Here is a 144179-nt window from a genome sequence, read left to right as displayed (position 1 = left end):
ACATCTCAATTCGAACTAGCCACTTTTTCACATGTGTCTAGTGACCAACATATGCAACAACACAGGTCACAGGTATGATCATATAGGATGGTATTGAGGTAGGTTGGTGGGTAACATTGTTGGAGAAAAGGAAGTTAAAAGCTAAGGGTCTGGAAGAATTCTCTATGTGCCTATTTAAGTTGCCCTGATTAAGGCAGGAGTAGTGCTAAAGAGCATATCAGGGAATCACCATCTAAAATGAGTAAGAGACTGGAAGACAGCAGCAAGAAGATGCTGTAGGTGACACAATAGTAAAACATCAAATTCAAAGCAGGGCTAATAGAGCTAAACAATTGAATGATCTCTTAGGAACCGGAGATGTGGAACAAGGAAGACAACTATTCCACTTCCAAATCCAGCAGTAAGATAGGTATAGAAGAGGAACCAGCCATTTCTTGAAAAGGCTACTGCAGTTTCCTTGGAGGATAGAAAAAGTCAGAAAAACTGAGTGTGTCAGACATTTTGGGCCTGAGAGACCATGCCCTGCAGGAGGCCCAGTGGATGTATTTCAGAAGTAAAGGAGGAGTTAACAAAGATAAAATAAGAGATGTGCAAAGATTTAGTGCAGATTCAGTTTAGTTCAGTCACTCAGTCACGTCCAACTCTTGGCGACCCCATGGACTGCAGCACTCCAGACATCCCTGTCCATCACTAACTCCGGGAGCTTGCTCAAACTCCTGTCCACTGAGTCAGTGATGCCATCCAGCCATCTCAGCCTCTGTCATCCCCTTCTCTTCCTGCCTCCAATCTTTCCCAGAATCAGGGTCTTTTCTAATGAGCCAGTTCTTCACATTAGGTGGCCAAAGTATTGGAGTTTCAGCTTCAGCATCACTCCTTCCAGTGAATATTCAGGACTGATTCTTTTAGGATTGAATGATTTTATGTCCTTGCAGTCCAAGGGACTCTCAAGAGTCTTCTCCAGCACCACAGTTCAAAAGCATCAGTTCTCTGATGCTCAGCTCTCTTTATGGTCCAACTCTCACTGATTAGGGGTGATATTAGCCTAGGGTCTTGCAGCAACTGACATGAACACAGATAAGGGACTCAGTGAGATTGAGTGGATTCAAGGCAGGTGAGGGTGTAGGTTCCAAGGCAGGGGTATCTGGGGCTGTCTTTGAATCCCTACAAGTGAAAGTGAGAAAGTCATGTTGTGCAAAGCTCATAATGTATCCCTATCAGAGAAAAAGTTTTTCCCTCAGACAGTAAAGAATCTGCATGCAATGCAGGATACATTCAATCCCTGAGTCAAGAAAATCCACGAATCAAGAAAATCCCCTGGTGAAGGGAACAGCAACCTACTGCAGTATTCTTGCCTGGAGAATCCCATGGATGGAGGACCCTGATGGGCTAAAGTCCATGGGGTCGGAAAGAGTCAGACATGACTTAGTGGCTAACACTTTCATCAGAGGAAAAGAAGATTTATTTCCAGTCTGTGTGGCTCTCATTTTGACACCTATTGATGGAATTAAGGTTATCTAGGGAGGTCAAATGGAGAAGGCAATGGCAAGCCACTCCAGTACTCTTGCCTGGAAAATCCCATGGACGGAGGAGCCTGGTAGGCTGCAGTCCATGGGGTCACACAGAGTTGGACACGACGGAAGCGAGCCACTTCAGTCGTGTCCGACTCTGTGCAACCACATAGACAGCAGCCCACCAGGCTCCGCCATCCCTGGGATTCTCCAGGCAAGAACACTGGAGTGGCTTGCCATTGCCTTCTCCAATGTGTGAAAGTGAAAAGTGAAAGTCAAGTCATTCAGTTGTGTCCAACCCTTAGTGACCCCACGGACTGCAACCTACCAGGCTCCTCCATCCATGGGATTTTCTAGGCAAGAGTACTGGAGTGGCATGCCATTGCCTTCTCGGAGCAGCAGCAGGGCGGTCAAATATTATTCTGGTTGTGTAAGCCCCAATTTGGCCTTGACTTGCAGTAATGAAGTGATAGAAGGCCTAGGATACTAGGGTAACATGATTTTATTCCCAGTATATATGTGTGTGTGTGTGTGTAGATAGGTGAATTTAATGAATTTAAATGAAATCATTTATAAATAAAAAATGGACTGCATGCGTGCTAAGTCACTTCAGTCATGTCTGACTCCTCGTGACCCTAGGGACTGTATCCTGCCAGGTTCCTCTGTCCATGAGATTCTTCAGGGAAGAATACTGGAGTGGGTTGCCATGATACATAGATAAAGAAGTGAATTAAATGTGTCCCAATACTAAGGAATAGCAGCATGTACATTTAAATTTGTTCTGCCGTTTAGTTTTATGCTGCCAGCAGACTTGCAGATTTTAAAAGGAGATACTGACCTTGTTCATTTTCTTTATATATCTGTGTTAATTAAAACAATAGCTTACTCAGGAATGCTAGAAATTATTATTTAGTGAAAGCTGCTGCTGCTTCTTTGTGAACATGTTTTGCAACTGGCCAGGTATCCCACGGATTGATTCTAGTTTTTCTTCATATCTGGCCTTAATCCATAGCACTGCTCTGATTTCTGAAAGGGATACAAAGCATCATGATTTCTTCCACTGCTCTCTGCTTTGAAGGGATTACTGCTTGGCAATATGCACAATGCTTGAAGACAACAGGGAGTACCAGTGATATGAGAATGTCCTGAGGACAAAAATAATGATAATCATGGACATCCTCCTGATTTTCTGACCTCTTAATTATCTGTTTGACAGAAACCGGCACCCATGTCAACTGGAATATCAGAGTACAGAAATTTTCTTTCTAAAGGAATTTCTTAGTTTCTTACCAAATTTGGAGTATAGACTCGTCTGTGGAAGAAGAATTTGAAATTGATTAATATTCAGTTCCTGAAATTATGCAGAAAAATATTTATAAATATGATTACACAAAATTTAGACATTTCTGAGTTTTAAAGCTCCCATGAACAAACTCAGAAGAGAAAAAGCAATCCGGGGGTTAACATTTGAAACTCATATGACAGAATGCATTTTTGAACATCAGGTATCTTTTTCCTCTGTTTCTTTATCCTAAAATATGCTGTCCAAATTTCTGTGTTTATTATGTCTCCCTTTTAATATCACTATTATGAGTAATATTTATTTGATTGTTCATTCAAGAGCTATTTGTTAAACATCTGTATCAGGTATTGTACTTTGCTAAGTGCTTAGAGAAGAATCTAATATCATGCAGTTACAATTGTGATATTTATTGAGTAAGTATACATTGACTTCTTTAGAGAAGGAAATGGCAACCCACTCCAGTATTCTTGCCTGGGAAATCCCATAGACAGTGGAGCCTGGCAGGCTACAGTCCATGGGGTCGGAAAAGAGTTGGATACAACTCACTGGCTAAACAAGAACAATTCACTGAGTTTAATTTCTGGGCCAGATACTAGACTTAAGAACTGGAGCATATAGTGATGAGGCCAGACACATTCCTTAAGCTCATATGGCTTAGAGATAAGTGGATGAGACAGACACTGAGTATGTCACCAATACATAGTTACTTACAACTGTGTGATAAGTCCTCATATAGAGTGATAGGAAAGCATATAACCAAGGAAACCAAATTAAGTCTGTGGAGTGAGGAAATGTTTCTCAGAGGATATAATGGTAAAATTGAGGTCCAAGAGATGAATAAGTGTTAGTTAGGTGAAAAGTGGAGGATTTCTATTCGATTTCTATTCCAAACAGATAGAACAATTTGTTTAGGAGCCTTAAGAGGAGACAGAAAAATGGATACAGTCAACAGCTAAAAGAGCTTAATTTGCCTGGCATATAGAATATAAAGTAAATGAAGTGGTGAGAAATGAAACTGAAAGGGTTTGCAAGAGCTAGATCATGGAAGCAGGGGGTGGGGAGCTTTATAGGTCATGTTAAGGAGTTACAATTTCATTGTAAAGGTGATGGGAAATTGTTTTAGGGCTTGCAGCAGGGGAGAGAGTTGATCAAAATCATGTTTTGAAAAATCACTCTATATGTCTCATGGAGTACTTATTTTAGGATGGATAGGACACTGTGGATCAGAGATCAGTTGGGAGGATTTCAATGTTGCAAGTGAGAGACTAACAGTAGCTTGGACCTGAATGGTGGCAAAGGAGTTAAAAAAAGTAATTCAGTTTCTAAAAAAAATTAACTAATTAAATAGGGGGCTTCTTTCTTATCTTCCTAGCCACTGGAGATTGACTATGGTTAAATAAAAATGGAAACAATCCAGTTGGGAAGGAATACGTAAAAATACAAAAAATAAAGGACACGATAAATCCTACTAAAATGGCAGGATGGCACTTGTCCAGAACATCATAAGATGATCACTGTTAGAAAGCAGGAAAGATATGTACTTTATTGTAACAAAAGAAAGGGAAAAATTGATGGGTGCTCTTAAAGTTCAATTGTGCCTCCACCCCCCAAATTCATAAGTGATCTTAAGATCCAGTAGCTTAGAATGTGACCCTATTTGCAGAGAGGGTATTCATAGATTTAATCAAGTTAAACTGAGGTTATTAGGGTGGGTCCTAATCCAATATAACTGGTATTCTTAGAAAAGGGGGATATTTGGTGCCACACAAAGAGGAAAGATGATGTTAAGAGACATAGGGAGGAGACAGACCAAAGTAGGAGGCAGACTTTGGTGTCCTGGGGACACAGACTTTGGTGGCATCTATTTTTGGGAGCACATTCTACCACGAAGATACTGGTGCTGGCCAATGCCATTTTGAATTAGCACTAGGACCTGGCCCCACCTACCAGTCTATTGGCACAAAGCTCCACCTATTAGCAGACAAGCTTCCATATGTCCCCATGAGACCCCTGCATACCCGTGAACCCAGACCTGGCAATCAGAGGGCCCAGAACCTGACCACATCCACCTTTGGTCTGGCACTAGCCCTGGGACACACCATCATGGCCCCTGCAGCCATTGGCATGGGGACTTGGCCACATCCACTAGCAGGGTGATACCACCTCCAGGAGACACAGGGTCCTATGGTCAGAAACCCTGGGATCCAGCCCCACTCACCATTAGGCTAGCACTAGCCCCAGACACAGCCTCTACCATCTGTGCATGGGGAGTAGATCTGGGTCACCTTGGACCCCTCATACAGCTGCCCTGAATCCAGCCCCACCCACCAGTGCGCCAGCAGTAAATCTGGATTTAGGTCCTACTCACCAGCAGAGCCACATCAGCTCTGGAACCTCCAGCCAGTCACCCTGAAACCCAGCCTTATTCATCAGCAGGCTGGCATCAGAACCAGGGTGTCCTGGGCCATACAGATGATTCAGCAGCAATGGGCAGCCTCCACATAAGCCCACAGCTAATGTAATACTCAGCTACTCAAAAGTGAAAAGCTGAAACTAGTTTCTCTAAGATCAGGACTAAGACAAGGATGTCTACTGTTTTCATTTCTATTTAACATAGTATTGGAAGTCCTAGCCATAGTAATAAGACAAGAAAAAGAAATGAAAGGCACCCAAATCATAGGGGGAAAAGTAAAAATGTCATTATTTGCAGATGACATGATACTATATATAGAAAAACCTAAAGTCCTCACTAAAGAACTATTAGAATTCATCAATGAATCCAGTAAAGTTGCAGAATACAAAATTAATATACAGAAATCTTGAATTTCTATATACTAACAATAATCAGAAAGATATTAAGAAAACAATCACATTTATAATTTCATCAAAAAGAATGAATGTCTGCGAAGAAATGTGAGGAAGTAGAAGACATGTACTCAGAAAACTATAAAATGCTAATTAAAGAAACTGAAGAAAATACAAAAAATGGAAAGATAGCTTGTGCACATGGAATGGAAGAATTCATATTGTTAAAATGACTGTACTATTCATTTAATGCAGTCCCTATCAAAATACCAATCATATTTTTCACAGATCTAGAAGAAATAATTCCACAATTTGTATGAATATATAGAAGACCCCAATAGCAAAAACAATTTTGAGAAAGAATAAAGCTAGGAGGTATTATGCTCCCTAATTGCAGAATATACTACAAAGCTACAGTAATCAAAACAGTATCGTATGGGCACAGAAACAGATCAACTGAACAGAGTAGAGATCCCCCAAATTAACCCACACTTATGTAGCCAATTGATCTAAAACAAAGGCAAGAATATACAATGTGGAAAAGACAACCTCTTCAATAAATGGTGCTGGGAAAACTAGAAAACAAGCACACGAAATGATGCACAATATCACTAATTATTACAGAAATGCAAATAAAAACCACAGTGAGCTATCATCTCACATCTGTCATAATGGCTATCATCAAAATGTCTACAAATAGCTAATTTTGGCAAGGATGTGGAGAAAAAGGAAGCTTTGTACACTGTTGTTGGGAATGTAAATTGGTGTAGCCACTATGAAAAATGGTATGGAGGATACTCCAAAAGTTAAAAATAGAACTACTATGCAGTCCAGAAATTCCACTCCTGGGTATATATTCAAAGAAAATTAAAACAGTAAATCGAAAAGATATATGCACCCCTACATTCATGACAGCATTATTTATGATAGCTAAGATATAAAAAAGGTCCGTCTAGTTAAAGCTATGGATTTTCCAGTAATCATGTATGGATGTGAGAGTAGGACTATAAATAAAGCTGAGCACTGAAGAACTGATGCTTTTAAACTGTGGTGCTGGAGAAGACTCTTGAGAGTTCCTTGAACAGCAAGGAGATCCAACCAGTCCATCCTAAATGAGATCAGTCCTGAATATTCATTGGAAGGACTGATGCTGAAGCTGAAACTCCAATACTTTGGCCACCTGATGTGAAGAACTGGCTCATTTGAAAAGACCCTGAAGCTGAAAAATATTGAAAGTGAGTGGAAGGGGACAACAGAAGATGAGATGATTGGATGACATCACTGACTCAATGGACAAGAGTTTGAGTAAACTCTGGGAGTTGGTCTTGGACAGAGAAGCCTGGCATGCTGCAGTCCATGGAGTCACAAAGAGTTGGACACAACTGAGTGACTTAACTGAACTAAACTGAAGATATGAAAGCAACATAAGTGCTTATCAGTAGATGAATGGATAAAGAAAACGTGGAACCTATATTCATGAAATATGAATTATCTATAAAAAAGAATGAAATCTTGACATTTTCAACAACATGGATGGACCTAGAGGTTATTGTGCTAAGTGAAATGTCAGACAGAGAAAGACAACTACTGTAAGATTTCACTTCTATATGGAATCTAAAAATCAAAATAAATAAACATAATCAAATAGAAATAGAGTCATACGTACAAAGAACACACTGGTGGTTACCAGAGGTGAGATGGGGATTAAGTGGCACAAATTTCCACTCATAAAATAATCATTGAGATCTAATACACGGAAAAGGGTATATAGTCAATAATACTATGATAACTTTAAATGGTGACAGATGGCAATTATATCATGTTGATGAGACAAATTTCAAATCATTGCATTTTACACCTAAAACTAGTAGTTTTGTACTCAAGCATTTTATTTACATTAGGATAACATATCATTTTTTCTTTGCATTTAAAAAATTATTTATTTTTTAATTAAAGGATAATTGCTTTACAGAATTTTGTCATTTTCTGTCAAACCTCAACATGAATCAGCCATATGTATACATATATCCCATCCCTTTTTAAACTCCCTCCCATCTCCCTCCCCATCCCACCCCTCTAGGTTGATACAGAGCCCCTATTTTAGTTTGCTGAGCCATACAGCAAATTCCCATTGGCTTTTTATTTTACATATGATAATGTAAGTTTCTGTGTTACTCTTTCTATACATCTCACCCTCTCCTCACCTCTCCCCATGTCTATAAGTCTATTCTCTATGTCTGTTTCTCCATTGCTGTTCTGTAAATAAATTTTTCAGTACTATTTTTCTAGATTCCGTATATATGCATTAGAATATATTTATCTTTCTCTTTCTGACTTACTTCCCTCAGTATAATAGGATCTAGGTTCATCCACCTCATTAGAACTGAAACAAATGTGTTCATTTTTATAGCTGAGTAATAGTCCACTGCACATATGTACCTTAACTTCTTTATCCATTATCCATTCATCTGTCGATGGACATATATGTCGCTTCCATGTTCTAGCTATTGTAAATAGTGCTGCAATGAAAAATGGGATACATGTGTCTTTTTCAAATTTGGTTTCTTCAGGGTATATGCCTAGGGGTGGGATTACTGGGTCATATGGTGATTTTATTCCTAGTTTTCTAAGGAATCTCCATACTGTCTTCTAGAGTGGCTGTATACATATCAATTATACTTCAAATTTAAGCGAATCACTAGAAACTTTACTATAAAATTACAGTCATCAAGACAGTATGGTACTGGCACAAAGACAGAAATATAAATCAATGGAACAAAATAGAAAGCTCAGAGATAAATCAATGCACCTATGGACACCTTATCTTTGACAAAGGAGGCAAGAAGATAAAATGGAGAAGACAATCTCTTTAACAAGTGGTGCTGGGAAAACTGGTCAACCACTTGTAAAAGAATGAAACTAGAACACTTTCTAACACCATACACAAAAATAAACTAAAAATGGATTAAAAATCTAAACGTAAGACCAGAAACTATAAAACTCCTAGAGCAAAACATAGGCAGAACACTCTCCAACATAAATCACAGCAGGATCCTTTATGACCCACCTCCAAAAGTATTGGAAATAAATGCAAAAATAAACAAATGGGACCCAATTAAACTTAAAAGCTTTTGCACAACGAAGGAAACTATAAGCAAGGTGAAAAGACAGCCTTCAGAATGAGAGAAAATAATAGCAAAGGAAGCAACTGACAAAGAATTAATCTCAAAAATATACAAGAAGCTCCTGCAGCTCAATTCCAGAAAAATAAACAACCCAATCAAAAAATGGGCCAAATACCTAAACAGACATTTCTCAAGAAGACATACAGATGGCTAACAAACACATGGAAAGATGTTCAACATCACTCATTATCAGAGAAATGCAAATCAAAACCACAATGTGGCACCATTTCATGCCAGTCAGAATGGCTGCTATCAAAAAGTCTACAAGCAATACATGCTGGAGAGGGTGTGGCGAAAAGGGAACCCTCTTACACTGTTGTTGGGAATGCAAACTAGTACAGCCACTATGGAGAACAGTGTGGAGATTACTAAAAAAAATTGGAAATAGAACTGCCATATGACCCAGCAATCCCACTGCAAGGCATACACACTGAGGAACCTAGAGCTGAAAGAGACACATGTACCCCAATGTTCATCACAGCACTGTTAATAATAGCCAGGGCATGGAAGCAACCTAGATGTCCATCAGCAGATGAAAGCTGTGGTACATATACACAATGGAATATTACTCAGTCATTAAAAGGAATACATTTGAATCAGCTCTAATGAGGTGGATGAAACTGGAGCCTATTATACAGAGTGAAGTAAGCCAGAAAGAAAAACACCAATACAGTATACTAATACATCTATATGGAATCTAGAAAGATGTTAATGATAACCCTATATGCGAGACAGCAAAAGAGAAACAGATATATAGAACTGTCTTTTGGACTCTGTGAGAGAGGGCGAGGGTGGGATGATTTAGGAAAATGGCATTCAACCATATGTGAAACCGACTGCCATTCCAGGTTCAATGCATGAGACAGGGTGCTCAGGGCTGTTGCACTGGGATGACCCAGAGGGATGGGATGGGGAGGGAGGTGGGAGGGCAGTTCAGGATAGGGAACACATGTATATCCGTGGTGGATCCATGTCAATGTATGGCAGAACCAGTACAGTATTGTAAACTAATTAGCCTCCAATTAAAATAAATATATTTATATTAAAAAAATAAAATAAAGCATAAAAAAAGAAAAAAGTGAATAAGTAAATAAATAAAAGAAGGGGAAAGGAAAAAGAAGTGGCAAGAGAGCAAGAGAACATACTTGCTTTGCAATATAATTTTTAAGACTTTTAAAAAAAATTGTGTTTAACAGTTTTTGTAGTTAATTCACAATAATTAATACATTCATCTTATTTTTTTTCTTTTTACTTTTGGAAAATTATATCAGGTGATCTCTATAATTATTTTAAATTAGCTCTGAATAAGGGTCATTCTGGTACATTCTCAAAATTACATTTTTTTTTAAATAAAGCATTGAGAAACACTCACAATAGAAGAAAGCTATATTCAGCCTCATATACATGGATTCTCCTTTTCTCAGCAATAATTGCTTCTGTGAACAAAATAAGCTTCCTTAATATTTGGGAATATACAATATGTTATGAATACTTTCACCTACCATGTGATTTATAATCTAGCTTTACTTCTAGCATCTTTTACCCTATATAAGTTTTAAATTTGCATATAGTCCAATCCCATAGAGGTTTTGCAGGTCATGTCATGCTTAAGAACAACATCTTCAATTAGTTAACTCCCAAAGACTACATTTTAAACAACAACAACATTGTGAAAATATAATATTTTCTAGTAGTTTTGATTTTTTAAGCATACAAGATATTTAGTACACTTGGAATTATTTTATCTCCTTGATGTGACATAAGAATTTATTTTCCTTTCCACTAAATCAGTGATTCTCAACTGAGGCAGATTTTGCCCCCAAGGGACAGGTGGCAGTGTCTAAAGACATTTTTTGTTGTGACAACTGGAAGAGGGCATGATAATAGAAACTAGTGGGTGGGGGCCAAGAATGTTGCTAGACATCCTACAATAAATAGCATAGCCTCACACAACAAAAAATTATCCAATGTGAAATGTCAACAGTGATGAGGGTGAGAAACCCTGCCCTAAAGAGATGCCATTAAAGAAAAAAGGCTGGATTTTGGACAAAGCACCTCAATCCTTTGCTGAAGTGGCTGACAGATTTCCAGTTACATTAATTGGCTAAAACGAGAATTCAGCATTTTGACTGTTGGCCCTTTATGATCTACTGTGAATAGCTCCTACTTGTTTATTTTAGGAAATACATATTTTTCTATGAAATGTTGAAAACATGCATACAAACACATACACATGGGATCATGTGGTGCTACGTAGCATGATAGCTTTTGTGTTAAGATGTATCTCTCTGAAACCATATCATGAATCTCCTTTATCACATCACTACTGCAGGCTTTAAACTATCTTCCACCATCCACATAGATAATAAGTTGAACAGTACATGTTCAAGTAATCTTTGCTTGTTTGTTCTTTTTTATTGTTATTCTAACTAACTTGTTTTCCAATTTCGTACTCTATCTCCCAAAGAAACACACTAGAAATAATTTAGATGCTCAAACCAAGATAAAATAAAAACAATGTTCCAGAATAAATATTTTCCTTACCTTTACTGATCAAATAAGGGAGATAGACTCTAAAACATTTATCTTCTTCTGAGATGATCCTGTCTTTAATTTTAGTCTTGGATCAATGTTGTTTCCTGTTGTTGCTACTGACCTTTCTTAAGTACACAGTCTAATAAAATTGTACAACTTAGGAAGAATCTGCTGTTAATATCATAGCACTCCCATTGCTATGACCAATAAGATATTTTAGTTTTTAACAGAGGAAAAACATAAGACTAAACATGAAGTATAAATTTAGGGCTTTTTATGTATTCTACAAAACCCCAACAATCCTTTAAAACCTCTCTTTAAACTCTTTGCTGTTAGCCATATATCAGGTGTGACCTTAAAATATCATGTAAACTATGGCCTGACATAGCTGGGGAAAATATACTGTAGCCATTGTTTTTCAATGTCAAACTGTAGCATTCTTTCTGATTCTGGCTTTCTCCTTTAAATGATAAACAGAATTTGTTTGAAGGATTGGTGAAGACATAAAGCCCCTGATACCAGTGTTGGGACAAATTTGGAGAAACTATTGCATTTCCAAGGTGGTACTGCTAATTCTGCAATGTTATTATACCAGGAGCCTGGTGTACCTGTGGACTTTGCCATTACCTTTGTCAAATTGGCATTGGCAGTGAGGGCTTGCATATAGTATTCTTTGACTTTAGGAGATAGGGAGGGTACATCTGGGACTCTCTAGGCTGCTTGACCTTAGCATTCTGATTGGTAACTAGTCCACATAAGGTAAGACTGGATATAAACTTGTTTTTGCAGTATACCCAATGCAGTGGTATGCTGGTAAATGTTGAATGATGTTCTTTAATTAAAAAAAAAAAAAACACAAAACCCTGATCTGTGGCATTTGTTAATTTCCATTGTGCAAATACAACAGACATGGCTGATGTCCAATTAACAACTTGACTTAACAGAATTGGGAAGAGATGTACACAACCAGTATGTGCTCATTCCAATATGTTATATTTGTCTTCAGTCAAAATATTTATAAAGCTAGCTACTCACACATAGTATAGAGATCATATTTCTTAAGTCTGTTAATTTATAGAACCTTCTTCCTAGTCATTCAAATATACGTTTGTTCTTAATTTTGGGGGAGACCGAATTGTGGCAGAAATAGAAACAAAGAGTTTGGATATTCAGATTCTAATTATGAAAATAGGAAGCCAAACAGCTTTAAAAGCAGAGTTTGTTAAGGAAAAGCGTCTATTCCCTTCTATTCCCGTAGAATTGTAGGAGAAAAGGAGAAGATAGAATTTGAACAGAGAGATGATTCATCGGATCTTTGTCTCACATCTTCAGTACTACATCTGGGGATAGAGAGGGTGTAATTCTGAAATACATAGATCATTTTAAAAGAATATCAAATTCAGATAAGCTTAGCCCCATGATTTTCTCTGACAATACATTGCTTACTGGTATCACCCCAGTCTGGAGGGAGGCTGTCACAGAGAAAAGGTTGTAATACAATATGGTCAGAAATTGCAGTCCCCACATGGTGCAGAAAGCACATAAAACTTTGCAATTTCATTATAGAGTATCAACAAAGTAAGGAAGACTACTTCCTAGAGAATTTGCAATAAAAGGCTACAGAGGTAGGGGTGATGTGGCCCTGAAACTAAGTGCTTACAGGGCAGATCGACTGTGTCAGAGTGCCGTCTCTAACTCAAGGGTCTGAGTCACCTTTGCAAACAGAGGGAGAGACCAATTACTAAGTTAGAAATGGTCACCAAGAACCAAAATGCCAGGAGGGGAGGGCATGAGCCAAACATTTTAGAATTCGGGAATAGCATGATACTACATGTTCAGGGAAATGAGAAATATGCTTAAGGGTAAACAGAAGCTCCTGGACAATGGAGGGCATTATCCATGAGAATATGGGGCTTATCTCTTCTTTGCAGTCACCAAGTCAGATAAGTTTGCTTTCCCCATACATCTAAAATTCATCTTGAAGAAGAGCAGGGAGAGGGTGGAGGAATAAAATTAAAACTGGTCTAAGTCATGGGGTCGCGGAGAGTCGGACACGACTGAGCGACTGAACTGAACTGAAGCCATAGTAGATACTTGTAACTTAAAGAGATATTTCCATGCTATGTAGTAGGGAGGTGTGTGTGTGTGTGTGTGTGTCTAACAGGGGGTTACTCCTTAGAAAGTCACAAGTTATAGATAGAGAAACCACATTTTTTGTCTACTTGGGAAATTTTGTGATTTCCTGTACCTATAATTACCTCTTTGTCATGATTAGGGAAAAGGGAAGTGGCCATCCTGAATAGTTTTGGGCCAGAAGGAACAAGTGAAGATGCTACTTTCTGAAAGCCTACTTCTGCAATGAAAAGGCAATAGAGGAAAGTTGGACTTGGGTCATGCGTAGTCATGGATGAGGAGCCAAAGGCTTGCAGAACCAACGCCTTAGAAAATATAGGAGAATATCTCTAAAATCTGCTTTGCACTTTGCAAGGTGCTATGCAAAAAACCTTGTAATAAATGCTCTAAGGGCATAACTTTTGTTGTCAACAAAGGTCCGTCTAGTCAAAGCTATAGTTTTTCCAGTAGTCATGTATAGATGTGAGAGTTGGACTATAACGAAAGCTGAGCACCAAAGAATTGATGCTTTTGAACTGTGGTGTTGGAGAAGACTCTTGAGAGTTCCTTGGACAGCAAGGAGATCCAACCAGTCCATCCTAAAGGAAATCAGTACTGAATATTCATTGGAAGGACCGATACTGAAGCTGAAATTTCAATACTTTGGTCACCTGATGTGAAGAATTGACTCATTTGAAAAGACCCTGATGCTGGGAAAGATTGAAGGTGAGCAGAGAAGGGGCTGACAGAGGATGAGATTGTCGGATGGCATCACTGACTCAATGGACATGAGTTTGAGCAAACTCTGGGAGTTGGTGATGGACAAGGAAGGCTGGCATACTGCATTCCATGGGGTCACAAAGGGTGAGACACAACTGAGTGACTAAACTGGAGGGCATAATCAGACCTGTCATGTTCACATCACCAAGCCATTTGCTATAAGAATGCAGGGTTCTGTTATAAAATTGCTTCCCCTAAATCAGCCTATTGAGTTATCTAGTCTTTTTAATTTTTTGTTCTTATCACTCACCTATTTTATTCCACTTTTTGCCCCATCCAGTGGGTCAGTTCCCCTCACCCACTAAGCCCAATGAGTGGTGACCACTACTTATGTTATGTGATACATATCATGTTGAGATCTATGAACACAAAGGCACTGTTATCACAACATTAAACAGAGAAGAGAGAGTTCTTGCTGAGAAAGAGTAATGTATTTGGCTAGAGTCCCAAAGCAGCTGAGATCAGAGGGACAAGGTGGGGGACAAAAAAGAGAGAGATAGCTAGACAGAGAGAAATTGTAGGTATACTAAGAGAAATCAATGCCCAAGAACAGTCTTAGTGGCTAGTCCCCAAATGTGGCAAAATAAATGCCCGAAAACCTTCTTTGATGCTGTTATATATGTACTCACATCAATGTTACCTCTTCTATTTTTTTCCTGGACCCTTGCCAGAAATATTAAATCACTTCTCCTTCTGTCATCTGCTACCTCTATCCCACTTTAACCCATAGGTCCGAATAGCCTTATTTACACATTTTTCTTTAGCTAGTGCAAAAATACTCTACTCCACCCCCAAATCTTGGCATCTCTCCAAAGTTCAGCTTATTAGTTCCCCATGGTTTTAGCTTTGCTGCATATACCACTGAGAATAAGGTGCACACGCTACTTCCTGGCTGCTTTTATCTGCCAAGGCCAAACGTTCCCATGGTCATTAAGAATATGATCTAATTTTCCTCAGTAATTCTGAGAAAGTCCAGAGTCAGATTACATACCAATGTAACATTAAGAAAGAGCAATAAATATTGACTATTGATCGACTAAGAAGAAAAAAATGGGCTTGTTCCCCTGCAGAAACAAAGAGACCAAACGCAAAGCCTCCATTTTCATACAATCGTCTGTTCAGTTGGACAAATAGATATGTAAACAGATAATTTCTATAAATGTCGTAATTACAATAATGGAGAAACTACAGAACACTGGGGAGCAGGGGCATTAAAAATGTGGTGGGATTTGTTTGACCTAATGTGGTTCAGAAGTTCAGAGAAAACTTCTTGAGCAAAGAGATGCTTTAGCTGAGTTTTAAATGGTGAGTAGGTGGGTTTCCAGGCTTCCCAGATGGCACACTGGAAAGAATCCACCTGCCAGTGCAGGTGACAAAAGAGACATGGGTTCAGTCCCTGGGTCAGAAGATCCCCTGGAGAAGAAAATGGCAACTCACTCCAGCATTCTTGCCTGGGAAATCCCATGGACAGAGGAGCCTGATGGGCTATGGTCCATGGGGTCACAACGAGTCATTCAGGAGTGAATACACATGTACAAAGTCCACATGTTTTAGGCCAGGGTGTTTTGGAACACCAGCTCACTGAGTGCATATACACAGCCAGTCACCCCCACCCCGCCCACCACCACCACCACCACCACAACAACAACAACAACACCTGCCCACACATATTTTATTCTTTACAGGCATGGAACATTTATTGCATTAAATTTAATTCTTGCCCTGAAATGGCTATTTTGGTTTCTTTCTTGTAGTCAGTAGAAAGCCTCTCTGTCATTTCCACCTGGGTAGATGAAGGCATCTATTTAAAAAACAAAAAAAAAAAGGAAAAAATGAGAGTAAAAGAATTTATCTCTACCAGTTTTCTAAAACTTTTTTTAACATGGCATGCATAGATATTATCTGTACAACTTACCTAGAAAAAATGGATAAGGCTGGCCTTTAGGATGGGGAGGGTCATTGCTGAGAGCATCAGTATATAAGCTATGCCCTTTTTAGACCATCTGATATTCCATGTCATTCTGGTTGAGAAGCTCTGCTTCAAGTACATACTAACATATTGATTGATTAATTCATTTATTTATCTGTTCATTTATTCAACAAATATTTAATGCTTACCACGTGTCAGATACTGTTATAAGCATGAAGGACACAACACTGAACAAGTTAGAGAAGGAATCAGCTCTCATTGATCTAAGATTCTAGCAACAGAGTGTGGAAAGGGGATTGAACAATTTAAGTACAATAATTTCACATATTTATAAAAGAGCATGGAATAGAGAATGATTGGAATTTGAACAGAGACTGAAAATTATTTTAGAAATAGGTGGGTCCTCTCCAATTAAGAATATTTGAGCTGACATCTGAAAGGTATGAAGAAGCTGGTGCTACAAACACCTGGAGGAAAAATGTGTCTCAAGGAAGAAGAAACAGCAAACAGTATGATTTAGGAACAAGACAAAGATGTATGTTCTCACAGCTTCTATTCAACATTGTACTGGTAGTTATATTCAGGGCATTCAGGCAAGAAAAAGTGATAAAAGGCATCCAGATTGGAAAGTCTGAGCTGTTTTAACCTGCAAAACTTCTAACACCAAATTTATAATATTTTATTCCGTACCAACCAATTGTCTAACTCTCCAGACCCAAATTGGGTGTTCTATAGTTCAGTTTAATTCTGATACAGATTAGCCAGAGTTAGTATGGAAATGTTAAGAGCTCAGTCCCACAAGACTGCTCCCAATTCAGACTACCTTCTCAAGTCCTAGGTTACTTCCTGTGATTCTGACTGACCAGATATAAATCAGGGGTTCCCATGACCCCCTCCCTGGATTTGTTAATTTATTAGAAAAACTTACAGAACTTGCCTGGTGGCTCAGACAGTATAGAATCCACCTGCAATGTGGGAGATCTGGGTTCGATCCCTGGGTTGGGAAGATACCCTGGAGGAGGGCATGGCAACCCACTCCAGTATTCTTGCCTGGAGAATCCCCATGGACAAAGGAGCCTGGTGGGCTAGAGTCTATGGGGTTGCAGAGAGTCAGACATGACTGAGCGACTAAGCACATAGCACAGAACTTAAGGGCTTCCCAGGTGACCCTAATGGTAAAGAACCCACCTTCCAATGCAGGAAATTTAAGAGATGCAGGTTCGATCCCTGGGTCAGGAAGATCCCCTGGAGGAGGGTATGACAACCCACTCCAGTATTATTTCCTGGGGAATTCCGTGGACAGCAGAGCCTGGTGGGCTGCAATCCACGGGGGTCGAAAAGAGTCGGATATGACTGAGCATGCATGCCTGTGCACAGAACTTAGGAAAATGCTTTACTTACTATTACTGTTCATTATGAAAGATACAACTCAAATAGTCAAATGGAAAAGATGCATCAGGCACATTGTGGGAAAGGGGGCACACTCTGGGTGTGCCACTCTCTCAGCATCTGGTAGTGTTTAACAACTCAGAAGCTCCAGAACCCCATCATTTAGGGGTTGTTAGAAGTTTCATTATATTTATAATTAAATCATTGGCCTTTGGTGATTAACTCAATCTCCAGCCCCTCTATACTCCTTGGAGATCAGGGAGTGGGACTGAAATTCCAACCCTCTAATCACGAATTGATTTTTCTGGTAACCAGCCCCCACCTGAAGCTATTTAAGATCCCTCAGCAACTAGTCATCTTATTAGCATATAAAAGACTCCTTTTCACTCCAGAGATTCTAAAAGTTTTAAGAGCACTATGCCAGGAACTGGTACAAAGTCTAAATATGTTTTTATTATATCACAAAAAGGATAAAGTAAACCTATTAGAGTATGAATGACATGATTTTGCATGTAGAAAATACTTAGAATCCACAAAAAGCTATTAGAACTAATAAACAAGTTCATTAACACTGCAGGGTACAAATCAATATACAGAGAGCAGTCATATTTTTATACACCAGCAATGAACAATTCAAAAGTAAAATCAATGTTTGTCCAACTTACAAAAGTATCAAAATTAATAAAATGCTTAGGAATAAGTTAAACAAAAGAAGCCCCGAATTTGTACTCTAAAAAAAAAAAAAAATAAAAATCACAGAATATTATTGAAAGAAATTAAAGAATACCTGAACAAATAGTCATCCCATGTTTATGGATCAGCAGGCAGTACTGTTAATATGGAAATCCTCCACATATTGATCTACAGAATCAATGCAATCCTAATCAATAATCTAACTGCCTTTTTTGCAGATACTGACAAGTCTAGAATAGCGAAAGTCATCCTGAAAAAAACGGAGTTGAATTACTCACACTTTCCTATTTGAAAATTTAGTACAAAGCTACAGTTTCCAACACAGTATGGTACTAGCATGAGATTAAAAAATATCAGTTAATGAAATAGAATTTAGAGTTAAGAAATAAACTGCCTCATCTGTGGTCAATTGAATTTAGATAATTATATCAAGGTCATTCAAAGGACAGTGGGAAAGAATCCTCCTCCCAGTACAGCAGATATAAGAGAAGTAGGTTTGATCCCTGAGTGGGGAGATCCCCTGGAGTAGGAAATGGCAACATGCTCATTTTCCTGCCTGGTGGGCTACAGTCCATGGGGTTGGAAAGAGTTAGATATAGCTGAGCACACACACACACACACAGCACACAGGCATAACTTGATAGCCTCATGCAAATAAATGGTTAGACCCCCCAGACTGTATTGGGTACACTCTGGATCAGCATGGCAGTATTACCTAGAACAGAATAATCTGTGCAAATAGGCATCTCCTCACAAACCCAGTGCTTTATCTTATATGGAAACTAGAAAAGAAAATGCTAAGAAGCACTACAGACTCAAGATTGCAAAAATTAGTATGAATTCTGCAATAAACTGCTTTTATATGCAGTAAGTTTCCCATTTCTAGAAGGAAAGGGCAACCCACTCCAGTATTCTTGCTTGCAAAATCCCCATGGACAAAGGAGACTTCTGGGCTATAGTCCAGGTGGTTGCAAACAGTTGGACATGACTTAGTGACTAAACAAACAACAGCAAAGAGTCAGAGTATAGGGGCTTCTCAGGTGGCTCAGATGGTAAAGAATCTGCCTGCAATGCAGGAGATGCAGGATACATGGATTCAACCCCTGAGTCGGGAAGATCCCATGGAGGAGGACATGGCAACCCAGTCCAGTATTCTTGCCTGGAGAATTTTATGGACAGAGGAGTCTGCTACAATCCGTGGGGTTCCGAAAGAGCCAGACATTACTTTGTGACTACGAGCAACAAGTTTACCATTACTGGTGTTCTAGAAGTTGCTAGATGGCTTTTGATGGAGATTGCAAATAAAGAGATTGCTAAACTGGGTTATCCAGATAGAAAATTAAGGGAAGTGCAGTAGAAATCAGCCGCACTTATTTCTAGAAAGCTAGAAGTGTGTCTTGATTCAAAGGCAAATAATTTAAAAGCGTTTTTGATGTGATTGTTTTTTATTTTTATCAGTTTATGGGCCATCTTTTAATATCACTTCTTGCTTATTTAACATGTTGACTCCTGGGTTTCATCCTATATTTACTCTGTCAGAATTTCTAGATTTTTTAACTTGTCCCTCAGGTGATGGTTAGGAGGACTAAAATTTGAAAAGTACTGCTCTGTAATAAAATGGACAGGGGGCTTCAGTCTTATGAGTCAGTTTTCCAAGTGTCAAAGTCTATTGTAAAGTGCAATTGTGAGAACCACAGGGGTTTTGTGATCAAGGTGTTAAAGCAATGTCTTTGTTTAGCACCTTCAGTAAATCACCTCCTCTAGTTTTTGATCTGTACTATACTTGTCCTTGACCATGCATTTTACTTATGTATACCCTTGTATCCTCCCATGTCAGGTAGAGTTATGCATTACGTGTCACCCATTCAATATTCTGCTTACAATTTTTATTGATCTTGGAATTTTCTCAAGTTCATTTATAAGATTCTGGACTCATACAATGGAAGAAATAATAACTACACTTTTGTCTAATGAACAGGTTTTACCATCATTATATGACTGGTTCATTTGAGAATATTCAGTGGTACTTGTAGGTCTTTCAATTATATGAATCCTCAACTCCAACCACAGAGGAGAACATCCCCCACGTTGGACCAATCATAGGACTTCTATCCCTGGTTATTGATAAGCTACAAGTGTATATCCTAAACTGGGACAATTAGTGTATAAAACATTTTATTTCTTTCAGAAAAAAAAAAACCTAAATATATTGTCTTTCTCAGCTGAAGATAGTAAACTTTGGAAGTATGAGTCTAAGGTTATCCATGATGTTCATGATATTCAAGCTGGAATAGAGTGAGGAGTGCTTTTGTCCCTCACCTCGAGTGTATGGAAGAGTTTAAGAGGAGCACATGGATGTCTTAATTTTTGCCCGTTATAGTTTGGTCTAATTCTCATTCATGCCAGAGCAATCTAAAAGGTATAAAACAAGTTGGTTACTCATTGGCAAACCAAACTAAAGGCATTTTATATGGCTGTTGATACTTCTTGAGTTTGTTGTGAAATTTCGTGAGAGTTTCCTGTAGACCTAAAGGGTTATGTCCATATTATCTTTGGTTTTGAGCAAGAGGGGACACCTAGAGTAGTGACAGGCCTTAGGAGAGGGAAACTGTAGATCTTACAAAATGCTAGGGGCTGAAGACAGTGTTAGAGAGGAGCCAGAAGATAGATTAATTAGTACTTATTTTGGCTGCCATCCATCTGCTCTTCTGCATCCTCTCTCTTCCCTTTTACATCTACTCTTTGCTCTGGAAGGCTAACCTTGATGCTCCCTTGCCCTTTGGCTTGCAGTTGGGTTTCCCCATGGGGATCCACATCAGAACATCTGAGGGAAGGAAATCAGATCAGATATTTGATTCCTGGCTCTTTTTCTCTGAGGTCCCTCAACATGCCATAACCCTTTACCAGAGGTCTCTGATTTTCTCCTTCCGGATTCTGGTGATCAGTCCCTCCCCTGATCCACTCAGGCCTAGAGGTGTTAACTCCCTCTGTCAATAACCCCAGTCAGTTTCACTTTCCCTTGTTATCTGCCTATGCTCCACCTCCAGTTTTGCAAATAGTCCCTTTTAATGTAAACCTTCTTCAAGTGATCTGGATCTGAGGATGCCATCTGTATGTATCCTGTGGGACTCTGATGGGTACAGCCTTCATCAAGGACACTGCAGATGAGGCATGCCACTTTTCTGGACATGTTTCAGAATCCATGAATCACCCTACCAGAAAGGCAGACTTAGATTCCCAGGTCAGTCTTGGTCATACAGAGAGATTCCTACTCCATAGCCTATCCTCCTTCCTTTAGTTGTAATATAAACCTGAATTATCAGGTTGAGGGAAGAGGAATTGAGAGACAAGGGGGGAGAAGAGGGACTCTCACTTCCTAACAAATTGGAGTTTTAATTATTACATGGGGCTGAATATTTTAATTTGTTCTCAGAGGACCTTTATTACATAAAAATGACTTCAAAGATCTATGAGTTCTATAGCATCTTTATTTTTTTTCCCAGAGCTACAGAAATAAATAGCCAAACTAAATAAATATGAGTTCAGTGAAACAAAAAATTCACAGTAATAAATGTGCTTTATGTTTACACTGTGTTTGTTCAACATGACAGCTACATAGGTTACATAAAGCTGTATCTGCTTCTCAAATGAAAGACGAATTTCAAATCCTCTTTGGGCAATGATATCATGCTTTTCTTTTACGAAGAATTAATACTGCTGAACCACTTCACTGCTTACTTGATGAAGACACTTGTTAGACTGTGAAAAAGTTATTACTTCTAAGCCTGGGCTACTACATTATGAGGAGTATAAACAGGGCTTTATACCACGGAAATTCATGCCCATTGTAGGAGCTGACTGAGCTACAAAGACAATTCCTCTAATTGTGTGCCTTGGTCCTAAGTAGTTAGGTTGAGTATAACCTTACCTGTGCTTCCCCAAAATTGCAGCACTAGGGTGTAGGATATAGAACATCCTAGAGAAGATCCAACAATAAGACCAAGAAGATGATACTTCATACTACATGGCAGGGGTATGGTAAGAATTATATGAGAGAAAATACTGTGAAACTGGTGGTTTGGACAGTTCAATTTAGGGAAGTATAAGGTGTTAAGTCTGTTTAGATCGTCTTGAAAGTGGTTTTATGACTAGTCAGAAGCACTGTTCCTTATGTGAAATGTTTACCTAATGTGGCAAAGAGGGACACAGCTGCTAAAAGGAGCTATTGATGGATGAACAGTAAGAGATTGCAGATTAATTCATGATATTTTTCATCAACAATATATGGCTTGATAAACTCTCATGCCGTATGAGTTAGGATAACCACTGATTTGTTTGTTTTATCATTTATATTTTTTTAGTCTGACATATTCCTCTGATTCCTTAAGGCAGCTGGTTTCACAGTTTTCCATATGGCAGATTCTTTGCAAGCTACAGATCTTTCAGGACTAAGAAGAAGCAGATGCTTCATTATAACACAGGTATGCACTGCTGAGATCCTTGCTTAGTGATTATAATTAATATAACTAGTTGGTCAGTGGTCACTGATGTAAAATAAAATAAGGTTGTGCACATGTGTGGGTGCTTCAGACAGTTTTAATGTTATTTTTCTTTCCTGATATTTGAACATATTTACTGCCTGGGTTTCTTAATTATTTTATTTTGGCTGTATTTCAAGGTCTGGGAACTATTGATTGAACTTCTGTTTCTGTCGCTTCTGGTCATTCTTAGTTGATTTCATGTAGAATGTGAGTTTGAGTTAATTGATATTTTAGTTGTCCATTTTGTAAGCATGCAACTCCTGCACATGGCATGACCTTCAGACCACTAGATCTGTTTTCAAGGTAATCACTCAGGCACACCGGTAATAGATCAATCAACAAATGCACTGAGGCAAAATTGACCTGGCTACTGTGACTATATGGGGACTACTGGCAATGGGGGAGGAAGACTGTCACCATCTTCCTGTCTCACGTGCCAGTACATCACAAGGAATCTGTTGGAAAACATTACAACTGCCTGCCCAAGAGCCCTCCTGGGCTATGCTCTGTGGAGTGGAATAGGCTGGCTTCTGGACACGCAAGTCCAACTAGTGGGAGTGACTGCTTTTATGTTTCAGTTTCAGTTCAGCCACTCAGTTGTGTCTGACTCCTTGTGACCCCATGGACTGCAGCATGCCAGTCCTCCCTGTCCATTGCTAACCCCCAGAGTTTACTCAAACTCAAGTCCATTGAGTCAGTGATGCCATCCAACCATCTCATCCTCTGTCATCCCCTTCTCCTTCCACCTTCAATCTTTCCCAGCATCAGGGTCCTTTCCAATGAGTCAGCTCTTTGCATCAGGTGGCCAAAGTACTGGAGTTTCAGCTTCAGCATCAGTCCTCCAATGAATATTCAGGACTGATTTCCTTTAGGATGGACTGGCTAGATCTACTTGCAGCCCAAGGGACTCTCAAGAGTCTTCTCCAACACCACAGTTCAAAAGTATCAATTCTTTCTTTAGCTTTAGCACTTTAGCACTCAGTTTTTTTTATAGTTCAACTCTCACATCCATACATGACTACTGGAAAAACCATAGCTTTGACTAGATGGACGTTTTTTGGTGAAGTAATGTCTCTGCTTTTTAATATGCTGTCTAGTTTGGTTTTTGTTTAGAAAGACCTAATGATTCCACCCCTAATGGTACTCAACATAATATGGGGTGATATATCTGTACTATGTCTGCTGTCTCCTGGCTAGGCCACGAGAATGTTTCTTTTAAAGCCTTCCTTTCCCCTCGTTTGGCCTTACCTCCCTTATAACTGGACAGGGCACTGCTGCTGTTGACCACCTCTCCATTGACCCAGGAAGTGCTTGGTTCAAAAATTGGTCCACATATCCTGGCAAATAAATGACTTCTCTGAGCATACTAGGTCTCTTACCCTCAATATATTTTGGCTGCTACTGTCTGTATTATATTTGTTGTATCTGGTTGCAGTGCCTCCGACATAACTGACCCCGGAGATATTGTGAAAGAGGGACAGACCAAGATTGTAAGGGTTATGAAGGGTATATAGAGGTGGGGTGTGTGGTCAGGTCCCTCAACATAGCTGACCTCGGGTTCTCAGTACATTCCCTGCCTGATGATTGCCTGCTTCACCTATATGTTTTGCACATGACTGCCCTTCCTACAGGGCTTCAACCAAGCCCCAGGCGACGATTGTTCTTATGAAAGGGGTGCTGAGGGGTGTGCTTCTACTTGTCAAAATAAAAAGCACTCATGAAAATCATATGTTCTTTTGTAAATAGGTACTTTTAACTTTAAAAATTAGTATTGTAATTAATAGTGTTTTGACTTGCTCATTCAAGTGGTATTTATTGTATAGCTGAATTATTAGCTATTATACCCACTGATACGTAAGAAAAAGGGCTACAAAGCTGCCATTTGTCTTTATTAAACATAAAGTATCAGTTCAGTTCAGTTCAGTCCCTCAGTCATGTCCGACTCTTTGCGACCCATGAATCACAGCACGCCAGGCCTCCCTGTCCATCACCAACACCCATCAAGTGGGTGATGCCATCCAGCCATCTCATTCTCTGTCGTCCCCTTCTCCTCCTGCCCCCAATCCTTCCCAGCATCAGAGAATTTTCCAATGAGTCAACTCTTTGCATGAGGTGGTCAAAGTATTGGAGTTTCAGCTTTAGCATCAGTCCTTCCAATGAACACCCAGGATTGATCTCCTTTAGAATGGACTGGCTGGATCTCCTTACAGTCCAAGGGACTCTCAAGGGTCTTCTCCAACACCACAGTTCAAAAGCATCAATTGTTCAGCAATCAGCTTTCTTCACAGTCCAAATCTCACATCCATACATGACCACGGGAAAAACCATAGCCTTAACCAGACAGACCTTGGTTGGCAAAGTAATGTCTCTGCTTTTTAATATGTTGCCTAGGTTGGTCATAACTTTCCTTCCAAGTAGTAAGCATCTTTTAATTTCATGGCTGCAATCAGCATCCACAGTGATTTTCGAGCCCCAAAAAATAAAGTCTGACCTGTTTCCCCATCTACTTCCCATGAAATGATGGGACCAGAAGCCATGATCTTAGTTTTCTGAATGTTGAGCTTCAAGCCAACCTTTTCACTCTCCTCTTTCACTTTCATCAAGAGGCTTTTTAGTTCCTCTTCACTTTCTGCCATAAGGGTGGTGTCATCTGCATATCTGAAGTTATTGATATTTCTCCCAGCAATCTTGATTCCAGCTTGTGCTTCTTCCAGCCCAGCGTTCCTCAGGATGTACTCTGCATGTAAGTTAAATAAGCAGGGTGACAATATACAACCTTGACGTACTCCTTTTCCTATTTGGAATCAGTCTGTTGTTCCATGTAGAGTTTTGACTGTTGCTTCCTGACTTGCATACAAGTTTCTCAAGAGGCAGGTCAGGTGGTCTGGTATTCCCATCTCTTTCAGAATTTTCCACAGCTTATTGTGATCCACACAGTCAAAGGCTTTGGCATAGTCAATGAAGCAGAAATAGATGGTTTTCTGGAACTCTCTTGCTTTTTTCATGATCCAGCGGATGTTGCCAATTTGATCTCTGGTGCCTCTGCCTTGTGTAAAATCAGCTTGAACATCTGGAAGTTCACGGTTCACGTATTGCTGAAGCCTGGCTTGGAGAATTTTGAGCATGACTTTACTAGCGTGTGAGATGAGTACAATTGTGCGGTAGTTTGAGCATTCTTTGGCATTGCCTGTCTTTGGGATTGTAATGAAGACTGACCTTTTCCAGTCCTGTGGCCACTGCTGAGTTTTCCAAATTTGCTGGCATATTGAGTGCAGCACTTTCAAGCATCATCTTTCAAGATTTGAAATAGCTCAACTGAAATTCCATCACCTCCACTAGCTTTGTTTGTAGTGATGCTTTCTAAGGCCCACTTGACTTCACATTCCAAGATGTCTGGTTCTAGGTCAGTGATCACGTTATCATGACTATCTTTGTCGTGAAGATCTTTTTTATACAGTTCTTCTTTGTATTCTTGCCACCTCTTCTTAATATCTTCTGCTCCCATACCATTTCTGTCCTTCATCGAGCCCATCTTGGCATGAAATGTATCTATCTGTATATACACTTATATGTATAAATATTTGTATATAGATACGTATTTTTGGCTGCTTAAAAAAAAAAAAACCCTTTCCAAATTAATTATCTAAGCACTTTTGAAAATAAACTGACCATATATGTATGGTTCTGTGTCTGAGACCTCCCTTCTGTTCCATTGGGTTACACATCTATTTCATTGCCAATACTGCATTATTTGGATTACTATTGTTTTTAAGGTTGGTTGTGAAATCAGACAATGTGAATTCTCCAACTTTTTTTATTTGCAGATAATTTTGGTTATTCTAGATCTTTTTCATTTCAATGCTAGTTTTATAATTAGCTTGTCATGTTCTACAAAAATGCCAACTGGTATCTGTTTGGTCTGTGTGAATATATTGGTCAGTTTGGAGACAAGCCACCTTTGGAGACAAAATCTGAATGATGCAATGGAAACAATGAATCCCTGGTAGTTGCAGAGGAATGTGAAAGTAAGGTTGACTTAGAGACAGACAGAGTTGTATATGGAGTAGCATCTGGATAATGAAGGATACCCTGGGAAAAATATACTCTTTATAAAGCCCTGAACAGTGATGTAGGGTATGGCTAGTTCGTTTCTGATGTTTTTTCCCCCACTTCAGTGCTGATAATAGTTTCCTTCTCTTAGGCAATCAGAAATGGCAAGACAACCCGATTTATTTCACAATGATATTACAAATGTTGGTTGGAGTATAAGTCATATCTATAGTACACATAGTTTTACGGGCTTCATTTATAATAAATTCTGCTTATCTTCAAAGCTAAGAAGCTTAACACCATGTAAGAGTTAAGGAAATGATATTCCAAACATTGGTTCACGATCGCTGTGGAATAGACAGTAACTGAAGAAAAGCATTGAGTTTCTTAGTATGTTGCTTTATCTTGCCATGGATCATATGATACTGTACACTTCCTAGGGTTTGCAGCTACTAGAATTCTTAAACAGAGGTACATAGAGAGGGAGGGAATCATGTGGAATCACCATAGAACTCAGCTGAAGCTTTGTCCAACTGAGGAGCAGAAATGGAAATGAAGGGATAATATTTATCTATTACACACATTCTTCTAAGTAAAAGAAAGACCAGCCCAAAGGTCAGGGTCTCACCATTGGTTGTATCCTGATGAGCCATACTTGAACCAATCAGGAGTGGGGCTCAGACGGCTTTGGGTGGATATTAGGGTTTCATAACAGAACTCTCATTTTATGAAGGACACAGGTTCTAGAATATAGCATAAAATTAAAACAAACTACCACCAGCACATTTGGTACTTCCTGAGCTTTTGAGCCCTGTAATGGTGTTTCAGAGTGAAATATTCCTCAACAAGGAATATAAATCTTTCTAAGTGGAGCTTCCAGGTTTTGAACTTGCCCTTGGAGATTCAGAACAGCTTTTCTCAAAGAACGTAACCCTGATCACCATGTACAAACTTGTAGGAAGGGTCTCTGCAGGAAGGGGACTAGGTTGGTTCTATGATGGGCTAAATCACAAGAGCCAGTGCCACAGAAATTTGCCCATGGGAGACTGGCAGACAAGGAGGAAATTTGAGGCATACTGTTGCTTTTGACTCTCAAAGGCATGGTAGGTCCTAAATTTTCACTGAAAGGGCCTAACTTCCCATATCCAGGAAGTCAAAAGCTTCAAATTAAGACTATAGCAAGAACAAAACTTCTAGCATTACTGTGATTTATAACCAACAGGAAGTGTGCAATTCATTGGCATAATCACATTCAAATTAGGGTTTGATTTTAATCAATCACATTGAACTGTAAGGAGAAACTGCTCCTTGGTAAGAGCTGGTCATCATTAGGGATAGAGAAATGATTAGACGCCCACATGCTGCACCTCCATGATGTGATTTGGGCTTAATTGGCATTCTCTGTAGAGCAGCTGGGACTGATCAGTCATCTAACTTGAACTCTCTTTTCATCCTTGGAATTTTTAAGACAGAAATATTTGGATATACTATACAACCTAATGTAAAGATTCCAGGCTGTTTCTGTCCATTGCCAATTCTAAATGGCTACCAGTGGTGTCCTTTTGTGCAATTAATCCATCTTATTCAAAATCCCAAAGTGCAAAACTAATACTGTTGGGTTGTAGACGTTTTAAAAATGTTTCCTAAGCCTGTGTCTTCATCTGTTCAGGCTGCTACCACAAAATACCACAGATTTGGTAACTTATAAAAACAGAAATTTCTTTTTCACAGTTCTATACGTTGGAAAGTTCAAGTTCAAGACTCCAGCATGGTCGTGTTTTAATGAGAACCCTCTTCCTAGTTCATAACTGGTGTCTGTATATGATAGAAGCAGACTAGGGAGTTCTGTAGGTTCTCTTTTAAAAGAGCACTAATCCAATTTGTGACCTAAGTTCCTCTTAAATGCCCTATACAGAGTACCATTACATTTGGAATTAAGGTTTCAGCATATGATTTAAGAACAAGGCACATTCAAACCATAGCACCACAGTAAACTCTGAAATCTTACAAATATTTACCTATGAGTTTCAATACTCTCAAAATGCTGTACTTTACCAATAAATTGTTCACGTTCAGTTGCTCAGTCATGTCTGAATCTTTGTGACCCCATGGACTGAAGCATGCCAGGCTTCCCTCTCCTTCACCATCTCCCACAGCTTGCTCAAACTCATGTCCAAAGAATCAGTGATACCATCCAATCATCCCATGTGCTGTCATCCCCTTCTCCTCCTGCCAACAATCTTTCCCAGCATCAGGGTCTTTTCTAATGAGTTGGCTCTTTGAATCAGGTGGCCAAAGTATTGGAGCTTCAGCATCAGTCCTTCCAATGAATATTCAAGATTGATTTCCTTTAGGATTGACTGCTTTGATCTCCTTGCTGTCCAAGAGACTGTCAGGAGTCTTCTCCAGCACCACAATTCAAAAGCATCAATTCTTCAGCCTTCAGCCTTTTTATGGTTCAAGTCTCACATCCATACATGACTACTGGAAAAACCATAGCTTTGACTATATGGACATTTGTCAGCAAAGTGATGTCTCTGCTTTTTAATATGTTGTCTAGATTTGCCACAGTTTTGCTTCCAAGGAGCAAGTGTCTTTTAATTTCATGTCTACTGTCACCATCTGCAGTGATTTTGGAGCCCAAGAAAATGAAGTCTCTCACTGTTTCCATGTTTTCCCTATCTATTTGACATGAAACGGTGGGACTGGATGCCATGATCTTTGTTTATTAAATGTTGAGTTTTAAGACAACATTTTCACTCTCCTCTTTCACCTTCATCAAGAGGCTGTTTAGTTCCTCTTTGCTTTCTGCCATTAAGGTGGTGTCATCTGCATATTTGAGGTTATTGATATTTCAAAGTTCATGTTTTTAATGATTAAAAGTAATATATTCTTAAAAGCTTCCTGAGGCTAACAATACTATTTGGAAAAAAAAAATTAAATGCTTCTGCTAGGAAGAGTTTAATTCTCCTCGGTACTCATCTTCCCCTTAGGGAGTCACCTTGAATAAGTGTATCTGAATCCAGAGGACACTATGCCTTCTAAGGCAGAAATATAACAGTTTCTGTTTTTAAGTTCTGGTAACTGCTTACAACTGATAACTCCCCTTACTACTGTGTCCTCTATTGAGGTTCCCCTATACCCACAAATTGTGAAGTGTCCCTTTGGGTTGAGTTTAATTATCTCATTTTGATTATACTCTCCTTTCACTCTTGGTACCCTATCTAGTACACCTTCCTACTACTCTTTACCTTTCCACTTTCCTATGACATAGGCTATACCCTTACTTTTAAGGAAACTGTAATCTTTTACTTTTCTTCTCATATTTATTTCAGAGCTATTTTTTATGTTTTTCTTTAAGGTAGATGCTACACCAGAGTAGGCAATGCATCGCCAATGACTTTACGGACTGACCATGGGGATACCATGAGCAATGTCCAGCATGAGAAGCTGATGCTAAAAAATAGCTCCTTCAATGTATGTGTTGCTGCTGCTGCTGCTGTTGCTAAGTCACTTCAGTCGTGTCCCACTCTGTGTGAGTCCATAGACGGGAGCCCAACAGGCTCCCCCATCCCTGGGATTCTCCAGGCAAGAACACTGGAGTGGGTTGCCATTTCCTTCTCCAATGTGTGAAAGTGAAAAGCGAAAGTGAAGTCGCTCAGTTGTGTCCGACCCTTAGCGACCCCACGGACTGCAGCCTACCAGGCTCCTCCATCCATGTGATTTTCTAGGCAAGAGTACTGGAGTGGCTTGCCATTGCCTTCTCCGCAATATATGTGTTACCATATTTGAAAAACAATTTCATAAGTGTTTGTGGATTGATGGGACTTGGCATCCCTCCCCACAGTTGGGAAGTACAAAGGAAGTGTTACTACATATTCCTTCTTTTCTCCTGCATCACCCTTGATCCAGAAGATGAGTTTTATGGAGGACCATTAGCAGCATATGCTTGCTTGCTCCTGAGCCAGGGTCAGATAAGAAATAAGCATCACCTTCAAGTCCCATGTGAATAGGTGAAGTCTATCTCCTCAGACTATCTCTGTGATACTTTCTGCTACCCACCCCAACATAGGGAGGCACAGCCAGGAAGGAGATGGGGTATAGAAACAGAGGAGTGCTCCCCCTGTTCTTTGACCCTTAATACTTTCCCACACTAGGGTCACTAATAGGCTAGCACATGTGGCACAGACTCAATTCCTCAGCTCGTGTGGGCCTCTGTGGATGCCAGATGGCAGTGTGCGTGGCATAGAGATAATAGTATCATTGAAAAGAGATACACACTCTCTCTCTTTTGTAAACACCATCCCTTTGACAAAAGGACCTGGGTGAGACGTCGGCTGCAGCCGCGCAGACGCGAGAGATACCGGCTCCTAGCAGTGCAGACATGAGAAACACTGGCCCTGGCAGCACAGACCTGAGAGATGCCGGCTGCAGGCACAAAGAAGCTCGGCCAAGGCCAGGGCTGGCTGCCGAGAGGAGCTACCCCACGTCGAAGAGGCGGTGGCTGCGTGGGCGCAGGGGCCCGAGAGGAGCTACTCCACGTTCAAGGTCAGGAGGGGCGGTCGTGAGGAGATATCCTCGTCCAAGGTAAGGTGCAGTGGCTTCACTTTGCTGGAGCAGCTGTGAAGAGATATCCCATGACCAAGGTAAGAGAAATCCAAATAAGAGGGTAGATATTACTAAGGGGCATCAGGGGGCAGACTAGTTGATCTGATCACATGGACCACAGCCGAATGTGGTCCACTGGAGAAGGGAATGGCAAAACACTTCAGTATACTTCCCTTGAGAACCCCATGAACAGTATCAAAAGGCAAAATGATAGGATAATGTATGAGGAATTCCCCAGGTTGGTAGGTGCCCAGTATGCTACTAGAGATCAGTGGAGAAATAACTCCAGAAAGAATGAAGGGATGGAGACAAACCAAAAACAATACCCAGTTGTGGATGTGACTGGTGATAGAAGCAAGGTCCGATGCTGTAAAGAGCAATATTGCATAGGAACCTGGAATGTTAGGTCCATGAATCAAGGCAAATTGGAAGTGGTCAAACAGGAGATAGCAAGAGTGAATATAGACATTCTAGGAATCAATGAACTAAAATGGACTGGAATGGGTGAATTTAACTCAGATGACCATTATATCTACTACTGTTGGCAGGCATCCCTTAGAAGAAATGGAGTAGCCATCATGGTCTACAAAAGAGTCTGAAATGCAGTACTTGAATGCAATCTTAAAAATGACAGAATGATTTATGTTTATTTGCAAGGCAAACCATTCAATATTACAGTAGTCCAGGCCTATGCCCCAACCAGTAATGCTGAAGAAGCCGAAGTTGAACGGTTCTATGAAGACCTACAAGACCTTTGAGAACTAACACCCAAAAAAGATGTCCTTTTCATTACAGGGGACTGGAATGCAAGAGTAGGAAGTCAAGAAACACCTGGAGTAACAGGCAAAATTGGCCTTGGAGCATGAAATGAAGCAGGGCAAAGGCTAAAGAGTTTTGCCAAGAGAACGCACTGGTCATAGCAAACACCCTCTTCCAACAGCACAAGAGAAGACTCTACACATGGACATCACCAGATGGTCAACACCGAAATCAGACTGATTATATTCTTTACAGCCAAAGATGGAGAAGCTGTATAAAGTTAGCAAAAACAAGACCAGGAGCTGACTGTGGCTCAGATCATGAAATCCTTATGGCCAAATTCAGACTTAAATTGAAGAAAGTCAGGAAAACAACTATACTATTCAGATATGACCTAAATCAAATCCCTTATGATTATACACTGGAAGTGAGAAATAGATTTAAGGGAATAGATCTGATAGATAGAGTGCCTGATGAACTCTGGATGGAGGTTCGTGACATTGTACAGGAGACAGGGACTAAGACCATCCCCATGGAAAAGAAACGCAAAAAAGCAAAATGGCTGTGTGAGGAGGCCTTACAAATAGCTGTGAAAAGAAGAGAAGCAAAAAGCAAAGGAGAAAAGGAAAGATATAACCATCTGAATGCAGAGTTCCAAAGAATAGCAAGGAGAGACAAGAAAGCCTTCCTCAGCGATCAATGCAAAGAAATAGAGGAAAACAGCAGAATAGGAAAGACAAGAGGTCTCTTCAAGAAAATTAGAGATTCCAAGGTGACATTTCATGGAAAGGTGGGCTTGATATACGACAGAAATGTTATGGACCAAACAGAAGCAGAAGATATTAAGAAGAGGTGGCAAGAATACACAGAAGAGCTGTACAAAAAAGATCTTCACGACAAGGATAGTCACGAAAACGTGATCACTCACCTAGAGCCAGACATCTTGGACTGTGAAATCAAGTGGGCCTTAGAAAGCATCACTACGAACAAAGCTAGTGGAGGTGATGGAATTCCAGTTGAGCTATTTCAAATCCTGAAAGATGATGCTGTGGAAGTGCTGCACTCAATATGCCATCAAATTTGGAAAACTCAGCAGTGGCCACAGGACTGGAAGAGTTCAGTCTTCATTCCAATCCCAAAGAAAGGCAATGCCAAAGAATGCTCAAACTATCACACAATTGCACTCATCTCACACGCTAGTAAAGTCATGCTCAAAATTCTCCAAGCCAGGCTTCAGCAATACGTGAACCGTGAACTTCCAGATGTTCAAGCTGATTTTACACAAGGCAGAGGAACCAGAGATCAAATTGCCAACATCCGCTGGATCTGGAGAAAGCAAGAGAGTTCCAGAAAACCATCTATTTCTGCTTCATTGACTATGCCAAAGCATTTGACTGTGTGGATCACAGTAAACTGCGGAAAATTCTGAAAGAGATGGGAATACCAGACTACCTAACCTGCCTCTTGAGAAACATGTATGCAGGTCAGGAAGCAACAGTCAAAACTCTACATGGAACAACAGACTGGTTCCAAATAGGAAAAGAAGTACGTCAAGGTTGTATATTGTTACCCTGCTTATTCAACTTACATGCAGAGTACATCATGAGGAACGCTGGGCTGGAAGAAGCACAAGCTGGAATCACGATTGCCAGGAGAAATATCAATAACCTCAGATATGCAGATGACACCACCCTTATGGCAGAAAGTGAAGAGGAACTCAAAAGCCTCTTGATGTAAGTGAAAAGTTTGGCTTGAAGCTCAACATTCAGAAAACTAAGATCATGGCATCTGGTCCCATCACTTCATGGGAAATAGATGGAAAAATAGTGGAAACAGTGTCAGCCTTTATTTTTTGGGGCTCGAAAATCACTGCGGATGTTGATTGCAGCCATGAAATTAAAAGACGCTTACTCCTTGGAAGGAAAGTTATGACCAACGTAGATAGTATATTAGAAAGCAGAGACATTACTTTGCCAACAAAGGTCCATCTAGTCAAGGCTATGGTTTTTCCAGTGGTCATGTATGGATGTGAGAGTTGGACTGTGAAGAAAGCTGAGCGCCAAAGAATTGATTCTTTTGAACTGTGGTGCTGGAGAAGACTTTTGAGAGTCCCTTGGACTGCATGGAGATCCAACCAGTCCATTCTAAAGGAGATCAATCCTGGGTGTTCATTGGAAGGACTGATGCTAAAGCTGAAACTGCAATACTTTGACCACCTCATGCGACGAGTTGACTCACTGGAAAAGACTCTGATTCTGGGAAGGATTGTGGTCGGGAGGAGAAGGGGACCACAGAGAAATAGATGGCTGGATGGCTTCACTGACTCTGTGGACATGAGTTTGAGTGAACCCGGGAATTGGTGATGGACAGGGAGGCTTGGCGTGTTGTGATTCATGGGGTCGCAAAGAGTCAGACACGACTGAGCGCCTGAACTGAACTGAACTGAACTGAGGGATACTTGTCACTCGTCAATCTCCATAAGCCTTATTTTTATTTGAACGGTATGCAGAGAAAGCATTAGTCACTCAGTTGTGTCCGACTCTTTGTGACCCCATGGACCACAGCCCACCAGACTCCTCTGTCCATGGGATTCTCCAGCCAAGAATACTGGAGTAAGTTTTCATGCACTCCTCCAGGCAATTTTCCTGACCCAGGGATCAAGCCTGGGTCTCCTGCATTGCAATCTGTGTTCATATAACTGAAGAACGTGGGTCTATACTCATACACAGGGCTATGCAGTGAAAGCAGAGGGTATGCTAGACTTTGTTAGGGCCTCTTTGTTACTGGTAATGCTGTTGACTTGGCTCCATATCCTCCTCCCAAGTTAACTCATTCTTTGGCTTCCATTTCAACAGTAGGAGGTCTCTAATTATGAGCTTTTCACCTTGTTCTCCTTTTGATCATTCATTTCCCCTCATTACATTCATTCACACGAGACCTCTTCCACATGATAATTCACTGTCTCTATAGAAAATTTCTGCTTTGAGAAATGATGAAGTTGCCCTGGATTCAAAGTTTAAGAGAACAACTTTGAGTTAGTGCATTAAAAGTGTGTGTGATTTTTATTTTTATTTTTTGCCTATACCACACAGCATGCAGGTTCTAAGTTCCCCAACCAGGAATGAACCCCATGCCCCCTGCATTGGAAGAGTGGTGTCCTAACCACTGGACTGCCAGGGAAGCCCATGTAAGTGGTCTTCAGCATGTCAGTTAACCTCCCTGAGACTTACCTCAGAGCTAATATGGAGGTTAATCACAACTTCCTCTAGAGTTATAAAGATTAAAAAGAATCATATAAATGTGAGCAATTACAAATTTTTGTCTTTCATTATTACTTGTCCTGTCGAATAATTTTATCATTTTTAGGGTAAATGGTATTTACCTGATTTTTTATTTCTCTGTCTCTTCAAGTATCTCTAGCTGCCATGAGGACAGAAGCTGTGTTAACTTGAGTTCATCACTTTCTGCCCACTATCTATCATGGAGCTGATCTGGGTCTGATGCTCCCTATGAAATTTAACTGTAATTGTCAAGGAGAGCAACAGCATTTTCATAGCAATCAGCATGATCTTGAAACTCATATCTGTAGAACTTGATATCAACCAAAGCTTGAGAAAATACAGCCCAAGTTCCTCCTTACTCAACCACCTCCCTTTTCCTTTAGGGACATTTTGTAAACATCCCAGTAACTGAGCATGAGATAGGCAGGAAAATGTGTGAATCTGTGATAAATCTGTGCTTGCAAAAGAATGGTAATAATAGGCTCCATTCCTTTAACTGCCCATCTTCAGTATCAGTGGATAGAAATGCATCAGAGAAGAAATATCTACACTATTGCTGCTACAACTAAGCTATTATGTTTAGAAAATTCAATCCGGCAGTCCAAACCTGCAGCTGATTTTTGTGTGGTGTCCTAAGATATACTTATCTGGAAATTAGCTATTGTACTGCTTCCTGCGGCTCGCCAGGTAAGATTGCAGTAAAGGACAAATAGAGGACTTTGGCACCAGCATTCCGCTATTACACCGGCTATTAAAACAAATGGAGACAGAATTCCAGTGCACAATGTTCGCTGAGATGATTTTACCAGCGAGGAAATCCTAGATAAAACACAGTAAATGTCAAACCTGTGAATGGCATACTGCACAGATTTCTGTCGTGAAAGAAAATTGGTGCTTTACATTTGGGGCACTACAACCCCGAAACGTTTTTCATCTCTCTGCTTCCATATACCACTCTACTTGGTATGTTTGCTTGTTTAGTTTCTTGGCTGCTTTTATCAAATAAGAAGCTTCTTTAAGAAGATATTCCAATCAGAGCACCTACAATGGGAGCTGATAGAGTCTAGGACATAGCAGTCATGTCATTGATTTTTATTCAGGTGAGGATCTATAATGCACAGGGATCTTTACACGGCAAGCTGCTTTAGAAGCTGGACTTATACCCAAAATGGTTGCTCTCTCACCAGGAGATCCATACTAACTAAGGTCACAGACAGTGAGGTGTAAACCAGAATGCCAGTTAATTCCTTTGTCATGTTACATGACATTGTCAAGGGACCAAAGCTCTCCCAACCCTTAGTTAACATACATCTTACGTACACCTATGGGAAAACCGAAATACAATTTAGAAGTTTGCGTGGATAGCATAGATCTGAAGAAGAGGTATAGCTAGAGAGCTCCATCAGCAATGAGCTTCTCACTGCAAATACAGCGACCAATGCTGGCCTTCTTGGACCAGTGCAGCCTCTTCTCCTGAACTACGCTTGAATGACACATATTTTTTCCTTGACAGTTGTACTAGTTATCTATGGCGGTATAACAAACTATACAAACTTAGTAGCTTAAGACAATTATTATTTCAGAGTTTGTATGAGTCAGGAGTCTGACCACAGCTTAACTAGGTCTTCAAATCAGGGTCTTACAAAGCTGAAAACCTCAAGTTGAATCATCTGGGTTCCTTTATGGAACTCAGGGTCCTTTTCTAAAGTCATATCATGGTAGCAAAATCAGTTCCTTCAGGTTGTAAGAGTAAGTTTTCCTTTTCTTAGCGGTTGTTGGCCAAGGACCGTTCTCAGCAACTAGTCCTCTCACAACATGACTGTTTTGCTTTTACAAGGCACCAGCAGAACCTCTCATCCAATCTAAGGTAGAGTCTGTATAAAATAACAAACGCAGAGGTGAGTATTCCATCATCTCTGACATGTCAGTTCATCAAGCTTTATGCTTTCGATGATATTCACAGGCTCCATTCATACACAAGGGAGGAGATTAGATGGTGTGTGTACATTCAGGTATGATATGATATGATAAGGTATAATATGTGGGCCAGCTTAGTGTTCTTCCAACCATAGTAACTCTCCATTCTCTGGGCAGCATATCTTAGTGGAGTGGCTCTTTCTCCATTGCAGAATAGACTCATCTTAAAGATTTTTCCAGGTACAGATTCTCAAACCTAATGCTCAGAATGCAAATGCCATATATAAGGCAGAACAGAGTCATTTCTCTTTTCAGGCCCCAGAGGTGATTCTGATGAGCAGGTAGGTGGCAGGCCACTTGAGCTTCTGTTCCGGTTCTGAAATCTGACGTACATGTATCTGAATCCTGATTTTTGACTCCATAATTCACTAGCTGCCTGACCTTGGAAGGATCACTTGATGACTCTAAACCTTGGTTGCCTAATCTGTGAAATGAGGATGATATAAGGGATACTTCAGTCATTGGTTCTCACACCAAGACTGACTAAACCTCTGCATGGAACATGGTTAGCATATGCCTAGCATATTGTAGGTGTACAAATGATGTAGCTGTTATCTGATAATATAGCTGACACATCTTCCTTCTGACAGTAAAACACCTGCAAGCCTTGTATTAGTTATCTATTTTGTTTCTTTAGGTGACTCTGTAGACTGCTAATCTTTGCAGGTTGTTTTGGAGTTACACAGCTTAACTCACAGAAGATCATCTCATATGTAAGACCTGGATACAGAGACAGAGAGTAGGCAATTCATACTCATCTTCAAGCCACGTGTGCAGGGAGATCTTCCATTGGAATGGTACTGCCAACATTTGCCAATCCAGCAGCATCATAGTCATGCAAGTCTGACCATCTCTAGTTGTTTTCATATGTTTGTTTCTAACATATGTACTTGAATTCTTATTTTTATCACAGTCTAGGATAAGATTATTTGTGTAGACAGTAGAAGTTTTCTCCCAACATACTAATTGATTTTTTTTTCTTTTTGTCACTGTCTCCAGGTCAGGCTCAAAGAAAACGTGGCCTGATTTATCAACAGCATAAAATCTTGCTGTGTTGAATTTGTCCAAAGAGCTGTTGCTCTCAAATCAATATTCTGCTCAAATGTAAGGCAAAAGTTTTTCACCCTGTGAAAGTCAATTTTCAAACACTTAACAAAGTATAAATTCCTTTCAAAGGCATTGCATAACAGTGTCATTCCCTTGTGTGGTTACTCAGTAAACACTTATTGACTGACAGAGTTTTTGACTTTGTGAGAAAGCCCATACTAAAAAAAAAGAAAATCTATTTCAGTATCTTTGCTTCAGAGTTCCTTCTTGGCTAGACCTACTGTAGGAATCTGTCTACAGATGCTAGAAGTGTGACAGGGGAATCAGCAGAATGGAAAGGACCCTACTAGAGGCAAGTGATCTGAGATCAAGGTTCTAGTTTCTGCTTGGCTGCCTTCTGAAAGTGAAAGTGTTACTTGCTCAGTCGTGTCCAACTCTTTGTGACACCATGAACTGTAGCCCACCAGGCTACTCTGTCCATGGAATTCTCCATGCAAGAATACTGGAGTAGGTTGCTATTCCCTCTTCCAGGGGATCTTCTTGACCCAGGGATTGAACCTAGGTCTCCCACATTGCAGGCAGATTTTTTACCACCTGAGCCACCAGGAAAACAATAAGGTAAAATTTCTGACTTCTCTGAACTCTGGTTTCTATAAACTGTTTCCTGCCTGACCATTTCAGAAGATGGGGAAATTTAAATGATATCAAATTGGTTAAGTTCTTTGTGGATTGTAAGATATCATATCTTAGTATTGGCCCTCGGGTACTACTGTTGAAGATGATGGAAGAGGACCACAGCAACAGTGATGATATGGAGTCACTTTCAATAAATGTTATAAATGTCCTATGGCTAGTTTAATCTAGGAAACCAAAGTGGTGGCAGAGGTAGCCAAGATGATTTCTACTAGGCCCATCACATAAATATATGCTCTTGTTCAACCACATTTGACTCTAAACATAGGAATTTGCTTTCGTGTGGGAAGGGCTGGTATAAGGTACATGTGGGGCTGGTAGAACCCTTGATGCACATCTGTGGTGGCATAGAGAATGCCATGGGTTCATCATATTCTTCTCTTCTTCCTTACAACACAGGAAGATGATGTTATCCAGAATGCCATCCCGCTCCTCCCTTGCTCTAAAAAGGGACCATGTGACTGAACTCTGGGTAATAATGTATGGCAGTGATGGGCACCACCTCCGTTTCTGGCTTCTAAAACCTTCTGTGTAGACTCCCATGCTTTCATTCTCCACCATCTCTATCTCCTTGTGACTAGAGGTAGAGGGTCTGACATGGCAGAGCTATGAATTACCACTCAGAAGAGCTGCCCACAAGGAACAGCCTTGAATCTGTGTTGAGGGAAAGAGAATATTTGTTAGACTAAGACACATTTTTAGATTGTTACACCAAATACTGTTTATTACTCTGATGAATATAAATGCTCAAACTTCATAGTCTATGCTATATTGTTGGAGCCCTATCCTTGATAAAAACTCAGATGGATGCATCTCTAATAATGTTTACCCATAGAAAATCCAAGGTTAACTTAGCTTTTCAAAAATATAGTTCATATCATCTATTCATGTGTTCAATCAGGTCACATCCTCAGAGAACAGAAAATCATAGAACTCCAGGCATGAACATTTATAGTCACCTAGTCATTTATCTCACCTCAAAGCACACACATCTTGATTTGGGGCTGTAACTGCCACTGTAAGGCCAAGGTCAGGAATAAGACTGTTTAAGAAATAGTAGAGGAGAACTTCCGTTAAGATACTGAGATTCATAACTGGTGTCTACTCAGTTTGCAGTGAGGCCAGTTCCATCTATTGTATGACCTTGAACAAATTTCTTAAATTATCTAACCCTCAGTTACTCATTTTTAAAATGAGTATACTGTTCGTTTCACATGTGGTTATGAGGGATAAATGAGGTATTGCATACGGTGATAGAAAATTACAAATCTCCATACAAATACAAAATATTTCTATTATTAACCAGTAGTTGCCCTTGTGGATCTAAATTTTAAAAAGTTTGTTTATTTAGATCCATGGTCAGAAGTAGTTTTAATCCTATGTTTGGTGTAGACACCAACTCAGATAATGAATCACCCCATTCTGTTCATAGGAATTTGAACAAATCAACCTAGAATCAAATATCCCAAAGCAATCAAATAAATTTAGCACAAGATAAGGAAACTGTAGAATATTGTGACTAAAGACACAGAGTCTGATTTCAGAATGCTTTGGTTTACTCTCTAGATTCCTTTGGTATTTTCTGTGTGAAGTTAGGTTATTTTACCTGAGTTCCCATTTCTTCCTACTTGAAGTTCATACAGTGGTCCCTATCTTATAGGGTTGTTGTGAAGATTAACTTTTTGAAATGTGTCAAGTGTTGAGAATATCTTCAAGCATGCATTAAATATATATCATAGAACTTCGTGGCATATGTTATATTTAGTTAGGATTTACTCTTCTCCATCTATCCTCCAAATTCTGAACTAAAATGGCCTTCCATATTGCTAGATGCAAATATGCTTTACCGATTGTAAGTTGCTGCACCAATCGTAACTTGCTGTACCGATTGTAACATGAGGAGCTGCTCCTTACCTCACTGTTTAATTTTCATCAATGTTATAGGAGGAGGCACAATAGAGACCTTCCAGCCATCCATGCCATAATTTTCATTGACTTCTAAAACGTATCCTAATCAATTGAGATGTTTTCACACTGCAAAAAGATTTTGAAGGATGGCTACAGTATCCTGTCATATTACTGTCATTAACACTGACCTGAAGTGCATGGAAGGAAAGCCCTGCTTACCAGTGTCAACACCTGCTGTCACCTGCAGTGCGGCCATGTTCCAGTCAAATGAGACACGCACTCCTGCTGCCTTTGCACCTGGCACAGTCTGGTCTGCCTCCTCTCTCTTTGTGCACATCTACATGCAGGCATCTAAGCCTTCATGAAGGCAAAAATGTCATAAATATACACATGACACTACATGTGTTCTTTTAAACAGCCCTATAAAGATGACCTTTTACTTTTCTGTTAATATGGAAAGAATTTGAAGATGGTGAAAAAAACATGGTTATATTTCTAGCAAGAGGAAAATAACTAGAGAAAAGGGTCATTTCAGTTCAATCTCTGAGTTGTGTCTGACTCTTTGCAACTCCATGGACTGCAGTATGCCAGGCTTCCCTGTCCATCACCAACTCCCGATGCTTGCTCAAACTCATGTCCATCGAGTCAGTGATGCCACGCAGCCATATCATCCTCTGTCATCCCCTTCTCCTCCTGCCTTCAGTCTTTCCCAGTATCAGGTTTTTATCTAAGGAGTCAGTTCTTTACATCAGGTGGCCAAAGTATTGGAGTTTCAGCTTCAGCATCAGTCCTACCAATGAATATTCAGGACTGATTTCCTTTAGGATTGACTGGTTTGATCTCCTTGCTGTTCAAGGGACTCTCAAGAGTCTTCTCCAATACCACAGTTCAAAAGCATCAATTCTTTGGCATTCAGTTTTCTTTATGATCCAACTTGCAACCATATATGACTACTGGAAAAACCATAGCTTTGACTAGACAGAGCTTTGTTGGCAAAGTAATGTCTCTTGTCTTTAGTATTCTGTCTAAGTTGGTCATAGCTTTTCTTCAAGAAGCAAGTGTCTTTTAATTTCATGGCTGCAGTCACCATCTGCAGTGATTTTGGAGCCCAAGAAAATAAAGTTTGTCACTGTTTCCATTGTTCCCTCATCTATTTGCCTTGAAGTGATGGGACCAGATGCCATGATCTTAGTTTTCTGAATGTTGAGCTTTAAGCCAACTTTTTCACTCTCCTCTTTCACTTTCATCAAGAGGCTTTTTAGTTCCTCTTCACTTTCTGCCATAAGGGTGGTGTCATCTGCATATCTGAGGTTATTGATATTTTTCCCAGAAATCTTGATTCCAGCTTGTGCTTCTTCCAGCCCAGCGTTTCTCATGATGTACTCTGCATATATGGGCCCCATTAAATCACCATTGACCCTATAAGAGGAAGTCAGGATGGCCAGACAGAGAAGGTCTGGAACCAGGCATTGGCATTCCTTGGATTGTGGCTGCATCACAGAATCTGGAGGCTGGAACAGACAAGGAAATGATGTTCCATCTTAAAGCCCCCAGAAGGAAATTGCCTCTGGAAGTCTCACTTCACACTGCTGACCTTAGGAACTGCCAGAGAATGAACCACTATCATGTTAACTAACTAAAAGCCTGGACATTTGTTACAATGGGAAAAGGAAACTCACATTGTAAGGCAACATCTCAAGGAAAGGAATGCATAATGTAAAAATAAAGGAAAAGATTAAGACGAACTAAAAATCCTTTTGATGAAAGTGAAAGAGGAGAGTGAAAAGGTTGGCTTGAAGCTCAACATTCAGAAAACAAAGATCATGGCATCTGGTCCCATCACTTCATGGGAAATAGATGGGGAAACAGTGGAAGCAGTGTCAGACTTTACTTTTTTGGGCTCCAAAATCACTGCAGATGCTGATTGCAGCCATGAAATTAAAAGACGCTTACTCCTTGGAAAGAAAGTTATGACCAACCTTGATAATATATTAAAAAGCAGAGACATTACTTTGCCAACAAAGGTCCGTCTAGTCAAGGCTATGGTTTTTCCCGTGGTCATGTATGGATGTGAGAGTTGGACTGTGAAGAAAGCTGATTGCCAAAGAATTGATTCTTTTGAACTGTGGTGCTGGAGAAGACTCTTGAGAGTCCCTTGGACTGCAAGGAGATCCAACCAGTCCATTTTAGAGGAGATCAATCCTGGGTATTCTTTGGAAGGACTGATACTAAAACTGAAACTCCAATACTTTGGCCATCTCATGCGAAGAGTTGACTCACTGTAAAAGACTGTGATGCTGGGAGGGATTGGGGGCGGGTGGAGACGGGGACGACAGAGAATGAGATGGCTGGATGGCATCACCGACTCGATGGACATGAGTTTGAGTGAACTCTGGGAATTGGTGATGGACAAGGAGCCCTGCCGTGCTGTGATTCATGGGGTCGCAAAGAGTCGGACATGACTGAGAGACTGAACTGAACTGAACTGAACAGAAAAAAATATTTGTAATTAGGAGCTTGAGATTAATAGATGCACACTGCTGTTGCTGCTGCTAAGACACTTCAATCGTGTCCAACTCTGTGTGACCCCATAGACGGCAGCCCACCAGGCTCCCCAGTCCCTGGGATTCTCCAGGCAAGAACACTGGAGTGGGTTGCCATTTCCTTCTCCAATGTGTGAAAGTGAAAATGAAATTGAAGTTGCTCAGTCATGTCTGACTCTGTGCGACCCCATGGACTGCAGCCTACCAGGCTCCTCCGTCCATGGGATTTTCCAGGCAAGAGTACTGGAGTGGCTTGCCATTGCCTTCTCCGAGATGCACACTACTACCTACTAATAAGGAAGGACCTACTGTATAGCACAAGGAACAATATTTATATATTTTAATAAGCTATAAGGGAAAAGATTCTGAAAAATCATATATATATATATATATTATATACATATGTGTGTTTGTGTGTATATATATATAACTGAATCACTTTGCTGTACACCTGAAACTGATACAACTTTTTATATCAACTTGCACTTTGATTTAAAAACAGTTTAGTAAAATTCAATTTAGCTTCTCTAGACGGAGGAGCCTGGTGGGTTGCAGTCCATGGAGTTGCTAGGGGTCGGACATGATTGAGCGACTTCACTTTCACTTTTCACTTTCCACTTTCATGCATTGGAGAAGGAAATGCAACCCGCTCCAGTGTTCTTGCCTGGAGAATCCCAGGGACGGGGAAGCCTGGTGCCTGGTGGGCTGCCGTCTATGGGTTTGCACAATGTCAGACACGACTGAAGTGACTTATCAGTAGTAGCAACACCAGACAATAAGAGTAAGTTATTGCTCCAAAAAAATTATCTTTATTCTCCCTTTTGAACTATTCTCTTATTCTCACCTGTAGAGCATTCATGCTTGAATCCCACAAAACATACTGAGGGCTGCCTCTGCATGTGGCACACACCACACCAAGCACCCTCCTCAGTCTCTCTCACACGTCACATGCAGGGATCATCCGTCTGACTTTATTTCCCATCATTCCACCAGACTTGCTCTGAACAACAAGAGCAAACCTTTCTGAAACCAACACCAAATGTTCAGGTTCATTTTACTCGACTCCTGCTCAAATCACTTTCTTTTCTTGACTTTCAGAATATCCACCCTTCCTTTTTTTTTTCTTTCTCACACTTTTTGTTCATATTTTGATGCTTCACTGCTGTCTCTCTGACGCATGTTTATTGGATTCTCCAGAACTCAGTCCTTATACCGTTTTTCTTTTCTATCCATAGTAATTCCCCAGATGATCTCATTTCATCCGTCTTATTTAAATATAATTTTGTTGGAGAATTCCTATTTTATATCTCTGGCAACATTAACCTGAATTCCAGGCTCCCAAGATCATCTGCCTATTCAAAATCTCCACTTGAACCTTGTGACAGAAATGGTAATAAGCTATATTTGCAATCTCACACACTCTGCTAGAATCTTGCCATTCCCTCATCTAGAGGTGACATCTGTTTCTTGTCCACTTAAACCTATAATAGGCCTTTGTGATACCCTCTGTGGTAGAATGTGGCCCAACTGACACTATGTAGCTGTCAAAGCTGGATCATAAAAGGCAATCTGAGATTTGCCTTTCTGTCTCTTCATTATGCTTGTCCATGAAGCCCAGCAAGTATGTTGTGAGGAAGCCTCCGCCCCATGAAGAGGACACTTGTTAGAGCTCTAGGCAATCCTCACAGGCAAGATTCTTGTTGACAGTAAGAAGCACCAGACACATGAGTAAGTGAAGTCTTAGATCATTCCAGCCCCCCTTTTTAATCACCCAGTGAATGCAGTGGAACAGAGATTGGCTGTCCCCATCAAATCATACCAAACAGCAGACTTTTAAGCAAAACAAATGCTGTTATTGTTTTTCTAAGCCCCAAAGAGATGGAGTGGTTTGTTGCCTAAAAGTAGATAATTGAAACAAATCATTCTTCAGCAGCTCAAACCAAATTTGTATCAAGCTATTTTACCTTCCATCCCCCCACACCTGACTTTCCATAAGCGTCCCCATCTTAGTGGTAACTCAATCCTTCTAGACACTCAGGCAACACCAATGGAGTCACTCTTGATTCCACATTCTTTCACAGCCCACACCCAAACTGCCAGCAAAATGTTAGCATTTCCTTCTAAATGTATCCAACATTCAACCCCTTAGCATTACCTCCACTGATGGCAAATTGTCACAGTCTCCATCATCTCTCATCTCAGCTTTGCCACTGCTTTCAAACCTTTGATCCATGCAGTCTCTTTTCAACACAGACAAAACAGTGATCATTTAGAAAGTTAGGGCATACCCTGTCACAGCTCTGTTCAAAACTGTCCAATGGCTCCACACTTCACTGACAGAAACAGACACAATCCTACCTGTAAAGAACAAGGTCCTGCAGGATCTATAAGCTGCTAGTTCTCATCTGCCTCCCTGATTTCATCTCCCATGATACTTCCATTTCATCCCTCTGTCTCACCACGTAGACCTGGTTGATGTCCTTTGAACACCCAAGGAATGGTCCTTCTTCAGGGCTTTTGTATATGCTTTTATTTCTCTAGTTGGAAAATTCTTAGTTTTAAGTTTCTGTACATTGATTTTTGTTTCAGTGGCAATCATATAGAAAATAATAGCTCCTCGTCCCCTCCCCAGGGCTCTCTTGATTCACTTTAGTGTGCTTAGTTTTCTCTGGAGCCTTTTAACATATGTTTTGCCTATTTATTTACATTCTCTCCCCTCCCCCATCACAATATTCTCTCTACATTTAAAGAATTTTGTTATTCGGTACTGTTGTCCTAGAACTTTGGATTCATGCCCAGTTCATTGGTATATATTCAACAAGTATTTGCTAAGTGAACACAAAGTCAAATGTACTATGCATTTGTGTGTGTAAGAATGAAACATAGTTGTTTTTAAACTTATTTAAATCTAATGAGAACCTTATGAAGGTGATGATGTTATTGCCACTTTATAGAAGTGAAAACCCAAGAGAAAAATGAACACTGAATAATGTAGTTGAGTGGATACTGCCCAGAAAAAGCATTCAGATGGCATGAATGCTAGTCTCTACCCCATCAATCAGGACTTCTGTAACACTTGCGAAGTGAAATCGACCTTTTATAGTCTGTAACTTCTTTGGTAATCTGACCATAGAACCTTTCCTGTCCACATAGGCTTTTGCGAGGAGCAAATAAGAGATGCTATAAAGTTTTGTCAATTTCAACAGCAGTGTATAAATTTATGTGCCATTATTATTCTCAAAACATAAAAAAAACAACAAACAAACATATGTTTATGCAAATAAACCCCCTCTCAAACATTTTTGGACCCTCTCCCACACCCTGTTTTTGCTCTCTTCCATGGTTTCATGATTGACCACTGCATACTTTTTCCATTATCACCAAAGTGCTAATCCCTGCTTCAAACACAATCTTTCATCGCATCCTCCCAGACCATCAATTTCTCTGCCCTCTGAATGAATAGTGTGTGTCCTATAGGATGTGGGTAATTAAAATAACACCAGTTGCAAATATATCTCCCTAATGTCAGTCACCTAGCATAACCTGGTGATTTAGATTTTAATTACCTTATCTTAGATTTTCAGCCCAACGGGGAGATATTATTTCAGCTCCTTTGTCTTGGAAAGATCCTAGAATTCTTTTTTGCAATTTAATAATAATTAAATCATAATAGGAATCTTCCTGATATCCATAGTATGAGATGAAGGATTTCAGTATACTTATGTGAGAAACACAGCAAAATATAAAACTCCTGCCTTGAAAAGTGATAGGGTAACAGGCAAGTCTGGGGGTCCCCAAGCCGAGGAAATAGACTGCAAGAGTCAGACCTTTTTTCTCTCTTAAGTGGCAGAAGGAAACAAACTACAAGTGTCAGACTTTTTCCCCCTTTTCTATACAAAATTAAAAGGAGGTTTCTTTTAAAATTCTGTGTTGCCACCTGGTTCCACCTGAACTTAACTTTTCTCAAACCTTGCGCTAACCAATGAGTTTTTCTTATGGAAATATTTTTCTTAAGCTATGTTAATGAACCATGTATTTGCTTGGAAATCTGCCTTTCTTCAAGATTCCTGTCAATTGTTTTATGGCCCAGGATGACTCACCTTGTGCCACTGCTATCTCAAAATTCATGATGTGGGCGAGGGGCCTGGTGCCACTCTCTGAGTTGCGAGACATTTCCTTTCTCTAATTAGCAGTTTCTGTTCAGTTCAGTTCAGTTACTCAGTCGTGTCCGACTTTGTGCAACCCCACAGACTGCAGCAAGCCAAGCTTCCCTGTCCATCACCAACTCCCAGAGCTTGCTCAGCCTCATGTCTATTGAGTTGGTGATGCCATCCAACCTTCTCATCCTCTGTCGTCCCTTCTCCTCCTGCCTTCAGTCTTTCACAGTATCAGGTTTTTATCTAAGGAGTCAGTTCTTTGCATCAGGTGGCCAAAGTATTGGAGTTTCAGCTTCAGCATCAGTCCTTCCAATGAATATTCAAGACTGATTTCCTTCAGGAATGACTGGTTTTGAAGAATGAATTCATAGGGCCTGGACTCCATCTTAGGCCTCTTCATGCTGATCATGCTTGGCCACCTTTCCTATGGACTCTGAACTTTGTGTTTAGTGCCTATACAACAAACAGCAGAAGGATAAGACCCCCTCTGGACAGGGAAACCTTGAAGATTGTATCTAGGTTACTCATCACCTAAGAGAAAACATATGCTAATCACCCCTTCCCCCAGACAGGCAATAAATTTTTCTGTATCTATCATAGTGTAACCTCGGGCTTATTGATTATTGGCTAATAGTTTAACTGTTTGAGCACATGAGCACATAGCACGTGAATGATGGGGTTACTCGGTTTGTATTTTCCTTGGTTTATGTAAGTCTCAAGGAATTTGGAGTGGTGGGTTCAGACATGTACACATGGGGTAAAAAAGATTTTCACAAATGTTGATCGGGGTCCTTGGCTAAGAGGAGACTCTGCCTTGGGCCCACCGGTGTAATAAACTGCACTCCACTATCTGCATTGTCCTTCTGAGTGAGTTTGTTTCCCAGAACGTGTGGCCACAACAGTTTGATCTCCTTGCAGTCCAAGGAACTGCAGCTTGCTAATAGGTATATGACTTCTTGCTAAAAACCAGCAAGGGTACACTCTTTCTGCCCTCTTTTGATGTCTATGTCAGAAGCTTTCTCTATCTGTTTTATACTTTAATAAAACTTAAAGCTCTGAGCAATCAAGCCTCGTCACTGGCCCTGGATTGAATTCCTCTCCTCCAGAGGCCAAAAATCCTGGAGTCATTCATGGCTCATAGCAGCAACCTTTCAAAAGCTAGTAGAGCTTCTGTGAGATTCAAAGGCTAATGCAGTTGAAATTACTGTGAAAACTTTGTAATCCATTTTAAAAGTAAATGGAAATAATCAATAATAGTGAAATACGTTCGTAGTCATTACATATCCACGTCTAACCATGAAAAGATGAATGATTGTCGAAAAAGTTAAAGGAATTTTATTTTCCTTTTAGGGAAATTGTTCTTTTGATCTGTCCTGAGACACACCTATGTTTCAGTTGCTAAACTTAAACTGATGAGGACTCTGCTAGAAGCTACAGTTGATTTCGTGATTTTTTAAACTGAGATAGCCTGAAAAATATTGCAGTGTGTTAATAGATATACTTTCTTCACTTTTGATGGAATAGAGAATCTACTTGATATAAAACTTCAATCACAAAGCCTTCACGCTGGAATAGCCCTCTAGAGACAATTAAGCCCTTTACCCTACTTGGCAGGAGAATTTAAGTTCAGATTGTGCCTAAACAAAGAACAATCAGACGATCTGGGCCACTGAAAAAGCATGTTACATATAATTGTCTGATAAATCAAAATATTTCAGTGAGATAGTAGACAAATATACTGAAAGTGATTCACTCAATACTCAAGCATCACAGTTCAGGCCATCTTGGCTATCTTTGGAATTCTCTCACAAACACTATTGGGAGTTGTCATGCTCAGATATTGTCTTTCAGAACTTGGACTCTAGAGTTAAGGCTTCCTGGATTGGAGTCATAGCTATTCCACTTAGTAGCTGTGACTTTGTGCAATGTATGTAACTTCTCTAAATCTCATTTTATCCCCGTTTAAACTGGGGATATTAATCAAATCTATCTTACAAGATTTTTGTGAGGGCTGAATGAGTTAATATATTTGGAATGCTTAGCAAATATTTAGTAGGTGATCAGAAATACTTGTTGAATAAATTATGTGTTATTCCTACTGTAAGGTTTTTTTTTTTTTTTTTTTAATTGAAAAAGAACAGTCTGATATGACTTTCTTTATATTTGTTACCTGGAATGTGTTTAACTAAAGCCTATAACTAGAAGTGAAGTTGTGGGGTATATTATGTTTATCTGCCCATTTGCTAGATAATTCCAAAATGTTTTCCAATGTTGTCACTGTACTAATCTAAATTCCTATCAGTAGTATGTGAGTTTGCCTTGCGTCACATCTTGTCATTTTTTAATTTTAGGTTTGGAAAGGTATTTTATTGTGGTTTTTAATTTGCATTTTGCAATGGCTAATGTTGTTGATTTGAACAGTTTATAAAAAGATATTTACTGAAATCTTCTATGAAATACCTGTTTCTTACATACACCTAAAAATTTATATCAGGAGAAATTTAATTCATATTTATATTTAATATTCATTGAATTTGAAGAGTGGAGTCTATCTTGTTGATACAGTAGTGAAAGTAACAGAAAATTCTTGTCTGGAGAATCCCCATGGACAGAGGAGCCTGGTGCGCTACAGCCCATTGGGTCACAAAGAGTTGGATACAACTATGACTAACACACACACACACACACACACACATAATAATGTTTTGTGGAAAAATAAGGTCCAAAAAAGTATATACAATTTTTATTTAAATTTTTTTTAACAAATCAGATAAAACCAATCAACATATATCTTTTTGGAGTAGGTAATACAAATACATTAAGACCATAAAGTTATCAAGCAAGTGCTTAACAAACTCAGGACAGCAGTTACTTCTGGATTGGAAGGAAAAACTGTGCAATTGAGAAGGGAAACACCAAAGGTTTTCAAATGTGCTGCTGCTAATGAGCTATTTCTTAGGCTGAAGGGTGGGCACATAACTGTCCATGTATTCAAGTTAATTTTAAACTGTACATGTGCTATATGTACCTTTTATGTCTTTGATATATTCATAAATAAAGCGAAAATATTCAATAATGGATCCAAAAACAGCAAATATCTGACTTGTTTTAAAAAATAGTTTTGCGATATTTGCTGTGTATTGAAACAAAACCAAATAATATCTTTACCTCACACAAAACATCAAAATAAGATGGATTACACATCAAGTTATAAGAAGGTTATAACTTTCAAGTTATTAGATTTAGACTTTCTACACTCCCAAAGATCCAACTAGTACAAGAGGAAATGAGTAGGTATTAATGCATATTAGGTCAAAATAGACAAGCTCGCCATTTTAAAGGCAACATGGTGTATGTGCCAAAGAATAGCCTAGCCTGTTATTTTGCAGAAACAGGAAGTCATGCTTTGTGAAGAGGAAATGTACCTAAATGCTTTAGTCCCTAAAGCAGGTCAGCTGTATATGCTGGCATCAAGTGTACAACATATTTTAAACTTAGAATCATTCTGCTATATTGGATCATTCCTTACCACCCCAATAAAGGTAACAAATGAAAAAGAGAAAGCTATACGGGCTGAATCCTGAGATTCCGTCTCTCTTAACCAGACCAAAAAAATTTAAAAAATAAAACCTGCTTCTGGTTTTTTATTTAAAATGTTTAACCTTAAGGAATTGTGAGTTTTCATGTAACTAGATAGGAGAACCTATCAATTTAAGGGAACAGAAGGAAATTTAGATAAGTTTGGGTGTAATTATCTCACTCAGAATACCTAACTGTAAGGTGTATTATCCTGTATATGTAGTATTACCATGAATTATATACCTGTGTTGGTGATGGACAGGGAGGCCTGGTGTGCTGTGATTCATGGGGTCGCGGAGAGTTGGACACGACTGAGTGACTGAACTGAACTGAACTGAACTAAGAGAAAGGCGTATCTCTTACCCAAGGCTCTTTCTAGAAGGGAAATGCATTATAGATTTATACCTTTGTATGACTCAGCATAAAGGAAATATTTTCCTAGACTTGAAGCAAGAGACAGTGCTTGTGGTAATAGGAAATGTGAACTTAAGAAAATACAGGTTGATGATAGATATGAAATGCCAACATGCTCGTAACCTTTCACTTCTACTAAAACAATTATTATCTAGTTATTCTTTACATTTTCCAAAAGTCTTCTGATTAATCTAGGAATTTTAGAATTCTTTTCAAAGTCAGTATTGGACTTTACTTATCACATGCAATACAAGTTTGAAATGTTCCCTCATGGGTTCATTAAATTCATCTGCAACTGCTTTCTGAATCTTTTTGTTGAAATATGCATAACATTTCAAAGTAAAGTCAAACTAGCAGAAACAGCAAAGTATAGAGAAGTAGTGAAGTCCGGTTTTCTATAATTCAGTGAAGGTCAAAAAACCTTGGTTTCTTTCAAGATAACTCTGTGACTTTAGAAATGTGGTGACATAATGCAAAATAGTTAATAACACTCAGTTATTCCAGGAATGTCAAGCACTGGGATTTTCCGGACAGGCCCTGGGCAGTTTCCTTGGTATAATGTCTGGAAAATAGAGCTTCAGGAGATTCCCAGTATGGAATGTTTTGTCATTTTGCACATGGATCACTTGAAGTGGTAAGAATATTGGTCTCAGTCATAAGAATGGAAAGTGTTTCAATTCTCCAATTTCACACAAGATTATATGCTATTGCCTGATAGGAAAAGTGGTGTGAATTCGACCAAGGGTCAACCAACTTTTTCTGTAAATGTCTAGATGGCAAACCTGTCCAGCTTTGTGAGCTATAAGGTCTCTGTCACAACTATTTAAATCTGTCAGTGCAGCACAAAATGCCATAGTAAATATGAAAATGATGGCTGTGGCTGTTATTCAATAAAACTGTATTTAGTAAAACAGGTGACCGGCCAGGTTTGGCCCATGTAGCATGATGTGTCAACCCCTGGACTAAACCATAAGAGTAGAAACCCAAACTTATAGTACCCAGACCCAGGAGAAGGTAGAATTCAATAAAACTAACAGGAGTAAAAAAAATCATTAATGATTATATTCCAGTATCATGAGTATAAAAGTGGTTTACAAATCTGTACAATTCTCACTCTGGCATATAAAATTCAAGCCTTCAACTAAGTATCATAAAAATTGTAATATCTTAATTATGATGCATGAGGAAAGGAAAATAAGCTCTAATATCCCGGGTCAAACTTGGTAGACATATGAATATGTATTTTCTGTTACTAAGTGTTTGTAATGAATAGCTGTAGAGATTGAGAGGCCTCCAGTCAAAACAAAGAACAGAAAAGACTGAGGCTAATTAAATCATAAAGAAAAGTAAAACTTATGCAGAGACTCATTATGTTGTGGTAAATCTATTCCACTAAAATTGAGAAAAAGAGTTCCAACATATGAATGGCTCATCCTTTACAACAGGCTCTATTTAGAGAGATAAACCATGATCCTTATAATACCCTTTGTTATTTGTGAAAAGATCACATTTCAGAGCACAGAAGGGGACCTCAAAGGGTTGTACTGTTCAGCCTTTTAGCTCCAGACAGGATTAATTAGAGTAATACCTAGCATGTATCTAGTGTCTACTGTGTGCCAGGCATTTCCCGCATAATATCTTTCCAATCCTCAAACCTTTTGAATCACAACTCTGCTACTTACTACATTTGTGACTGTGGTCAATGGAATCATTTTATCTGGACTGCTGTTTCTGAATGGAATCCTATGGAGTCAGTCAGTCCCCACACTGTAGAAATGTGGGTAAAGAGACTGGAGAAAACCATGTCATCTTTTTTTGAAAGGTTGTTTTCAGGGACTTACAAACCACATTAATTATCTGAACAAAAAATATACAGGGAAATATGCTAACACTAGAAAACCTGTTGAAATGCTATACAGATGGAGATGTACCATTTTGTACAACATTACAACATGTAAATGAATGCCTGTCTTGGAATGCCATGTGACCTAGGGCCAATTTGTAGAGTTGATCCCTCTTGTCTACAATGGATACCAGAGAGAGTAGGGAGATAAAAGTAGATAAATAGTATTTTCTTCCTCCTCTGCTTGACATAACATGCTGTAGAAGTGCAAGGACCATGTTATTTCACATAACCTTTAAAAACTTTAACTGTTTTCTCTGGCCTTAAGTGTTCAGCATATACTAATGAGTGCCATACAAGGACTCAGCTCCTTCAGTATTTCCTCTCTAACATCACCCAAGTATTACCTTTATTTTGTATTCTCCACTCCTCTCACCTATAATGAGTATATGAACTATACCACAGTATTGGATATGTGACTATTTACCACTTAGATATTTGCTCTAGTTTCACATACTTCTGGTTTCATATCCCCGATAATATGTTCCCACTAGACAGGGACCATGACTTCTGCTACTTCTGGGTTCCCAGCAATTGACTCTCTATTTGGCAGAAAGTTGGCATTCAAGTGAAGCTTCCATTATGTCTTTCATCTGTTCTAGGCAAGACATTGTATTAGGTGCTAGGAACATGATGCGATGCAGATATAGGCACAATTCTTGCTGTCACGAATAGTCCTTACATCCCAGTAGGGAGATGACATTAATTATATAATCACAGATGCATTTAAAATTGCAGTTTGAAAGGGTTATGAAGTTGGGATGTTAAGGCCAGAAGATATTATGTCTCTGACCTTCAGGAACTTCTAATCTAAGGCAGGTCAAAGGACAATCATGAGACACAATGATAAGTTGAGGGTTGAGGAAAGCACGGGGTTCTGTCGGGTCCCAGATGGAAGCCACCAAACACTCTGGTGGCCAGGGAAGGCTATCAGAGAAAGGAATGCTTTAGCTAACTTTGCAAAATATGAGCAGAAATGAAATACATGGAATTTGAGCAAGAATGTCAGTCAGAGAGGAGAGCATGGGCCAAAAGGTGGAGCTCAGAGATCACAAGACTTGTAGGGTGAGTTGCTGTCATTTCAGAGTTGTGAGTGGATGACCTGGAAGGATGGAGTTGGGAGAAGATGCTGCTAGAGAGAAAGTCAGAGAGCAGATTGACATGTATATGATTTTGTGATTGATTATTTGGGTGACATAGGAGAGAGAGAGAGAGGAGAAAGCAAGGGGGACGGGAGACAGGAAGAAGGAAAGGGAGAGGGAAAGGGTAAGGGAAAGTAGGAGGGAGAGTTCAACAACAACAGGATGGCTAATTGTATCCTTGAGAAAGAACACTGGATGAAGTTCCAGGAGAGCTATAGTGTAGCAGATATAAGCTCAGGCTTTGAAAAGAGACCCTCATGACTTACATTCCAGCTGTACCAATTATTTTCTGTGTGAACTTGGGTAAGACATTTACCTTTGCCTCAGTTTCCTTGTCTCTAAAAGGGAGATAATATTATCTATCTCGTAGGTTTGCTATTGAGATCGAATAAGTTACTGAAGATAAAATTATCAGAACTGTGGCTCTCTATAAGTACTATATAAAAAATGTTAACTGTTATTATTCTTTTAGGAAAGAAAATGTGTTTGTTTAGGTTTGACTATGGTGAGATTTAGACGTCTGTGGGGTTGCCATGTGACGGTGACAAGATCTGTTTTTGCTCATCACTGTATTCCCTCCATGGACTTCCCTGATGGCTCAGCAGTGAAGAATCTGCCTGTCAAGCAGGAGGCACAGGTTTGATCCCTGGGTTGGGAGGATCTCCTGGAGAAGGAAATGATAACCCACACCAGTGTTCTTTCCTGGAGAATCCCATGGACAGAGGAGCCTGATGGGATACTACAGTCCATGTGGTTACAAAGAATTGGACACAACTTCATAAGGCAACATATCCCTCCATACCTAGGAAAGTGTTTGATTCATAGTAGGCACTTAAGATACATAATGTCAGATAAATAGATAAATGAATGAACGTATAAAATATATAACAGGCAATTATATAGACACCTGAAACTCACGGAGGATCTAGGGATGGAGGTAATAGATGTGCTAATGTGGGCTATGGAAATGGCTGAGACTTTCAAGGAAATTCCTATAGAGTGAGGAAAGCTCAAGACAAAGGATGGAACCCTACATGTCTTATTTCAAGCTGCTATAACAAAGCAACATAGATGAACTGACTGATAAACAACAGACATTTATTTCTCACAGTTCTGGAAACTAACATCTGACTTTTGGGCACCAGTATGGTCAGGTTCTGGTGAGGATCCTCTTCCAGGTTGCAGACTGCTGACTTCACATTATCTTCATGTGACAGAGAGATCAAGATAGCTCTCTGAGGTCTCTAAGGGCACTAATCCCATTCACGAGGGTTCCACTCCCATGCCCTAGTCATCTTCCACGGAGCTTCACCTCCTAATACCATCACATTGCCAGTGTGGGTGTGTGTGTATAATTTCAACATACTAATTTTGGGGAAACACAAGCTTTCAGTCCATACAGTACAAGACAGTAGCATTTATGAATCAGAGACAGTGAGAGAAAAGGAGAATATTGAGAGTATCAATAAAAATAATAAAAACCAGGTGATTGTGATACCTAGAAACTAAAAGAAAGTTTCGGTGATGAAGAGATCCACGATGTCAAGTGCTACAACCTTTTTTAATATATTAAACTGTAAATTTTTGAGCCATATTTTGCATCCCTCTCACCCAACAAATTTGGTCCCAACCTCATCTATGTTATGTCTACATATCATACACAGAGCTTCCCTGGTGGCTCAGTGGTAAAAAAATCTGCCTGCCAATGCAGGAGACATGGGTTAGATCCCTGGGTTGGGAAAACCCCCTGGAAGAGGAACTGGCAACCCACTCCAGTATTCTTGCCTTGAGAATCCCCATGGACAGAGGAGCCTGGCAGGCTATGGTCAGTGGGGTCACAAAAAAAGTTGGGCATGACTTAGCAACTAAACAGCAACAACATGTAATACATACACCTACTCCTTCCTCATAAACCACATGTGTGTCTAAGTTCCTTTACTAGATTTTGAGCCATCTGAAGGATAATCTCTCATTTTATTCCTCTGTATGTCCCTCGGGTTAAGCACAGTCCTTGGTATGTAATAGAGAGCTGGTTGAAATCATCTTAAGTGAATTATGTTCACTTTATGTCAATAGACTAAATTGACTCTGGGACATGATTTTCTAAAGAAAAAATAAATAGCACTATTATTTATGCATTTCCTAATGCCTAAAAAACAAAGTGGGTAAAAGGAGGAGTCCAAAACTAAAGGGACAATATGTCACGCACTATATTGACATTTTGTTTTCACTTGTTCATCCTACTGGGCTTTGGGGATATGCTGTCGTGTTGTAATAAGTTTCAGAAGAGTTCGATTTAAAAATCATGAACCTGGTGAAAACTAGCATGTGAACAACTTATTTGAATTTGACAGACACTCCATCAAGAAGCATTTAATAGTTATACTCACCAGTGACCTTTCAGACTCAAAGAAGGTAATATTTCTTCCCTTAGTGACAAAATTATACCCAAAGAATAGCTTACTCACTGATGGTTTCTGTTAGTATCACTATTTTTCTTGCCCTCTCTTAGATTTTGATATCCCTATGGCCAGGATCCATGTCTTGTTCATCTTTATATCCTGATCATCTAACATAGTAACTGACAGCTAGTAGGTTCTTGGTAAATGTTTATTGAATTAATTATTAGCTTTAAACCACTCATTAGGTATGTGAATTTCATGCAAAGGGAAGAAATTGTGTAATTTAAAATGTGAGCCTTAGTTTAGAATACCATCTAGTCAGTATTATAGAAGAGAAAGCCATGAGGCTTTAACTTCATGTTTACCAAAAAAACCAAAATCTTTGTTCACTCAAGTGCCTGTGTGGGCTTTTAGCACAATGGAGAAGGCCAAAGAACTACTGGTGAAAACTGATTTAAAAATGCTTATATGGTGAAATATCTATGCAACACTCTTAGAAGAGACCTTATAACTAATACTTTCTGAACAACAACTCTGGCTTGAGCTGTGTGGTAACTCTGTGTGGAGTTGTTGAAATGACTCTAGTTTTCGAAAGGAAACTCGTATGATTAGTTGATTATATTCTTTAAAAATTCATTAGAATGAATATAATAATGATCTGAATGAATCTGGCATGGGTTTGGCTCATTTTAGCTGAATTTATGAAAAAAATGAGTTCTATAATAATCTGTGTTGCAGCGGGATGAGGATGGTTGGAGGGAGGCTCAAGAGGGAGGAGATAAATGTATGCATATGGTTGATTCACACTGTCATACAGCAGAAACTAACACAACATTATAAAGAAATTTTAAAAATCTAACTTATATTGGTTGAATGGCGAAGACCATTTTTAAAACTCACTTTTAACATTTTGTTTTTAAATTAATATATGATAAAAATATTTTTGATATACACTTCTATAGGTTTTAAAATACGTATAGATTTCTGTAACCACCAGCATAATCAGGATAAAGAACAGTGCTCTCACCTCCAAAATTCTCTCTTCCTCCTCCTTTGCAGTTACGCCCCCCTCTTACTCCTACCCTCTGGCAATCATTGATCTGTGCTACATCACTGTAGCTTTGTATAGTCAAGAATTCTATATAGCTGGAATCACATGTGTTTTATTTTGAGGTTGGCTTTGTTCACTCAGCATGATTCCTTTGACATTTATCTAAATTGTTGTATATGTTCTGTGTGAGTGTATCAATAGTCGTCTTTTGTTTGTTTGTTTGTTTCTGTGTAGTATTGTGTTGTATATACTGTGATTTGTTTACCAATTTACCCCTTAAAGGTCATTTGAAATATTTCCAGTGCTTGTAAATTATAAGTAGACTTCTATAAATATTTGAGTGCAGGAATTCATGTGAACATTGTTGTTTTTTTTTTTTTTTTTCTTTCTTTAGGGTAAATATCTTGTAATGAAATATCTGGGTTATATGATAAATTCATGTTCAACTTTTTATAAGCTGTCAGACTGTTTTCCTTAGTGGCTGTATCATTTTGCATTCCCACTAGCTATAAATGACAAGTCCAGTTTCTCCATAACCTCACCAGAATTTGTATAATTTTTAATTGTAGGTATTCTAATAAGTGTGTAAGACCGTCTCATCATGGTTTTAATTTGCATGTCCTTAATGACTAGTTGAACATATTTTCATGTGCTTATGTTTCAGCTTTTCTCTTTGGTGACTTGTCTTTTCAAGTGTTTTGCCTGTTTGTTTGTTTTTTTTTTCCTTACTTTTGAGTGTACTGAGTTCTTTATATATTTTGGATACAAGTCCTTTGTCATATATATGTGATACACTTTTCTGTAACTTGCCTTTTAATTTTCTTAACAGTATTTTTCTCAGAGCAAAAGTTCTTAATTTTATTTTATTTTTTTTTTTAAGTTCTTAATTTTAGTATGTCCAATTTAGCATTTTTTTCTTCTAAGGATCTTACTTATATTGTCATCCCTAAAGACTCCTTGCATAACAACAAATTATAAAGATTTTCTATTATGTTTTCTTTTAGAGATTTTATAGTTTAACATTTTATATTTCAATCTATGAGTTAATTTTTATGTAAAGCGTAAGGTTCATGATTTGTATATGGGTGGCTCATATTTCCAATGCCATTTTTCAACACTTTCTCCATTGAAATGTTTTTGTGTATTTGTAGAAAAATCATTTGTCATATCTCTGTAAGTCTATATTGTCAAAAATAAAAAGAGCCAGCCATTAAAGTGGTAAGGACAGATTTTATTCAGTAATACACTACTGCAATAGGGAAACGAGCCCAGCACAAACTCAGCTTGATTTATATAGAGGTGACTAGGCATTTGCAAGAGTGAGAGACCAGGAAATGTGTGAGTAGGCCCTCAGTAGAGGGCATGGGGAGGGATTGGTATATGTGATATCCATCTGGGTTTGCTGACTGGTGCTTACTGAAGTTAGACTCCTATCCTCCCACAGAAGCTGGAAACCAGAGGATCTATCTACAGGTGATGGCCAAAATAAGTAGTAAATCTGTGGGCTATCTTGAGTTTCGCATGCAGGCAGGCATTTTAAGGGGTCTAGAGTATTCCTAAGGATGTAACCTTGAGCTATTAGAAACTATGTTAGTATTTCTTCAAGTCATAGATTAAGGTTGAAGCCTAATGGACAACTGCTCAGAGGAGCCTGACTAGACCTTGGTCAAGGAGAGAGACTCTCTGTCATTACTGAACTCTTCTTTCTGCTCCTTTGATCTATGTGTCTTTCCCATAACCAATATCATGTTGTATGGGTTACTATAGTTTTATGTCAAGTCTTACAACCTCTCACTTTATTCTTCATTTTGAAAGTATTTTGGTTCTTCTATTTCCCTTTTATTCCATCTAATATTTTTGTTAGGAACTCAGCTGAACTAGGGAGTTCCAGGTGGTTCAAGTGGTAAAGAATCCGCCTGCCAATGCAGGAGACACAGGAGATGCAGGTTGGATCCCTGGGTCAGGAAGATCGTCTGAAGGAGGAAATTTTAAGTATTCTTGCCTGGGAAACCCCATGGACAGAGGATCCTGGTGGGCTACAGTCCATGGGGTCGCAAAGAGTTGGACACAACTGAACACATACACATGATAATGGCTATGAACATCACTCTATGTGTGGCAACTAGAGAGAGATGAACTATCAGGTATGGAGTAAGTGATTAAAACAACAATAACAGAAGTAACAGTCTAAATCTTTAGTCACCAGCTGTCATAGTTTAAGCAAGAAGCTAAACTTGTTCCATTGTCCCCCATGGAATTGTCTGCTGGATTGAAGATTGGGTAGATCAGCGCAGGTATAGGGTTCATCTCACTGTTGAGAGATATAAAGACTGACAAACAGTGAGTGAGGGAGGTAGGAAAGGTGGGAGAGGGAAAGGATATACATGAATGACAATAAAAATAAGACTTTTGAGAAAGAAGAGGATATGGACTCTAGTACACAAGTGCCAAAGATGGGCTTGACAGTGAGAGGGACACTGCCTCCATTGTAATAGACAGAGGGAAGATGTGCAAAACTGGTACAGAGAGGCAACATGATAGGTTTGATTGTGAGCTAAGATTGTGGGTAAGATCTCATCTATGGGTTTTATTTTCTCAGTAAAATATGAAGTCAAGTTGTTAGCTCAGTGAGACATTATAATATACTTGAGGAGATTCAGTGTTAAAAAGTTGATTTGAAGATCAATATTAATAAACAAATCCATAAGGCAAGTACAGTAGAATCTTCAGCCAGTGTGGGATGTCCGTTTGAGTTACATACATAGACTGTCCACCATATTCTATCCATAAAATGAATATGGATTCTTTAAAATTACAAACAGGCTCATACTAAACATACACTTTATAATTTACTTTTTTAAAAACTCAGCATATTTCAGACATTTTCCCCAAGACATTATACACATTCATTTAGTAGCTGCATTGTATTCTGTAGTATGAAACAGTTCCAAAATTTATCTCTATAACCATTTTCTAGAGTCAGGGAAGATGGAAAAAAATTGAGAATGCACCTATTACTCTGGGATATGGTTTATGTGGAGATATCAAAAATAATTCATTTATTCAATATTTCAAACATTCTTTCATGTTATAAATCTGTTTAATGAGTGCATACTATATACCTGTACCACGTAGACAAGAGTTAGCTCCAGAATGTGAAATAATCACTTCATGTCTGAAAGAATGTAAAGACTATGAGACAGCATTGAAATAAGCTCTAAAAGGAGATTATAATCTTTCTGCATGTTTGCTAGTTAAGTTTTACCTAATTGTGGCCAGGTTGTTTCCTGCTGAATAGACCTTCAGAATCATTTGTTCCCTTCTTAAACGTTGAATCTTTTTCGTTGTTGTTTATTGAAAGATCCTGATGATTTTCAGAGTACTCTGGTATGATGAGCAAAGATGTACTTGTCTCAAAATTCTGAAATCTTACATCTGTGCATTTTTTGCATAGTTACCCTTTCTTTTAAAAATTATTTTTTATTGGAGTATAGTTGCTTTGGGCTTCGTGCTGGCTCCGGTGGTAAAGAGTCTCCCTGCAATATGGGAGACTCAAGTTCAATCCCTGGGTTGGGAAGTTCCCCTAGAGAAGGAAATGGCAACCCCTCCAGTATCCTTGCCTGGAAAATTCCATGGACAGAGAAGCCTGGTGGGCTATAGTCCATGAGGTCACAAAGAGTTGGACATGACTGAATGACTGACAGACACAGTTGCTGTTTTACAATATGGTGTTAGTTTCTGCTGTACAGTTAAGTGAATCAGCTATACATATACATATATCCCCTCTTTTTTTGGATTTCCTTCCCATTTAGGTCACCTATTGGTACTACATATAAAGTAAATAACTAATATATGTAAATAAATATCTATACCAATATGTATATCTCAGGGAACCCTACTCAGTCTTCCCTTTTTATGCTTAAGTCTGCTGGGGAGCAGCAGACTTCATATCATATCTCTGATATGAAGAAGTTTCTGGACTGCCACTGGTATTCTCCCTATTTACCTTGAGCTTTCCCTTCTTCCTGACAAAGTTCTCCCATGATAAATATGGTAGTTCATTCTTTTTATTCAAAAGTTATCTCTCAGGCCCCATCTGTGTTGTCTGTCTCTCTTCCTCACTCCTTGTCTTTCCTATCTCTGATAAACATATCTTCCTCTGAGTGACGGGCAGAATAACAGCTCAACATCGTTTGCAGCACTGCCCTTCTTTATACCAGGAAAAAATTTTTAAAGTCAATATCTAAGTATAGAGTTGAAATTAGGAAATATGCTTTCCAATTCTTGACTCATTCCATCATTTGCTTGCTGTGGGGACCGCAGGGAACTGCTTGACTTCTCGGTTTCCTTTGGTTCAATGAAGGCAATAATTCTTGCCTTGCCTTCCAGATGTAGGTGAGTAATTAATGGTTGTTGAGTCCTTTGAAACTCGAAAAGGAAGCCGCAAAGGCTAATCCCTCACAGAATTCACCTCAATTTTTGAAGTAATTTACACAGGAAAATAAATAGTTCAGATGTTGGAGAGAAAACCATGAGAGCTAATGCAAATTCATCCACAAATTCACAAGAAGATGCTAAAAGAGACAGGAAGCTATTTAGCCCTGCCTTCCCCCCCACCTGAGCACTTGGTGTTACACTTATTCTGTGACACCTCACATGAACTAGTGGTGAGTGAGTTGTCCTTGAAAAGGAGCAGGGTTTTGGAGTCAGAAAGGCCCGGTTAACACAGATAATTCTACCACTTTCTCGCTATAAGAACTAGGGCACATGACTTGTTACATCACAGCTTTTTCTGTGCCTCAGTTTCCTTATTTTGTACAGCAGCAATTACCTTTACAACACAGAGCTGTCAGTGAGAATTATATACGTGCACACATATGTGCCTGTGTGTGTTAAGGCTAGGGCATCATCCAGATTCACAGAATGTCCATTCCCTTCCACTTTTTGGAAAGGAGATGGAAGGACAGGTCATGTGGCAAAGCGACCAGGTTGGCTGTCCCGGTGACAGTTGACAGCCCTTATAAGACACTTTGAAGCCAGGTAGAGCAGACAGAGTTTGGGTCAGGCTTTACTGTACTTGCCTGAGTCAGTCAGTGTTCCCCTATGATTTCAAACACATGAAGTATCTCACACCAGACCAAGTTCCCTTATTCTGCAACCAGCAGCAATATCAACCACGTCTTAAACAAAAGAGAACACTATATACCTTCTAAAAGGGAGAGTCCTTGCTGAGATCCAGAAACTAAGACAATAAGCATGAGGATCTTCTGGAGAACAGAACATCAGAGTCCATGGTGTGGACTTTCAGGGAAGAAAGGATGCATAGAAGTTGACAACAGGTTCCAAGATAGCAAAGTTATAGATGGCAAGGATGTGCACATTTTTAGGACTTTTATAAAAGCTAGTATAGAGTCCTTAGGGTGATTAATTACCCTTCAATGTATAATCAGAGTCTTCTGAGAGCAGGGAGCAATTGAACCGAGTCTCTGGCATACTGCTCTGTTCTCAGATCAGGACTGCACTAAGGGAAGTAGCCTTGATAATGTCACATGTAGCAGAGACACATTTCATTTTCTGATCATATTATATAAGACAAATTGGTAATATCAACCAAAAAGAAGAAAGGATTCCTTTAGTGACTTGCAAGGGAACTAATAGAAATATGGCAGCTTTTACATGTAGCTCATTTTTTACTGTTATACGTTACTAAATCAATATTTTGTACTACCAAAAATGTCTAAAATGGTCAAATCCTCGGGTCCAGTGGTAATTTCTATTTCAGTGCTATATTATAGGTATTTGTGAATGTAGCTGTTTTCTTCACTAGAATTTGGCAGGAGAACATATATTATTTTTCTCTTCCTCTAGTACATTTCATGATACTACATATTAGAGTCTCTCATATTCTTGCACAAAAGATTTTGAAAACATTAAAATAACTATCATAAGAAAGTTTTTGAATTCCATAAAAACAAAATACAGTGATTGCTAAATCTTAGTATTTGGGGGAGAGAATATTTAATACACTAGAATAAAAAATGAAGTAACTGAAAATTAAAACACATGTCCTCTTAATTTTTACAAGAAATTATCAGAGTATTCAACAGGCTTGAGTATGGACCTGTAGGGTTCCACTGAAACATGGTGATAATAGAGTCAGAAAGAAAAGAACTAAAAGATTAGACAAAACATTTAAAATACTTCTTTTTTTGTTTATAGGAGTTATATAAGATTTGCATAGAAACTATTAAAAATATGTTAAAAATATAATAAAATTGGATTTCCTACTTAAACCTTTCCTTTGTTTTAGTATTTATTGACTAATCTGTCTCCTATAGATTGGCTGTTTCTACCTTTATCATGTCCCAAATTGGAATATATGCTATGATTAATTTTTGAAATACAACTAATATTTTTGTTGTTGTCTTTTGTTAAGGAATTTATATTTTTGAAGCAGTTTTAGGTTCACCACAAAATTTACAGAAAATTCCAGAGATTTTTCATGTAGACCCTGTCAACACATGTACATCAGTTCAATTCAGTCACTCAGTCATGTCTGATTCTTTGTGACCCCATGGACTGCAGCATGCCAGGCTTCCCTGTCCACCACCAACACCCAGAGTTTACTCAAGCTCAAGTCCATTGAGTCAGTGATGCCATCCAACCATCTCATCCTCTGGCATCCCCTTCTTCTCCCACCTTCAATCTTTCCCAGCATCAGGATCTTTTCAAATGAGTCATTTCTTCGCATCAGGTGGCCAAAGTATTGGAGTTTCAGCTTCAGCATCAGTCCTTCCAATGAATATTCAGGACTGATCTCCTTTAGGATGGAATTGTTGGATCTCCTTGCAGTCCAAGGGACTGTCAAGAGTCTTCTCCAACACCATCGTTCAAAAGCATCAATTCTTCGGTGCTCAGCTTTCTTTATAGTCCAACTCTCACATCCATACATGACCACTGGAAAAACCATAGCCTTGACTAGATAGACCTTTGTTGGCAGAGTAGATAGACCTTTGTTGGCAGAGTAATGTCTCTGCTTTTTAATATACTGTCTAGGTTGTTCATAACTTTTCTTCCAAGGACCAAACATCTTTTTATTTCATGGCTGCAGTCACCATCTGCAGTGATTTTGGAGCCCCCCAAAATAAAATCTGCCACTGTTTTCCCATCTATTTGCCATGAATTGACGGAACCAGATGCCAAGATCTTAGCTGTGCATAGCTTCCCCCTTTATCAGTCTCCCCCACCAGAGTGGTACACTTGTTACAACTGATGAACCTACATTGACCTGTTATTCTCTACCTAATGTCCATAGTTTCAGTTCACTTCAGTTCAGTTCAGTTCAGTCTCTCAGTAGTGTCCGACTTTTTTCAACCCCATGAATCACAGCACGCCAGGCCTCCCTGTCCATCACCAACTCCCCGAGTTCACTCAAACTCATGTCCATCGAGTCGGTGATGCCATCCATCCATCACATTCTCTGTCTTCCCCGTCTCCTCCCGCCCCCAATCCCTCCCAGCATCAGAGTCTTTTCCAGTGAGTCAACTCGTCACATAGTTTACATCAGGGTTAAGTCTTGCTGTTGTACATTCAGTGGGTGTGGACAAATGTATAATGACATGTATCCACCATTATAGAATCATACAGAATCCTTTCACCTCCCTACATATCCTCTGTGTGTCCTCACCTAGTCTATCATCTTTTCCTGTGCTTTTAACCCCTGACAAACAGTGATCTTTTTACTATCTCCATACTTTTGCCTTTTCCAAAATGTCATATATTTGGAAACATAGTATGTAGCCTTATTCAGATTGGCTTCTTTCACTTAGTAAAATAATATGCATTTAAGGAGGTCCTTCCATGTTTTTTCAGGATTTGACAGGTCATTTCTTGTTATGGATGAATTAATATTCTATTGCCTGGATATATCACAGCTTGTTTATCTATTTACCTACTGAAGGACATACTGGCTTCTTCCAAGCTTTGTCAGTTGTGAATAAAGCTGCTATAAACACCTGTGTGCAGATTTTTGTGTGGATATAAGCTCTCAATGGGGCTTCCCTGGTGGCTCAGATGTTAAAGGATCCACCTGCAATGCAAGAGATGATCCACTTTAGAAAGGAATGGCAACCTACTCCAGTATTCTTGCCTGGAGAATCCCCATGGACAGAGGAGCCTGGTGGGCTACAGCCCATGGACTCTCAAAGAGTTGGACATGACTAAGCAACTCACACACACACACACAATCTCTCAACTTCTTTGGGCAGATACCATGGTGCATGATTGCTAGATCATATGTTGTTGCTGCTGCTGCAAAGTCACTTCAGTCGTGTCCGACTCTGTGCGACCCCATAGACAGCAGCCCACCAGGCTCCTCCGTCCCTGGGATTCTCCAGGGAAGAATACTGAAGTAAATTGCCATTTCCTTCTCCAATACATAGAAGTGAAAAGTGAAAGTGAAGTCGCTCAGTTGTGCCTGACTCTTAGCGACCCCGTGGACTGCAGCCTACCAAGCTCCTCCGTCCATGGGGTTCTCAAGGCAAGTATACTGAAGCGGTTTGCCATTCCCATCTCCAGGGGACCACATCCAGTCAGACCCGCCCGTCTTGGGTGGGCCCACACGGCATGGCTTAGTTTCATTGAGTTTGACAAGTCTGTGGTCCGTGTGATCAGATCGACAAGTTTTCTGTGATTATGATTTCAGTATGTCTGCCCTCTGATTCCCTCTCGCAATACCTACCGTCTTATTGGGTTTCTCTTATCTTGGCCGTGGGGTATCTCTTCACGGCTGCTCCAGCAAAGTGCAGATGCTGATCCTTACCTTGGATAAGGGACATCTCCTCAAGCCCGCCCCTCCTGACCTTGAACGTGGAGTAGCTCCTCTTGGCCCTCCTGCGATGAACACTATGAAAAGGCAAAATGATAGGATACTGAATGAGGAAATCCCCAGGTCGGTAGGTGCCCAATATGCTACTGGAGATCACTGGAGAAATAAACACAGAATGAATGAAAGGATGGAGCCAAAGTAAAAACAATATCCAGTTATGGATGTGACTGGTGATAAAAGCAAGGTCCAATGTTGTAAAGAGCAATACTGCATAGGAACCTGGAATGTTAGGTCCATGAATCAAGGCAAATTGGAAGTGGTCAAACAGGAGATGACAAGAGTGAACAAAGACATTCTAGGAGTCAGTGAACTAAAATGGACTGGAATGGATGAATTAAACTCAGATGACCATTATATCTACTACTTTGGTCAGGAATCCCTTAGAAGAAATGGAGTAGCCATCATGGTCAACAAAAGAGTCCAAAATGAAGTACTTGGATGCAATCCCAAAAACGACAGAATGATCTCTGTTCGTTTCCAAGGCAAACCATTCAATATTACAGTAATCCAAGCCTATGCCCCAACCAGTAACGCTGAAGAAGCTGAAGTTGAACGGTTCTAGGAAGACCTACAAGACCTTTTAGAACTAACACAAAAAAAGATGTCCTTTTCATTACAGGGGACTAGAATGCAAAAGTAGGAAGTCAAGAAACACCTGGAGTAACAGAAAAATTTGGACTTGGAACACGGAATGAAGCAAAGCAAAGGCTAATAGAGTTTTGCCAAGAGAACGCACTGGTCATAGCAAACACTCTCTTGCAACAACACAAGAGAAAACTCTACACATGGACATCACCTGATGGTCAACAGCGAAATCAGATTGTTTATATTCTTTGCAGCCAAAGATGGAGAAACTCTATACCGTTAGCAAAAAGAAGACCAGGAGCTGACTGTGACTCAGAACATGAACTCCTTATTGCCAAATTCAGACTTCAATTGAAGAAAGTAGGGAAAACCACTAGACCATTCAGATATGAACTAAATCAAATCCCTTATGATTATAAAGTGGAAGTGAGATACAGATTTAAGGGAATAGTTCTGATAGACAGAGTGCCTGATGAACTATGGACAGAGGTTCATGACTTTGTACAGGAGACAGGGATCAAGACCATCCCCATGGAAAAGAAATGAAAAAAAGCAAAATGGCTGTCTGAGGAGGCCTTACAAATAGCTGTGAAAAGAAGAGAAGCAAAAGGCAAAGGAGAAAAGGAAAGATATAAGCATCTGAATGCAGAGTTCCAATGAATAGCAAGGAGAGATAAGAAAGACTTCTTCAGCAAACAATGCAAAAAAAAATAAAATTAGAGGAAAACAACAGAATAGGAAAGAAAAGAGATCTCTTAAAGGATATTGGAGATACCAAGGGAACATTTCATGCAACGATGGTCTCAATAAAGGACAGAAATGGTATGGACCTAACAGAAGCACAAGATATTAAGAAGAAGTGGCAAGAATACACAGAAGAACTGTACAAAAATGATCTTCACTACGAAGATAATCACGATGGTGTGATCACTCACCTAGAGCCAGACATCTTGGAATGTTAAGTCAAGTGGGCCTTAGAAAACATCACTACAAACAAAGCTAGTGGAGGTGATGGAATTCCAGTTGAGCTATCTCAAAACCTGAAAGATGGTGCTGTGAAAGTGCTGCACTCAATATGCCAGCAAATCTGGAAAACTCAGCAGTGGCCACAGAACTGGAAGAGGACAGTGTTCATTCTAATCCCAAAGAAAGGTAATGCCAAAGAATGCTCAAACTATTGCACATTGAACTCATCTCACACGCTAATAAAGTCATGCTCAAAATTCTCCAGGCGAGGCTTCAGCAATACGTGAACCGTGAAATTCCAGATGTTCAAGCAGGCTTTAGAAAAAGGCAGAGGCACCAGAGATCAAATTGCCAACATCCACTGGATCATGGAAAAAGCAAGAGAGTTCCAGAAAAGCATCTATTTCTGCTTCATTGACTATGCCAAAGCCTTTGACTGTGTGGATCACAATAAACTGTGGAAAATTCTGAAAGAGATGGGAATACCAGACCACTTGACCTGCCTGTTGAGAAACCTGTATACAGGTCAGGAAGCAACAGTTAGAACTGGGCATGGAACAACAGACTGGTTCCAAATAGGAAAAGGAATACGTCAAGGTTGTATATTGTCACCCTGATTATTTAACTTATATGCAGAGTAAATCATGAAGAACGCTGGCATGGAAGAAGCACAAGCTGGAATCAAGTTTGCCGGGAGAAATATCAATAACCTCAGATATGCATATGATACCACCCTTATGGCAGAAAGTGAAGAGGAACTCAAAAGCCTCTTGATCAAAGTGAAAGAGGAGACTGAAAAAGCTGGCTTGAAGCTCAACATTCAGGAAACTAAGATCATGGCAACTGGTCCCATCACTTCATGGGAAATAGATGGGGAAACAGTGGAAACAGTGTCATACTTTATTTTGGGGGGCTTCAAAATCATTGCGGATGCTGATTGCAGCCAGGAAATTAAAAGACGCTTACTTCTTGGAAGGAAAGTTATGACCAACATAGATAGCATATTAAAAAGCACAGACATTACTTGGCAACAAAGGTCCATCTAGTGAAGACTATGGTTTTTCCTGTGGTCCTGTATGGATGTGAGAGTTGGACTGTGAAGAAAGCTGATCGCCAAAGAATTGATGCTTTTGAACTGTGGTGCTGGAGAAGTGTCTTGAGAGTCCCTTGGACTGCAAGGAGATCCAACCAGTCCATTCTAAAGGAGATTAGTCCTGAGTGTTCTTTGGAAGGACTGATGCTAAACTAAAACTCCAATACTTTGACCACCTCATGTGAAGATTTGACTCACTGGAAAATTTCTGATGCTGGGACGGATTGGGGGAAGGCAGAGAAAGGGACGACAGAGAATGAGATGGTTTGATGTCATCACCAACTCGATGGACATGGGTTTGATTGAACTCCGGGAGTTGGTGATGGACAGGTTGGCCTGGTGTGCTGTGCTTCATGGGGTCGCAAAGTGTCGGAGATGCCTGAGCGACTGAACTGAAGTGAAAGCCTTTAGCCCATCTTTTAATTGAGTCATTTTCTTATTGTTAAGTAGTAAGTGTTCTTTGTATATTTTGGATGCCAGTCCTTTATCACATATCTCTTTTGCACAGAAACATATTGTATCCCAATCTGTAGCTTGTCTTCTAATTCTTGTTTTTTCTTTTTAATTTTCATTGTTTTTTTTTTTTCTAGATTATGGAGAATGCGTTATTATAAGATTACATGTAGCTGTGACGAACAAAGCAGGGTCATAAGAACACAAAATGGATTTCAGGGAGAGTGGTGTCTGTGAGCAGGTCCTAGGCAGCAGAAATTTTTAATCTTCTTGATAGTATCAGATCAGATTTTGACTCAGTCAATAGTGACTGTGATCTGTGGCTCACTGTTTTCCTTTATCTTTACTCCACACCTAAAAACATATAACTGGCATACAATAAGCTATACTATACTTTTTCAAAGGCATACAATTTAATAGCTTATGACATATTGTACCTGTGAAATCATTACCACAATCAAGGCAGTGAACATATTTATCAGCGCCCAAAGTTTCCTCATGTTCTTTTTTCTTTAAAAAATATTTACTTATTTTTATTGAGGTATATTTGCTTTACAATATTGTGTTACTTTCTGCTGTACAATGAAGTGATTCAACAATATATATACATATATCCCCTCCCTGTTGTGTTAGGGGAAACACACTGATTGAAACCGCCCACCCTGGCCAGGCACCATAGTAACCATTTGCATGAGTTGTTTTATGACAGGAGGTACTGGTAAGGAACAGGGAACTAAAAAGCCCTCACCAAACAAAAGAGTTTGGGAAAGGTAAAACCCACCTCCCAGAATCCTTCTCTCTGGCATCCACCTTGGCTGAACAAGGCTTGAACCACCAGGAAGAACTCTGAGTCAGAATGATTGGCTAAGGACAACCCGGTAACTAATCCCATCACCATAAAACCCGAGACTGCAAGCCATGAGACAGAGCTGTTCTCCTGGGTTCCCTTACCCTACTGCTCTCCACCCGGGTGCCCTTTCCCAATAAAATCTCTTGTTTTGTCAGCAGATGTGTCTTCTCGGACAATTCATTTCCTAGTGTAAGACAAGAGCCCAGTTTCGGGCCCTGGAACGGGTCCCCTTTCCTGCAACAACTGGATCTCCTTTCCACTTCTCCCTGCTCAATCCCACCCTTCTAGGTTACCATAGAGCACTAAACGGAGCTCACCTCAGCTTCCCACTTGCCATTTCCTCATGTCCTCTCTTTATTATCATTATTATCATCATGTTCTTTTGCAATCTCTCCCTCCTTATCCTTTCTGTCTCCCTCCTCACTCTTGCTCCACCTTCTCTCTGTCACAAGAGACTGGTTTGTATTTTCTAAATTTTTGTATAACTAGAATCATAGTGTGTGTGTGTATATATATATATACCGTATATATATATATACCGTATACATATATATATATATATATATACGGTATATATATATATATATATATATATATATATATATATACGGTACACTGTTGTTAAATATAGTCACCATGCTCTACATCTCCAGGACTTATTCATCTTATACTGGAAATTTGTACCTTTTGACGAATTTCACTCATTTCCTCCATGTTTTGGCTATTGTAAATAATGCCACAGTGAGCATGGGAATGCAGGTATCTCTTCAGGACAGTGATTTTACTCCATTTATATATATATATATATATATATATATAATCAGAAGAGAAATCACTGGATCATATGGTAATTCTCCTTTTAATTTTTGACGAAGTTTCATACTGTTAGTCACAGTGACTGCATCAATTTACATTCCAATTTGTACATTCCCAATAATACACCAAATGTTCCTTTTTATCCACATCCTCACCAGGATGTGTTATCTCTTTTTGTTGTTGTTGCTAAATAGTTTTATTCTGTTACAGGCTCTGTTATACTCCCTTGAGGAAGGAAGCCTGAGAGATTGACTTTTTTTTTCTTATTCTTTTAATTTTAATTGGAGGTTAATTACTTTACAACATAGTAGTGATTTTGCCATACATTGACTCACTGGAAAAGACTCTGATGCTGGGAAGCGTTGGGGGCGGGAGGAGAAGGGACGACCGAGAATGAGATGGCTGGATGGCATCACCGACTCTGTGGACATGAGTTTGAGTGAACTTCGGGAGTTGGTGATGGACAGGGAGGCCTGGCGTGCTGTGATTCATGGGGTCGCGGAGAGTCGGACACGACTGAGCGACTGAACTGAACTGAACTGAACTGATATGAATCAGCAATGGATGTACATGTTTTCCCCATCTTAAACTCCCTTCCCACCTCCCTCCACATCCCATCGCTCTGGGTCATCCCAGTACACCAGTCCTGAGAACCCTGTCTCATGCACTGAACCTGGATTTTTATAATATACACGTTTCAAAGCTATTCTCGCCTTCTCCCACAGAGTCCAAAAGACTGTTCTATACATCTGTATCTCTTTTGCTGTCTCACATATATGATTATCATTACCATCTTTCTAAATTCCATATATATGTGTTAGTATACTGTATTGGTGTTTTACATTCTGGCGTACTTCACTCTATATAATAGGCTCCAGTTTCATCCACCTCATTAGAACGGATTCAAATGTATTCTTTTTAATGGCTGAGTAATACTCCATTGTGTATATGTACCACATCTTTCGTCTAGCTGATGGATATCTAGGTTTCTTCCAAGTACTCGCTATTATAAACAGTGCTGTGATGAACATTGGGGTACACGTGTCTCTTTCAATTTTGGTTTCCTTGGTGTGTTCGCCCAGCAGTGGGATTGCTTGGTCATATGTAAGTTCTATTTCCATTTTTTAAGGAATCTCCACACTGTTCTCCATAGTGGTTGTGTTAGTTTGCATTCCCACCAACAGTGTAAGAGGGTTCCCTTTCCTCCACACCCTCTCCAGCATTTCTTGCTTGTAGAGTTTTGGATAGCAGCCACTCTGACTGGTTTGAAATGGTACCTCATTGTCGTTTTGATTTGCAAATCTCTGATAATGAGTGACGTTGAACATCTTTTCATGTGTTTGTTAGCCATCTGTATGTCTTCTTTGGAGAAATGTCTGTTTAGTTCTTTGACCCATTTTTTGATTGGGTCATTTATTTTTCTGGAATTGAGCTACAGGAGCTGCTTGTATATTTCTGAGATTAATTATTTGTCAGTTACTTTGTTTGCTATTATATCCTCCAATTCTGAAGGCTGTCTTTTCACCTTGCTCATAATTTCCTTCGTTGTGCAAAAGCTTTTAATTTTAATAAAGTCCCATTTGTTTATTTTTGCTTTTATTTCCATTACTCTGGGAGGTGGGTCATAGAGGATACTGCTGTGGTTTATGTCGGAGGGTGTTTTGCCTATGTTTTCCTCTAGGAGTTTTATAGTTTTTGGTCTTACATTTAGAAATATAATCCGTTTTTAGTTTATTTTTGTGTATGGTGTTAGAAAGTGGTCTAGTTTCATTCTTTTACAAGTGGTTGACCAGTTTTCCCAGCACCACTTGTAAAACAGATTGTCTTTTCTCCATTGTATATTCTTGCCTCCTTTGTCAAAGATAAGGTGTCCATAGGTGTGTGGATTTATCTCTGGGCTTTCTATTTTGTTCCATTGATCAATATTTCTGTCTTTGTGCCAGTACCATAATGTCTTGATGACTGTAGCTTTGTAGTATAGCCTGAAATCAGGCAGGTTGATTCCACCAATTACATTCTTCTTTCTCAAGATTGCTTTGGCTATTTGAGGTTTTTTGTATTTGCATAAATATTGTGGCATTATTTGTTCTAGTTCTCTGAAAAAAAAAAAAAAAACAAAACCTCTTTGGTAGCCTGATGGGGATTGCATTGAATCTGTAGATTCCTTTGGGTAGTATACTCATTTTCACTATATTGATTCTTCCAATACATGAACATGGTATATTTCTCCATCTATTTATGTCTTCTTTGATTTCTTTCATCAGTGTTTTACAGTTTTCTATATATAGGTCTTTTGTTTATTTAATTGAATATATTCCTTTTTTATTTATTTTATTTATAATTTTGATTGAAGGCTGCTGCTGTTGCTGCTGCTGCTGCTGAGTCACTTCAGTCGTGTCCGACTCTGTGTGACCCCTTAGACAGAAGCCCACCAGGCTCCCCCGTCCCTGGGATTCTCCAGGCAAGAACACTGGAGTGGGTTGACATTTCCTTCTCCAATGTGTGAAAGTGAAAAGTGAAAGTGAAGTCACTCAGTCGTGTCCGACCCTTAGCGATCCCATGGACTGCAGCCTACCAGGCTCCTCCATCCATGGGATTTTCTAGGCAAGAGTACTGGAGTGGCTTGCCATTGCCTTCTCCGTGATTGAAGGCTAATTACTTAAAAATATTGTATTGGTTTTGCCATATATTGACATGATTCCGCCCTGGGTGTACATTTGTTCCCCAGATATATTCTTAAGTATTTTATTCTTTTCTTTGCAATCGTGAATGTTATTGTTTCCTTAATTTCTCTTTCTGTTTTCGCATTGTTATTGTATAGGAGTGCAAGGGGTATCTGTGTGTTAATTTTATTTCCAGCAACTTTACTGTATTCATTGATTAGCTCTAGTAATTTTTTTGTGGAGTCTTTAGTGTTTTCTATATAGAGGATCATGTAATCTGTAAACAGTGAGAGTTTTACTTCTTTTGCAATCTGGATTCCTTTTGTTTCTTTTTCTGCTCTGATTCCTGTGGCCAAACTTCCAAAATTATGTTGAATAGTAGTGGTGAGAGTGGGCACCCTTCTCTTGCTCTGACTTTAAGGGAAATGCTTTCAATTTTTCACCATTGAGGATAATGTTTGCTGTGGGTTTGTCATATATAGCTTTTATTATGTTGAGGTATGTTACTTCTATGCTTGCTTTCTGGGGGGGGGGGTTTATCATAAATGGATGTTGAATTTTTTCACAGACTTTTTCTGCATCTATTGAGATAATCATATGGTTTTTATTTTTCAGTTTGTTAACGTGGTGTATTACATTAATTGATTTGTGGATATTGAAAAATCTTTGCATCCCAGGGATAAAGCCTGCTTAGTCTCTGTGTTTCCCGTTTAGAGAAACTCCTTTAGCATATGTTGAGGAGCTGGTTTGATGGGGCTGAATTCTCTCAGTTTTTGCTTGTCTGTAAAGCTTTTGATTTCTCCTTCATACTTGAATGAGACCCTTGCTGGATACAATTATCTGGGTTGTAGGTTTTATTCTTTCATCACTTTAAGTATGTTCTGCCATTTCCTTCTGGCCTGAAGTGTTTCTATTGAAAGATCAGCTTTTATCTTTATGGGAACCCCCTTGTGTGTTATTTGCTGTTTTTCCCTTGCTGCTTTTAATATTTCTTCTTTGTATTTGATCTTTTTAAATTTGATTAACGTGTCTTGGGCTGTTTTGCCTTGGGTTTATCCTGTTTCGGACTCTCTGGGTTTCTTGGGGTTGGGTGACTATTTCCCTCTCCATTTTAGGGAAGTTTTCAACTGTTATCTCAAGTATTTTTTCATGGCCTTTCCTTTTGTCTTCTTAATCTGGGACTCTATGATTCAAATGTTGGGGCATTTAACATTGTCCCAGAGGTCTCTGAGTTTCTCCTCATTTCTTTTAATTCTTTTTCTTTTTTCCTTTCTGCTTAATTTATTTCAACCATTCTATTTTCTACCTCACATATCGTATCTTCGGCCTTCGTTATTCTACTGTTTGTTCCCTCCAGAGTGTTTTTGATCTCGATTATTCCATTATTCATCATTGATTGATTCTTCTTTATTTCTTCTAGGGCTTTGTTAAACATTTTTTGCATCTTCTCCATCCTTGTCTCCAGGCTATTTATCTGTAACTCCATTTTGTTTTCAGGATTTTGGATCATTTTTACTACCATTATTCTGGAGTATTTTTCAGGCAGACTCCCTATCTTCTCCTCTTTTGTTTGCTTTTATGGGCCTTTATCATGTTCCTTTACCTGCTGCATATTTCTCTGCCTTTTCATCTTGTTTAGATTGCTGTGTTTGGGGTGGACTTTCAGTATTCTGGCAGTTTGTGGTTCATCTTTATTGTGGAGGTTCCTCACTGTGGGTGGGGTTGGATGGGTTGCTTATCAAGGTTTCCTGGTTAGGGAAGCTTGTGTCTGTGTTCTGGTGGGTGGAGCTGAATTTCTTTTCTTTGGAGTGTAATGAAGTGTCCTGTCATGAGTTTTGAGATGTTTATGGGTTTGATGTGACTTTGGGCAGCCTGTATATTGAAGCTCAGGGCTATTTTCCTGCATTGCTGGAGAATTTGCATAGTATATCTTGCTCTGGAACTTGTTGGCTCTTGGGTGGTGTTTGATTCCAGTGCATGTATGGAGGCTTTTGGATGAGCTCTTATTGATTAAGGTTCCCTGGAGTCAGGAGTTCTCCGGTGTTCTCAGATTTTGGATTTAAGCTTCTTGACTCTGGTTTTCCATCTTATTCTTACAGTAGCCTCAAGACTTCTCCATCTATACAGCACTGATGTTAAAACATCTAGGTTAATGATGAAAAGCTTCTCCACAGTAAGGGACACCCAGAGAGGTTCACAGAGGTACATGGAGAAGAGAGGAGGGAGGAGGGAGATAGAGGTGATCAGGAGGAGAAGAGGGGAAATAAAAAGGGGAGAAAGCAAGCTAGCCAGTAATCAAATCCCTATGTGCTCTCCACAGTCTGGACCTCTCAGAGAGGTTCACGGAGTTATAGAGAAGAGAAGAGGGAGGAAGGAGACAGTGGTGACCAGGAGGAGAAAAGAGGGAATCAAAAGGAGAGAGACAGATCCAACCAGTAATCAGTTCCCTAAGTGTTCTCCTTGGAGAAGGCAATGGCAAGCCACTCCAGTACTATTGCCTAGAAAATCCCATGGATGGAGGAGCCTGGTAGGCTGCAGTCCGTGGTGTCGCTGAGGGTCGGACATGACTGAGCGACTTCACTTTCACTTTTCACTTTCATGCATTGGAGAAGGAAATGGCAACCCACTCAAGTGTTCTTGCCTGGAGAATCCCAGGGATGGGGGAGCCTGGTGGGCTTCCGTCTATGGGGTCACACAGAGTCGGACACGACTGAAGTGACTTAGCAGCAGCAGCAGCAGCAGCAAGTGTTCTCCACAGCCGGGAACACACAAAGAGGTTCACAGAGTTGGGTAGAGAAGAGAAGAGGGAGGGAGGAGATAGAGGTGACCTAGTGGAGAAAAAGCAGAGTCAAAAGGGGGAGAGAGCATTCAAGCCAGCAATCATACTCCCATGTAAAAATGGGTACTGAAGTTTGGGTTCTTAAAGGGACAAAATTGATAACAAATAACAAAACGCAAAGATTAAAAGTCTAGAGTGGAGGTTAGACTCTCAAAAATACAATATTAAAAAAAATACAAAGTCACAAAAAGTATAAAATATATATCTGAAATTTGCTTTCAAAATAGGATCTTTTTTTTTGCAAGGTAATAGTAGGTTATAAAAATGAAAATTAAAGTACTAATAAAGGACTTAAATTTTTTTAAAAAATTAAAAGTTTAAAAAATGATAATAGTAAAAATATATCTAGGAATTTCTTTGGAGCTCTTGTGGGCAGTTTGGGGTCAGTTCAGTTTCAGATAGTTCCTTGAGCCAGCTTATACTTCTCAAGATCTCTAGGCCCCTTCCAATGTAGTTGGTGCTAACTACAGGGTTTTAATCTGTTGCACCTGTCACTTCCAAAGCAGTTCTCTCTGTTTATTTTCGCTTCTTCTGTTTGCTGGTCTCTTCAGTGTCTAATTTCTGCCCTGACACAATGGGGTGAAGGTGGTCACTTATTTAGGCTCACTTGTTCAGTGATGCTGTGGGGAGGGAGGAACACTGCAAATAAATATCACTGGCATGTGTGGGGAGTGCTCACAGTGTCTTGGCCATGCTGGGTTTACCCCTGCTCACGGTTTGTTCACTTTCCCAGTCTATACTTCTCAGGCTCTAGGTTGCTCTCCCGGGGTACTGTCTGACGCTGTACCTGGGTTGCGTGCACTTCCCAGGTCTAAGCCACTCACGTTCAGGTTCTCGGGTACTTCACAAAGGCGCAGACTTGGTTGGACCTGCGTTTTATGCCCTTGCCAAGTCCGAGCAGCTCAGGCAACCAGGTGCTTGGCAAGCACATTTTCCATAGATGGGGAGTGCATCTGATCACCTCCCCAGTCCCATCCGCTAGGTTTCCTGGGTGGCAGCTGGTGCGCCTATCTCAGGTGTGCTGTGTGTCTCTTCTGGGGAGCTGATCTCAGGCTGCAACTCTCCTGGCAGATATCAACCATCCAGAATCGCAAGAAGTTTCAGTTAGCAACTGGAAGCTTGCTTGCAGTTTGGTAGAGGATGTCTCTCTTGGGCCAATATTGCCCCTTTCCTGCTCTTTCTGTCTCCCCACTAGCCTCCCTGTCTCTGGCTGGGAATGAGCCAGTCTGTGTCCGCCTAGGCTAGCTCTCCTCTAGTGTTTGCTCATTCCTTTTTTCTGTGAGCGGGCCAGGCAGTGCCTTAGGTTAGGACTTTTCACAGGAAAGTTCTCTCTGTCTCTCACTTAAAAAATTTTTTTTTCTCTCTCTCTCTGGCTATCCCACAGTTTGGGTTCCTTTCTCATATTAGTTCCCTCAGATTACCCTCAGGGCATTCAGGTTGGGTCCTTACCCTGAGTAATGCAGCCTGAGCCTCCCTGTTCAGCCCCAGCTTGATAGTGGTGGATGTGAGCAATGGGAGTTGCAGTTAGGCATGCAATCTGTGGGTTTTATATATTTATTTATTTGTTTTTCCTCCTGGTTATGTTGCCCTCTGAGATTCCAAAACTTCCAACAGACCCACCAGTGAGAGTGTTTCCTGGTGTTTTGAAAGTTCTTCTCTTTTAAGACTCCCTTCCCGGGATGGATCTCCATCCCTACCTCTTTTGTCTCTCTTTTTATCTTTTATATTTTGTTCTACCTCCTTTTGAAGACAATGGGCTGCCTTTCTGAGTGCCTGATGTCCCCTGTCAACATTCAGAAGTTGTTTTGTGGAATTTGCTCAGCATCCAAATGTTCTTTCAATGAATTTGTGGGGGAGAAAGTGGTTTCCCTGTCCTATTCCTCTGCCATCTTAGGACTGCCCCTCTAATTTTCATTTTCACAGATCATATTTTAATTTTAATGAAGTCTAGCTTATCAATTGTTTGTTTTATGGATCCTATCTTTGTTGTATCTTTAAAGTCACTGCTGTACTCAAGTTCATCTAGGTGTTTTATATTAGCTTCTAAGAGATTTGAATTTAAGCCTATGATCCATGTTGAGTAAATTCATTTTAAGGATGTAAGGTTTGTCTGTCTGTTTAATGTCTAGGTTTAGTGTACTAATTGTTGTTCCAATTTCAGCCTTTTAACCACATCTTCTGCTCTAGTTTCCATATAGTCTTTATTCTCTATCTACAATTATTCTATTTCATTTATTTCTGTGATTGATTCCTCCCTGGTACTTATCCCTGTATACTCTCATAAGCCCTAGCTTGTTATGATATTCATTATTGGATCTAATTTATGTGGGGTCTTTTCATTACTTCTTTTGGGGGTTACCTGTGGTGCTGGGGACACCAAGATAAATAAGACACATCCCCTGTTACCAAAGTGATAAATCCAAAATGTCTTCCAAAGAGAGAGAATTAAAATCCTGTTTCCCTGAAGAATTTTCTATAGATTAAGGCACTATCCTCTTTGATTACTCTTCATTCTTGCTATATAATACCCTGTATACGGGGTCCAAGTCTTGGAATTTTATGGTCATTCAAGGCATTGATAGATATCACAGGCCTTTAGAAGAAGTTCCATGCGTGATAGTTTAACAGTAACTGCCCAGATGTGACTGTTTTGTTGTAGAGAACTGATATTTCATACAGCAAGTCTGTTGAAAACAAATGATGACAATTTTAAGAAATTAAATTTCAAGGAGAGTGTGAGTGTCAGGTGGCCTTCATTGTGAAGTTCTATAGAGGGGCCCAGCTGGACTTCTAACAGAAGGATGCAACATATTATTACCACAGCAACTCAGGCTTTGGCTTGGATGTTTGCTGACTACTGATACTTTTTTAAAAAATTAGCTGGATTGAATCTGGGAATTGGAGATTAGGCATCTGTCTTTGGTATTAGTAAAAGTAGATAAGGAAAATCTCTAAAAAGCACCTTGTTCAGTATAAATTTTCGGACCTGCCACTACCTTTTCCACTAGAGTAAATCAGGTCTAGCCCAGAAAAGTTATTGAAACAAAGCAAAATTAAACTACAGTCCAAAGAAACAGTCAGTAAGTTTTCTATGAAACATTATATAACTTTTGCAATTGTATTTTAAAAAGCTTTCAAAGGAATGTGGCAATTTTACTTGTTTCTTTCTGTTGTTATTCACATGGCAATTCACTGTGAGAGGAGAAGTATTGCATTTTATTTTGAAACAATTAAAATTTAGAAAATGACGCAAAGTAGATACATTCTTAAATCCTTAAAATAATATTGGTCCATAAATCCTCAAGGTACAGGTAAGTTAATTATGGGCCAAAGAGGAAAAATGATTTGTACAATACTGTGTATTACCAGAGACAGTACTCAATAGCATTTGCTGTTGACTATATCCTGACTGTTTTCCAGGCACTGTGCCAAGATACTTTAAAGTATTTTATCTTATTGTTAACTCCATAATACACAGGGAATGAAGACTGAAAAGAGGCTTACCTTGCCCAAGGTAACACAGTTTTTAAAGATGCAGACCTGTGATTCAAACTTGGGTTTGTCCTAGTTCGGGGCCTCTGCTAGGGTCATTATGATATATCTCTTGCCCAGACTAGACTGGTATTATTTCCTTGACTATACTCTCCCTTTTATCAACAAAGGTCTGTATAGTCAGAGTTATGGTCTTTCCAGTAGTCGTGCACAGATGTGAGAGTTGGACCATAAAGAAGGCTGAATGCCAAAGAATTGATACTTTTGAATTGTGGTTCTGAAGAAGACTCTTGAGAGTCCCTTGGACAACAAAGAGATTAAACCAGTCAATCCTAAGGGAAATCAACCCTGAATACTTATTGGAAGGACTGATGCTGAAACTCCAATACTTTGGCCAACTGATGTAAATAGCCGACTCATTGGAAAAGACCTTGATACTGGGAAAGATTGATAGCAAAAGATGAAGAGGGCAGCAGAGGATGAGATGGTAAGATGGCACCACTGATTCAATGGACATGAACTTGGGCTAACTCTGGGAGATGGTGAGGGATAGGGAGATATGGCGCGCTGCAGCCCATAAGGTCACAAAGAGCTAGATACAACTTAGCAACTAAACAACAACAACAATGCTCTCCCCCATGTCACCACTGATTTATTTTACTCATTGAATTATGAGAAACACAATAACTATCTGGATTGACACACAATAAATTCACATATAGAGTATGTGATGGAAGTAACACAAATCTACAGGCTGTGTTGCAAAAAATCAACCAATTCTCCTTCTTTGGTTTTGATATAGTTCTGCCAACAAAAGTACTGACACCTGTTCTTTGAAAAACTGGATGTATAAGTAAAAGATATTACATCACAGTATTACCCATGTAGTTTCCTAAGTGGCCTAACAGGAGGGAAGATGCAATCAGTTCCTTAAATGCGATGAACATGCTCTTTCCTGCCTCATCACATTTTATGGACCCATCTCATCGTTTTTCAGTTATTTTGAGTTATAAAAACACCTTGATCTTATGTAATACAATCAAAAGTAAATGGCATATATAACTGATTCAGGGCCTGATATCTTTGTATATATTTGTTCTGTCTTATTTCTATTTTTTCTCTCCAAACTTTATTATATACTGTAGCTAGAGTAATATTTTAACAATGTAAGGTGAAAGTCTCTCATTTGTGTCTGACTCTTTGTGATCCCATGGACCGTAGCCCACTAGGCTCCTCTGTTCATGTAATTCTCCAAGCAAGAATACTGGAGTGGGTCACCATTCCCTTCTCCAGAGGTTCTTTCCAATCCAGGGATCCAACCCAGGTATCCTGCATTGCAGGCACATTCTTTACCATCCAAGTCACCAGGTAATATGATCCTATTTCTAACTTTCAAACTCTTCAATGGCTCCCTCATAATTTTTCATAATATAGTCCAGGTGCCCTGGTTTAGTTAACACTGCTTTAAAAAGAACCCTCAAACTTAGTGGCTTAAAGGCACATATGTTATGTTATGATTTTGTGGGTTGCTTGGGCAATTCTGTTGGTCTAACCTGGCCTTATTCCTATGGCTACATTTATCTGCTAGATCAACTTGAGGCTGGTCTCAGGTAGGAAGGCTAGGATCACTTTACCTTATCCCTTGTGGTCTTTCATCCTTAAGGAAGCTGGACCTGTAATTGCTTCAGCACCAGACCTCCTTGGCTGTTCAGGAAAACTAAAAGAGAAACGATGTAACCAAATATGCCTAAGACTGTGAAACAAAATTGTGGTTCTCAAATTTGAGTATGCCTCAGAATCACCAACAGAGCATGATTAACTCCATATTGATGAACTCTACCTTCTTATTCAGTCTGGCCAGGGACCAAAATAGACATGTCTAACAAGTTCTTGAGTGAATCTGATGCAGGTCACTTGGGGACGATACAGACCTCTAAATGAAGACAGAAAGGCTCCATGAGTGAGCATGATGGTAGTAAATTGCATTTTCCTAAAGAACTGTGGCAGAAGTGCTTTGCTTTGACACCCATTGTAGCAGAAAGAACAGAGGACTTTGACCATTGGACTCCTCCTCCCCCCATACTTTATATGTACCTAACACCTGTGCTATACCAAAGTTGATCAGGAAGTATGTGTCGAACTGAGCTACATGTTCTATCTATCCTAATAAGGACACCATTATTACTTATGTCTAATGAATAGGACATTCAGAGAAAGAAGGAAAAAAATTTAATTAGCAGGAGTAAGGGAAAGAATGTGTGTGTGTGTGTGTGTGCACGTGTGCACACGCACATGTATGTTGGGGGCTTCAAGAAGGTTTGATAAGATATGAGCTTCAAGATTCCTACATTTTGTTTGTTAACACCAGATATCTTCAATGGAATCATTCTACTAACACATATGGAAGCCAGAAACTTGCCTGAGACCTTATCCACTCTCTTGGTAGCTACCTCTTTGAGGAAGCTCAGTATATGTAAGGAATTTGTGCCACTACAGGTACTGCTTAGGGTACATTCTTGCTTCTCCATTTGGTTAGCCTCATTCAGTTACACGAGTGGAGTGTGTCATTCCTGTTTGCTCCTTGGATTTATTCTTTCATGAAAGGTTAAAAGGAAACTAGTTTCAAATGTCAATAGGTATTTAAAATATTTCATTTCAGGAAGAATTTCTCCCCCCTTCTCTTAACTATCAAATACTGAGTTAATTTTCTGGCTGTGTGCTGAAGGCATGGCCACTACCCCCTCTGCCCCGGAATCTTACACTCTCATTGATCAATAGAAGAATTAATTAAATAACTAAGAGCTGCTAGGAGACAGCTAACTGCATTCAATGCACTTAATTACTGGTGATATTGTGGGTGTGAACAGATAGAGTTTATTGTGATTCAAGGTACACCTTGCCAACTATCAGTATAATTCATTATATTTGGAGACTCTTTTCCTAAGATTCAGAATATCACATTAAAATACTTTCCTTTTTAATATTCACACACACACATCAATGCTTGATAGATAAGGAAATGCATGTTTGTCCCTATTCCCTGGTGAGAACTGTTTCTACCTTAATTAATCTTTATTTTCTCCTCTACAATTTGACATACACACCATTACTAGTCTAACAGCTATACTTATTAATTGGCAACTTCATTTTTGTCATTCCTGACTGAATGAAAACATATGTTCTGGGTTTGAAGATAAAATCACAAAGCATGCATTCGTATCAATTTTTTGTCACTCATTTACAATATTCTAAAATGTAAAATTATTTTCTTATTTTCATTTTATTTAAGATAGTTGATATTCTTCTTTCATTATAAGTATCTGGGGCAGGTGATTTCTTTTAGCTGTCACTTTAAAAATACATAAGGCTAAATTAAAAGTTGCAAAGACCTTGAGAATGATAATTAGGTAATCATCTATGTAAGATGTGATTAAAAATTTTAATCATAACATTTTCATCAAAACTTTTGCTAGGTATGTTATGAACAACATATTCTAATACTATACTCTGTGACATTTATTTTTACTACATAATTGTCTGCAAATAACATTCACAAAGAAATTATGTAGCTGGACAGTATATAGGACAAATGATTCCTATTAAATATCATTGTTAAAGATCAAATGGTTGGGAAATCTGGACTCTTCAAGAAGATTTCAAATTACAAATTTGAGTTCCCCAGTAGAAAAGTGGTCACCTACTCCAATGATCACCAAGTATTTTTTTTTTAATTAATACCTATTATGTTACTTTTGCCTGATGTAGTCATGTCATGAAATACTTTACAAAAATATCATGCTACTCTATTACATCTTTTTTAGGAGAAAAGGGGAAGGCAAATTGATCGAAGACCTAGCTAACTGCCCATATACACTGATCAGCATAAAGTAGCTTGTTAAGCTTCTTTCACTGACAGAAAAGTAACAATAGTTGTGCAGTGGAAAGTGCCAAAGTTTTAGGATTAGAGGGCCCTGGATTCATTTATTTGTTCCTATAGATACATGCACAAATAGGTGATCTTAGGCAGGTTGCCTTACTTCTGAGCCTCAGTTCCTTTATCTGTAATATGACAATAGCAATATATTTGTCATAGGTAAGAAATGACAATTACATTTAGTCGAGTATGACACATAAGTACTAAATATCTGGAAACTATTATCTTTATTATTGATCTATGCAAGCATTTGCTTTCTCTGAGTATCATTTTATTCTTTTTTAATATTGAATTCATGACACTCCCTTGTTGGATAGATAAGAAATTTAGTAATGCCTTATGAAAATACTCTGCTTTATGCTAGTACCTATTAGGTACTTGTTATTTTTGGGGCTCCAAAATCACTGCAGATGCTGATTGCAGCCATGAAATTAAAAGACACTTACTCCTTGGAAGGAAAGTTATGACCAACCTAGATAGTATATTAAAAAGCAGAGACATTACTTTGCCAACAAAGGTCTGTCTAGTCAAGGCTATGGTTTTTCCCGTGGTCATGTATGGATGTGAGAGTTGGACTGTGAAGAAAGCTGATCGCTGAAGAATTGATGCTTTTGAACTGTGGTGTTGGAGAAGACTCTTGAGAGTCCCTTGGACTGCAAGCAGATCCAACCAGTCCATTCTAAAGGAGATCAATCCTGGGTGTTCATTGGAAGGACTGATTCTAAAGCTGAAACTGCAATACTTTGGCCACCTCATGCAACGAGTTGACTCACTGGAAAAGACTTTGATGCTAGGAAAGGTTGGGGGTGGGAGGAGAAGGGGACGACAGAGAATGAGATGGATGGATGGCATCCCCGACTCTGTGGACATGAGTTTGAGTGAACTCCGGGAGTTGGTGATGGACAAGGAGGCCTGGCGTGCTGTGATTCATGGGGTCACGGAGAGTCGGACACGACAAAGCGACTGAACTGAACTGAACTGAATGATAGCAACCATGTTGTTTTACTACTAGTATCTTAGTTGAACTTCATTCATTTAAGAAGAAGTTATTGAGTATCTGCTCCAAGTCATGATTTAGGTGCTAATGATAACATGATGAACCAGCCAGAGTTAATCCTTGATTCAAGAATAGAACTGAGTGGGGAACAGAGACTAATTGAATGTGGATGGGATGAAAGTTGTTGCTGTGAAATCTAATCTATTTGGGAGAGGATCAGAGAAAGCGTCCCAGATATGACATTTCTATAGAGGATAACTAGTTAGCTAGGAAGATTAAAAAAAAAAAAAAACTTTAGCAATGAATAATAGTGAAAAGTTAATCAGGCCTGAGGTGATCAGGGAGTGCTTCCTTAAATGAATCAAATGTGAACCTAGACCTGAAGGGGGAACTGGAGGAAATGTGAGGAAGAAAAAGAGACATATGGTCCATATTCTTGAGATGGCTTTTGGGGGTCTTACTGACCTATCCAGACTCCTTTCCAACCACTCTTCCCTCATCCCCAGTGGTGGAGCTACAGGGAATCATAGGGTTTGGGAACCTGACTGCCTAGGTTAAGATCCTGTTTTCCTCACTCACTGGAAGCATAATTTTGGCAAATTACATAACTTCTCTGTGCCTGAGTTTATTCATATGTAAATGGAAATAATGAAGTAATACTTATATCATTGTTAGAAATAAGCAATTTAATATATTGAAAAAGTTTAGAATAATGCCTAGTACATACTATGTATTCAGTAAATATTAATGATTGTTACGATAAATTAATTTATTCAAATATGCCTTGCTGTCTTCACATGTTGTTTCTTCTTAGAATGCTCTTTCCTTCTGCTCTTAACCTACCTAATGTTACCTACACTTTATATCTCAGCTGGACATGGAGGCCTTGGGAGTTCCTGATGTGACAGTGAGAAAAAAAGGAGCTTAGGATGGAACATAGAGAAATTCCCAGGATCCAAGTTTCTAGGAAAGGAAGAAAAAACAATTAAAGTACCTGGCATGTTGCACCTGAGAGACTGGAGGAATATCAAGAGAGAATGTTAAAAAGGAAAACACTGGAAGAGAGGCTTGTAAAGAGCAGGGTGTTGTCACCAGTGTCCACTGCTGCTTTGAGGACAAGTTATCTGAAGTCAAAGATTGGCTTTAGGGACTGGGAAGTTAATGTTGCCCTTAAAAAGAGCAGCTTCACTGGCATGAAGGTAATGGAAGAGATATGGCAAATTCAAGAATGATTGAAAGATGAGGAGATAGAAATAACTTTTAAAACTAGTTTAGCTTTTGGTAGAAGTAGAGTCCATAATCATACTTTGATTTTTAAGGCAGTTGTTCTGAATTAATTGAATCAGGCCCAAGCCCAAATGTTTTACTCCCCACTATTCCCTTGCAAATCCCTAGTGACAAGACTACCCCACTTGCTGACAGTGAAAAGCAAAACATGTGGGTTTGGAAACCATTTTATTATTCTGTAGTGGGTGGTAGGAAGAACAGAACTCAAACCAGCCTTCACTAGAAAGTGAAAGTCGCTCAGTTGGTCCAACTCTTTGTGACCCCACAGTCCATGGAATTCTCCAGGCCAGAATACTGGAGTGGGTAGCCATTCCCTTCTCCAGGAGATCTTCCCAACCCAGGGATTGAACCCAGGTCTCCTGCACTGTGGACAGATTATTTATCAGCTGAGCCACCAGGGAAGTCCTTTATTTTCCCACACTTACTGGTTCTTTGAGAGATCTTTTATTATTATTTTTTTTAATTTTTCATCTCAGTTACTTAACCGTTGTTTATTGAAGCACACTACTAGTGTTTATCGTTCAACCTTCCCTCTCAAGATTTCCTCCTAGCTGGGGAAAAATGATAAACCTTGCTATTGCTTTCTTTTCTGCATCTGACCAAACACCTCACAGTTAAATTTTCTCTACAGTGGAAGGCATCACTGAGTGTCTTTTGTCTAAAAGAGTGGTTTCACTTTTATTTTCCGCAATAGCACTGTGAAATCTGAGAGTATAGAAGGTGAACAGCGAGTATTTTTATAGGCTAGGCCAATTCCTTAAATCTGTGTCGCTTTTGCCTGAAGTGTTTGAAATACTTAATATTCATTGCTGCTAATGAGGTCTTTTTGTTACAGTTGCAGGGGAGAGATTCTGTAGTTGGCTGAATTACATTACTTTTAAAGTCTTAGTTTACATTTAATATCTTGGTGTAATAATCAGATGATCATGACAACTTTTAGAGGATGTTGTCAGTGCCCTGCCCAGATCCCTCTTGTTGGCAGGCACATGTTTTCCTCCAGCCTTTGTAAATGCTTACTGCTCAGAGCTGACCCCTTTCTCCAGTGAATTCCTGACTGCAATGAAGAAGTCACCTCAAATTACACTCCCAAGAAACCCACAGCTAAGGATGGACTCTCTGCATATAAAAAACCCACTTATGGTGTGGCTATTTCTACAGTGCAGCTTCTGTTCCTGAGTTCCTGATTTGGGCTCCTGATTGCATTCTATGCATGATGGTATTTACCCTAGAGAACAGTCTTATGGGGTATGTAATATTACCTCCATTTTACAAGTGAGGGAACTGAGAATTAGAAGTCTCTCTCAAGTTCATAGCATTCAGTTCAGTTCAGTTGCTCAGTCGTGTCCGACTCTTTGCGACCCCATGAATCACAGCATGCCAGGCCTCCCTGTCCATCACCAACTCCCGGAGTTCACTCAAACTCGTGTCCATCGAGTCGGTGATGCCATCCAGCCGTCTCATTCTCTGTCATCCCCTTCTCCTCCCGCCCCCAATCCTTCCCAGCATCAGAGTCTTTTCCAGTGAGTCAACTCGTCCCATGAGGTGGCCAAAGTATTGGAGTTTCAACTTTAGCATAGCATTAGTAGGTGGCAAAACTGGAATCTGATAAATTAATTTTATCCTGAGAACAAAGGAGAATAGTAATGAACAAGAAGCAGTTCTTGCCTTCAAAAGGATATGCACCCCAAGGTAGGTAAAAAACTGCAATTTTAGAGTCTTGTTCCTACTGTCAGAAACAAATACTTTGATAGCAACTAGACTTATTTTGGGGATCACTTGACAATATATACAAATGTTGAATCACTTTGTTGTACATATAATGCTGATATACAAATAATGTTTTATGTCAATTATACTTCAATTAAAAATGCTTGTATCATATCTCCGTATAGAAGACAAGTAGTCTATAAACTTTACTATAATTTTATGTATCTGTTCCTAGATTCCTGTTTTATTACATTGATTTATCCTTTCACCAAACTCACACTGTCTTTCTTTCTGTAGCTTCACTGTAAATTCTGAACTTACGTATTCTAACTCTCCCAACTTTGTTCTTTTTTGAAATAGTTTTGGCTTTCTAAATTTTTTTGCCCTTCCATAAAAATTTTAGAATCATTTTGTTGATATCTATTTTTAAAAGCAGGCTGAGATTTTATTGGGGTTGCTTTAAACAGATCTTAGTGGGGAGAACTCATAATCTTTGTTTTCTTTTTTCATTGATATTTAGTTGTTTTCAGAATACAGAGTCTGCTCTTGTTTTGTAAGATACAAACCAAGGAATTTAGAGGGTGTTATTGTCATAGCATTTTTGTTTGTTTTTAATATCAAGTTCCAGTTGCTCATTGCTGCTAAGTAGAACATAGTTGATTTTTGTATATTGATTTTGTATTATATGCCCTTGAAAAGGTTACTTTACTACTTCTATAATTTTTTTGATAAAATCTTTAAGTTTCTATTTATACAAGCATGTCATCTGCAAAGAGGAACAATTTTATATCTTCCTTTCCAAGCTTTATTCCCTTCACTTTATTGATTGATTACCATACTGCACTATCTAAGACTTCTAGTAAACTCTTGAATAAGAGTAGTGAAAGAGAGCATCATTGCATTATTCATGAATTTAGTGAGAAGCATTGTTTTTTAAAGCATTAAGTTATGTGTTTACACCAGGATTATTTACACGCCCTTCATCAGTTTGAAGAATTTCCCCTTTACTCCTAACTGCCTGAGTATCTTTACTTTGATAACCTATTGATACAGTCATATGGCTTTTCTTCATTAGTCTGTTAATATGATTAATTATATTGGCTGTGTTCTCCAACAGTGAATCAAATTTGTATTCCTGGGATAAATCATATTTAGTCATGATGTGTTATCCTTTTACTATATTGTAGAATTTAATAGCTAATTTTTTGTGGAAGATGTTTGCAATTACTGTCATAAGGGATTAGTGAAGTGAAAATCACTCAGTCATGTCCGACTCTTTGTGACTCCACAGACTGTCGGCTACCAGGCTCCTCAGCAGACGGTCAATGGAGTTTTTCAGGCAAGAGTACTGGAGTGGGTTGCCATTTCCTTCTCCAGGGGATCTTCCCGACCCAGGGATCGAATGCAGGTCTCCTGCATTGCGGGCAGATGCTTCGTCTTTGGGTTTACTAGTAGAATCCCGGCCTCACAGTATGAGTTTAATTTTCCTTCCTATTCTACTCTTTGGAGGAGATCGTGTAGAATTGGTTTTATGTCTTCCTTGAAGGTTTGGTAAAGTTTGCCAAAGAAAGTATGCATCCTTGAAATTTCCTTTGTTGGAAAGTTTTAACTATTGATGAATTCATAAATGTAGAACTATTCAGCTTACCTATTTTCTACTGAGTAAGTTTTGGTAGTTTTTGTCTTTTCAAGTAATTAGATTATTTCATCCAAGTTGTCAAATTTGTGGACATAGAATTGTCCCCAGTATTTCCTTATTATTCTTTTAATATCTAGAGTGTCAATAGTAATGGCCCCTTTCATCTATAATATTAATAATTTGTGTCTTTCCCTATTGCTTTTGACAATCTGACTAATGGCACCAAATTTTTGCTTGTTTTGTTTTCTCCAAGAAAACTGTTTTTACTTTTTCTTGATTTTTTCGTTGTTTTATATATCAATTTAATTGACACTTGCTCTCTGTGCTTGTGTGCCTGCTAAGTTGCTTCAGTCATGTTTAACTCTGCAACATTATGGACTGTAGCCTGCCAGACTCCTCTGTCCATGGGGTTTTCCAGGCAAGAATACTGGAGTGAGTTGCCATTTCCTTCCCCAGGGGGTCTTCCCGACCTAGGGATCAAAGCTTTGTCTCTTACATCTCCTGTATTGGCAGGCAGGTTCTTTACAACTAGTGCCACCTGGGAAGGCCCTACTTACTCTCATCTTCTGTTATATCCTTCCTTCTCTCTCTCTCTCTCTTTTTTTTTATTTCTCTAGTTTCTTAAAGTAGAAACTTAAATCACTGAATTTTTTGCATTTTATTTCTTTTGTCATATAAGCATTCAATGCTATAAATTTAAAAACCACATTAATTGTATCAACAGATTTTCATATGTTGTATTTTCCTTTATTTACTTTAGACTTCCATTAAGGCTTCCTCTTTTGTTATGACTTCTAGGTTAATTTTGTTATGGTCTAAGAGCATAGTTAATATTATCTTTATTCTTTTAAGTCTATTATTTTGTAGTCTAGAATATGGTATATCTTGCAAATTTGAAATAAGTGTTTGCAACTATGCACTGTGTTGTCATTAGGTAGAATATTCTGTAAATATTCATTAAGCCAATTTGGTTGATCATGTTCAGATTGTCTGTATCCTTACTGATTTCGTCCTACTTATTCTATCAGTTAATGTGAATGGACTGTGGAAGCTTCCAATGATAACTTTGGATATATCTATTACTTTTCTTTCTATCAGGTTGTTCTGTATAAATTGAAGCTCTAGTAAGTGAATACACATAAAGAATTATTGGATAATTCTTGGAGAATTGACCTCTGTATCACTATATGATCTGTTTTTCTCTATTAAATGTTTTTTAAATTAAGGCCTAATTTGTATGTTATCAATATAGCTATTCTAGCTTTCTTTTGGTTAGTGTTTTAAGTATATCTTTTTCCATCCTTCTATTTTTAATCTATGTATATCTTTATGATTCAAATGGGTTACTTGGTGGGCAGTTTAATTCCTTACCCAATCTTATACCTCTGTTTTTTTCATTGTCAAGTTGAAGCCATTTACACTGAATGTGACTATTGATGTGATTGGATTAGAACTTACCATCTTGCTAGCTGTTTTGATTTGTACTATTGTTTTTAAAAATGTGTACTAAAAAAGACATGTTCATTACTTTTCAATCTCTATTGACTTATTATTCATCTCTTTAAAAAATTTAGTGGTTCACTCAGCTTGCAGTTTACATCATTTATAATATCAAGGTTAATCTTCATATGATATTATACTATTTCACATGAAATGAGAGGAACCTATTACACTATAAACTTAACTCCTATTTTCTAACCTTCATGTTCATGTTTTCAAACATATCGCTTTTATACATGCTATGAACATGGTGCATTTTGCTGCTATTTTTGGCTTTAAATATCCAACTATCTTTTAGACCAATTAAAATAGGAAAAAATATACTCTTAGTTTCATTATTTATTCTAACTCGCTTAATTTCTAAAGGGTATTGTTTAATTCCTGTTCTTCTGTATGTAATATTTCTTTATAAACTGTCTTTAATATTTTCCACTTGTCTTTTTTTTTTAGCAATTTTTAAATGAATCAGGTGTATGAATGTGTCTGTATTGTATTTGTTTTTTTTCCCTAAGTTTATTAGATATGGTCTTTTGTGGATGTCATTAAGTTTTAGAATACTTAGACAGTGTTTTTTCAAATAATTTTTATTCTTAAATATGCATATGTCCCCTTGCTCTTGGATGATCTGTTTTCTTTGTTCCATAGTCTTCTCATGTTTCAGTTTCTGTAATTGCTATAGCTCTATCTTCAATTTTACTGCTTCTTACATTGATTGTGTTATATATAGTGATGTTACTGTTCTCTTAATTTCTAGCTTTGACAGTTCATTTTTCTTATCATTTCCATTTTCTCTCATGAAGCTATCCATCTGACCTTACATATTGTCCAACTTTTTTTTTTAAGAAATTTTAGCATATCAATAATATTTTAAATTCAATTTCTGATGCTTCCAAAATCATCTGTGAGGTATTAGTGTCTGGTCCTGATGTTTTCTTTATCTCTTGGGAGTGTGTTTTACATTTTTTGGTTGTGTTTCTGTTTCTTGATTTTGGGGTTTTTTTTTAAAGCCAGTTAACTTGTATAACACAGTACAGACTGCGGTAACAACATTTTATGTCTGAAAAGGAGGATGTATTTTCTTCTCCTCGGTCTTAATTATGGGAATTTGAGTTAACATAAATACAAGTTTGGGGTATATTGTTGCTATGCCTATGTTTATTGCACCATAGGCTTCAAATACCTTCATAAAACCCATGTTTAGTGTGGTGGTTGGTTTGCCAGGAAACTTATTTTACTATATTTATTTTAAACTCAATTTAAAGTCTTTTCTGTGTGATATGCCTCAGAGAGTTATGTCTTGAAAATTACTTACAATTCAATACTTACATTGGTATCTTGGTGTTAGGGTGCAGGCATGGGAAATTGAGGCAAATGACAGGATTCAGAGGCATTTAAGAAGCATAATTGGCAGGACTAGGGTAGATGTGGGACTAGAGGGAAGGAAGGAGAAACTGGAAACTGGCAAGTCTGAAATATGCAGGACTGGCTGGCAGGTTGGAAATTCTGGAAGGAACGGATGTTGCAGTTTTGAGACTAAAGGCAGTAGGGAGGCTGAATTACTCTTTCAAGGGACTTCAGTCTTTTCCCTTAAGGCCTTAAACTGAGTACATGAGGCCCACCCACATTATGGAGAGCAATCTACTTTACTCAAAGTGTACTGACTTAAACACTAACACATCTTAAAAAAAAAAAAAATCTTTCACAGTGATCTCTAGACTACTGTTTCTAGCTGGTCAAATATCTTGAAACTCTAGCCTTACCAAGTTGATATAAATTTAATCATCACAGATTTTTTGTAGACTTACAAATATTACCTAAGTGTTTCTTTTTTGAGTAATTATAAATGAGAATGATATTGTATTTTAAATTTTATTATCCATGGGTTTTTTGTACAAAGGAGAAATATTTTTGTATGTTTTCTATCTTTGTATTTTTAATGTTTATTTTATATATGTTTGTTTTGCACATAGGGGCAATTTTATATCTTCCTGTCCAACCTATATGCCGTTTATTACCTTTTCATATTGTATTGGCTAGAATATCCAATAGTATTTTGAATAACATTGGGGAGAGTGGATATCCTTGCCCTGTTCCCAGTTGTAGGGGTTAATAAATCAATTTCAACATTAATCTTGATGTTAGCTTGGGATTTTAAAAATTAGATCTAATTTGTACACCATAAAATTCACTCATCTAATATGTAACATAATTTAATAACAGGGTTGTACAATCATAACATCTATATAATTCTAGACTATTTCACTACTCTAAAATGAAATTTTGTGCTCATTAGTAGTCACTGTTAATTCTGCCCTCCTTTAAAACCCTGGAAACCAGTAATCTACTTTCTTTCTGCATTTGTATATTCTAAAAATTTCATATAAATGTAATTATATAATATTTGGAAATTTGTGCCTAACTTTATTTACCTGACAGGGCTACCCTGGTGGCTCAGATGGTAAAGAGTCTGCCTGCAGCGCAAGAGACTAGGTTCAATCCCTGAATTGGGAAGATCCCCTGGAGAAGGAAATGGCAACCCACTCCAGTATTCTTGTCTGGAAAAATCCCATGGACGGAGGAGCCTGGTCAGCTACAGTCCATGGGGTCGCAAAGAGTCAGACAAGCCTGAGCAACTTCTCTTTCTTTCTCTCTTTATTTACTTGACATAGTGCTTCCATGGTTCATCTATATTGCAGCATATACTGGTATTTTATTCCTTTTTATGACTGAATAGTATTCCAATATGGATATACCATTTTGTTTTCTATTTACGATGTGATGCACATTTGGTTAGTTTACGCTTTTTGTTTTCTTTTTATTGTGTTCAATCATCTTTAAATATTTTGTAGAATTCTCCAGTGTAACCATCTGGGTCTGAAGGTCTCTTTTTTGGGTAGTTTTAAATTATGAGTTCAGTATACATTATGTTTAGAGAGCTATTCAGATTACTTCATTTTCATGAGTTGTGGTAGTAGTTTTCACTTTTTTGTAGAATTAATACATTTCATATATGTTGTAAAATTTATGTTTTCATATTCTTTTACTGTATCTGTGGTGTTTTCCATTCTGTAATGATATTACTTCTTTCCTTCCTTATGTTTGTAATTTGTGTCTGAATATTTTCACTGGGCACAGGTTTTTGGGTTGACAGTTCTTTTTTTCTCAGCACTTGAAACACTCTATGCTGCATCTTTCCAGTCTACCTGGTTTCTGATGAGAAGTCCGTTGTCATTCAAATATGATTTTCTCTGTATACTTAAGGTGTCCTGTTTCTCTGGCTGCTATGAAATTTCATTCTTTGTGTTATATTTTTAGAAGTTTGACTATAATGTGAATTTATCTGGATTTATCCTGTTTGAGACTTGCTTACCTTTTTGGTTCTATAGGCTTATTCATGTCTCTTGTCAAATTTAGGAACTTCTTTCCCTGCCTTTTTCTTTTACTGTGGTTTTTGAGGCTTTGTTTCAATTTTTAGTCTATTTTATCTGTTCATATTAATTCATATTAATATGAACAGAGTGTTTTATGTGTTCCCTCCATTCTGCTGTTGAGCCCATTCATTCTTTTTTAACACAATTTTAAAGGTTACAATCCATTTACAGTTATTCAAAATATTGTCTATATTCCCCATGTTGTACACTACATCTTTGTATCCTATCTTACACCCAAAAGTTTGTATCTTCCACTCCCCCCGACCCCTTTACTGCCCCATCCCTCCCCAGTGGTAACCATTAGTTTGTTCTCTATATTGGTGAGTCTGATTCTTTTTTGTTACATTCGCTAGTTTGTTGTATTTTTAGATTCCACATATAAGTGAAATCATACATTATCTCTCTTTCTCTGATTTATTTCACTTAGCTTAATGCCTTCCATGTCCATCCAGCTATTTTGCTTCAAAGATCAAAATTTCATTCTTTCTTATATCTGAGTAATGTTCCATTGTATTTATATGTATTATTTACATTTTCATTATCTGTTCATCTGTTGAACACTAATACTGCTTTTTTATTTATTGTATTTTTTAGTTCTAAAATTTCAGTTTGGTCCTTTTTTTCCATCCTCTATTTCTTTAATAAGACTTTTTTAAAAAATTTATTTCAAAGGTATAAACTTTTGTTGAAGCATTTTTATAACAGCTGCTTTAAAACATTTGTCAGATAATTCTAGCATTTCGGTCCTCATAGTGATGATATCCATTGTATTTTTTTCATTTAACTTGAGTGTCTCATAGTTCTTCATATGATGAATGACTTTTGATCAAAGTATTGGTATCTTGTATATTGTGTTGTGAGACTCTAGACCTTATTGAAAACTTTTGATTAAATGGACTTTCTCTGACACTACTCTGGCAGGAAAAGGTGCAGGCACTGCCTCCTTATGGCCACGTGTGCACAGATATACAGGTGGCTTACTCAGCCTCCATTGCCAACTGAGGAGGGAAGGTGTTTTGGGATAAGAGTGGAGTTTGGAGTTTAAATTTGTCACTAGGACTCTACTAACACTTCCTTGGCTTGGGAATTAGAGTGCCTTATTACTGCTGCTTATGTTACCTCTACTAACAACACTGAAGAGATGTGGTTCATTACCTCTGCTGCTGCTGCTGCTAAGTCACTTCAGTCGTGTCCAACTCTGTGTGACCCCATAGACGGAAGCCCACCAGGCTCCCCCATCCCTGGGATTTTCCAGGCAAGAACACCGGAGTGGGTTTCCATTTCCTTCTCCAATGTGTGAAAGTGAAAAGTGAAGTCGCTCAGTCGTGTCCGACCCTCAGGGACCCCATGGACTGCAGCCCACCAGGCTCCTCCATCCATGGGATTTTCTAGGCAAGAGTACTGGAGTTACCTCTAGGTAATGGTAAAAGTCCCCACACTCCAGTAGGCATCTTCTGAAAACATCCCTGAAAGGAGCCTTGTTACTGCCAAGTGGGAATATAAGACCATATTTTCAATGTAATCTTGATAATGCAGGGGCTGGAGGTCAGTACCACCTGGCAAGAATGGAAATCCTTACTGGCTCCTTGACCTTTTCTGACACCACGTCTACCCACATATTGGGGCACCTTGTTACAGCCTGGTCAGGGTAGAAGTCTAGGATCCATACTCAGATGTGGGTGACATGGATGGGTGTAAGAACAGGTATGTGTGTTTGTTCTGAGGGCAGTGACGGCGTGTTGCAATAGAGTGGTTATTTTATAAAAGCTGTCTTCCTAGGCTATCTCTTTCCTGGCCTATTTATTACAAAGAGAAGAATTTGTTTGAGCTCTTATTGTCTGTCTATTGTCATTTCAAAGTTGCAGGATTCTTCAGCTGCAAGTCTAGGATGCATGATTAATAAAAACAATTAAACCTGGGGAACTCCCTGCCATATTGTTTCTTGCATCTTGAGCTCCCTAGCTAGTCTGATTTTTCCAATCTTTCAAAATGTTCTTATGTTTGTTTTATATATAATATCCAGCACTTTTAGTTGTATTTAGCAGAATAAAGAGGCAAAATTGTATCTATTCTATCTTCTAGAGGAAGGAGTGACTTTCATATATATTTTAAAATTAAATTTTGATAACCACTTCAAGTTAACAAATGACATGACAATTTTTTAAATCTGAAAACTTACACCCAGAGCATTTAAGTGTTTGTTTCAATTTTTGAATCACTGACATTTACATACATCCTTTGCTTCCTTGGTGGCTCAGAGGCGTCTGCCTCCAATTTGGGAGACCCAGGTTCCATCCCTGGATTGGGAAGAAACCCTGGAGAAGGAAATGGTAACCCACTCCAATATTCTTGCCTGGAGAATCCCATGGACTGAGAAGCCTGGTAGGCTACAGTCCACGAGGTCGCAAAGAGTCAGACACGACTGACTTCACTTCACTCTGGCAAGATACCTATCAGTCTTGTCTCTTTTATGATCTTCTACAATGTCATTTATTTTTCATGAGTTTCTTTCATATTAAGAAGATCAGATTTCCTGGTATCTCATACATTGCTTAGTGTTGTGCTGTGCTCAGTTGCTCAGTCCTGTCTGACTCTTTGCGACCCCAAGGACTGTAGACCACTAGCCTACTCTGTCCATAGGATTTCCCAGTCAAGAATACTGGAGTGGGTTGCCATTTCCCTCTCTAAGGGATCTTCCCAACCCAGGGATCGAACCTGGGTCTCCTGAATTGACAGGCAGATTCTTTACCACTGAGCCACTAGGGAAGTCAATGCATGTATTAAGTGTTTAATAAAACAGTTCAGTTCAGTTGCTCAGTCGTGTCCGACTCTCTGCGACCCTATGAATCACAGCACGTCAGGCCTCCCTGTCAATCACCAACTCCCGGAGTTCACTCAAACTCATGTCCACAGAGTCGGGGATGCCATCCAGCCATCTCATTCTCTGTCGTCCCCTTCTCCTCCTGCCCACAACATTTCCCAGCATCAGAGTCTTTTCCAGTGAATCAACTCGTCGCATGAGGTGGCCAAAGTATTGCAGTTTCACATTTAGCATCAGTCCTTCCAATGAACACCAAGGATTGATCTCCTTTAGAATGGACTGGTTGGATCTCCTTGCAGTACAAGGGACTCTCAAGAGTCTTCTCCAACACCACAGTTCAAAAGCATCAATTCTTCGGCAATCAGCTTTCTTCACAGCCGAACTCTCACATCCATACATGACCACTGGAAAAACCATAGACTTGACTAGACGGACCTTTGTTGGCAAAGTAATGTCTCTGCTTTTTAATATACTATCTGGCAAAGTAATGTCTCTGCTTTTTAATATACTATCAAGGTTGGTCATAACTTTCCTTTCAAGGAGTAAGCGTCTTTTAATTTCATGGCTGCAATCAGCAACCACAGTGATTTTGCAGCCCAAAAAAATAAAGTCTGACACTGTTTCCACTGTTTTTCCATCTATTTCCCATGAAGGGATGGGACCAGATGCCATGATCTTTGTTTTCTGAATGTTGAGCTTCAAGCCAACCTTTTCACTCTCCTCTTTCACTTTCATCAAGAGGCTTTTTAGTTCCTCTTCACTTTCTGCCATAAGGGTAGTGTCATCTGCATATCTGAGGTTATTGATATTTCTCCCAGCAATCTTGATTCCAGCTTGTGCTTCTTCCAGACCAGCGTTCCTTATGATGTACTCTGCATATAAGTTAAATAAGCAAGGTGACAATATAGAGCCTTGACGTACTCCTTTTCCTATTTGGAACCAGTCTGTTTTTCCATGTACAGTTCTGACTATTGCTTCCTGACCTGCATACAGGTTTCTCAAGAGGCAGGTCAGGTGGTCTGGTATTCCCATCTCTTTCAGAATGTTCCACAGTTTATTGTGATCCACACAGTCAAAGGCTTTGGCATAGTCAATGAAGCAGAAATAGATGCTTTTCTGGAACTCTCTTGCTTTCTCCATGATCCAGCAGATGTTGGCAATTTGATCTATGGTGCCTCTGCCTTTTCTAAAACCTGCTTGAACATCTGGAAGTTCACGGTTCACATATTGCTGAAGCCTGGCTTGGAGAATTTTGAGCATGTCTTTACTAGCGTGTGAGATGAGTACAATTGTGCAGTAGTTTCAGCATTCTTTGGCATTTCCTTTCTTTGGGATTGGAATGAAGACTGACTTTTTCCAGTCCTGTGGCCACTGCTGAGTTTTCCAAATTTGCTGGCATATTGAGTGCAGCACTTTCACAGCATCATCTTTCAAGATTTGAAATAGCTCAACTGGAATTCCATAACCACCACTAGCTTTGTTCATAGTGATGCTTTCTAAGGCCCACTTGACTTCACATTCCAAGATGTCTGGCTCTAGGTCAGTGATCACGTTATCGTGACTATCTTGGTCGTGAAGATCTTTTTTATACAGTTCTTCTGTGTATTCTTGCCAACTCTTATTAATATCTTTTGCTTCTGTTAGGTCCATACCATTTCTGTCCTTTATCGAGCCCATCTTTGCCTGAAATGTTCCCTTGAAATCTCTAATCTTCTTGAAGAGATCTCTTGTTTTTCCTATTCTGTTGTTTTCTTCTATTTCTTTGCATTGATGACTGAGGAAGTCTTTCTTATCTCTCCTTGCTATTCTTTGAAACTCTGCATTCAGATGCTTTTATCTTTCCTTCTCTCCTTTGCTTTTCGCTTCTAGTCTTTTCACAGCTATTTGTAAGGCCTCCTCAGACAGCCATTTTGCTTTTTTGCATTTCTATTCCATGGGGATGGTCTTGGTCCCTGTCTCCTGTACAATGTCATGAACCTCCGTCCAGAGTTCATCAGGCACTCTATCTATCAGATCTAGTCCATTAAATCTATTCCTCACTTCCACTGTAAGCCGGCCCCGGCGGCGCAGACACGAGAGATGCTGGCCCCCCGGCACAAACGACCATGCAAACAGGCATGGCCGTGAGGACCTACCCCATGCCTGAGGTCAGGGCTGGCGGCCAAGAGGAGCAACCCCACGTCCAATAGGCGGTGGATGCACGGGCGCAGGAGGGCTTAGAAGAGCTACTCCACATTCAAGGTCAGGGGGGTGGCCTTGAGGAGATACCCCTCATTCAAGGTAAGGTGCAGCGGCTGTGCTTTCTTGGAGCAGCTGTGAAGAGATATCTCACACCCAAGGTAAGAGAAACCCAAATAAGACGGTAGGTATTGCGAGGGGGCATCAGAGGGCAGACACACTGAAATCATGATCACAGGAAATTAGTTGATTCTATCACATGAACCACAGCCGAATGTGGTCCACTGGAGAAGGGAATGGCAAACCATTTCAGTATACTTGCCTTGAGAAGCCCATGAACAGTATTAAAGGGCAAAATGATAGGATACTGAATGAGGAATTCCCCAGGTCGGTAGGTGCCCAGTATGCTACTGGAGATCGGTAGAGAAGTAAATCTAGAAGGAATGAAGGGATGGAGCAAAAGCAAAACCAATACCCAGTTGTGGATGTGACCGGTGATAGAAGCAAGGTCTGATGCTGTAAAGAGCAATATTGCATAGGAACCTGGAATGTTAGGTCCATGAATCAAGGCAAATTGGAAGTGGTCAAACAGGAGATGGCAAGAGTGAACATAGACATTCTAAGAGTCAGTGAATTAAAATGGACTGGAATGGGTGAATTTACCTCAGATGACCATTATATCTACTACTGTGGGCAGGAATCCCTTAGAAGAAATGGAGTAGCCATCATGGTCGACAAAAGAGTCCGAAATGCAGTACTTGGATGCAATCTTAAAAACGACAGAATGATTTCTGTTCGTTTCCAAGGCAAACCATTCAATATTACAGTAATCCAGGCCTATTCCCCAACCAGTAGTGCTGAAGAAGCCGAAGTTGAACGGTTCTATGAAGACCTATAAGACCTTTTAGAAGTAGCACCCAACAAGACGTCCTTTTCATTATAGGGGACTGGAATGCAAAAGTAGGAAGTCAAGAAACACCTGGAGTAACAGGCAAATTTGGTCTTGGAGCACGGAATGAAGCAGGGCCAAGGCTAATAGAGTTTTGCCAAGAGAACGCACTGGTCATAGCAAACACCCTCTTCCAACAACACAAGAGAAGACTCGACACATGGACATCACCAGATGATCAACACCGAAATCAGATTGATTATATTCTTTGCAGCCAAAGATGGAGAAGCTCTATACATTTAGCAAAAACAAGACTAGGAGCTGACTGTGGCTCAGATCATGAACTCCTTATTGCCAAATTCAGACTGAAATTGAAGCAAGTAGGGGAAACCTCTAAACCATTCAGATATGACCTAAATCAAATCCCTTATGATTATACAGTGGAAGTGAGAAATAGATTTAAGGGACTAGATCTGATAGAGTGCCTGATGAACTCTGGACCGAGGTTCATGACATTGTACAGGAGACAGGGACCAAGACATTCCCCATGGAAAAGAAATGCCAAAAAGCAAAATGGCTGTGTGAGTAGGCCTTCCAAATAGCTGTGAAAAGAAGAGAAGTGAAAAGCATAGGAGAAAAGGAAAGATATACCCATTTGAATGCAGAGTTCCAAAGAATAGCAAGGAGAGATAAGAAAGCCTTCCTCAGTGATCAGTGCAAAGAGAGGAAAACAATAGAATGGGAAAGACTAGAGAGCTCTTCAAGAAAGGCAGAAATACCAAAGGAACATTTCATGCAAAGATGGGCTCAATAAAGAAAAGAAATGGTTGGGACCTAACAGAAGCAGAAGATATTAAGAGGTGACAAGAATACACAGAAGAACTGTACAAAAAATATCTTCACGACCAAGATAGTCACGATAACGTGATCACTGACCTAGAGCCAGACATCTTGGAATGTGAAGTCAAGTGCGCCTTAGAAAGCATCACTACGAACAAAGCTAGTGGAGGTGATGGAATTCCAGTTGAGCTGTTTCAAATCTTGAAAGATGATGCTGTGAAAGTGCTGCACTCAATATGCCAGCAAATTTGGAAAACTCAGCAGTGGCCACAGGACTGGAAAAGGTCAGTCTTCATTCCAATCCCAAAGAAAGGCAATGCCAAAGAATGCTCAAACTACCGCACAATTTTACTCATCTCACATGCTAGTAAAGTCATGCTCAAAATTCTCCAAACCAGGCTTCAGCAATATGTGAACCGTTTAATAAATACTTGCTGAAAAAAAGAGAATGGATTCTTATACCTTTATTATTTGTGGTTAATTTTATTAAATATTTTATTCATTTTATTCTGGATTATTGGTAAACCTTTCCTTTACTTTTATAGCTTACCCATATGTGGTTTAGGAGGCTATTACCAGGGTATCTGTGGGGACTCAGAAGGGAAAGTAGTGCCTATTTTCAAACTGGATATCTATGCAATTCAAAGTTCCTTTGAAATTTTGTAGATCTGCAAATCAGTGAAGACCTGAAATGGTATTTTTGGAATTAAAGACTTGTGAGCCTCTTCTTGGTTCAGAGCAACTCGATTCAGCTTCATCTATCACCTTGAAGTCAGCCCTTCAACAATCACAGGCACTAATAGCATTTTCTTCCTTTCATTGATTTTTCAGACTGAATGCACGGCCTTTCTCTGACTGGCACATGCTATTGTGCTCTGCTTCGGTTCTTCCTGGCCCCCTCTATTACCCTGTGTGATGTCGCTCAAATCCCTAATTGCTCTTCTGGATACTGCTATGGCAGCTAGTAAAAGGATTCTGCAGGCTTAGATTGCCATGAGTCTTCAGCAGCTACATATTCTTCCACCATTACTATGTGAGTTTCAACATATGCTCACTGTTATACCTGTTGTTTTTAGCACCAGTTTCTTTCATTTTCCCCTGTTACACTTTAGTGTTTAACTTAATTCAGAATGAGAATTCAATCAACGTGACACATTAACATGCCTTAAACTCGAAACATGTTGATCATATACTTAAAAATATACTTCAATTCAGATTGAACAAGTATGGTCTACTTGGTAAAACTTTAGAAAACATGTCTGATTTTTGTGAGTGACAAGGAGAAAATTCTACATAAATATGCAATTATGTTGACCGGGATGGAGCAAGATAATGTGGGGCTTTGACTTTTCATGACAGCTGGTCCTGGAAGTGGCCTAATTATGACATCTTGAATATACGGATATCTTATGTTAGAAGACCAGATAGAAAATTGCCAGGTACAGTTTTTCCTGCCCCACTGGGATCTTAACAATAACTATAATAAATGTTAAGGTACCGTGAAAAATGTTTTACATGAATTATTTTAATTAATTATGAACTCTATGATGTAAGTACTATTATTATCCCAATTTAAAGAAGCTGATACAGGGGCTTCCCATGTGGCTAAGTAGTAAAGAATCTGCCTGCAAATGCAGGAGATTCAGGTTTGAGCCCTGGGTTGGGAAGATCTCCTGAAGGAGGAAATGGCAGCCTACCCCAGTATTCTTGCCTGGAGAATCCCATGGACAGAGGAGCCTGGCCGGCTGCAGCCCATGGGGTCACAAAGAGTCAGACATGATTTAGCAAAGCACACACACAAAGGACATCCCTAGGATTCAACACCAAGTTCATCTAACTTCTAAGCCCATGTTCTTAAATATATACTGTACCATATTTCAGTGGCCTGAGTATATTGTTATTTGCCTTGCCTCAATCATGTGTTCAGGACTGCTGAAATCAAAGCATTGGCAGAATTTAAGTGATAGTAGGAAGAGGACAGCAGCAGCTTTCTTCATCAGTAATGAGCATGAAAGTAAATATAGTAATATTTTTAAATGAATATATTAGTTAATTCTTTACATATTTTAAATACTAATAATTTTATGTTCAGGAATTGTAATCACTGTACAACTCATTAGACTGGAGCCTGGTGCTGCAATATTAGGAAGTCGTTGTTTACAGCATACTGATAGACTATGTGAAACTAAAATAGGGGAAGTAAATCTTTGAAAATATGCCCAACTGAACTAAGCACATCTAGATTCTTGTAGGTTTGAGAGTCTACATATTCACTGTATCTGCTTCCATAAAAACCTTAGCTATCCTGCTGCTTTCTCCTTTCTAACATGACAGTTAAGTAATCTAACAGACCACTAGCTTTATTTGGGGCAGTGGTACTTATATCCTAATGGATAAAAGCTCTCGTTTTTTAAGCATGATTTTACCAATTTCACTTGCTGTGGAAAGCTAACGTGAGGAAGACTTTGGGAAGAACTCACAAATGATATCCTTTATGTTACTGCAAATCTTTTTTTGTTCTTTGAACAGGGTCCTGCTGTCAGTTCAGAAGTATTCAGTAAACATTTGAATTTACAGTTTGAAAATGAAGATTCATTTCAGGGCTTTGGCCAGGATGGGTGAAAAATGTAAACCACTGGCCAGGGTCTTTACTCCTCCAGTTTTGACTCTAACATGTAAGGATCAACACAAGTGTCAGTACTGTATCTCCTAATAATTTTGATTATTAATGAACAGAGAAAACCAGCATACATAATGTACAGTCTTCCTTTGAAACAAAAGGTTCAGTTTCTTCTCCCTCCATTCTTTATCAGAATGGTTAAAATTTCTTGGAATGGGTAGAGTAGACTCTGCTGTTTAATTTTCTCTTCCCACCTACTAGTGAAGACGACAAAGATTGCTGCAGGTACCCAAAAGGCAGCCATGGAGAATGAGGGAGCACACAATCTGAATTACTGGTCTTGTGAAAATTAAGCTTTGACAATACATTTTTCTCTGCTCTTCTAATTACCACTTTTACTTCAGAACTTTATTTCTTATAATTCTATTGTTTTATGTCACCAATTAATCATCACAGTAGAATTGTTCTTTATCTCCCTTTAAGGTTCCATTATATATGACGGCATTTTTAGTAAATATGATACTGTTTCACTAAAGGTATCATAGCTTTTTATATGCCATATTTAAAAGAAGTTAGTATTTCATCGTTTTACCTGTTGTATTTTATCTGTCATAAGATAGTATTGATAGCTTTTGATCTTCTTTCTGTCTAGGGATCTGATGGCAAAGGCAAAGAAGTGTAGGGAGGAAAAGACATAAAATGATAGAGACTCAGAATTTCACAAAAGGGGAAGATTAACTTTCCATCTTTATAAGTTCACATCGGCGGATTCTTTTACTTTTCGGAGTATCTAACAGTTCATTCTTAGTCTTCATCATATAAACTATTGATAAGAATGAAAGAGCATGGATTATTGCATATATTAAACAGATATTTACTAAAAACCTAGTGTATCACAGGTGCTATGGGAATAAAATTGAAGTAGACTACAAGCTTTCTGTTTGAAATATGCTCAAAAATTATGGAGGGAGAAAATATACATAGTACTGAAAAAAAATAATGCAAGGCCAACTATATATACATCAAGAAAATCAACTATATATTCATCAATGAAAATTATATAGAATCAGTAGTCTTTTACTTCAGGTATAGGAGAAAATATTCTCTGAAGGTCCCTGCACCTACAAAATACCTAATTCTGTGTGAAACTGTCTTCAGGATACATTGAAGTTCTTAGATGAGGGAATTCTCATAGGCCTCTTTCCCACTAAATAATATGACGTGAGCTCAGTACATGTAGAATTGAGTAGCAAATGAATACAAAAGAAAAGAAAAGTTAACTTGAGGAAAGATGCTGATATCAACAATACAATGGGGACACAAATATTCAGTCTATGCATGCATGCATGCTAAGTTGCTTCAGTTGTGTCTGACTCTCTGCCACCCTATGGACAGCAGCCCACAGGCTTCTCTGCCCACAGGATTCTCTAGGCAAGAATACTGAGGGGGTTCCCATTTCAGTCTATAGCACATTCTAATTGTTAATTAGACAAAAAGGAATAAACAATAAATATAACACAATTATTTAGGAAACTTCAAATACTCAAGTCAAATTCCACCTTTTCTTTTATTCTTATTTAGCAAACTTTTTGACGCATAGTCATCAAAACACAGGAGGGAGTTTAAACAATTATGGAGAGTTGGGGATAACTGAAAGTGGCTTCTTTTACAGGTATCCTTATATAAAAATACAAGTTATGGGCAATTTGCATGGATCATTTCTTGTTTCTCTACTGTAATCTTTATTTATTTTTATTTTATTTTATTGGAGGCTAATTACTTTACAATATTATATTGGTAGGTTTTGCCATACATTGACATGAAACCGCCCCGGGTGTACATGTGTTCCCAATCTTGAACCCCCCTCCCACCTCCCTCCCCATCCCATCCCTCTGGTTCATCCCAGTGCACCAGCCCTGAGCATCTTGTCTCATACATCAACCCTGAACTGGCGATTCGTTTCACATATGATAATATACATGTTTCAATGCCATTCTCCCAAACCATCCCACCCTCATCCTCTCCCACAGAGAAGCAAAGACTGTTCTATACATCTGTGTCTCTTTTGCTGTCTCTTATACAGGGTTATCGTTATCATATTTCTAAATACCATATATATGCGTTAGTATACTGTATTGGTGTTTTTCTTTCTGGCTTACTTCACTCTGTATAATAGGCTTTAATTTCATCCACCTCATTAGAACTGGTTCAAATGCATTCTTTTTAATGGCTGAGTAATACTCCATTGTGTATATGTACCAAAGCTTTCTTATCCATTCGTCTGCAGATGGACATCTAGGTTGCTTCCATGTCCTGGCTATTATAAACAGTGCTGCAATGAACATTGGAGTACATGTGTTCCTTTCAATTCTGGTTTCCTCGGTATGTATGCCCAGGAGTGTGATTGCTGGGTCGTATGGCAGTTCTATTTCCAGTTTTTTAAGGAATCTCCACACTGTTCTCCATAGTGGCTGTACTAGGTTGCATTCCCAGCAACAGTGTAAGAGGTTTCCCTTCTCTCCACACCCTCTCCAGCATTTATTGCATGTAGACTTTTGGATAGCAGTCATTCTGACTGGTGTGAAATGGTATCACATTGTGGTTTTGATTTGCATTTCTCTGATGATGAGTGATGTTGAGCATTTTTTCATGTGTTTGTTAGCCATCTTTATGTCTTCTTTGGAGAAATTTCTGTTTAATTCTTTGGCCCATTTTTGATTGGGTCATTTATTTTTCTGGAATTGAGCTGCAGGAGCTTCTTGTGAATTTTAGAGATTAATTCTTTGTCAGTTGTTTCATTTGCTATTATTTACTCCCATTCTGAAGGCTGTCTTTTCACCTTGCTTATAGTTTCCTTTGCTATGCAGAAGCTTTTAATTTCAATTAGGTCCTATTTGTTTACTTTTGCTTTTATTTCCAATATTCTGGAAGGTGGGTCTTGGAGGATCCTGTTGTGATTTATGTCGGAGAGAGTTTTGCCTGTATTCTCCTCTAGGAGTTTTATAGTTTCTGATCTTACATTTAGATCTTTAATCCATTTTGAGTTTATTTTTGTGTATGGTGTTAAGGAGTGTTCTAGTTTCATTCATTTACAAGTGGCTGACCAATTTTCCCAGCATCATTTGTTAAAGAGACTGTCTTTTCTCCATTTTATATTCTTACCTCCTTTGTCAAAGATAAGGTGTCCAAAGGTGCGTGGATTTACCTCTGGGCTTTCTATTTTGTTCCATTGATCTATATTTCTGTTTTTATGCCAGTATCATTCTGTCTTGATGACTCTGGCTTTGTAGTAGAGCCTGAAGTCCAGCAGGTTGATTCCCCCAGTTCCATTTTTCTTCCTCAAGATTGCTTTGGCTATTCGAGTTTTTTTGTATTTCCATACAAATTTTGAGATTATTTTTTCTAGCTCTGTGAAAAATATCATTGGTAGCTTGATAGAGATTGCATTGAATGTATAAATTACTTCGGGTAGTATACTCATTTTCACAATATTTATTCTTCCAATCCACGAACACGGTATATTTCTGCATCTATCAATGTTCACTTTGATTACTTTCAGCAGTGTTTTATAGTTTTCTATGTACAGGACTTTTGTTTCCATGGGTAGATATATTCCTAAGTATTTAATTCTTTTCATTGCAACAGTGAATGGAATCGTTTCCTTAATTTCTCTATTTTCTCATTATTAGTATATAGAAATGCAAGTGATTTCTGTGTGTGTCGATTTTATATCCTGCAACTTTACTGTATTCATTGATTAGCTCTAGTAGTTTTCTTGTAGAGTCTTTAGGATTTTCCATGTATAGGACCATGTCATCAGCGAGCAATGAAAGTTTTACTTCTTCTTTTCCAATTTGGATTCCTTTTATGTCTTTTTCTGCTCTGATTGCTGTGGCCAAAACTTCCAGAACTATGTTGAACAGTAGTGGTGAGAGTGGACACCCTTGTCTTGTTCCTGACTTTAGGGGAAATGCTTTCAGTTTTTCACCATTGAGGATAATGTTTGCTGTGGGTTTGTCATATATAGCTTTTATTATGTTGAGGTATGTCCCTTCTATTCCCATATTCTGGAGGGTTTTTATCATAAATGGATGTTGAATTTTGTCGAATGCTTTCTCTGCATCTATTGAGATAATCATATGATTTTTATTTTTCAGTTTGTTAATGTAGTGTATTACATTGATTGATTTGCAGATATTGAAGAATCCTTGCATTCCTGGGATAAAGCCCACTTGGTCATGATGTATGATCTTCTTAATGTGTTGTTGGATTCTGATTGCTAGAATTTTGTTCAGGATTTTGGCATCTATGTTCATCAGTGATATTGGCCTTTAGTTTTCTTTTTTGTGGGATCTTTACCAGGTTTTGGGATTAGGGTGATGGTGGCCTCATAGAATGATTTAGGAAGTTTACCTTCCTCAGCAGTTTTCTGGAAGAGTTTGAGTAGAATAGGTGTTATCTCTTCTCTAAATTTTTAAAAGAATTCAGCTATGAAGCCGTCTGGACTTGGGCTTTTGTTTGCTGGAAGATTTCTGATTACATCATCTATTTCCATGCTTGTGATAGGTCTGTTAAGATTTTCTATTTCTTCCTGGTTCAGTTTTGGAAAGTTGTACTTTTCTAAGAATTTGTCCATTTCTTCCAAGTCATTCATTTTATTGCCATATAATTTTTGACTGTATTCTCTAATAATCCTTTGTAGTTCTGTGTTTTCGGTTGTGATATCTCCATTTTCATTTCTAATTTCATTGATTTGGTTCTTCTCCCTTTGTTTCTTGGTGCGTCTGGCTAGTGGTTTGTCTATTTTATTTACCTTCTCAAAGAACCAGCTTTTGGCTTTGTTGATTTTTGCTATGGTCTCTTTTGTTTCTTTTGCATTTATATCTGCCCTAATTTTTAAGATTTCTTTCCTTCTACTTACCCTGGGATTCTTCATTTCTTCCTTTTCTAGTTTCTTTAGATGTAGAGTTAAGTTATTTAGTTGACTTTTTTCTTGTTTCTTGAGGTGTGCCTGTATTGCTATGAATCTTCCCCTTAGCACTGCTTTTACAGTATCCCAGAGGTTTTGGGTTGTTGTGCTTTCATTTTCATTCATTTCTATGCATATTTTGATTTCTCTTTCGATATCTTCTATGATTTTTTCGTTACTCAGCAGCGTGTTGTTCAGCCTCCATATGTCGGAATTTTTATAGTTTTTCTCGTGTAATTGAGATCTAATCTTACTGCATTGTGGTCAGAAAAGATGCTTGGAATGATTTCAATTTTTTTGAATTTACCAAGGCTAGATTTATGGCCCAGTATGTTATCTATCCTGGAAAACGTTCCGTGTGCACTTGAGAAAAAGTTGAAATTCATTATTTTGGGGTGAAATGTCCTATAGAGATCTATTAGGTCTAACTGGTCTATTGTATCATTTAAAGTTTGTGTTTCCTTGTTAATTTTCTGTTTAGTTGATCTATCCATAGGTGTCAGTGGAGTATTAAAGTCTCCCACTGTTATTGTGTTGTTGTTAATCTGCCCTTTCATACTTGTTAGTAATTGTCTTACATATTGTGGTGCTCCTATGTTGGGTGCATAAATATTCATAATTGTTATATCTTCTTCTTGGATTGAGCCTTTGATTATTATGTAGATTCCTTCTTTGTCTCTTTTCACAGCCTTTGTTTTAAAGTCTATTTTATCTGACATGAGTATTGCTACTCATGCTTTCTTTTGGTCTCTGTTTGTATGGAATGTCTTTTTCCAGCCCTTCACTTTCAGTCTGTATGTGTCCCTCATTTTGAGGTGAGTCTCTTGTAGACAACATATATGGGTGTCTTGTATTTGTATCCATTCAGCCAGGCTTTGTCTTTTGGTTGGAGCATTCAACCCATTTACATTTAAGGTAATTATTGATAAGTATGATCCCGTTGCCATTTTCTTTATTGCTTTGGGTTCGAGTTAATACACCCTTTCTGTGTTTCCTGTCTAGACAAGATCCTTTCATATTTGTTGGAGAGCTGGTTTGGTGATGCTGAATTCTCTCAGCTTTTGCTTTTCTGTAAAGCTTTTGATTTCTCCTTCATATTTGAATGAGATCCTTGCTGGGTATAGTAATCTGGGCTGTAGGTTACTTTCTTTCATCACTTTAAGTATGTCCTGCCATTCCCTCCTGGCCTGAAGAGTTTCTCTTGAAAGATCAGCTGTTATCCTTATGGGAATCCCCTTGTGTGTTATTTGTTGCTTTTCCCTTGCTGCTTTTAATTTGTTCTTTTATTTGATCTTTGTTAATTTGATTAATATGTGTCTTGGAGTATTTCGCCTTGGGTTTATCCTGTTGGGGACTCTCTGGGTTTCTTGGACTTGGGTGATTATTTCCTTCCCCATTTTATGGAAGTTTTCAACTATTATCTCTTCAAGTATTCTCTCATGGTCTTTCTTTTTGTCTTCTACTGGGATTCTTATAATTCAAATGTCAGAGCTTTTAACATTGTCCCAGAGGTATCTAATATTCTCCTCATTTCTTTTAATTCGTTTTTCTCTTTCCGTCTCTGTTTCATTTATTTCTACCATTCTATCTTCTATCTTGCTTATCCTGTCTTCTGCCTCTGTTATTCTACTGTTTCTTCCCTCCAGAGTGTTTCTGATCACATCTTTTGCATTATTCATTGCATATTGACTCTTTTTTATTTCCTCTAAATCCTTATTAAACCTTTCTTACATCATCTCAATCCTTTTCTCCAGGTTATTCATCTGTAGCTCCATTTTGCTTTCCAAATTTTGAATCATTTTCACTATTAAAATTCGATATTCTTTATCAGGTAAATTCCCTATATCTTCCTCTTTTGTTTGTGTTGGTGGGCATTTATCCTGTTCCTTTACTTGCTGGGTATTTCTCTGCCTCTTCATCTTACTCATATTGCTGTACTTGGGGTGGCCTTTCGTCTTCTGACAGTTGGTGGAGTTCTCTTAATTATGTAGTTTTGTCGCTGTGTGGGTTTGGACAGGTGGCTTCTCAAGGTTCCCTGGTTAGGGAAGCTTGTGTCAGTGTTCTGGTGGGTGGAGCTGGATTTCTTCTCTCTGGAGTGCAATAAAGTGTCCAGTAATGAGCTTGAGATGTCAATGGGTTTGGAGTGGCTGAAAGAGATGGGAATCCCAGACCACCTGACCTGCCTCTTGAGAAACCTGTATGCAGGTCAGGAAGCAACAGTTAGAACTGGGCATGGAACAACAGACTGGTCCCAAATAGGAAAAGGTGTACGTCAAGGTTGTATATTGTCACCTTGCTTATTTAACTTATATGCAGAGTACATCATGAGGACTGCTGGGCTGGAAGAAGCACAAGCTGGAATCAAGATTGCTGGGAGAAATATCAATAACCTCAGATATGCAGATGACACTAACCTTGCGACAGAAAGTGAAGAGGAACTCAAAAGCCTCTTGATGAAAGTGAAAGAGGAGAGTGAAAAGGTTGGCCTGAAGCTCAACATTCAGAAAACAAAGATCATGGCATCTGGTCCCATCACTTCATGGGAAACAGATGGAAAAACAGTGGAAACAGTGTCAGACTTTATTTTTTTGGGCTCCAACATCACTGCAGATGCTGACTGCAGCCATGAAATTAAAAGACGCTTGCTCCTTGGAAGGAAAGTTATGAGCAACCTAGATAGTATATTAAAAAGCAGAGACATTACTTTGCCAACAGAGGTCCGTCTAGTCAAGGCAATGGTTTTTCCCATGGTCATGTATGGATGTGAGAGTTGGACTGTGAAGAAAGCTGATCGCCGAAGAATCGATGTTTTTGAACTGTGGTGTTGGAGAAGACTCTTGAGAGTCCCTTGGACTGCAAGGAGATCCAACCAGTCCATTCTAAAGGAGATCAATCCTGGGTGTTCATTGGAGGGACTGATGCTAAAGCTGAAACTGCAGTACTTTGGCCACCTCATGCGACGAGTTGACTCACTGGAAAAGACTCTGATGCTGGGAAAGGTTGGGGGCGGCAGGATAAGGGGACGACCGAGAATGAGATGGCTGGATGGCATCACCGACTCTGTGGACATGAGTTTGAGTGAACTCCGGGAGTTGGTGATGGACAGGGAGGCCTGGCGTGCTGTGATTCATGGGGTCTCAGAGATTCGGACACGACTGAGCGACTGAACTGAACTGAACTTTGGCAGGCTGTATATTGAAGTTCAGGGCTATTCTCCTGTGTTGTTGGCAAATTTGCGTGGGATGTCTTTCTCTAAAACTTGTTGATTTTTGGGTGGTGCCTGGTTTCAGTGTATGTATGAAGGCATTTGATCAGCTCCTATCAGTTAATGTTCCCTGGAACAGGAGATCTCTGGTGTTGTCAGGATTTGGAGATAAGCCTCTGTCTCTGGTTTTTGGTCTTATTCTTGCAGTAGGCTCAGGACTTCACCATCTGTCACATCCAAGGCAGTTCTTTCTGTGTAAGCTCTTCTGTTTACTGGTCTCTTCCGTTTCTAATTCCCGCCCTGATACACGGGGGCAGTGGTGGACATTTTAATAGGTTCACCTGTTCAGACGTGCTGTGGGGAGGGAGGGACGCTGCTAGCAAATATCCCTTGTATCTGTGGGGAGTGCACACAGTGTCTCGGCTACACTGGGATTGCCCCCACTAGTGGCGTGTGTGCTTTCCCTGTTTATGCTGCTCAGGCTCTAGATTACTCTGTCGGAAACTGTCCACGGCTGGCGGTGGGTTGCATGTACTTCCCAGGTCTGAGCGGCTCAGGTTCAGGTCCTCGGGTACTCCACAAAGGCGCAGACTTGATTCAGCCTTCGTTTTGTGCCTTCCCTGGTCTGAGCAGCTCAGGTGACCAGGGGTTTGAGGAGTGCAGTTGCCGCGACTTATCGCCTCCCCGGTCCCTGCCACTGTTTTCTGGGTGTACAACCAGCTCAGCTTCTCGGGCAGATATTGACAGGCCCAAACCCAAGAAGTCTTGGTTAGCAAGGAAGCATGCCTGCAGCTTGGTATGGGAAGCCTCTTTGGGGCCGTGGTTGCCCCTTACGGTGCTGGCCGCCCTCCCTGCCTATGTCAGCGGGGGATGGGGGATGGGCCAATCACAGCCGGCTTCCTCTGCTCAGTCCTTTGTTCTGTGAGCGGGGCTGGCGGAGTCTTCAGTTCAGTTCAGTTCAGTTCAGTCACTCAGTCGTGTCCGACTCTTTGTGACCGCATGAATCACAGCACGCCAGGCCTCCCTGTCCATCACCAACTCCCGGAGTTCACTCAAACTCATGTCCACCGAGTCGGGGATGTCATCCAGCCATCTCATTCTCTGTCGTCCCCTTCTCCTCCCACCCCCAATCCTTCCTAGCATCAGACTCTTTTCCAGTGAGTCAACTCGTTGCATGAGGTAGCCAAAGTATTGGAGTTTCAGCTTTAGCATCAGTCCTTCCACTGAACACCCAGGATTGATCTCCTTTACAATGGACCAGTTAGATCTCCTTGCAGTCCAAGGGACTCTCAAGAGTCTTCTCTAGCACCACAGTTCAAAAGCATCAACTCTTCGTTGATCACAGTTCAACTCTCACATCCATACATGACCACAGGAAAAACCATAGCCTTGACTAGACGGACCTTTGTTGGAAAAGTAATGTCTCTGCATTTTAATATGCTATCTAGGTTGGTCGGAGTCTTAGGTTGGACTTTTCGCCTTTTTGCAGGCTTTTTGCCTTTTCGTAGGCTTTTCACCTTTCCATGGGGTCGCTATCCCACCTTCTACTTAGCTATCTCCCATTAATGCCCTCAGATTGCCCTCGGGGTGTTCAGGCCTGGTCCTCTCTCTAAGCGCTGCCGCCCGCGCCTCCCTGCCCAGCCTCCACTTACCAGTGGTGGGAGAGGGCGGTTGTGCTGCTTCTCCACTGAGTTTCCTCTGAGCACTTAGTCTGTGGGTTTTAATCATTTATTTTTTCTCTCTCCCGGTTATGTGGCCCTCTGAGGTTCCAAGGCTGGCCACAGACTCGCCAGTGACTGTTTCCAGGTGTTTGGAAACTTCTCTATCTTTTTTTTTTTTTTAAGCCTCCCTTCCCGGGATGGAGCTCTGTCCCTCCCTCTTTTGTCTCATTTTTTTATCTTTTATACTCTTTCCTTCCTCCTTTTGAAGACAATGGGCTGCTTTTCTGGGTGCCTGATGTCCTCTTCCAGCATTCAGAAGTTATTTTGTGGAATTTACTCAGCGTTCAAATGTTCTTTTGCTGAATTTTTGGGGGAGAAAGTGGTCGCCCCGTCCTATTCCTCTGCCATTTTCCTGATTGATATACTACTGTAATCTTTAAATCAACATTTTTATTGAAGACAAGGGAGCAAGATTTATAGCAAGATTGCACAGTCTTATAATTAGACTAGATTTGAATATAAAGTGACAGTTTTGTATTCACACAGTTCAAGTCCTAAGTGTGGATTTAATAAGACTGTATTTTTAAAGGAAAAATACGTTGTTTTATTGCCAAAATGAGAAAAATTGCAGGAAATGATTTGTCTTATTAGCTTTGGGGGCTGGAGAGCTCCATCAAATTCTTTACTTCCTCTGCAGACAGAAATATAGTCTAAGTCTTTAGTTTTTAAAAAATGCATAAAGAGAATTTCTCTTTCAGAGATTGGAGTGGATTTAATATTTAAGTATTCTTTGAAAGCAACATTAATTTCCTGGGGATATTTTTATGCACCCACCTGATTCATTGGATGAAATCTCTAATGTTTAATTATTTTCTGCTTTCTCAACCAAGATAGTACTTTTTAAGCTACTTTTGCTATGTTTCTAATAACAATGCAATATGGAATTTGTGAGAATATTTTATACAATAAAATAGAATCAGTACAGATACTGCTTAGAGATTTGTGAGAATTATCATGGGATGCTTAATGTTTGTAGTTTGAATTATACATCTTCTTAGGATAATGTTGCTGCTGCTGCTAAGTCACTTCAGTCTTGTCTGACTCTGTGTGACCCCATAGACGGCAGCCCACCAGGCTCCCCCATCCCTGGGATTCTCCAGGCAAGAACACTGGAGTGGGTTGCCATTTCCTTCTCCAATGCATGAAAGTGAAAAGTGAAAGTGAAGTCACTCCATCGTGTCCGACTCGTAGCGACCCCATGGACTGCAGCCTACCAGGCTCCTCCATCCACGGGATTTTCTAGGCAAGAGTACTGGAGTGGCTTGCCATTGCCTTCTCCGTAGGATAATGTTCAGTTCAGTTCAGTTCAGTTCAGTTCAGTCACTCAGTCTTGTCCGACTCTGCGACCCCATGAATCACAGCATGCCAGGCCTCCCTGTCCATCACCAACTCCCAGAGTTCACTCAAACTCATGTCCACAGAGTCGGTGATGCCATCCAGCCATCTCTTTCTCTGTCGTCCCCTTCTCCTCCTGCCCTCAACATTTCCCAGCATCAGACTCTTTTCCAGTGAGTCAACTCGTCGCATGAGGTGGCCAAAGTATTGCAGTTTCAGCTTTAGCATCAGTCCCTCCAATGAACACCCAGGATTGATCTCCTTTAGAATGGACTGGTTGGATCTCCTTGCAGTCCAAGGGACTCTCAAGAGTCTTCTCCAACACCACAGTTCAAAAGCATCAATTCTTAGGCGATCACCTTTCTTCACAGTCCAATTCTCACATCCATACATGACCACTCAAAAAACCATTGCCTTGACTAGACGGACCTCTGTTGGCAAAGTAATGTCTCTGCTTTTTAATATACTATCTAGGTTGGTCATAAATTTCTTTCCAAGGAGTAAGCGTCTTTTAATTTCATGGCTGCAATCAGCATCTGCAGTGATTTTGGAGCCCCAAAAAATAAAGTCTGACACTGTTTCCACTGTTTTTCCATCTATTTCCCATGAATTGATGCGACCAGATGCCATGATCTTCGTTTTAAGACCCACTAAAATGGACTTTTATTTATTTTTTTTTTTTAGAATTTGTTGTGTGTGTGTGTGTTTTACTGAAGTAGTTGATTTACAGTATTGTGTTAGTTTCAGGTGTAGAGCATAGTGATTTGTGTATTTTGTAGATTTATTGTTGTTTAGTTGCTAAGTCATGTCTGACTCTAGTGATCCCATAGACTGTAGCCTGCCAGGCTCCTCTGTCCATGAGATTTCCCAGGCAACAGTACTGGAGTGAGTTGCCAATTTTTCTCCAGGAGATCTTCCCAGGTCTCTTGCATTGGCAGGTGGTATCTTTACCAATGAGCCACCAGGGAAGTCCTTTTGCAGATTATATTCAATTATAGGTTATTATAAGATATTGGGTTATAATTCCCTGTGCTATACAGTAAATCTTTTTGCTTATCTGTTATACTAAATGATACAATTTGTACGTGGAACCTAAAAAATAATATAAATGAATCTTTTTCCCCAAATTTTAACTTCAAAAGTCAACAAAGCAAAATGCAATCCTCTTGACCCTTTTACTCTGAACATTTCTATTATTTTCATATCTAGTTACATTCAAAATAGCTGAAGACATGATTCCTGGTACAAGTTTTTACTTTTACTTTAAACATGCTAAAATTATGACTATCAAATATCTAGTAAGGGATTCAGAAGAAAAAAATATTTTCGTTTTAGTTCTGCAGAGAGATCCCATTGCCTTTCCTTAGAAGATAAGCTCCTTGATGACAAAAACAATGATTTACCTGGTTTTCCTTAGGGCTTGGCCTAGCACAGATGGAATTTCACTGAGTAAATGTTAAAGGTATAAATTAATTAATCATATTGTTGTTATTGAGGCTTTATATTTCATATATTACTTATATGAGGAATCTAAAAAGTACAACAAAATAGTGAATATAACAAAAAGGAAACAGACTCACAGATATAGAAACTAGTTGTTACCAGTGGGGAGAAGAAAAAGGGGAGAGGAAAGATAGGAGTCAGGGATTATTATGTACAATCTACTTTGTATAAAATAAGCTACAAGGATATATTGTACAATGCATGCAATATAGCCAGTATTTCATAGTAACAATAAATGGAGTATAACCTTTAAAAATTAATCACCATACTGTACACCTGCAACATTTAATATTTACCTCAGCTATATCTCAATTAAAAAAAAAAAGAACATTTGCAAAGAGTATGAAATGATCAAATTCCTTTTATCACATGTTTATTTAATTTGTTATCTACCTAACTAACAAGTTAACAAGATTGTCAAAAGAACAAATTAACTGATGGCTAATTTACCATCAGTCATGAAGGCGAATATATATGCATAGCCAGTAGTGTTATGTATTGCATCACTTCAAGACATTCCTGCAAATAGCCTCAAGCCTCTAGTATTTTCTCCTGCCATCCTATCCCTTATGAATATCATTTAATCCCATGCCTTCTGTAAACATTTCTATGCATCAGATTCCAAAGCTCTGATCTAGTTCTTATGTGTCTATTTGTCTCTCATTTCTAATTGCCTACTAGACATTTCTAACTGTAAATCCTGACAAAATCGCCTTGTATTATGGCATACAGGAACATTTCATTTTTTTGCCTTGTCCATTTTACTCCTCTGCTTGATTTCCTATGCTCATTAATGCCATTACCATCTTCCAAATCACATATATTTTAAAATTAAGACACATCCTTAATTCTTCTCTCAGTGATCTTTTTTCCAGTCTTCTAGGAAAACTCATCTTTTCTTCCCTTCCAAATATCCATGACAGCATCCATGTTCTTTGCTTTTCTACTACCAACACCCCTTCTAATTTTTGTGTTGATTTCTGGAATTGCCTTCTAAATGAATGCCTGTCTTTATGCTCTCCTTTTACAAACATGTAGCAGCATTTTATTTGTTGGCAGCATTATTGCCTATGTCACTGTTGTATTAATCAGGGTTCAAATGAAGAAACAGAAAAATAGGATAGATAGACAGATAGATCAATATATGTGAGATGTATTATGAGGAATTAGATCACGCTATTATTGAGTTTGAGATAGTCCTGCCATCTGCAAGCTAGAGGCTCAGCAGAGCCAGTGGTGTACATCCAGTTCAATTCCGAAGGCCTAATTGCCAGGGAATCCACTGATATAAGTCCCAGTTAGTAGGCCTGAAAACCAGGAACACTGATGTCTAAGGGTAGTTCAAGCAGAAAGCAAAGTCACCTTTTCTCTGCCTTTTGGCTTCAGTGGATTTGATGATACTCACAGACATTGATTGAAAGGATCTTCTTTACTCAGTCTGCTGATTCAAGTGCTATTTCTTCCAAAAACCCTCTCGCAGACACACCCAGAAGTAATGTTTGTACCAACTTTCTGGATCTCTCTTAGCCCAGTTGACACTTAAATGAACCACCACGATTATCTTTATTGGTTCCTCATATTGAAGCTTTTTGTTCTTTTTTTTTACTTAATGGCATGCTTGCATTTATTTTATTTTTATTTTTTGTAAATCGTAATTTTATTGTTTCCAAAGAAATTTTTATGTTAATGAAATTATAGGTACAGGTTTGTGCATCTGCAAATACACGTTTTATTTTATTATATTTTCTCTTTTTATTTATTTATTTAGTTTTTTGGTAATTAATTTACTTTTTATTGGAGGCAAATTATTTTACAGTATTATATTGGTTGGTTTTGCCATACATTGACATGAATTCGCCCTGGGTTTACATAAGTTCCCCCTCCTGAACCACCCTCCCACCTCCCTCCTCCCTCTATCCTCCCTCTGGGTCATCCCCGCATGCCAGCCCCGAGCATCCTATAACATGCATCAACCCTGAACTAGTGATTCGTTTCACATATGACAACATACGTGTTTCAATGCCATTCTCCCAAATCCTCCCACCCTCACCCTCTCCCACAGAGTCCCAAAGACTGTTCTATACATCTGTGTCTATTTTGCTGTCTCGTATACAGGGTTATCATTTGCATCTTTCTAAATTCCATATATATATGTTAGTATACTGTATTGGTGTTTTTCTTTCTGGCTTACTTCACTCTGTATAATGACTGAGCACTAAGTACAACTTCCTCCATGTAATCTTAACATCATCATCCTCGGCAGTATGATGTTTCTGTATTCTACCTTCTTATGGCTCTTTATCAGTACTGTAAACACATGTACTCCTTTTTTGTGTGTGGTTGACTGTATAAACATATTTTTCTTTCTAGAGGACATTTTAACTGAGGGTAGAAGCATAAGTATACTAGTATTAAAAATGAACGGGTCCCATTTTATTTACCAATATCTAAGGAAGTTCTTAAAAGATGCTTGCTCCTTGGAAGAAAAGCTATGAGCAACCTAGACAGCATATTAAAAAGCAGAGATACTACTTTGCCAACAAAGGTCCGTCTAGTCAAAGCTACGGTTTTTCCAGTAGTCATGCATGGATGTGAGTTGGACTATAAAGAAAGCTGAGAGCCGAAGAATTGATGCTTTTGAACTGTGGTTTTGGAGCAAACTCTTGAGAGTCCCTTGGACTGCAAGGAGATCCAACCAGTCCATCTGGTGCACTGGGATGAACCAGAGGGATGGGATGGGGAGGGAGGTGGGAGGGGGGTTCAAGATGGGGAACATATGTACACCCGGGGCAGATTCATGTCAATGTATGGCAAAACCAACGCAATAATGTAAAGTAATTAGCCTCTAATTAAAATAAATAAATTTAAAAAAATAAAGGCAATCAGTCCTGGATATTCATTGGAAGGACTGATGCTGAAGCTGAAACTCCAATACTTTGGCCACCTGATGTGAAGAATTGACTCACTGGAAAAGACCCTGCTGCTGGGAAAGATTGAAGGTGGGAGGAGAAGGGGACAACAGAGGATGAGATGGTTGGATGGCAACACTAACTCAATGGACATGAGTTTGAGTAAACTCTGGGAGTTGGTGATGGACAGGGAGGCCTGGCATACTGCAGTCCATGGGGTCACAAAGATTTGGACACAACTGAGTGAACTGAACCGAAGGAAGTTCTCAAGATTGAAGACACAGACTATTAGAGCTGCAAAGGTCATCAAGATTTACATATTAAACACTTTCTATGGAAACCCAGAGTTTAAGTGACTTATGTGAGGTCACACAGCAAGTTAGTAAGTTTCATCACTTAAGATCCCAAGATTTCAGTGATTACAAGTGCATTGCATTCCAGTAAGACTTACTTACAATTAAAGAAATTGAATTTTTTTTTAAATCAAGTACTCTAAACGTTCATTTTCAATAAACTTCATTCAGCATATATTTCTATTAATAGCTTTCATATTGGAAATGGATGACATTCAAATTAACTCTGTGTTTAGGTCAGAAAGGTTTATATTATGAAGGGAACTTTATTGCTGAATGTTTAAATTTTAAAGACAAATAATGAAAAACCAAAACATAACATGGCAGTAATTGGTATACTGCACTTTGTGGGAGTGATCTTTAACATGTTGGGAAAAGATATATTTTCCCCTGATGAGAGTTCATAAACAATTATGTAAAATTTATTTTATAGCATTTGAGGAAAAATATAATTTCAGACACAATACACTGTATCATTAAAAAGTAGTAAAAATAAATTAACCATTACTTAAGGACATGAATCATATGAAATATTTATATGTTGCATCTTGTAGCCTTTAATAATGTCAAACCAAATCTGGTGGATTTAAACTTGATTTCAATCCAGTGCTTTGGTCTTCAAACAATAATCAATATAGCCAGCCTTCGCTATCAAGGGTACTTTTTAAATAACTATGTTCCTCATAAAATGCCTTCTTCGGAGAGAAACCTTGTTTCACGTTGTCTATAATAAACAAGGTGAATTGCAGTGCTATTTTCTTTTTTTTAACTACATGATCAGCTGTGTTGATTTTTATTTCTCTCATAAAATAATATCATTCCCTAACAGCATACACAAAAATAAACTCAAAACGGATTAAAGATCTAAATGTAAGACCAGAAACTATAAAACTCCTAGAGGAGAACATAGGCAAAACACTCTCCGACATAAATCACAGCAGGATCCTCCATGACCCACCTCCCAGAATATTGGAAATAAAAGCAAAAATAAGCGAATGGGACCTAATTAAAATTAAAAGCTTCTGCACAACAGAGGAAACTATAAGCAAGGTGAAAAGACAGCCTTCAGAATGGGAGAAAATAATAGCAAATGAAGCAATTGTCAAAGAATTAATCTCCAAAATATACAAGCAGCTCCTGCAGCTCAATTCCAGAAAAATAAACGACCCAATCAAAAAATGGGCCAAAGAACTAAACAGATATTTCTCCAAAGAAGACATAAAGATGGCTAACAAACACATGAAAAAATGCTCAACATCCCTCATAATCAGAGAGATGCAACTAAAAACCACAATGAGATACCATTTCACACCAGTCAGAATGGCTGCTATCCAAAAGTCTACATGCAATAAATGCTGGAGAGGGTGTGGAGAAAAGGGAACCCTCTTACACTGTTGCTGGGAATGCAACCTAGTACAGCCACTATGGAGAACAGTGTGGAGATTCCTTAAAAAACTGGAAATAGAACTGTCATACGACCCAGCAATCGCACTCCTGGGCATACACACCGAGGAAACCAGAATTGAAAGGAACACATGTACTCCAATGTTCATTGCAGCACTGTTTATAATAGCCAGGACATGGAAGCAACCTAGATGTCCATCTGCAGAGGAATGGATAAGAAAGCTGTGGTACATATACACAATGGAGTATTATTCAGCTATTAAAAAGAATACTTTTGATTCAGTTCTAATGAAGTGGATGAAACTGGAGCCTATTATAGAGTGAAGTAAGCCAGAAAGAAAAACATCAATACAGTATACTAACGCATATATATGGAATTTAGAAAGATCATAACGATAACCCTGTATACGAGACAGCAAAAGAGACACAGGTGTATAGAACAGTCTTTTGGGCACTGTGGGAGAGGGCGAGGGTGGGATGATTTGGGAGAATGGCATTGAAACATATATATTATCATATGTGAAATGAATCGCCAGTCCAGGTTCGATGCATGAGTCAGGATGCTCGAGGCTGGAGCACTGGGATTACCCAGAGGGATGGGATGGGGAGGGATGTTGGTGGGGGGTTCAAGATGGGGAACACATGTACACCTCGGGCGGATTCATGTCAATGTATGGCAAAACCAACCAATATAACATTGTAAAGTAATTACAGGTAAAGTAAATCCAGGTTCGATGGATAATACAGGATGCTCAGGGCTGGTGTACTCGGTTGAACCAGAGGGATGGGATGGGGAGGGAGAAGAGAAGGGGGTTTAAGACGGGGAACACATGTACACCCGGGGCAGATCCATGTCAATGTATGGCAAAACCAATACAATAATATAAAGTAATTAGCCTCCAATTAAAATAAATAAATTTAAATAAAAAAATAATATCAAGCAAAATAACGTACAAAACCCTTGTTCTTGGTTTATAAGCAAGAGAAAGTCTAGCTTTTAGACTGTATGTAGTTAGACGATTTGACTTCCTTTTCCTTCTATATTTCTTTCTTATTTTTCCCCCTGTATATTGGGAGTATTCTGTAACATGTATCTGATCTGCATTTTTTTCAATTGGTCTCTTTTCATGACAGTCTGAAACAGGCTGTGCTGCATGCTGTGAATTATGGCCAAATTTCCAAGTAGACTTTTCCTAGTGGAGGCCCTTCAATAGTCTGACTGCTTCATTTCAATTAAAATTTTAAAAACAAAATAAAAAAATTACAGGGTGACCTTGCAGGACAAAAATCATTATATAAATTGGAAGCTATCTTTTGGATTTGAAACCCAAAATTGTTCCTGAACTCTTTTGTATTTAATTCTATTTAAGTACTTGCAATTTTAGATAAATAGATTGGCAATGAAGACGGGCCAACAAAGGAACAGCTTCTTCCCTTAGTAGTTAGTAGCAAATTATTAGCTTTGAAAGAAAATTGCCTCCTTCACCCTGCTTTAAAATATGCAATCTTTGCTTATAGCACATTTTATCTTTTATTTATTTATTTTTTTTACCACGTAGCACCCTATATGTTATTTGTTTGCTTCCCTTCACATTGATTCCAAAGCATAGCAAGCGAGGTAACATTAGAGGGAATTATGCTTATATCAAAATATTCTCTATTTACTCATAGTCCCAAATTACCATTGTGTACCTTAGATAAGCCATACTGTTGTTACCGATTACAATTGCTAGCACGGTTACTTTAGCAAAGTCAATATTAAGTCCCCCAGAAATCACAATATGTAGAGCCAAATATATCTTTCTCTGTGTAGAGATAAAATAGTCATAATGGATCATGGCCAGAGGAGAGCAACTAAATAGGGAGCCTTCAGGAAACCATATTGCAAGATAGGTAATTGAACTGACTCCAGTGGCTTAAGCTGAGGACAAGACAACATGATCAGCATTGGTAGGAGACTGACATGCTGCCTACTGGGCCAAGGAGACAATTCAGATGAGTATTTTTAAAATTGGAAGAATTTGCATGGTTAAGAAAACCCCACAAGTGAAAGTAATGTGATGTATTGGAAGAGTCCAGTTTTGTAGCATTGAAACATATACATTGCTGCTGCTGCTGCTGCTAAGTCACTTCAGTCGTGTCCGACTCTGTGTGACCCCATAGACGGAAGCCCACCAGGCTCCCCCTTCCCTGGGATTCTCCAGGCAAGAACACTGGAGTGGGTTGCCATTTCCTTCTCCAATGTGTGAAAGTGAAAAGAGAAAGTGAAGTCGCTCAGTCGTGTCCGACTCCTAGAGACCCCATGGACTGCAGCCCACCAGGCTCCTCCATCCATGGGATTTTTTAGGCAAGAGTACTGGAGTGGCTTGCCATTGCCTTCTCCGAACATATACATTACCAGATGTAAAATTAGATAACCAATGGAAACTTGCTGTATGATGCAGGGAGCTCAATTCTCGTGCTCTGTGACACCCTAGAGGGGTGCAATTGGGGTGGGAGGGAGATTCACGAGAGAGTGGACATACATGTAGCCATGGCTGAGTCATGTTGACATATAGAGACACTAACACAGTATTGTAAAGCAATTTTCCTTCAATTAAAAATAATTGTATTTCCAGTTATTTAAGGAATCTCCACACTGTTCTCCATAGTGGTTGTACCAGTTTGCATTCCCACCAACAGTGTTAGAGGGTTCCCTTTTCTCCACACCCTCTACAGCATTTATTGCTTGTAAACTTTTTGATAGCAGCCATTCTGACTGGCATGAAATGGTACCTCATTGTGGTTTTGATTTGTATTTCTCTGATTATTAGTGATGTTGAGCATCTTTTCCTATATACGAGACCACAAAAGAGACACAGATGTATAGAACAGTCTTTTGGACTCTGTGGGAGAGGGCAAGTGTGGGATGATTTGGGAGAACGGCATTGAAACATGTATATTATCATATGTGAAACGAATTGCCAGTCCAGGTTCGATGCATGATACAGGATGCTCGGGGCTGGAGTACTGAGATGAACCAGAGTGATGGAATGGGGAGGGAGGTTGGAGGGGGGTTCAAGATGGGGAATAAATGTACACCCGGGGCAGATTCATGTCAGTGTATGGCAAAACAAATACAATAATATAAAGTAATTAGCCTCCAATTAAAATAAACAAATTTAAAAAAATTTAAGAGGCCGTTCCTTCCTGAGCCTGTTTCTTTTTGTGTGATTGGGCAAATGATTAACTCATCTCTCTGTACCTTCATTTCCTCATCTGGCAAATGTAAGTGATAAAATTAATGACTCTTGTGAAGATGAATACTAATAATTTACATAAATCACCTAGCAGAAGGCCTAGTGTTAACTAAAAAAGTAGTCGGAGTCTGAATGTCCACAAACAAAGGGAGTAAGGGGGTCTTTCTTGGGCTGAGAGTAGGAACTGCGCTAGGAACTGAGCATAGGACAAAGGGGAAAAAATACTGTAATACCCTCAGTGAAGCCACATGGGAGACCCAGGGACTAGATCAGAGCATTAAACCAAAGAGGAAAGAGACTAGAAAAGCTATCTCAGTGGTGATCCTGCAAAAGGGGACAGACAAGACAGAATGCACAGCTTGAATAAACAAGAAGTTGGAGATTGTGAGACTGCAGATCAGTGGTACCCATGGTAGAAGGGAGCATTTCACAGGGTTTCTGTACCAAAGCACTGGATGAGGAAAAACTGTTTTGAGGGCCAAGTTTGTTGACATATTCGATAATTGCTAGCTATTATTAACATTGTGAAAATGTTTATTCATATTGATAAAAATGGGTAGTCACTTTACATAGCAGAGTTAGCGCAAATATAAGGGACTAGTTTATTGCTGGGGTTCCCTGGTGGCTCAGACAGTAAAGAATCCACCTGCAATGTAGGAGACCTGGGTTCAATCCCTGGGTTGGGAAGATCCCCTGGAGGAGGTATGGTTATTGTTATGGATTGACCCATCCAATCTTCAAAGTCTAACCAAACCTACTTATTCAAAAGTTCCTCATCATGTGAAATCCTACTTTCCTGCAATCAATCTTCTAGGTACTCTGGGAAAAATTTTTTGTTTGGGTCTGAGTTTGATACCTAATGGGCTCTTGTTTGGTAACCTACCTTTTGAAACTGAATCCCAATGATTTTCTTACTTCTGAAGCCTCTGCTTCATTCACACTAAGGCTAATTTCTAGGTTCACTTGGCATATTTGTACCTCTGTGTCATCCTCACTAAATCTTACACCAAGCATCAAGGCTGAGCTCAAATCCTAGTTTAGATAAAATCACCTCTGACTGTTCAAAAACATGTTTGTTTAAAATATTTCTGAATTGCTCTTATGTTGTATTCTAATATGTATAGCATCACTTTCTTGAAATATTGTATTACATTTCTAATGTTCAGAGATGCAGAATGTATGTATCCTTGTCTCCCTGCCCCCATTTTTGATGTTACAGCAGCATATGATACATTCTCAATAAATATTTATCATACTGAATTTAATGCTCAAAATTCTCCAAGCCAGGCTTCAGCAATATGTGAACCGTGAACTTCCAGATGTTCAAGCAGGTTTTAGAAAAGGCAGAGGCACCAGAGATCAAACTGCCAACATCCGCTGCATCATGGAGAAAGCAAGAGAGTTCCAGAAAAACATCTATTTCTGCTTCATTGACTATGCCAAAGCCTTTGACTGTGTGGATCACAGTAAACTGTGGAAAATTCTGAAAGAGATGGGAATACCAGACCACCTGACCTGCCTGTTGAGAAACCTGTATGCAGGTCCGGAAGCAACAGTTAGAACTGGACATGGAACAACAGACTGGTTCCAAAATGGGAAAGGACTACGTCAAGGTTGTATATTGTCACCCTGCTTATTTAACTTCAATGCAGAGTACATCGTGAGGAACGCTCGGCTGGAAGAAGCACACGCTGGAATCAAGATTGCCAGGAGAAATATCAATAACCTCAGACATGTAGATGACACCACCCTTATGGCAGAAAGTGAAGAGGAACTAAAAAGCCTCTTGATGAAGGTGAAAGAGGAGAGTGAAAAGGTTGGCTTGAAGCTCAACATTCAGAAAACAAAGATCATGGCATCTGGTCCCATCACTTTATGGGAACTAGATGGGGAAACAGTGTCAGACTTTATTTTTGGGGGCTCCAAAATCACTGCAGATGCTAATTGCAGCCATGAAATTAAAAGATGCTTATTCCTTGGAAGGAAAGTTACGACCAAACCAGATAGCATTTTTTAAATTAATTTACTTATTTTTAATTTATTTATTTCAACTGGAGGCTAATTACTTTACATTATTTTATTGGTTTTGCCATACATTGATATGAATCTGCCCCGGGTGTACATATGTTCCCCATCTTGAACCCCCCTCCCAACTCCCTCCCTATTCCATCCCTCTGGTTCATCCCAGTACACCAGCCCCAAGCATCTTGTATCATGCATCGAACTTGGACTGGTGATTCATTTCACATATGATAATATACATGTTTCAATGCCATTCTCCCACATCATCCCACCCTCGCCCTCTCCCACAGAGTCCAGAAGACTTTTTGATACATCTGTGTCTCTTTTGCTGTCTCGTATACAGGGTTATCGTTATCATCTTTCTAAATTCCATATATGTGCGTTAATATACTGTATTGGTGTTTTTCTTTCTAGCTACCTTCACTCTGTATATATTAAAAAGCAGAGACATTACTTTGCCAACAAAGGTCCATCTAGTCAAGGCTATGGTTTTTCCCGTGGTCATGTATGGATGTGAGAGTTGGACTGTGAAGAAAGCTGATCGCTGAAGAATTGATGCTTTTGAACTATGGTGTTGGAGAAGACTCTTGAGAGTCCTTCGGACTACAAGGAGATCCAACCAGTCCATTCTAAAGGAGATCAATCCTGGGTGTTCATTGGAAGGACTGATGCTAAAGCTGAAACTGCAATACTTTGGGCACCTCATGCGACGAGTTGACTCACTGGAAAAGACTCTGATGCTGGGAGGGATTGGGGGCGGGAGGAGAAGAGGACGACAGAGAAAGAGATGGCTGGATGGCATCACCGACTCGATGGACATGAGTTTGAGTGAACTCCGGGTGTTGGTGATGGACAAGGAGGCCTGGCCTGCTGTGATTCATGGGGTCGCAAAGAGTCGGACACGACTGAGCGACTGAACTGAACTGAAGTAAACTTTAAACTGGAAAAATATGATATAAAATCCGCTTGTTCATTAAATACCAGAAAAATAAGTCTTGGGGAGGTTTAGTGGCATGCCCAAGTCACACAGAGTTGTTTAGTTCCCTATGGATTATACAGTTGGCTGTTAGCATTCCAGGAGCCAAATATGTGAGCAATATTAAGAGACCAACTTTTTCTTATGCAGACTTTGTTTTAGTCTCACTGATATTAGTCCTATCCCTCTTTGTTTCTGCAATTGGGCAGGAGTCGAACAGTTGGTCTCAATATTGCTCACATATTTGGCTCCTGGAATGCCAATAGCCACATGCATAAGTCATATTCAACTTAACAACTCCATTTGACTTGAAGAGGGGCCAGGCTCCCATTTGTGCTTCCCTGGTGGCTCTGCTGGTAAAGAATCCACGTGCAATTCAGGAAGCCTTGGTTCAATTACTCAGTTGGGAAGATCCCCTGGAGAAGGAATAGGCTACCCGATCTTGTATTCTTCGGCTTCCCTAGTGCCTCAGATGGTAAAGAATCTGCCTGCAATGCAGGAGACCTGGGTTCAATCCCTGGATTGGGGAGATCCAATGGAAGAGAACATGGCAACCTACTCCCGTATTATTGCCTGGAGAATCCCCATGGACAGAGGAGCTTGGCAGGCTACAGTCCATGGGGCTGCAAAGAATCGGACATGATTGAGCAACTAAGCACTGATGAATAGTAGTTTACTAAACTATATGATATGCTACTAGCAGTATAAAGAAAAGTTTGCTCTGGGGTCATTTAATTTATTTAAAGAGAACCCTTGCTTTGTTGTTGTTGTTGTTGCTATGGTATGCACTGGGCTATGGTGAATATCAGATCAACTAGTTTTTTGTGATTATGATTTCAGTGTGTCTGCCCTCTAATAACCCCTCCCAATACCTACCGTATTATTTGGGTTACGGGTCATGGTGAAGAGGTCTGACAGAATGTGGTCCACTGAAGAAGGGAATGGCAAACCACTTCAGTATACTTGCCTTGAAAACCCCATGAACAGTATCAAAAGGCAAAATGATAGGATACTGAATGAGGAATTCCCTAGGTCGATAGTTGCCCAGGATGCTACTGGAGATCAGTGGAGAAATAACTCCAGAAAGAATGAAGGGATGGAACCAAAGTGAAACAAATACCCAGTTGTGGATGTGACTGGTAATAGAAGCAAGGTCCGATGCTGTAAAGAGCAAAATTGCATAGGAACCTGGAATGTTAGGTCCATGAATCAAGGCAAAATGGAAGTGGTCAAACAGGAGATGGCAAGAGTGAACGTCGACATTCTAGGAATCAGTGAACTAAAATGGACTGGAATGAGTGAATTTAACTCAGATGACCATTATGTCTACTACTGTGGGCAGGAATCCCTTTGAAGAAATGGAGTAGCCATCATGGTCAAGAAAAGAGTCCGAAATGCAGTACTTGGATGCAATCTTAAAAATGACAGAATGATTTCTGTTCGTTTCCAAGGCAAACCATTCAATATTACAATAATCCAAGTCTATGCCCCAACCATTAATGCTGATGAAGCCAAAGTTGAACAGTTCTATGAAGAACTACAAAACCTTTTAGAACTAACACCCCAAAAAGATGTCTTTTTCATTATAGGGGACTGGAATGCAAAAGTAGGAAGTCAAGAAACACCTGGAGTAACAGGCAAATTTGCCCTTGGTGCACGAAATGAAGCAGGGCAAAGGCTGATACGGTTTTGTCAAAAGAACACACTGGTCATAGCAAACACCCTCTTCCAACAACACAAGAGAATACTCTACACATGGACATCACCAGATGGTCAACACCGAAATCAGATTGATTATATTCTTTGCAGCCAAAGAAGGAGAAGATCTATACAGTTAGCAAAAAGAAGACCAGGAGCTGACTGTGGCTCAGATCATGAACTCCTTATTGGCAGATTCAGACTGAAATTGAAGAAAGTAGGGAAAACCACTAGACCATTCAGATATGACCTCAATCAAATCCCTTATGATTATACAGTGGAAGTGAGAAATAGATTTAAGGGACTAGATCTGATATATAGAGTGCCTGATGAACTCTGGACGGAGGTTCGTGACATTGTACAGGAGACAGGGACCAAGAACATCCCCATGGAAAAGAAATGCAAAAAAGCAAAATGGCTGTCTGAGGAGGCCTTACAAATAGCTGTGAAAAGAAGAGAAGTGAAAAGCAAAGGAGAAAATGAAAGATATAAGCATGTGAATGCAGTCTTCCAAAGAATAGCAAGGAGAGATAAGGAAGCCTTCCTCAGCGAGCAATGCAAAGAAATGGAGGAAAACAACAGAATGGGAAAAAAAGACATCTTTTCAAGAAAGTTAGAGATAACAAGGGAATATTTCATGCAAAGATGGGCTTGATAAAGGACAGAAAGTGTATGGACCTAACAGAAGCAGAAGATATGAAGAAGAGTTGGCAAGAATACACAGAAGAACTGTACAAAAAAGATCTTCACGACCAAGATAATCACGATGGCATGATCACACACCTGGAACCAGACATCTTGGAATGTGAAGTCAAGTGGGACTTAGAGAGTATCACGACGAAGAAAGCTAGTGGAGGTGATGGAATTCCAATTGAGCTATTTCAAATACTGAAAGATGATGCTGTGAAAGTGCTGCACTCAATATGCCAGCAAATTTGGGAAACTCAGCAATGGCCACAGGACTGGAAAAGGTCAGTCTTCATTCCAATCCCAAAGAAAGGCAATGCCAAAGAATGCTCAAACTACCGCACAATTGCACTCATCTCACACGATAGTAAAATCATGATCAAAATTCTCCAAGCGAGGCTTCAGCAATATATGAATCGTGAACTTCCATATGTTCCAGCAGGTTTTAGAAAAGGCAGAGGCACCAGAGATCAAATTGCCAACATCCGCTGGATCATGGAGAAAGCAATAGAGTTCCAGCAAAACATCTATTTCTGCTTCATTGACTATGCCAAAGCCTTTGACTGTGTGGATCACAATAAACTGTGGAACATTCTGAAAGAGATGGGAATACCAGACCACCTGACCTGCCTGTTGAGAAACCTGTATACAGGTCAGGAAGCAACAGTTAGAACTGGACATGGAATGACAGACTGGTTCCAAATAGGAAAAGGAGTACGTCAAGGTTGTATATTGTCACCTTGCTTATTAAACTTATATGCAGAGTACATCATGAGGAATCCTGAGCTGGAAGAAACACAAGCTGGAATCAAGATTGCCGGGAGAAATATCAATAACCTCAGATATGCAGATGACACCACCCTTATGGCAGAAAGTGAAGAGGAACTCAAAAGCCTCTTGATGAAAGTGAAAGAGGAGAGTGAAAAAGTTGGCTTGAAGCTCAGCATTCAGAAAACGAAGATCATGGCATCTGGTCCCATCACTTCATGGGAAATAGATGGGGAAACAGTGTCAGACTTTATTTTTTGGGGCTCCAGAATCACTGCGGATGCTGATTGCAGCCATGAAATTAAAAGACGCTTACTCCTTGAAAGGAAAGTTATGACCAACCTAGATAGCATATTAAAAAGCAGAGACATTACTTTGCCAACCAAGGTACGTCTAGTCAAGGCAATGGTTTTTCCCGTGGTCATGTATGGATGTGAGAGTTGGACTGTGAAGGAAGCTGATCGCCGAAATATTGATGCTTTTGAAATGTGGTGCTGGAGAAGACTCTTGAGATTCCCTTGGACTGCAAGGAAATCCAACCAGTCCATTCTAGAGGAGATCAATCCTGGGTGTTCATTGGAAGGACTGATGTTAAAGCTGAAACTCCAATACTTTGGCCACCTAATGCGACGTATTGACTCACTGGAAAAGACTCTGATGCTAGGAGGGATTGGGGGTAGAAGGAGGCGGGGACGACAGAGAATGAGATGGCTGGGTGGCATCCCCGACTCGATGGACATGAGTTTGAGTGAACTCCGGGAGTTGATGATGGACAGGGAGGCCTGGCTTGCTGTGGTTCATGGGGTTGCAAAGAGTCGGATACGACTGAGCGACTGAACTGAAGTGAACTGACGGTAAATATCATAATTTAAGGAAAAGGTAAAAGAATGTTTGATCAGGTGCCATGTTTACAACAGCAATTTGGGAAAAGCAAACTGGCCAGTGTTTGCTTTTGTGAAAATAAAGTGTGTGAAAAGTTTCAAATTATTGATTTTGTTTGATCCAATATTTCACTAAGAAGCTACCTAAAGAAATAATCAGAAACAATCTACCAAATTTTTCACTACATTATTCATAATAGAAAACTTGGTAATTACTTAGATATTCAACAAAAGAATGGTTAAAGAACCTGTGGCATCCACGGTACAATTTCTTTCATAGTTATCACAATATTATTTAGAAAGAATTTCCAGTGACCTGGAAAATACTTATGATGTAATGATATTAGAAATTATAGCAGGCTATGAAATTTTAATATTATATAAATGTTGTGTGTTTATGAGCACATTAGTGTTCATGCATATCTCTATGTGTACACTATAAAAAAGCCTGGAAATAAACACTCGAAAATATGATTAAGTTTAATAACTAAATCTTACTTATTGTGAGTATACATATATTTTTAAGTTTATAACAAACAGCTGTTACCTTTGTAAACAAAAACACAAAATTATTTATAACAGTCTTTTTAGTAAGCTCTTCTATAATCTTTAAAAGTGTCTGTGGGACACACACTTAGAATACATTTTGTTGAATAACTATTCAAGCAAATCCACACTCTACTACTAGTAGGTAAAGAGTTGGAGCACTTGGAAGTTGGCTCATAAATAGTCATTCTCCTCTTGATCAGTCCTTCCTGGTCTGGTGCAATTCAATAATTCTTGTCATGTGTCCTATTTGCCAGCTGCTCATCTCCCTCATGCTGCCTAGGTCACTGACATTCATGCTTCTAATGGTACAGCATAAGCAGAAAAGAAAACTACAAATCTGGGTCACAGTTTTAACCAAAACCTCAAACAAAACACTGACAAAATATGTCATACTTCACAATGCAGTGTTTTCTTAAACATAGTATTATGGAAATCCATGTTACTGTAAGTGAGATCACTCTATTAAAATGAAAAATTTTAACAGGTTTCAAAAGTTCGTTTTAGTTTGGACAGACTCGAGATAAGCCCAGTATGAATTTGGAAACATGAGCTCCATTTGTGGTTATGATTAGCTATATTTTCCTAGACTGTCACTTCCGTTCGAGCTGGTTTCCCTATCTGGGAAAATATGGGTTGGGGACCATAAATGCTGAATCACTCTCCCCATGCCATGTTCCCCCTGAGTATTGGAAATTCAAGTCTTAGCAATTTGACATCATGGAATCTAGAGTTTTCAGTGTCGTCAAAGTTTCATAAGCTAAAGTTTTCATGCCTCCTGCAAACAAGCTGACTACTGAATGGGTTGTGAACAAAAGTTTGACTCAAGCCTCAAAGAACCTAATTGTAGTGAATTAATCAAGATGCATATTCATTGTCTATGTATGCCTTTTTGAAGCTGTTTCTTGTGTGTTTGAAAGATGACCGTTGCTCATTTGTGAAACTGACATATGTGTTCTTGGTATAAGAATATGCATCTTGGATGTAGGCCAGGTTTAATTATTCCTCCTAGAAAACATGTTTTTCACCACAAATGACAAATTCTTCCCTAAAATAAATCACTGTATTTGCACACCTGCTTATTGTCAATTATTTCAGTATTGCCTTCAGTCCATTATTTACTTATAGTTTCAAAACAGAATATTCTTAGTCAAGGGAAAAATACTCAGAAGAAAATACAGGATATATATTTCTCTTCTCATCATTAATGAAGCTGAGCTATCTTCCAGGTATTTCTCATTTAGTTTAGGAGGCAACTTTAAAATCTATACAAAGAGAATTACTATGTGTTGTGAAATCATAACACACAACAAATGATAAAGGAAAAATTGGGTTGTGACAATTCTAGGAAAATCCATAAATGACTTTATAGGATTATACACATGGACACGTGAATCTTTGAGGAAAATTTATGAAGCCACTTATATAAGGTCATAGAGGTTATTCATCAAAATCTTTACCTTGTAAATGAACCCCAACCTAGATTTAATGCCTGGACTATTTGTATGCAGAGGTACTCCATCATTTTCCACTTTCTAGAATTACAATTTATTTCCGTTTATTATTGCATGGAAATATCAATCAAGACTGCTGCTGCTGCTTCTAAGTCTAGCCAAACTAATTTCTAAAATGCAACTAAAAGTAGCTATAATTTAACTAAATAGAATACAAATCTAAATAATCATCTTTTATATAGAAAATGAATTGTGTACTAGATATACTTTCCCCACATTCAATATTCTCACACTGGCTCATCTACTCATTTTACAAATCCAGTGAAATGTGGACATTGTGTTTGTCACTGTTTATGTCTGTGTATATGTTTATGGTTACACATTTACACTTACAGAAAACATAGAGATTTAAGAACAAGGAAACTAACAGACATGAGACACTAGTTTTAATCTTAGCACTTAAATACATTGCATTTCCTAAAGAAGACCCATTAAATTTCTCTCTTACAATTTAACACATTCCAATCAAAAGGCAGTGTAATTTCCCTCCCTTTCAGACTGGATAGAACTAGCTTATAATTGCTAAATTATAGCAGAATTGATGCTCTGTGACTTCCAAGGCTAGGTTAGAAAAGGTCAGACATCTTCTGTCTGGTTTTGTTTGAACACTTTCTCTGGGGGAAGTCAACCACAGTAAAATTTTGTAATTTTCCTGAGACCAGCATATTGGCGGCGGGAGGGGGGGTTACATGTAGACACTTTGGTCAAAAGTCTGAGCTGATCCCAGGTTTCTTCCAGTCATCCCTTCTAAGGTGTCAGGAATGTGGGTAAAGCAGTCCTGGACCCTACAGACCATGGCTTCCATCAGCTGAATAGCACTGTCTAACCTCAGGCAAAGCCAGGAAGAGCAAAATAATCATTCAGCTGAGATCTACCTAAATTCCTTAACTACAGTATATGTAAAATGTAATAAAACAGTTGTGGTTTTAAGCCACTCAGTTTTAAGGTATTTAGCTTTACAGTAATAGTAACTGAGATAGATACACAACTTCATAGATATGTAACTGTTGAAAAGTTACCCACTTCCTCTGAACTTTATTCTTATTTGTAAAATACCAATATAGGTCCTTCCCAACCAACATAAAATAACAAAGAGAGCATAGAGGATAATAGCTGTGGGAGAGAATTCTAACATAATGGTAAAGCATTATCTCTATCTGTCTATCTAATGCAAAAGTCAGTCTGGTGTTTCTAACATTAAAACTATGATAATCTTCTCCATTACATGGAGATGGTTAGATGGTTTTAAGGCATATACTGTGTTGCCTGATGTACAACCTCAGTCCTCCTTGGTGGCTACATGTTGTGAACTCCTTCTTCTGAACAAATACACTATTATCTTAGTAGTTCAAGTTTTTCTTGTTTATCTGAGTCACATGGGTTGAGCACTGAAATCTCCTTTATTTGATTGTTTATAACAAAGTACAATTAGAGATGTCATTTTAGCCTCTATTTTCCTCAAGCCAATATTTCTCTTTCATCCTCTCAGCAAGTTGAATACCAAGTTAGTCACATTTCTTTTTTTATTATTTTTTTTAATTGAAGGACAATTGCTTTACAGAATTTTGTTGTTTTCTAAGTCACATGTCACATTTCTTTACCCTTCCTTCATCCAATACTTTTTGGATTAAGAAACTGAAGTTGCAAATGAGGTCAGTGTACTCCCGCCATGTTTAATCCTCAGAGCTCAGTGGTGTCTCTAACATAACCTGAGCTGCACTGCCTCTAGGTTTTAATCTCACCAAGTTTCAGTAACTTCATTTTCGATATTTTCTTAAGCCTTCTTTCCACAGCAACACTAAGGGACACATTAGATGTGTTTTCAAAATGACTTTCCAAGTTGAATTCCAGGCAGGTTACTAGGTTCTTCTGCTTGATTTCTAAGTGTGAAAATGTCAATATTCACTTTTCCATTACATAAAAAAAAAATACATATTGTTGCATGCCTGCTAACCTGTTCTTTCTCCTGCAGGGATATGAATATTTAGAAATTCACACAGTCCTATATTTTTTATCTCTCACCCATAGTCAGTGAAGTATCCTGGTGGTGGCTGCAAATTGAACTTTTTATCACACATCTCTGATAAGGAAGCAAAACTCTAGGCTATGGGACTGAATTTGCATACATCTTTCTGAGGTCAAAATTCATTTGGAGGGCAAGTTCATATAGATATACTCCTTGTTAAAGAAAACATGATGTTTGAAAATCTGAATTTATAGAATGGGGAAAACTGAGGAAGTGGGGTGAAGTTATTCTCTTTTCTGAAGTTTTATCTATACTATTTCTTTAAATACTGACCCACAGTAGCATATTTTAAATGAAATATTAGTTATAAAATGTGAGTGTATACATAGAAAATTTCAGAATTACATATATTATGCAGAGTAGGTTGTATCTACGTAAATGATAATTAGATACAGTATTGCTTCAGGACAGAAAACTAAAGAAGTGGATAAGTAAGTACCTTTATTCACTCTCCTGTGCAAGAAATAATGCTAGGCATATCATATGTATTCTTTGTGTTAATATTAAAGAAATTCTACCAAAGGGGATTGGGGAGAGAGGGACAAAATAGGCCTATGGGATTAACAAACTAGTATATGTAGAACAGATAATCAACAAGGATATACTGTACAGCACAGGGAATCATACCCAATATCTTATAATAACTTATAATGGAATGCAATATGCAAAAGAACTCAAAAAGTAACTTACTATTCTGTATACCTGAAACTAGTATAATATTTAAATCAACTGTACTTAAAAAAATCTATTATCCCTGTTGTAAAGATAGAGAAACAGAGGTTCAAATTAATTATCCAAGTTCACTAAATTGGTAAAGTGTAGAATTGATTTAAATTGTATTTCAATTTCATATTAACTGTGTAGCCTTTATCTTTCATTACTTCCCATTCTCTACCCTTTATGATCTAACCACATTGAAGAGTTTGAGGTGTACATGTTTCTACCTTGCTACCTTCACTCACAAAGTTCTATCCTTCTGGGATGCTTTTACTCCCATTTCAACACATCATATGTGGTCCCACCCAAATAGCTGTCTTTCTTGAAGATTTTTTTCAGCATCCTCAGTCATAGAACTGTCCCATTTTTCTGTCCTCTTATGGCATTTTGTGATGATTTCTCATCATGCCTTATCATATTCTGCCTTACATCTGTTATCTATGTCCATCTGTTAGCTTCCCAACCAATCAGCCTTCAATAGCAATACTTAGTTCTGTTAGTCCGTTAAACATACATCACACATTAGCAAGCATTTTCTCTTTAAAGGAAAACTCTCCTAATGACTGGCAATTGTGAACTCATTTCTAGTGCCTAACATGAGAGTTTAATTTTTAAACTAAAATATTATGATCTATTTTTAATTTATCATAGGATATATTCTTTCCTAGAGAGTCATATTCTAAAGTCAACAAAAATTCTCTCACTACGTGTAATTGTACCTATCAGGTCATCAACTTCTTTCCTAGAATTTCAGTCAGCTGGGTCTTTTGGGAGCATTTATATACTAAAGTTCAGCTATTTGGAGGTATCTATAAAGCCCACAGTAGGTCAGAATTCACACTTAAATGATGGCTTGTGAACTTGGGCAGCCAGTCTCAGTATCTGCATTTCTGTGGGCTTTACTTTCCTTGTTTTCACACCTATGCTACAATTTCCATAAACTAGTTAAACAGTGATTTCTTTGTGGGAAAAATGACTCCAAAAGAAAGTTAGCTGACATTTCTCTTGATAAAAGGAGGGAGGGAGCAAACAGTGGGGTCTAAGAAAGTGAGAGTCCTTAGAAAGAAAGAAAAAAAAAATAAAATTATGACTAAAGAGAGGAAGAGTAAATTTCATGGTAGCTAACATTTCTGGCATCTACATGCCAGCCAGCCATATGCTCTATATAGAAACAAGAAAAATATAATTTCTCTATGTAATCTGCTGAAAACACTGCTCATGAAGTGCTAAATAAAACATTATGAGTCCGAAAGATTTATCTACTTTTAAGCATAGATTGCATTTCTTAGGGAGAAACATATACCGGTGTCAACTAAGTGTTTCATGAAGCTGTTAAGACTTAGCTCTTACTCCCAAACAGTTGTCAAACATAGTCTTTCATTATTATGACAAATCTATTTATGCATCATCAAACTACATTTAAGAAGGGTAAAGTGACAAGGTCTGGATTCCATGAAATCTCAATATTTCAAGGCAGAAAAAGCTCAGGTTATTTTGACTTTTGAGGCTTATTCTTTCACTTACCTTTGAGTTACTGATCTGCAAGTTTTATTTGCCTCCTCTAATTCTTTAGACTGGTTTCTTTAATACTAAAGGAAATCAGTGCTGAATATTCATTGGAAGGACGGATGTTGAAGCTGAAACTCCAATACTTTGGCCACTTGATGTGAAGAACTGACTCATTTGAAAAGATCCTGATGCTGGAAAAGATTGAAGGTGGGAGGAGAAGGGAACGACAAAGAATGAGATGGTTGGATGGCATCACTGACTCAATGGACATTAATTTGAGTAAACTCCAGGAGTTGGTGATAGACAGGGAGGCCTGGCATGCTTCAATCCATGCGGTCAGAGAGTCAGACAGGACTGAGCAACTGAAATGAATTGAATTCTTAGGAAATTAGGAATTAGTATTTCTTATGTTGTGATCATTTTTTCATTCACAATTTGCTGAGATATTCCTACTATTGAATGTATCTTTTTCAACTATGTAAAGAAAACAATGAATTTAAAGCACTATTTTAGCTTAGCTGTCTATTATTTTTGACCCATCTAGAATAATTTTTAAGTGCATTTTCTTGAGCATATGTATTCCCTTCAGACATATTTTCAGTGAGACAGCTAAGCAAGTATCTTTTTAAGTTCTTCACTCTTTAACTTCTAGGCAGTCACTGCCCAGTAACCTACATTCATTTTCCTGTTAAGTAACAAATATGTCTTCTGGAATGTGTAACTTTGAGAGAAACTGTTGATTTCTAATTATGTAGTGAATTTTGCCACCATACAAGTTACAAAAAACCAGAAAGAATAATGTTTGCACAAAGCTTGTTTTGGAAGTTATATTTTAAGTTTGCCATGGTGAGTTATTTTATTGACTGTACAGCACTTTTTGTTTTATTCCTTGTAAATATAAAGTCTGTGATTTGGTTAAATCTGAAAGGTTAACTCTGTAATCTGTAACCAGTCTGCTTAAATATCTTAAAGGGGATGAGAAAGAACCACAATTTAGAACACCATAACTTTATATTCCCAGGACTAGTTTATGAATGTGTGTGTATATGTGTGTTTATAAAAGGTAAGTGAAGTTAATTCCTTAGTTTATAGTAGATTTAAGCTCTACTATGTACAAAAAAAGATCTTCATGACCCAGATAATCATGAAGGTGTGATCACTCACACTCACCTAGAACCGGACATCCTGGAATGTGAAGTCAGGTGGAATTTAGGAAGCATCACTACGAACAATGCTAGTGGAGGTGATGGAATTCCAGTTGAGCTACTTCAATTATTAAAAGATGATGCTGTGAAAGTGCTGCACTCAATATGTCAGCAAATTTGGAAAACTCAGCAGTGGCCACAGCACTGGAAAAGGTCAGTTTTCATTCCAATCCCAAAGAAAGGCAATGCCAAAGAATGCTCAAACAACCACACAATTGCATTCATCTCACACGCTAGCAAAGTAATGCTCAAAATTCTCCAAGCCAGGCTTCAGCAATTTGTGAACCGTGAACTTCCAGATGTTCAAGCAGGTTTTAGAAAAGGCAGAAGAACCAGAGATCAAATTGCCAACATCCACTGGATCATGGAAAAAGCAAGAGAGTTCCAAAAAAGAAAAAAATCTATTTCTGCTTCAATGACTATGTCAAAGCCTTTGCTGTGTGATCACAATAAACTGTGGAAAATTCTGAATGAGATGGGAATACCAGACCACCTGACCTGCCTCTTGAGAAACCTGTATGCAGGTCAGGAAGCAACAGTTAGAACTGAACATGGAACAACAGACTGGTTCCAAATAGGAAATGGCGTATGTCAAGGCTTTATATTGTCACCCAGCTTATTTAACTATATGCAGAGTACATCATGAGGAACCCTGGGCTGGATGAAGCACAAGTTGAAATCAAGATTGCCAGGATAAACATAAATAACCTCAGATATGCAGATGAAACCACCCTTATGGCAGAAAGTGAAGAACTAAAGAGTCTCTTGATCAAAGTGAAAGAGGAGAGTGAAAAAGTTAGCTTAAAGCTCAACATTCAGAAAATTAAGATCATGGCATCTGGTCCCATCACTTCATGGCAAATAGCTGGGAAAACAGTGGAAACAGTGTCAGACTTTATTTCTCTGGGCTCCAAAATCACTGTGGATGGTGATTGCAGCCATGAAATTAAAAGACACTTGCTCCTTGGAAGGAAAGTTATGACCAACCTAGACAGCATGTTAAAAAGCAGAGACATTACTTTGCCAACAAAGGTCCATCTAGTCAAAGCTATGGTTTTTCCCGTGGTCATGTATGGATGTGAGAGTTGGACTATAAAGAAAGCTGAGCACCAAAGAATTGATGCTTTTGAACCGTGGTGTTGGAGAAGACTCTTGAGAGTCCCTTGGACTGCAAGGAGATCCAACCAGTCCATCCTAAAGGAGATCAGTCGTGGGTTTTCGTTGGAGGAACTGATTTTGAAGCTGAAACTCCAATACTTTGGCCACTTGATGTGGAAAGCTGACTCATTTGAAAAGACCCTGATGCTGGGAATGATTGAGTGCAGGAGGAGAAGGGGCTGACAGGATGATATTGTTGGATGGCATCACCGACTCAGTGGACATGGGTTTGGGTGAATTCCGGGAGTTGGTGATGGACAGGGAGGCCTGGTGTGCTGCGGTTCATGGGGTCTCAGATAGTCGGACACGACAGAGTGACTGAACTGAACTGACATGCAAACAATTATTCTATGATTTTTGATACAGTGATGACTAAGATATGGTCCTGCTTCAAAAACTATTCACAGTCTGTTTATTGTCCCAGCAGAAACATGTTTTCTGAGCCCAAGACACATATACTAGAGAACACTTACTGCCTGACACATAATAGACACTGAATATTTGTTTTATGAATACTTCTCTTTTTCAAAGGCCTTAAATACTGTAGTTCTTCTGGACACTGACCTCTTCTCCCTCTGTGATCTCTTCTACTCCCATACTTCAGCTGCCAATATATGCTGACAATCTCTATTTCTCTAGCATGAAATTCTATTCCAAATTTCAGATCTGTATATCTTGCTCTTTATATCTGAAAATGGATGCCTCAGGGGCTCTTCAAATTCAAGATTTCCATTAGCAAGCTCATGAGCTTCACCCATCTTTCTCCAGCCCCACTGTAAACTTGGTCTGTCCTCATTTGTTCCTAATCTTAGTTAACAGAATAACCATTCAGTCAGCTACAATGCCACCATTGTAAATATTATAATGCGGCCTAATACCTACTTCTTCATATTCATGCTTTTTTGTAATTCCCTCTCCTTGAGTATAAGCAGAATCTGTGACTTGCCTCTAACCAAAGGAACATGACAAAAGTGGTGGATATCATTCCTGTGATAATGTCACATAATTTGACTCTCTTGGTAGCCAATTCACTATAGAAAATCTCCTTGCTTTCTTGATGAAATAAGTGTCCATGTTAGGATGGCCCATGTCACAAGGAACTGTGGGCAGCCTCTTGAACATGGTGCTTATTGGGATAGTGAGAGTAAGAGCATAGAAAGTATTGGATAGAAGAGATTATGGGGAAAGAGCCTGAAAAGGTGGTTTAGGGCTACATTATTAAAGACTTTATCCTGCCATGTGAAATATAATTTGTTACCATAACAAAGTAGTTAATTCATTCAACGAATAGTTGTTGTGAAGTGGCTCAGTTGTGTAAAAATCTTTATGATCCCATGGACTGTAGCCTACTAGGCTCCTCTGTCCATGAATTTTCCAGGCAAGAGTAGTGGAGCGGGCTGCCATTCCCTTCGCCAGGGGATGTTCCCAACCCAGGGATCAAACCCAGGTCTCCTGCACTTCAGGCAGATGCATTACCATCTGAACCACCAGGGTTTTATACCTATTAATTGAAAATATTCTTATAGTCACTGGAGATACAGCTGAGAACAAAACCCTTGGCTTCAGAAGCTTATATTTGTACGCAGAGAGTCACTGGTTAAAGCAAGGTTAAATGTGAGGTCACATTTGGATTTTAGAACAAAAACTAAAAATAAACGTTAAAAGAGAAGCCTCCTATAATATTGTTTATAAGTGGAATCTAAAAAAATTGTAAAAATAAATCTATCTACAAAGCAGAAATACAGTCACAGATACAGAAAATAAACTTATGGTTACTGGGCAATAAGGAACTGAGTGGAATAATTTGGGAGATTAGGACTGACACATACACACTATTATATATAAAAGTTAATAAGGAACTACTGTACAGCACTGAAAACTCTGCTCAATACTCTGTAATAACCTATATGGGAAAAGAACCTAAAAAATAATGAATATATGTATAACTGATTCACCTTGCTGTACACCTGAAAATGACACAACATGGTAAATCAATTATATTCCAGTTTTAGAAAAATAGATTAAAAGAAGGGAAATTGGAGGTAGGGAGAATTGGAATCCAATTCTGGAAAGTTGCAAACTAATAAAAAACATAGAAAATAGCAGATAGGAAGGAAAAGTGTGAGCATGTCAGGGCAAAGGACAGCTGTTTACAAGTGAGTGCAACACTAGGCACCAGAGGAGTAGTGAGTGATTGTTGCTGTGAATCTGGCTTTTGACTTCATTCTCACTTTTTCGTAGTCTCGCCAGCTGGGGCTAAGCTGCTTGGATCTGGATTCATTAATGCACGTTCTGTGATTGGTCTTTTTAAACAGGTAAAGTTTTGTTCTTTAATTTGACACTTCCTTCTCTGAGAAAGTAGTTTTTCTCCAAGGATCTGTTTGCCATGTGTTAGCATTATTAGATCAGTAGCCCTTCTGCCAATTGAAAATACAATCTGTTCCTGAGAGCAGCTACTTGTGTTCATTGAAATAAATGGCTTTATTTGAATTTTACAGTTTTTCTACTTGACTCTGGGTTTTCACTCTCTATAAGTTGCTGATGATCTTATCCTTGTTTGGAAGCACTCTTGAATTTTTGCAGGATGATATTAAAAGCAGACTAACATTTTCCAAGCAAGTTACATTTACTTCAGTGCACTTTTCAGAGTGTACTGTAGGGAAAGAATTAAACTGAAAGTCGCTCAGTCAAGCTCAACTCTTTGCAACCCCATGCACTATACAGTCCATGGAATTCTCCAGGCCACAGTACTGGAGTGGGTAGCCTTTCTCTTTTCCAGGGGATCTTCTCAACCAGGGATCGGACCCAGGTCTCCCGCATTGCAGACAAATTCTTTACCAGCTGAGCCACAAGGGAAGAGCTTGTGAAAGGGAAAGAATATGTGAGCCTAATTTGAATGGTAAATGTAGTGTGCCATCTTTCTGTTACTCATGTGTAAAATGTGATGAGAGAGCATTTTAATGGAGAAGATATAGAATATTTACAAGTAATTAACACCATATATTTCTGCTTTATTGACTATGCCAAACCCTTTGACTGTGTGGATCACTAT

This window comes from Moschus berezovskii, chromosome X, assembly GCF_049115385.1.
Source record: "Moschus berezovskii isolate FMDL1 chromosome X, NW_MosBer_1.0, whole genome shotgun sequence".
NCBI classification, from domain to species: Eukaryota; Metazoa; Chordata; class Mammalia; order Artiodactyla; family Moschidae; genus Moschus; species Moschus berezovskii.
The sequence above is the reverse complement of the archived record's forward strand: the minus strand, read 5'-3'. Positions refer to the sequence as shown.